The sequence below is a fragment of the Saccopteryx leptura genome, chromosome 1, assembly GCF_036850995.1.
Source record: "Saccopteryx leptura isolate mSacLep1 chromosome 1, mSacLep1_pri_phased_curated, whole genome shotgun sequence".
NCBI lineage: Eukaryota > Metazoa > Chordata > Mammalia > Chiroptera > Emballonuridae > Saccopteryx > Saccopteryx leptura.
In genome coordinates this window covers 268833785-268975490 of record NC_089503.1, presented here as the reverse complement: position 1 = coordinate 268975490, position 141706 = coordinate 268833785, and the positions used below count along the sequence as shown (strand labels likewise).

Genomic DNA, 141706 nt, shown 5'->3' with positions numbered 1-141706 from the left:
ATTATACTCATGGGTGTCAGGGCCTCCAGGCATTAAAATTGTGAGAGACCATAAGTCTCTTGTAATGTGTCCAGGTTTATTACTTTTAGGAGAGTCAGCCAAAATAGTCTTAAGTGTAGTAGGAAAACATCCAGAAATCTTGCGAGTATTATTAAACATAAAACATATGGGTACATTATCTGTTTTTCCATGAAATGAGAAATTTGAATCAGTTTTATGCATAATAAAAGAACTAGATGATCCTCCCAAAAACTTAGTATGATTATTAAACACAGGTATATCATCTCCTTCCCAAGTAACAGGCTTAACCAATGGTGGATTTGGAATATAAGCCCAATAAGATTTGTTTTGTCCAATAGCCTCAACATTAAGTACCTGAATTGAAAGTACAGCGAGATTAACAGGGTTACGATGTATATTTTGTTGACGACAAATTAAATCAGCCCTTTCAGACAATGCCTTCAACTGGTCTCAGGTTGGTGGGTTGACAGTTCGAGTAGAGTGAGCCATTCTTTGACCATGATAGGGAGGTCATCTAGCTTCCTGTAGTGACAATCGCTGCATCACTCAAGTAACAGGATTATATGGAGAGTTTCTTGATGGCCTTTGCTGGGAAGTCACTGGTGACGCAGGTGGCACAGGAGTCTCCTTCTGGCTGGGAGGGGGCAGCAGTGTCAGTGGAGGCCTCTGGTGAGACATGGCGAATCAGCCGGTCTGGGATCCAGAGAGGCGAGTCAGCGTCCTGTGGAAATACACAAGCATACCCTCTCCCCTGGGTTAAAATTATATCTGGTCCCTTCCATTGACCTGTCAATAAATCCTTCCACTTTGCCATTGGGTTAGGCTTATCCAGATCCGGATTCCAGTGTCTCATCATGCGAGTGTGGCCTTGATAGTCTGAATTAAGATTGTTAATAACAAACAAAGCATGATTTAAAAGCTGATGCAGGGAACTATATTTTAACTCACCTTCCTGTAGTTTTTGAATTTGCATTTTCAGGGTCTGATGAGTCCTTTCTACTATACCTTATCTCTGTGAATTGTAAGGGATGCCAGTAATATGTGAAATGTTAAAGGTGTTACAAAACCTTTTAAAGGCAGGCTTTAGCTCAAATGACCTTTCTTTTCACTCTTGCTCAGATTTTGTTGAGGGGTTTGGGGGTTCTTATTTGCCTATATAAATCATTTCCGTATATCTGGAGCTATTTGGAAAAAGACAAAACAGCATTATTAGCTGAATTAAACAAAAGAGGGTAAAAGTTTGCAGAAGAAACAGTTTCAGAATCTCCTGTAGGATTCCAGTCTCTCAGCTGTTGAATAACCCTGTATATCAGCATTCAAAAGAAATTTTTTTTAAGTAAGAAACATGATAAAGATTTGCAGGAGTTTCAGTATATGACTTTCCTATATTCATAAAAACATTTCTACTCTATTAGTTAACAGGCAATTTAAAGAACACATTAAAGCTGAAAAATTCTAGTGTGACTATTATTATTTTTCTATATTAAAAAAAATCTACACCTTTGTTAGGTAAATCTACTCTGCTTCATGCTCTGCAGCTGCAGCAAGCAGCCTAAAGCTTGAAGCAGTTTAGTCAAAATCAACGTCTTTAGGATTCATATTTCATTCTATTTAAATTTAAATGAGCGTGCTTTACTTGTTTCAATTAAAATTATAAATTTGTAGGGATGATATTTTTATAATATTAGAGCCGGCATATTCAATTTTTGCATGCAAGAACTTAAAAAAATCACCTTTAGACAACATTAAACAAAGACCAAACACAAACAAGAATCAGACAAAGTAGACAAATCAGACAGATTAGAGAGAAACTCGGGTTTTTAGAGATTAGAATATGGCCTGCTTGATCTTTACACAGGGCTATTCTGATTGGAACATATTGGATAGAAACCAAACAGAACTCTCTCTCAAAAAGTTTTGAGAACGGCCGTTTATGAGATTCTGTTTAGCCACATCCAAACAGGTGTTCCCTTTGCCCTCTTTTCAGGCATAAAACAGGAAAGAAATAAAATGAGTTAAGAGAAAGAGGAGAACAGAAAAAACTGTAATTTTTCCAAACTCTTAAGTCCTTCTATTTACTAAAGAAAATCAGATAATAACACAACTTTAAAACTCATCTCAGTCTCTAATTATTCTTAAATTCTAATAGCTGCTACAACCGGCAGCCGAAATCCCTCCATTTCAACCCCCACAAGAGGTTTGCTTCTCATATTTTGCATTCCAAAGCAGGTAATTTTCTCCAGATAAACAAGCTTTAGCCACTTGTTTCCAATCATAAGGAGTCATCCAATTATGAGAAACTGTTTCCATCAAAGACATAGTATAAGGAGACATAGTATAAGGAGAGGTGGGTCCATATTGACTGCAAGCCATTTTCAACTCTTTCAATAATTTATAAGAAAGCGGCTCCCATGTAGGAGTCTCCTCATCATCAAATTCACCAGCCACAGCCACAGGAAAACACAATGCCAAATCAGTTTCCCCTTGGTCGCAAGAAGCTTGAATTGCTTTCTGCAACCCTGTTAACCCTGATGATTTTTTCTTTTCATTAACATCTAATGATTGTACTGGTAAAGGCAAAGATATTTTAATAACCTTATTTTTATCCTTTTTGTCAGTCTTGGGGGGATATAATATGGGTAAAACTGTTTTTGAATTCCAATTCTCATTATCCCTATTATATTTAGCTGCCTCATCTTCTAATTCAGCCTCATCAGATGGAGATAAATGATCTTCACTATCATCCTGATGTTTACTTAATTTTAAAGAGGCCATTCCATAATCTGTACTATCTTGAGACTGCCTTCTATTTCTAATTAATGGAGTCCCTTCTTTTGGAGGAGCAGTTGCCTTAGAAAATTTATGCATCTCATGTTCTGGATCTAAGGCATCTTTAATCAAGCTCCATAAAGCAAATGTATCAACTGGGACCCTTTCAGGTCCATGTAGCTCATAGTAAAGTTTTAGATTTTCTCCAACCTTAGCCCATGTCTCAAGACTAAGCGTTCCCTCATCTGGAAACCATGGAGAACATTCTTGTACGAAATGCAGAAAACGAGCTACTTGTTGAAGGGAAACACTAACTCCCTTTAGGGAAAGTGTATACTTAATGACTTCTATAAAGAGTCTTCTTTCTTTAGACTCAGTATGGCCCATGACTTCTCAAAATCTTAAGTTCTGAAATCCTCCACCTATCCTCACCCCGTCTTCCTTACAGGGGGGTCTGTAGCACCCTGGTGGAGTCCTAGCCGTCCCGAGACAACGAGGGGGGCTTACCTGTGGGTCCCTGTTCGGGCGCCAAATGCCGGGGTCCAGCCCCAGGGGGAATCCAGAGGTCCCACAGGAAGAGACGGCGTCGGCACGAATCGAGTGAGAGAGCCGGATTCTTTTCTTTCTCTTTATTCTCTAGTTAGCATTTACTGCCAGGCATCTCTCCCAAATGCTGGTCTAGCTTTCTTTTTATGCACACACACTAAGTTACAATCACATGGTATTCAGAATACATTGATTAATCATTGTTTTTGTTTCACTATGGTTACATTTTCTAGGTAACAGTTAATTCATTTCTATAAACTGTAAGTCATTCAAAGTACAATTATACAATAACTTGAACAGCAATAACAATATTGATACAAACTTCCAAAAGGTCAGTACTGATTAATAACTCTACCTTGTCTAGGATACTATTGTCTAGTCAAATTTTATTTATTACTATATTCATACACTAATTAAGTTCTAACTTTACTTTTCTCAGAGTGTTCCACCACCTGCAGGTCAGGTATGCAAGAAGAATGGAAAGTTTCTTTACTCTACCACATGAGAAGGCTAGGGAGGAAAAGTGATGAATTAAGTGAAGGCTGAAAGGTGCTCTGTGTATAGTTACTGTTTCCTACCTATTCATAAGTCACAATCTATTCTTTCTAATATGATTAATAAGAAGAAATTCTCCTACAAACTTAACCCTTTATGAGGGATATCATAGCCAGCCTCTTATGTCTATGAGCCCAGTTCAAGGGGCTTACAGGCTTTTCTGTGGAATTCACACCCTCTGTCTCATTTCCAAAGAAATTACTATGAATCTACAGGGAAAGCACGGTACTATTATCCCTGTGCCATAAATGATAGCACACACCCAGAAAAAGGGGGGATATAAGGCCAGATTAATTCAAAAAGGTCTAAAGGGGGAAGTATCGTTGTGCCTTTCCTTTGTGGTGACTTTGTCAACCTGCAGCTGTTAGTCTTCACTGTGGTGATTTTATTAACCAGCAGCCATTGGTCTTCTTCTGCTGTGACTTTGTCAACCAGCAGTTGTGGATCTTCTGCTGTGACCTTGTTAGCCAGCACTAGTGGATCAGCTCCCAACACTGCTGGGATATTTTCTATAGTCAGATCCAACACAGGTCCCCTGCCTCAATTTCCAGGCAAAGAATAAGAAAGAAACAAAATGATAGTTCAGAAGATTATAGTTAAAACATTAAAAAAAATCAGACCATAACAGGAAAAGCTGTAATTTTCCTAATACTTGAGTCTCCTATCCATTCTCAAGAAAGTACAACTTCCACAGCAAAAAATCACCCCCAGAAAGACAAGCACAAGCAATCGCCTTCCAGTCATTTGGGGGAAGACCCTTTGCACTAATAGTATCTGATAAACCAAGTTAAGAAGGGGCAGTAGGCCCATACTGAACACAAGCAAGTTTAAGCTTTTTCAGAGTTCTAAAAGGTATAGGTTTATGTTCTTGCACTAGTCTGCCTGTGTCGTCTTGTCTTTCTACAACAGGAAAACAGGTAAAGCCATTTATTGTTTCCCCTACATTTTGAGCCTGGTCTATAGATTGTTGGAGAGGGGATTTCCCATATTTTGAGCTATAGACTCTGCAATCAGCCTGATAAGGGAACAGAGGAGTGGAGGGTTGAATGTAGGGAGGAGCTGAGGGGCAGTGGAGTCCCTATGGCTAAGGCAGCCATAGCCATGAATTTTTCATCCCCCAAGTCTTCCTCAGACTCCAAATTATCCTCATATGCACATCCTTCTGTTTCCAGCTTACCCTGATACTCTTCAAACAGCAATCGGTCTTCATACAGAAACATTTCTACAAAAAGTTCCCTTATTTTTTACCCTATTTGTCCCATAATCTTTTACTCCCAACTACACTTTCCCCAAAATTTTCTTTACTCACTGTGCACACTTCATTTTGAGGAGTTCCATCACCTTCCTTCAGTTTTAATTTCCTCGTACTCATACTTAAGTCCCTGTTTGGGTGCCACTTGCCACAGACCAGCACAGCTCTTAATAATGGTGCGGAATTAAAGAAACATACTCATCAAGAAAAAATGGGACTGGGAGGACTCTTCAAATGCTGATGGCAATATCCGAATGCCCCATAGACCCAGTTTGCTTTATTATATAGCCATATGCAAATCAAGGAAGTCCTTGATACAAAGTTACACACCCAAGGCTTAAAACAGGAACTCTCCCAAGGCATAGACAGGATGCATTAGTGAAATCTACCAACATCTGAAAACAAACAAAGAGTCAGAGGAAGGGCATGTAAATTGCTTCCAGCAAGTCAAGGAAGCAAGTGAAGTGGGTGCAAATACTCAGCTTCATAGCCAATATGGATGTTAAGGGGGGAGAACTTAGCCTTTTGCTAAGCCTCGAGTCTACAAAGGCTTTTTGCCATATACAGTCCACAACACTTGATGAGCAAAGCATCACCCTGTAAGGGGCTTGCCTGGTGGATGCAGGTCGGAGTGCATGTGGGAGTCTCTCAGCCTCCTTGCCTACCTGCCTCTCACTTAATCATAATAAAATTTAAAGACACATGCACACACACAAAACCCTGCTTTTAGGAATGGAGTGAAAGGTGTCTGTCATAGCTTGAGCAGCTAGCAAAAAATACCATAGACTGGGGGCTTATTTCTCACAGTTCTGGAGGCCAGAAGTCAAAGATCGAAGTGCTGGCAGACTGTCTTCCTGGCTTGTAGATGGTCACCTTCTGGGGATGGAGCTCTAGTGTCTCCCCCCACCCCTGTTTTAAGTAAGAGGAAGGGAGGTAGAGAGACAGACTCCCGTATGTACCCTAACCAGGATCCACCTGGCAATCCCCACCTGGGGTCAATGCTTGAATCAACTGAACTATCCTCAGCATCCAGGGCTGATGCTTGAGCCAATTGAGCCAATGGCTGCAAGAGAGTAAGAGAGAGAGAAGAGGAAGAAGTAGGGGAAGAGAAGCAGATGGTTGCTTCTCATGTGTGTTCTGACCTGGTATTGAACCCTGGACATCCACACGCCATGCCAATGCTTCACTCACTGAGCCAACTGGCCAGGGCCGTCTTTTCCCCTTCTTAAAAGGGAATTAATCCCATCATGAGGGCCCCACCCTCATGACCTCATCTAAACCTAATCACCTTCCAAAGGCCCCTCTCCAAATATTAACAAATAGAGGCTTAGAGATTTAATATGTGAATGGAGACACAAACATTTAGTTTATAACAGCATGTTAATGACAGCTTTGGGGTGCTTTAGTTGGGAATAATGAACAAATCCTTTAAGCTGGTCTTTCTGCTTATAGGGTTCTAAAAATTTCCATCTGATTTGAACAAGAAAAGATGAAAGCAGGATTTCCCTAGTGAGGATAAGCTTTCCAGGAAAAATCAGTAGATTGTGTCTATAGTTGGTACTTTTACTTAACCTTTATTTGGTACCCTATGTGTCTACTAATACCACTTGTGTTCACTGATGCCCTAATCACCATTGTCTGCATCTCTCCCTTCACTGCAGAACTTTGTTCTGCTTGGCTGTGATCACTTATCATGCTGGTGAATAAGGTTGACTCAACTGGGAGTTTCCTGTAAGCCTAAAAAAAAAATGCCACCAATGCCACTGACATCTTTTGGTATTTATAACATTATTAATTTATATTATAACAGCTCTGAAAAATCTTCAAAGTGCCCTACAGTGGTGAGAACTACCTGTCTCCCAAATATTTCCTCTTCAAACAATTCAAAAGAAGAGGGGAAAGCAAAGTGACACAAAGTCTTGTTGATGGCATACCTTGATAACAGATAATGCTACAACTTAAAAGAACGATAGGGAAAAGAAAAAAAGTCATGGATTTGCAACATGAGATTCTTCACCCTCTGCCCCACCCCTGCCCAAAGGCAATAGAGACAATCTGCAGGTGCCCAAAAGAGGGTGTGGACTCTGAGAAAGAAGATACCTACTTTTTAGTAGGACTTCTGGTGGCTAACTGGAATCAAATTTTAAAAATAGAGCCTAGCAGCCATTTATACACAGGGACCTCATACAAATTGCACTTCAGGGACAAGCCTGCACTGACCTGTCTGCCTTCACTGTTTCTGCCATCTGAGCCAGCCTTATAGAGGAGTTCCTGAAATCTTATTTCACAATAAAACTGAGGCTTTCCCAGTCCAATTAGTGCTGTGACACTATATCCTTTACCAGTTTCTTTTTTTTTTTTTTTTCTTTTTTCATTTTTCTGAAGCTTGGAAACAGGGAGAGACAGTCAGACAGACTCCCGCATGCGCCCGACCGGGATCCACCCGGCACGCCCACCAGGGGCGACGCTCTGCCCACCAGGGGGCGATGCTCTGCCCATCCTGGGCGTCGCCATGTTGCGACCAGAGCCACTCTAGCGCCTGAGGCATAGGCCACAGAGCCATCCCCAGCGCCTGGGCCATCTTTGCTCCAATGGAGCCTTGGCTGCGGGAGGGGAAGAGAGAGACAGAGAGGAAAGCGCGGCGGAGGGGTGGAGAAGCAAATGGGCGCTTCTCCTGTGTGCCCTGGCCGGGAATCGAACCCAGGTCCTCCGCACGCTAGGCCGACGCTCTACCGCTGAGCCAACCGGCCAGGACCCTTTACCAGTTTCTTGACTGACCAAAGTGGCTCCATTCTGACCAATTAGAACAGTCCCTTTTGAACCAATCAAACTGTGCTAAATTGAAGTCTTCATTTTCATAATAATGAACCAACCAGGGAACAGGGGTGGGGACTTCTGTTTATATAATTCAGCTCCCTCCCCTCCCACTCTACCCAAGACTTTGGTATTTCCTGGTTGAAGCTGAAACACCAAAGATGTCTCACTGGAGCAGAGTGAAGCAGACTAACAGGGAGCAGGGCAGAGCTGACTAGCTGAAGAGGGGACTGGCTTAGGGCTGCTTCACACCAGGGCCTCCTAAAAGCTGTTCTGTATCACAATACAGCTTTTTGCGCTGAATAAAGTTTCCTTCTTCACCCTACCCCAAATGGGAAATTTGTTTTGGTGTTGAATGGATGCCAACATCCTTTGGTTCACAAAGAAACTAGCAAAGGAATGTAAGATTGATGTAGAACTAGCTCCAGAAAGACTAAATTCACCCTAAATCTGAAAATAACTTCTGAGCAGATCAGAGTGTAAACAGTAGAAAAGGGATGAATGCTTCAAAATGCAAACCTTCTGGGGAAAGTAAACACAAGAAGGAAAAGAGAAGCATTCTTCAACAATTGGGTGGTGAAAAGGGATAGGGCCAAAAGGGCAAAATTCAAGGGATAGAACCAAAAGGCAATTTTGTTCAAGACAAAATTGAAGGTCTAATCTGATCTCTCGACCTATTCCTGACACCAACAAAACAAATCCACTAAATTGGGTTGATTTTGCTGTATTGACATAAGAGGGCACCATTGAGCTGCTTATCTCATAAAACATCCCTAATTACAAATTAAAAGGAATGCTAATTGTAAAGATTGAGGAAATAAAAATCCATACCAATCATTTAATAAAATGTTTCCCAGAAAACGAGTCAGGAAGTAGAAGACACTCATAAGCCAACACTCCAAACTCCAAATAGAATTAGTCAAACAAGCATTTGAGGGTATAAAAAATCACCTTACATCAAAAATTCAAAAAATAAAACACTACTGCATGGGCAGAGAGAAAACCAGGGATAAGTGAAGAGAGTTGAATCAACTCAAAGAAATGAAAGAAAAAGGATTATTTCTAGATGCAGAATAAATTATAAGGTACCCAATAGAGAATAGACTCAAATAAAAATATAATAAAGGGCATTGGAAAAAGGCAGAAAAACAACAAACAGAATTGCAATGATATGAAGAAAAGCAGAAAAGTGTCAGGAAGAAATTAATTGAAATGGAATTCCAGGCATTAAAGAAATAAAATGTGTACTACTGGAGTCCCCAAAAAAGAAAAAACAACTAAACAGAGCTAATATTTAATTATAATCAAAAATATTTTCCAGAAATAGAAAACCACCTGCATTTACATATCAAAAGACTTTCCAGGTACCTGGAATAATGAACCCTGAATGGTCAATGCTGAAACATATTCTAGTAAAATTATTCCATTTTAGAGATTAAAATAAAGTCCTTAAATTCTTCAGAAAACTCATTTACCAAATTGAAAGAATTAGACTGGGGTTAGACTTCCCAAAACAAACATTCAAAGTAAACCAACAATGAACGTCATTCAAAAAACAACAACAAAAAAAAACTAGCAAAAATGTAAACCAAGATTTGATACCCAATCAGCCCAGCTGTCCCTCAAATACAAATAAGAAGTTAAGGAACTCTTTATGCATTAGTTTTTTGGAAGAATCTATGAGAGGATTCAATTCAGCAATAGATGATTGTTTTCCACAGAGGCATGAACTAGAAATTCCACAGCTACTTTCTGTGTATTCTAAGATTGAACAATGGGCAAGTTTATTGTGGATAATGAGAGATAGTTTCTCATTAATGGAGAAATAAGTTAAAAATTAGCAAAGGGAAAAGAATAGAATGAAGTCTGTGGTATTGGACTGGAAGTAATGCTATCAATATGAAATCGTGGTTTTTTTATATGTATACGAACAAGTAGATACAGAAATACATGCATGTGTCTCCTGGCTCTGCCTTCTGAGAAGACCTAGAACAATGGACACCCTAGTATCAAAAGCACACCTAAACCACTATGAGACCACTTCATACCCAAAAAGATGGCTCTTATCCAAAAAAATTAAAATTGGGTTGGTGAGGATGTGGAGAAATTTTAACCTCATGCATTGGTGAAAAAAATGTAAAATGGTACAACTATCATGGAAAACTGTCAGTCTCTCAAAACATTTAACAAAGAGTTACCATATGATCCAGAAATTCCACTTCAAAATATCTTCCCACAAGATTTTAAAGCAGGAACTCAAACAGATATTTGTGCACCCCTGTTCATAACAGCATATTCACAACAGCCAGAAGGTGGAAGCAACTCAAATGTTCATCAACAGAAGAATGGATAAACACAATGTGGTCCATCTAGACAATGAAATATTATTCAGCTATAGAAAGAAAGGAAATTCTAGGACTAAATGAAGAGGAGTTTATAAATAAGGATCACAGAATAAGCCATACCGAGACTGGTAGGAAGGGCAGAGACATGGAAAGGGCTACCCCGCTCCCAGGAGCAAGCAGTGGCTGAGGTTCCAGAGGGACTCTCAATGCAGGGAGGGTTGCCCTGAGAGGTGTGGGTCATCAGCCCCAGGCCCTGAACCCAAGCCTAGTGCCCGAGAGCCTAAAGAGATGCCCATACAGCATTTGAAGGTGAAAAGAGCCGGGTTTCTGTCTGTGAGAAAAAGATGAAGCTCTCAAGAGACACAGGCTCCGTTTTAAAGGACCCACACAGAAAATCTTGTTCACAGCCACTTTAATGGGGCTCCAGTGGAGGAAAAACTGAGAGGACTAGAGTTGCATGAGGAGAGTGTAAAGTTGGAGACCCAGGGAGAGACACTGTGTGGACAGCCACTACAATCCCTGTACTGAGTCATTCTCTCATACTGCAATTGCCATCTTTCTTGGGTGGAACAGTGCACTCTGAGCAGCATCAGTTTTAGGGGAAAGCAACTTCTCTGTCCTTGGGAATTTCTCCTGCTCCAGTCATGGCAACTGGGTCATACTGAGAAGCCAGGAAGCAGGGGGTGCATCAGTGACTCAGTTTTCTGGTGTTGAGGCCAGAGCTTCCCCCACATGCTCCCAACTCTAAGACTGATGATTACACCTCACAGGAGACTCAGCAGAAACTGTTCAGAGTGTGGAAAGACGACACCTCTGGGTCTCAGAGGCCACACTTACCAGTCTCCTGGGGCCACACCCTACTGAGGTCTGTGAAAAAAGTCTGAACAGACTGACACCTGGGGCTGAAGGCCAGAGCCACACCCACCACCCTTCCTAATTCCTGAATTGCTGCAGGCTCCAGGCTCTACCACAGGTTTTTTCAGTGACCAAGCCCAAGCAGCCAGCAGACAGAGACTGCAGGAGGTGGGACTCATGGAACATTAGCCTTTTAAGCGGACCTTTCCCCAGGCCCAGTGTGGGTAAGAGCCAGCCTAGGTGTGCAGCTTGTTATTTCCATGTGCACCTGGGCCCAGCAGAGGCAGCCACAAACTCTGGATTGCTTGTAGCTCCAAAAACGGTTGCTGAGGGCTAGTCACAGGCAGTGTTTCCCACTGGTCTGTGCCAGGTTCCTGCAAGGAAGGCCCAGACTAACACATCCAGTGGCCAGCTGCAGAGAGCATCAGTTCAGGACCTAACAACCCTTGCTAGAGTGGTATCCTAAGGAAGGGCTCCTCACACCTGGCCCAGCTGAGAAGAGTTCTGCTCTCTGTGATCAGCACCAGCACAGCAGCTCATATGCATTAGATAGAGTGGAGCTTCACAGTCAGCTGGCCTGGGTGCTGAATATCCTGCCATGCTGGGCTAGATTCCACAGGAGAAAGGGAGAGAGGCTTGGAGCACAGACATTTAAAGTGTGGTCCCTGTAAGCCTATTGTTGGATCTGGTTGAAAAGCTTAGCCACTTTCTGGGGACACACAGTCAGCCTCAGGAGAGGACTCTCTCAGTCTTATTCCCTGAGACCAGGGTGTCACCAGCTGTAAGAACATCTGCAGAGGGGACTGTTGGCCACACTCGATCTAAACGTGCTGCTCACCTTGTTGGGTAGGAATAAAATTTGAGTATCCAGCAGTGACTGAGAGATTAGGCTGTGGAGTAGGGGCCATATTCTCCATACTGAGCTACTGACCAAAAGACCCCTGAAGTAGGAGGTCCCAATAACATTGTATTCCCTACCTTAGCTGCTCTAACCCAACAAGTTTGTAACTTGTAGAGAAGTTGGTTGAGTTGTACTAGTCTAGGCCCACACTACAGTCCTACCACAGAAGACTCTACGGGAAGACCACACAGCTACAAGAGAAGGTAGAGCAGCTAAAAAGTGAAGGCAAATCTTTTGGAGTTTGGAGCTTTTATGAAGCTGCTGTCATCTCTCAGCAGGAGAAAGCTGATCCTTATACACAGGTTGGTCCCTCCCACACTGTGCAGGCACAGAAAACACAGACACAAACAGCAAAAAGAGCAGTAGCTACAGACAGGTAACCCATAGTAAGTTACAAACAACAGCTAACACCAAAGCAAGAAGATCTAAAATGAACACAACTGGTAGAGGGTGGCAGACAGCACCAACCATAGACTCAGCTAGCTACACAAGTAGCATGCCCAAAAGATGAGTCTAGCAGACACCATACACTGTAGAGAATAAATACACCCAGCAAGACAGACATTGCACAGTGTGTAATACACATGATTAAGGTTGACCCTTAGAGCCAGCCAGCCTGAAGGAACAACAGTATCCATTAAAGGACCACTGCCTTCAACACACACATGTAACAGGAGGGAAAATGCTACCCTCAAGAAGCATTCTAGAACAAGAAAAATAGGTGGCCTGGAGGACAGTACCACTGAGCCCATCTTCCTCATAAAGACACCACAAAAATTTCAATGTCAGACAGTGCTACTTAATATACAAACAAAATGAGAAGACAAAGAACTGTGACCCAAATCAATCAACAAGAGAAATCCCCAGAAAAAGAACTAAATGAAATGGTAGTTACCAAATTACCAGATGCAGAGTTGTTGTTTTTTTAATTAGCATTCCTTTTTATTTAGACAATTTTAACAGGGTGACATTTATTAATTAGGGTACCAGATGGAGAGTTTAAAGTAATGATTTTTTAAGATGCTCAAGGATCTTAGAGCAACAATGGATGGACATAATGAGCACCTAAATAAAGAGATAGCAAGCAGCAAAAAGGACATTGAAACCATAAAAAAAACCAGTCAGAAATGACAAATACAATATCAGAAATAAAGACTGCACTAGAAGGGATCAATAGCAGGCTGGATGTAGCAGAGGATTGAATCAGCAATTTAGAAGACAAGATAAACATAAGCACAGAAGTAGAGCAATAAAATAAAAAGAGGCACAAAAAGACTGAGAAAACTCTAAAAGACTTTTGTGACAACATGAAGAGAAACAACATCTGCATCATAGGGCTTCCTGAAGGATAAAAGAACAAACAAGGGATAGAGAATCTATTTGAAGAAATCATAGCTGAAAATTTTCCTAAATTGATGAAGGGAAAAGTCACACAAGTTCAAGAAGCACAGAGAGTTCCATTAAAGAGGAATCCAAGTAGGCCTACACCAAGACACATCATAATTAAAATGCCAAAGTTAAGAGGCAAATAAAAAACACTAAAAGTTGCAAGAGAAGATCAGTTAATTACTTACAGAGAGCCCCAATAAGGATGACATCTGACTTCTTAACAAAAACACTTGAGGCCAGCCTGACCAGGCGGTGGTGCAGTAGTTAGAGCATCGGACTGAGATGCGGAAGGATCCAGGTTCGAGACCCCAAGGTCGCCAGCTTGAGCGTCGGCTCATCTGGTTTGAGCAAAAAGCTCACTAGCTTGGTCCAAGGTCGCTGGCTCCAGCAAGGGGTTACTTGGTCTGCTGAAGGCTCACGGTCAAGGCACATATGAGAAAGCAATCAATGAACAACTAAGAAGTCACAACGCGCAACAAGAAACTAATGATTGATGCTTCTCATCTCTCTCTGTTCCTGTTGTCTGTCCCTGTCTATCTTTGCCTCTGTAAAAAAAAACAAAAAACGCTTGAGGCCAGAAGGTATTGGCAAGAAATACTCAAAGTGATGCAAAACAGGAACCTACAACCAAGACGACTTTATCCAGCAAGGCCATCATTTAAAATTGAAGGAGAAATAAAAAGCTTCCTAGACAAGAAAAACTCAAAGAATTCTTTACAACAAAACCAGTACTGCCCTGGCCGGTTGGCTCAGCGGTAGAGCGTCGGCCTGGCATGCAGGGGACCCGGGTTCGATTCCCGGCCAGGGCACACAGGAGAAGCGCCCATTTGCTTCTCCATCCCCACCCCCTCCTTCCTCTCTGTCTCTCTCTTCCCCTCCCGCAGCCGAGGCTCCATTGGAGCAAAAGATGGCCCGGGCGCTGGGGATGGCTCCTTGGCCTCTGCCCCAGGCGCTAGAGTAGCTCTGGTCGCGGCAGAGCGATGCCCCGGAGGGGCAGAGCATCGCCCCCTGGTGGGCAGAGCATCGCCCCTGGTGGGCGTGCCGGGTGGATCCCAGTCGGGCGCATGTGGGAGTCTGTCTGACTGTCTCTCCCCGTTTCTAGCTTCAGAAAAATACAAAAAACAAACAAAAAAAAAAAAAAACCAGTACTTCCCTGGCTGATTGGCTCAGTGGTAGAGCGTCAGCCTGGCATGTGGAAGTCCCGGGTTCGATTCCCTGCCAAGTCACACAGGAGAAGCATCCCTCTCCTTCCTCTCTGTCTCTCTCTTCCCCTCCTGCAGCCAGGGCTCCATTGGAGCAAAGATGGCCTGGGTGCTGGGGATGGCTCTATGGCCTCTGCCTCAGGCGCTAGAGTGGCTCTGGTCGCAACAGAGCGACACCACAGATGGGTGGAGCATTGCCCCCTGGTGGGCGTGGCGGGTGGATCCCGGTCAGATCCCAGTCGGGCACATGCGGGAGTCTGTCTGACTGCCTCCCCATTTCCAGCTTCAGAAAAATACAAAAAACCAGTACTGCAAAAAATGTTAAGGGGCCTGCTGTAAAAAGAGAAAAGGAAAAAATAGGAAATCAAGAAAAAGAGGATTGTAGATTTAAAGGCTAAAATGGCAATAAATAAGTATATGTCAATAATAACCTTAAATGTAAATGGATTAAATGCTCCAATTAAAAGTCATAACATAGCTTCATGGATAAGAAAAAAGGACCCATACATATGCATTCTACAAGAGACCCACCTCAGAACAAAAGATACACATAGACTGAAAGTGAAGGGGTGGAAAAAAGTATCTCACACAAATGGAAATGAAAAAAAAAAGCTGGGGTAGCAATACTTATATTTGACAAAATAGCCTTCAAAACAAAAGCTATAGTGAGAGATAAAGGTCACCACATAATGATAAAGGGAACGATCCAACAGGAGGATATAACCACTGTAAATATTTATGTGCCAAATCTAACAGCACTTAAATACATAAAGCAGATTTTGATGGACATAAAGGGCAATAGTGACAGCAATACTATAATAGCAGGGGATTTCAATACCCCATTAACATCACTAGATAGATCCTCAAGAAAAAAAAAACTAACAAGGAAACAGCAGAATTAAGAAACACACTAGATCAACTGGATTTAATAGGTATCTTCAGAACCTTTCACCCTAAAGCAGCAGAATATACATTCTATTCAAGTGCGCATGGTACATTCTCTAGGATAGACCACATATTAGGACATAAAACGAGTTTCAACAAATTTAAGAAAATTGAAACCCTATCAAGCATCTTCTTTAACCACAATGGCATGAAACTAGAAACCAACTACAATAGAAAAACTGAAAAACACTCAAACAGTTAGAGACTAAACAGCATGTTATTAAATAATGAATGGATCAACAATGAGATCAAGGAAGAAATAAAAAATTTCCTTGAAACAAAAGAAAATGAGAATACAACAACTCAAAATCTGTGGGACACAGCAAAAGCAGTCCTGAGAGGGAAGTTCATAGCATTACAAGCAAACCTTAAGAAGCTAGAAAAAGCTCAAATAAACAACTTAATCCTGCAACTAAAAGAACTAGAAAAAGAACAGCAAGTAAAGCCTAGAGGAAGTAGAAAGAAGGAAATAATAAAGATTAGAGTGAAAATAAATGCCATAGAGACTAAAAAAACAATACAGAGGATCAATGAAACCAAGAGCTAGTTCTCTGAAAAAGTAAACAAGTTCGATGAATCCTTAGCCAGGCTCACCAAGAAAAAAAGAGAAAGGACTAAAATAAATAAAATTAGAAATGAAGGTGGAGAAGTAACAACGAACACAACAGAAATATAAAGGATTATAAGTAAATACTATGAAGAACTGTATGCCAAAAAATTAGACAACCTAGGTGAAATGGACAAATTCCTTGAAAAATATAATCTTTCAAAACTCAATCTGGAAGAATCAGAAAACCTAAATAAACTGATTACAACCAATGAGATAGAAACAGTTATTTAAAAACTCCCAACAGCCTGACCAGACGGTGGCACAGTGGATAGAGCGTCGGACGGGGATGCGGAAGGCCCCAGGTTAGAGACTCCGAGGTCGCCAGCTTGAGCGCAGGCTCATCTGGCTTGAGCAAAGAGCTCACCAGCTTGGACCCAAGATTGTTGGCTCTAGCAAGGGGTTACTTGGTCTGCTGAAGGCCCATGGTCAAGGCACATATGAGAAAGCAATCAATGAACAACTAAGGTATCACAACAAAAAACTGATGATTGATGCTTCTCATCTCTCTCCATTCCTGTCTGTCTGTCCCTATCTATCTCTCTCTCTGACTCTCTCTCTGTCCCTGTAAAAATTTAAAAAAATTTAAAATTTAAAAAACAAACAAACAAACAAAAAACTCCCAACAAACAAAAGCCCTGGGCCAGATGGCTTCACCAGCGAATTCTACCAAATATTCAAAGAAGAAATAACCCCTATCCTTCTCAAGCTCTTTCAAAAAATTCAAGAAGAGGGAAAACTTCCAAGCTCCTTTTATGAGGCGAGCATAATACTGATTCCAAAACCAGACAAACACACTACAAAGAAAGAAAACTATAGACCAATATCACTGATGAATTTAGATGCTAAAATTCTCAACAAAATATCAGCAAACCGGATCCAGCAATACATGAAAAAAATCATACATCATGCTCCAGTGGGATTTATTCTGGGGAGGCAAGGCTGGTACAATATTCACAAATCAATCAATGTGATTCAACACATAAACAAAAGAAAGGACAAAAACCATATAATAATATCAATAGATGCAGAAAAAGCATTCAATAAAATTTAGCACCCATTTATGATCAAAATTCCCAGCCAAGTGGGAATACAAGGAACATACCTCAACATGATAAAGGCCATCTATGACAGGCCCACAGCCAACATCATAATCAACAGGCAAAAGTTAAAAGCAATCTTCTTAAGATCAGGAGCAAGGGGTCACGGGTGCCCCCTTTCACTACTCTTATTCAACATAGTTCTGGAAGTCCTAGCCACAGCAATCAGACAAGAAGAAGAAATAAAAGGCATCCAAATTGGAAAAAAAGAAGTAAAACTATCATTATTTGCAGATGATATGATACTGTATGTAGAAAACCCTAAAGTCTCAGTCAAAAAACTACTACACCTGATAAAGGAATTCAGCAAGGTGGCAGGATATAAAGTCAATATTCAGAAATTAGTGGCATTTTTATACACCAACAATGATCTGTCTGAAATAGAAATTAAGAAAACAATCCCCTTTACTATTGCAACAAAAAAAATTAAATACCTAGGAGTAAATTTAATCAAGAAAGTTAAAGACTTGTACTAGGAAAATTATACAATATTGTTAAAGGAAATCAAGGAAGATACAAACAAGTGGAAGCATATACCGTGTTCATGGCTAGAAAGAATAAACATCATTAAAATGTCCATATTACCCAAATCAATTTATAAATTCAATGCAATTCCTATAAAAATACCAAGGACATACTTCAAAGATATAGAACAAATATTCCAAAAATTCATATGAAACCAAAAAGAACATGAATAGCATCAGTAATCTTGAAAAAAAATAAAGTAGGTTGGGCCCTGGCCGGTTGACTCAGCGGTAGAGCGTCGGCCTAGTGTGCGGAGGACCCGGGTTCGATTCCCGGCCAGGGCACACAGGAGAAGCGCCCATTTGCTTCTCCACCCCTCCGCCGCGCCTTCCTCTCTGTCTCTCTCTTCCCCTCCCGCAGCCGAGGCTCCATTGGAGCAAAGATGGCCCGGGCGCTGGGGATGGCTCTGTGGCCTCTGCCTCAAGCGTTAGAGTGGCTCTGGTCGCAACATGGCGACGCCCAGGATGGGCAGAGCAGCCCCCCCTGGTGGGCAGAGCGTCGCCCCATGGTGGGCGTGCCGGGTGGATCCCAGTTGGGCGCATGCGGGAGTCTGTCTGACTGTCTCTCCCTGTTTCCAGCTTCGGAAAAATGCAAAAAAGAAAAGAAAAATAAATAAAAAATAAAGTAGTTTGTATCACATTTCCAGACGTCAAGTTATACTACAAGGCCATTGTACTCAAAACTGCTTGGTACTGGCATAAGAATAAGCATATAGATCAATGGAACAGAACAGAGATCCCAGAAATAAACCTGCACCTTTATGAACAATTGATATTTGACAAGTGTGGTAATAGCATACAATGCAGTAAAGACAGTCTCTTTAACAAATGGTGTTGGGAAAATTGGACAGCTACCTGCAAAAAAATGAAACTAGACCACCAACTTATACCATTCACAAAAATAAACTCAAAATGGATAAAAGATTTAAGTGTAAGTCATAGAACCATAAACCTCCTAGAGAAAAACATAGGCAGTAAGCTCTCCGACATCACTCGCAGCGATATATTTGCTGATTTATCTCAACATGCAAGGGAAATAAAGGACAGGATAAACAAACAGGACTATATCAAATTAAAAGGCTTTTGCACAGCTAAAGACAATATGAATAAAATAAAAAGGTAAACCACACAATGGGAGAACATATTCGACAATACGTTCTTTTTTTTTTTTTGTATTTTTTGAAGCTGGAAACGGGGAGAGACAGTCAGACAGACTCCCGCATGCGCCCGGCCGGGATCCACCTGGCACGCCCACCAGGGGGCGACACTCTGCCCACCAGGAGGCAATTCTCTGCCCCTCCAGGGCGTCGCTCTGTCGCGACCAGAGCCACTCTAGCGCCTGGGGCAGAGGCCAAGGAGCCATCCCCAGCGCCCGGGCCATCTTTGCTCCAATGGAGCCTTGGCTGCAGGAGGGGAAGAGAGAGACAGAGAGGAAGAGGGGGTGGAGAAGCAAATGGGCGCTTCTCCTATGTGCCCTGGCCGGGAATCAAACCCGGGTCCCCCACACGCCAGGCCAACGCTCTACCGCTGAGCCAACCGGCCAGGGCCGACAATACGTTCTTATAAGGGGTTAATAACCAAAATTTATAAAAAACTTGTAAAAATCAACACAAGAAATATAAACAATCCAATAAAAAAAATGGGCAAAAGAAATAAATAGACATTTCTCCAAAGAGGACCTACCGATGGCCAATAGGCATATGAAAAAATGCTCAACATCACTAATCATTAGCGAAATGCAAATTAAAACCACAATGAGATACCACCTCACACCAGTCAGAATGATGTTCATCAACAAAACAACACAGAATAAGTGCTGGCGAGGATGTGGAGAAAAGGGAACTCTCCTGCACTGCTGTTGGGAATGCAGGCTGGTGCAGCCACTGTGAAAAACAGTATGGAGATTCCTCAAAAAATTAAAAATCGAACTGCCTTTTGATCCAGCCATCCCACTTTTAGGAATATATCCCAAGAACACCACATCAATGTTTCAAAAGGAGAAATGCACCTCATGTTTATTGCAGCATTGTTTACAATAGCCAAGATCTGGAAATAGCCCAAGTGTCCGTCAGAGGATGAGTGGATTAAAAAGCAGTGGTACATATATACAATGGAATACTATGGGGCCATGAAAAAGAAGGAAATATTGCTTTTTGCAACAAAATGGATGGACCTGGAAACTATTATGCTAAGTGAAATAAGCCAGGCAGAGAAAGAAAAATATCATATGACCTCACTGATTTGAGGAACCCGACGAACAATATGAACTGAGGAGCAGAATAGAGACAGAGGCAGGATCAAAAGATCCAGAAGGAAAGCAGACAGAGGAAAAGGGGATGATAGGGTGAGAGGATGGGATGAAAGCAAAAAAGCAAATCCTGGAGGGGATGAGGGTGTTATGAGGAGGGGGACAAAAAAAATAAAAAAGAAATTTAAGAAGATTGAAATCATATCAAGCATCTTCTCTGATCACAATGTCATGAAACTAGAAAACTACAATAGAAAAACTGAAAAACATTCAAACACTTGGAGGCTAAATAGCACAGCTTCTCCCCCCTTCTCTCTCTCTGTCTCTGTCTCTCTCTCTTTCTCTTTCCTCTCTAAAAAAAAAAAAAGAATAAAAAAATGCTGACAAATAAATAATGAATGGGTTAACAATGAGATTAAGGAAGTAATAAAATATTTCTTTGAAATAAATAAAAATGAATGTACAACAACTCAAAATTCATAGGACACAGGAAAAGCAGTCCTGTGAGGGAAGTTCATAGCATTACAAGCATACCTTAAGAAGCAAGAAAAGGCTCAAATAAATAACTTACCCCTGCATCTAAAAGAACTATAGAAAGAACAAGAAATAAAGCCCAGAGGAAGAGGAAAGAAGAAAATAATAAAGATCAGAGTGGAAATAAATGTAATTGAGGCTAAAAAAAAATACAAACGATCAATACAACCAAGCGCTGGTTCTTTGAAAAGGTAAACAAGTTTGATGAACCTTTAACCAAACTCATCAAAGAGAGAGAGAGAGAGAGAGAGGATTCAAATAAATAAAATTAGAAATGAAAGTGGAGAAGTAACAACTAACACCACAGTGATACAAAGAATTGTAAGAAAATACTATGAAGATCTATATACCAAAAAATTAGACAATTTAGATGAAATAAATAAATTCCTAAAAACATACAATCTTCCAAAACTCTGCAAGAGTCAGAAAACCTACACAGACTGATTACAACAAATGAAATTGAAAGTTATCAAAAAATCTTGTTTTATCGGAACGGCAAGAAAGAGACGTTTTGCCACACAATTAAGTATCCAAAGTAAGAGTCTTTTAAAGCTGGAGGCTGCACGGAGACCTAAGTCATTTCAAATCAGTGCGGCCCCAAACTGTGTTTGGGGCTAGCTTTTAAAGACAAAATTACATACTGATTGAAATATGGGGAGGAGAGGAAGCATAGCAGTGAAACAAGCTCTTTTACAATGTTTATCTATAAAGTTAATTCAGGGAGAAACATTCTGGGAACATTTGCAACTTTGTGGGATTATCCAAGGCCACAGCCTGGGAACCCTGCCTCAAGGCTAGGTGTAGGGAGTCTTTTCAGAAAAAGTAAGTTCTACTGAAAGTCCTTTTGTTTTAGAGAAAGTAAGTTCTGCCAAAAGTTATTCGTGCAAAGAGCCTTTCTTTTCTATATTTTACTCCCAGCAAACAAATGCCCTGGAATGAATGGCTTCACAGGTGAATTTTACCAAACATTCAAAGAAGAACTAACACCTATCCTTCTCAAGCTATTTCAAATTCAAGGGAAGGGAAGACTTCCAAGCTCGTTTTATGAGGCAAGCATTATCCTCATTCTAAAAACAGATAAAGACACTATAAAGAAAGAAAACTACAGGCCAATATCCCTGATGAACTTAGATGCTAAAATTTTCAACAAAATATTGGCAAACCAGATCCAGCAATACATTTAAAATATCATATATCATAATCTAGTGGGATTTATTCTGGGGAGGCAAGGCTAGTACAATATTCGCAAGTCAATCACTGTGATTCACCACATAAACAAAAGGAAGGATAAAAATCACATGACTATATCAATAGATGCAGAAAAGTCATTTAATAAAATCCAGCACCCATTTATGATCAAAACTCTCAGCCAACTGGGAATACAGGGAACATACCTCAACATAATAAAGGCTATCTATGACAAACCACCAGCCAACATCATACTCAATGGGCAAAAATTAAAAGCAATCCCCTTAAGATCAGGGGACATAGAAAACCCTAAAGTCTCAGTCAAAAAACTACTAGACCTGATAAATTAATTTGGCAAGGTGGCAGGATATAAAATCAATATTCATAAATCAGTGACATTCTTATACACCAACAATAAACTGTCTGAAAGAGAAATTAAGGAAACAATCCTCTTCAATATTGCAGCAAAAAAACCCATAAAGTACCTAGGAGTAAATTTAACCAAGGTGGTAAAAGACTTATACTTGGAAAATTATAAAACATTGAAAAAGGAAATCAAGGAAGATATAAAAAAGTGGAAGCATATATCATGTTCATAAATAGGAAGAATAAATGTCATTAAAATGTCTATATTACCCAAAGCAATCTGTAAATTCAATGCAATTCCTACTGAAATACTGATGGCATACTTCAAAGATATAGAACAAATATTCCAAAAATTTATATGGAACCAAAAAAGAACCCAAATAACCTCAGCAATCTTGCAAATGAAGAATAAAGTGAGAGGTATCACACTTCCTGATATCAAGTTATACTACAAGGCCATTGTACTCAAAACAGCTTGATACTAGCATAAGAACAGGCATACAGGTCAATGGAACAGAACAGAGAACCCAGAAATAAATTCACACCTTTATGGTCAATTGATATTTGACAAAGGAGGTAAGAGCATACAATGGAGTAAAGACAGTCTCTTTAATAAATGAATTTGGAAAACTGGACAGGTACTTGCAAAAAATGAAATTAGACCACCACTTACACCATTCACAAAAATAAACTCAAAATTAATATTAATAAAAGACTTAAATGTAAGTCGCAAAACCATAAATATCTTGGAAGAAAACATAGGCAGTAAATTCTCTAATATCTCTCATAGCTATATTTTTGCCAATTTATCTGCACAGGCAAGTGAAATAAAGGACAAAATAAACAAATAGAAATATATCAAACTAAAATGCTTTTGCACAACAAAAGACACCATTAACAAAATAAAAAGACAACCCACACAATAGAAGAACATATTCGCCAATACATCTGATAAGGGGTTAATAACCAAAATTTGCAAAGAACTTCTAAAACTCTATACTAAAAAGGTAAACAATCCAATTAAAAATGGGCAACACAAAGAAAACAAAATAGAAGGTGATAGAAGACAATATGACTTTGGGTGATGGGTATATAACATAATCAAATGTCAGAATGATCTGGAGATGTTTTCTCTGAATCTGTGCAATCTAACTGATCAATATCACCCCATTATAATTAATTGTCTAACTAAATTTTTTTTAATGGGCAAAAGATCTGAATAGACACTTCTCCAAAGAGGACATACAGATGGCCAATAGGCATATGAAAAAATGTTCAACGTCACTAATTGTGAGAGACTGCAAGATGGCAAAGCCTCATCTTAGCCAAAGGCTAAGTTTTTCCCCTACATCTCCATATTGGCTATGAAGCTGAGTATTTGTACTCGTCCCATCCCCCCACTACACTTGCTTGCTTAAGTTGCTAGAAGCAATTTACATGCCCTTCTTCTCACCCTTTATTTGTTCTGATATTGGTTAATTTCATTTATGCAGGGTGGAAGGTTTTCTGCACTTGGAAGAATTATTGTGTTGCCTTGGAAATTTGACTCTTTTTTTTTTGTATTTTTCTGAAGTTAGAAACGGGGAGGCAGTCAGACAGACTCCCGCATGCGCCTGACTGGGATCCACCGGGCATGCCCACCAGGGGGCAATGCTCTGCCCATCTGGGGCTTTGCTCTGCTGCAATCAGAGCCATTCTAGCGCCTGAGGCAGAGGCCACAGAGCCATCCTCAGCGGCCAGGCAAACTTTGCTCCAATGGAGCCTTGGCTGCGGGAGGGGAAGAGAGAGACAGAGAGGAAGGAGAGGGGGAGGGGTGGAGAAGCAGATGGGCGCTTCTCCTGTGTGCCCTGGCCGGGAATTGAACCCGGGACTCCTGCAGCCAGGCTGATGCTCTACCACTGAGCCAACCGGCCAGGGCTGGAAATTTGACTTTTTATCAGAGACTTCCTTATTTGCATATGGCTCTGCACTTTATAATAAACCAAACTGGGATTTTGCTCTGGCTTTTGCAAGCTATCTTGGCATTGCAAAGAGACCTCCCAATCCCATCCTTTTTTTTCTTAGTTTGTTTCTTTATTGCACATCGTTATCCCTCAGGACCTGGAAAATTACTAGCCATGCAAGTCCATGGCAGGTGGCGCCCAAACAAGGACCTGAGGAAGAGAAAACTAAACTAAAAGCAAGTGATGAAACTCCCCAAGTGTGCACAGTGAGTAAAGTTTTGGGGGAAAGTATAGTAGGGAGTAATAAATTATGGGACGGTTAGGGTCAAAAGTAAGGGACCTTTTTCTTTTTGTACAAATGTTTTTATTTGAGGAGGAGTCATTGCCTAGGGGGTGTCAGAGGGAGCTAGAAAAGAAGGAATGTGATTGTGAGAGGAAGGGAGGTGAACTAGATGCCTCTGAGTCTGGGGACGACTTGAGGGGTGGGGGTGTTGCAACTGTGGCCTCCTTAACCTTAGCGTCTCTGCCACCCTCTGCTCCTTCTTATGCTTATCGGGTTGCTCCCAGGGTCTTTGTCTCAGACCTTTGGAGATTCCTGCTCCAACAAGCTTTAGATCAGCCTCAAGATATAGGGGATTGCATCAGAATATGCACTGATATCGGACCTTCACACATGCAAGGTCTGGCTATTGCCACAGTGCTTCAGAGGAGACCTCGAGGACAATACTTTGATAAACGTCAAAACAAATGAAGGAAGGAAGGCCAGGGAAGTACTTCTGCCAGTGGGTCTTCTTTCAAATATGGGGGTTTAGGACATTTTTCTAAAAATTGCCCTATTTTCTCTGGCTATCAGTCTCAGCCTCCCCTTCAGGGGCAGCCAGCTCCTAAAGCTCCTAGCCTTTGTGCACACTGTAGGAGAGGGAAACATTGGGTGAATGAATGTAAATCAAGTATACTGTCAAAGGGCAGGTGATTCAGGGAAATGGACAACAGGGCCCTCCTGGCCCCATCAAACAACAGGGGCAATGTCGGAGTTTCCTCAGCAAATTCTAATTCCAGCAAGCCAAACATTGCTCAACTATCCCAAGCAAGGGCAGGGAGGCTGCTCCTGATTCTCTCTGGTTGCTTAGTCTGCCACTCAGCTAAAATTGAGGTGGGGGAGAAATCTCAGCATAGTCAACCTGAGCTGCCAGTTATAGCAACTGTGGAATTTGAGAATGGATAGGATACTCAGGTATTAGGAAAGTTACAGTTTTTCCTGTTATTGTCTGATTTTCTTTAATGTTTTAGCTACAATCCTCTGAAATATCATTTTGTTTCTTTCCTATTCTTTGCCTGAAAATTTAGGCAGGGAACCCCTAGTGGATCTGACTGCAAATTTTTCCATAGAGTTGCTGAGTAAATTTTTCTCAGGGAGATTTTGTTTAGTCCCATCCTTCAGTCCCTCTGTCAGAAAATACCCTGACTGAGATCAGGTAGGCATCTTTCTGGTCTGGTTTTGCTCTGAAATTCCAAGTTTTTCTCTGGTTTGTCTAGTTTGTCTGATTCTTGTTTCTGTTTAGTTTTTGTCTGGTGTCTAAAATGTGATTTTTTTAAGGCCTGAATTAAGTTCTTGCATGCAAAAATTGGAAATGCCAGCTCTAATATAGAACAAGAAAAAATAAAATAGTTTCATCCCTACATTTTTGCTTAAAAATTGGAACTTGTAAGGAGCACTCATTTAAATTTAAATAGAATGGAATGTAGATCCTAAAAACTTGCTAATTTAGTTGTTGCTTTGTAAGGTGTGTTTTTTGTTTTTGAGTTGGGAGCCAAATAGCAACTCAGGTATTAAGATTAATCAGATTTATATGTTGTACTTGTGTTTCTGTACTGTAAATTATCTTGTTTATGTGTAAAACTATACTCAGGTCTGTGAAACAAAGGAATTGAGCAAAATTAAGCAGGGCCCTGATAAGTCATTTCAAGAATTTGTCTTGAGCTGCTTCAGGCAGTGGGAAGAATAGTATAAGAATATTAATTCTGAAGGGGGATGTACTGGGGAACATGGGGTAGGGGAGGATGTATTTGGGGGGACACTAGAATCTATGTAAACACAATAAATTAATTTTTTAAAAAAGAATGCTAATTCTTATCAGGCCACACCCTGCAAAAGAGGCCCCAAGGAAATCGGGAATTTGGCTCCTCTGATGCTCTGAAATGGCTCACTCATGAAGTAGTCAGAGCTGGGAGGCTTAGGACAAAGTAAAGTTCCCTAACAAAGTTCTACTTTTTTTTACAATGAAAAAATAAAGAAAGTCATACTAGACTTTTTCAGCCTTATGTGCTCCCTAGATTGCCTGTTAATCTATGGGACAAAAATGTTTTGAAAGGTTTGGGGTCATTACTTGTAAAAGCATTTACTACATTTTGTCAGACTTTTGGAATTGACCTGAGGACAAGTATTCCTTACAATCCTCAGGGTCAAGGCATTGTAGAGCATGCACATCAAACACTTAAAAGTCAATTAGAAAAAATAAAAAAGGGATTTATGCCCTATAAATCCTGCAAATCTTCTTCATCATGCTTTTTTTACTTTAAAATTTTTTAAATACTGATATACAGGACTATTCAGCAGCTGAGAGACTCTGGAATCCAACAAGGAAAGCCTTCCCCAAAATGCAATGGAAGGACCCACTCATAGGAGTGAGGCAAGGGCCAGACCCTTATGGGGCCAAGGATATGTGTGTTTTTCCTAGATCTGCTAAGGCTCCTTGGTAGGTTCCTGAACACTTAGTAAGACATCATGAGTCAAGAAGAGAGACTCACCGCACAAGAGCAATTATATAAGACTTATTTTACTTTAATTTTTTTTGAACATTTTCTCCTCAGGACTTACTGCAGCTAAGAGGCATTTTACACTAGTCAAATAATGGCCTAAGTTTCTCATGTTGTACAGGATATATTAACTGGCACTAAGTGGCAAAATTCACTCAAATTACTAACTTGGGGGAAAGGGTATGTTCCAATTTTGTAATCAACAGGTCCTCTATTTTTAAAAAAGACTTTATTTATTTATTTTAGAGAGAAGAGAGAGAAATGGGGAGGAGCAGGAAGCATCAACTCCCATATGTGCCTTGACCAGGCAATCCCAGGGTTCTGAACCGGTGACCTCAGCGTTCTAGCTTGACACTTTATCCACTGCACCACCACAGGTCAGGCAACAGGTCCTCTTTAAATGCCAATGAGAAACAAAGAATGTGAAGCCTCATCATGGATTGGCATCAGCCCCTAGAAAGCAACCTGGTTCCAGAGATCCAGAATGCCTATTAATCTTAAAGCAAAAGCTTAATGTGCTGGAAGCAGTCAATGATCATAAGACTTCGAAATCAGCTACAGAGAATAAGAATGTGACAGCTGTCCTGGAGCCATGCGGACTTTTCCTGAGTGTGACTTCTGCTCCTTGAGACAGTTTCTCAACAGGACTGAAGTGGGGTTGGGTTGCATCTACAGGGAATGTGGAAGGGTGATAGTGTCAACATGGACTTGGTGAAATTGCATCAACATATTAAGGACATTCAAAACAGCAAAGACTCTACTATAGATCCTGCTGTATTAGCTATGAATTTGCTTGATAATCTAAAAGGCTTTAATCCCTTTAATGTATTAAGACACTTATTTTGGTATCTGTTAGCACTGGCTGCTGTGGGCCATAAATGGCAAAAAGCCATTGTAGATTCGAAGCTTAGCAAAAGGCTAAGTTCTCCCCCCACCACCTCCATATTGGCTATGATGCTGAGTATTTGCACCCACTTCACTTGCTTCCTTAAGTTGCTGGAAGCAATTTACATGCCCTTCCTCTTACTCTTTGTCCAGATGTTGGTTAATTTCACTTATGCATGGTAGGGGGATTCCTGTTTTGCCTTGGGAGAGTTCCTGTTTTAGCCTCGGATGTGTAACTTTGTATGAAGGACTTCCTTTATTTGCATATGGCTATATAATAAAGCCAACTGGGGCTATGGGGCACTCGGATATTGCTATTAGCTTTTAAGAATCCTCCCGGTCCCATCCTGTTTTCTTAATAAGTCTGTTTTCTTAATTCCGCACTGTTCACATTCAAAACCCAGAATTAGGAGCCATGCTGGTCTGCGGCAATGGGCTATACTAATTTTGTGTTTATTCTGTGTTTTTCTAGCCTGCCTCCAAATTGAAATCTGGAAATAAGAAAAGTGCAAATCTCAGCACACAAATTAAAAATTAAAAATTAAAAAGGGGGATATGTGGGAGATTATAAACTGGCAAAGCTCTCCCAGTTTAAGACTCAGCCAAAGGCTAAGTTCTTCCTCTACACCTCCATATTGGCTCTAAAGCTGAATATTTGTACTCATTCCATCCCCCCCTCACTTCACTTGCTTGCTTAAGTTGCTAGAAACAATTTACATGCCCTTCTTCTCACCCTTTGTTTGGTCTGATTTTGGTTGATTTCAGTTATGCAGGGTGGAGGGTTTTCTGCACATGGGAGAATTCTTGGGTTGCCTTGGAAATGTGCCTCAGAGACTTCCTTATTTGCATATGGCTCTGCAATATATAATAATGAAGACCACGGGCTTTGCTTTGGCTTTTTGCAAGCTATCTTAGCATTGCAGAGACCTCCTGATCTATCCTTTTACTCTCTGAGTTTCTTTCTTCATTCTGCACCGTTCTCACTCGGGACCTGAATAATTACTAGCTGTGCAAGTCTACAGCATCTAATCATCAGAGAAATGCAAATTAAAACCACAATGAGGCCCGACCAGGTAGTGGTGCAGTGGATAGAGCGTCGGGCTGGGATGTGAAGACCCAGGTTCGAGATCCCGAGGTCGCCAGCTTGAGTGCAAGTGCATCTGGTTTGAGCAAAAGCTCACCAGCTTGAGCCCAAGATCACTGGCTCGAGCAAGGGGTTACTCAGTCTGCTGAAGGCCCGTGGTCAAGGCACATATGAGAAAGCAATCAATGAACAACTAAGGTGTTGCAACATGCAACAAAAAACTAATGATTGATGCTTCTCATCTCTCCATTCCTGTCTGTCCCTCTCTATCAGTGTCTCTGACTCTCTCTCTGTCTCTGGGGGAAAAAAACCACAATGAGATACCACCTCACACCTGTCAGAATGGTGCTTATTAACAAATAAACACACAATAAATGCTGGTGAGGGTGTGGAGAAAAGGGTACCCTGCCTGGCCAGGTGGTGGTGCAGTGGATGGAGCGTTGGACTGGAATACAGAGGACCCAGGTTTGAGACCCCGAGGTCGCCAGCTTGAGCACAGGCTCATCTGGTTTGAGAAAAAGCCTACCAGCTTGAACCCAAGGTTGCTGGGTCCAACAAGGGGTTGCTCAGTCTGTTGAAGGCCTGAGGTCAAGGCACATGTGGGAGGGCAATCAATAAACAACTAGGGCCTGACCTGTGGTGGCACAGTAGATAAAGCGTCGATCTGGAAATGCTGAGGTCGCCGGTTCAAAACCCTGGGCTTGCCTGATCAAGGCACATATGGGAGTTGATGCTTCCTGCTCCTCCCCCCTTCTCTCTCTATCTCTCTCCTCTCTCTCCCTCTCCCTCTCTCTCTCCTTTCTAAAATGAATAAATAAAATAAAAATAAAAAATAAATAAAAAATAAACAACTAGGGTGTTGCAACGCACAATGAAAAACTAATGATTGATGTTTCTCATCTCTCTTCATTCCAGTCTGTCTGTCCCTGTCTATCCCTCTCTCTGACTCACTCTCTGTCTCTGTAAAAAATACATACATAAATTTAAATAAATAAATAAATAAAAATTTTTTTAAAAAGGTACCCTCCTGCACTGCTGGTAGGAATGCAGACTGGTGCAGCCACTGTGGGAAACAGTATGGCATTTCTTCAAAAAATTGAAAATGGAACTGCCTTTTGTCCCAGTTATCCCACTTTTAGGAATATATCCTAAGAATACCAAATCACTGATTCAAAAGAAGATATGCACCCCCTGGTTTATTGTAGCATTGTTTACAATAGCCAACATCTGAAAACAGCCCAAGTATCCATCAGTGGATGACTTAAGAAGATGTGGACATACACAATGAAATACTACACGGCTGTAAAAAAAAAAAAAAAAAAAGGAAATCTTAACTTTTGTGATTGCATGGATGGACCTGGAGATTATTATGCTAAGTGAAATAAGCTAGGCAGAGGATTTTGGAAGATGGCAGCGGAGTAGGCAGACACACAAACTCCCAGCTCTCACCACCAAACTGGAATACTAATCAATTTAGGAACAATCAGTGTAAAAAACCAACTCTGGACTACAAGAACAGCTCTCAAAAACCAAGGAGCAAAGAAGAAGCCACAACAAACCTGGTAGGGAGCACCTGAATCTCCCCTACTAACAGGAACGGAGGGGGAAGGTGAGGATAAGAGCCAAGAGGGGCTCTCACTCTAGGGAAAAGAGCAGAAAATACTGCTTACAGCCACTTGCCTGGCAACCAGGGAGCAAGGTGTGTTGAAAGGATCGGCTTGTCTTCCAAGAGGAAAGGGGACAGAGAGGGACAGACAGTGAGGGGCAGAGGAATGCAGGGGACGACCTAAAAAGATGATTCATCCAGTGCTGGAGGCGGCTATAGCTGAGGGAGGGACTGATCCTTCCACAAAACAAAAGACTAAATTGCTTTCGGGTCACAGATCTCCAGACATCTCTCCAGTTCCAATCAGCATAACAAGACACAGCTGAAAACAAGAAGTGGGGAGGAGGGGCAGTAACTCAGGTCTCCATGGAGATCTGAGATACACCTCCTTCTACTAAAGCTGAGAAAACACCCTGCCCCCAGAGAGATTAACTGGTAGAAGAGGCCTTTAGAGTCTCAGGTTACACCCACAATCCTGGATACAGTTTCAAGGAAGCCCCCTGCTGAGATCAGTAAACAAGACTATCACTTTTTAAGAAAACAAACAAATCAAGACTTCAAAGCGGCCCAAATCCGAATGTGGATTACAAATAATAGCTGATGCCAACCCAAGAAGACCTAGAAATAACATAATTGAAAACTGGAGGCAGACAACACCAAGCCTAGACTCAACCAGCTCTAGAAACAAAACGCCCAAACACACAGACTTAATGAGAAGACAAAGAAGTGCAATCCAAATGAAACCACAAGAGAAACCTTCAGGAGATGAACTGAGTGATATGGAAATAACCAAACTTCCAGATGCAGAGTTCAAAATAATAATTGTAAGGATGCTTAGGGATCTTAGAACAACAATGGATGGTCATTACAAACATCTAAATAAAGAAATAGCAAGTATAAAAAAGGATATTGAAATATTAACAAAGAATCAGTCAGAGATGACAAATACAATATGAGAAATGAAGACCACAATGGAAGGAATTAAAAACAGGATTGATAGAGCTGAGGATCAAATCAGCAAGTTGGAAGACAACTTGAATGAAGGCAAGAAAGCAGAGAAGAAAAAAGAAAAGAGACTCAAAAAGTCTGAGGAAACTCTTAGAGAGCTCTGTGACAACATGAAGAGAAATAACATCCACATAATAGGGGTTCCTGAAGAAGAAGAGAAAGAACAAGGGATAGAGACTTTGTTCAATCATATCATAGCTGAAAACTTCCCTAAATTAATGCAGGAGAAACTCTCACAAGTTCAAGAAACACAGAGAACTCCATTAAAGAGAAACCTAAAGAAACCTACACCAAGACACATCATAATTAAAATACCAAAGCTAAGTGATAGAGAGAAAATATTTATATTAAAAGCTGCAAGAGGAAAAAAACCCTATCACCTACAAAGGAGCCCCCATAAGGATGACATCAGACTTCTCAACAGAAACACTTGAGGCCAGAAGGGAATAGCAAGAATTATTCAAAGTAATGCAGAACAAGAGCCTACAACCAAGACTACTTTATCCAGCAAGGCTATCATTTAAAATTGAAGGAGAAATAAAAAGCTTCCCACACAAAAAAAACTCAAGGAATTCATTACAACCAAACCAATGATGCAGGAAATGTTAAGGGGCCTGCTGTAAACAGATCAAAGTGGGAAAAAAGTATAGCAAAGAGGAATACAGCTTTAAAGAATAAAATGGCAATAAACAACTACATATCAATAATAATCTTAAATGTAAATAGATTAAATGATCCAATCAAAAGACATAGGGTAGCAAAATGGATAAGAAAACAGGACCTGTACATATGCTTTCTACAAGAGACACACCTTTAAACAAAAGATGCACATAGATTGAAGGTAAAAGGATGGAAAAAACCATTTCATGCAAATGGAAATAAAAAAAAAAAGCTAGAGTAGCAATACTTATATCAGACAAAATGGACTTTAAAACAAAAAATATAGTAAGAGATAAAGAAGGCCACTACATAATGATAAAGGGAGTAATCCAACAGGAAGATATAACTAATATAAATACCTATGCACCTAGTATAGGAGCATATATATATATATATATATATATATATATATATATATATATATATAAAGCAGACTTTGATGGATATAAAGGTCAAGATCAACAGCAATACTATAATAGTAGGGGATTTCAATACCCCACTAACATCACTAGATAGATCCTCAAGAAAGAAAATTAACAAAGAAACAGCAGACTTAAAGGACATACTAGATCAACTCGATTTAATAGATATCTTCAGAACCTTTCACCCTAAAGCAGCAGAATATACATTCTTTTCAAGTGCTCATGGTACATTCTCTAGGATAGACCACATGTTAGGGCACAAAAGTGGTCTCAACAAATTTAAGAAGATTGAAATCATATCAAGCACTTTCTCTAATCACAATGGCATAAAACTAGAAATCAACCACAATAGAAAAGCTCAAAAATTCTCAAACACATAAAAACTAAATAGCAGGTTGTTAAATAACAAATGGATTAAGAATGAGATCATAGAAGAAATAAAAAAATTCCTAGAAACAAATGATAATGAGCATAAAACAACTCAAAATTTATGGGACACAGCAAAAGCAGTACTGAGAGGGAAGTTCATAGCACTATAAGCACACTTTAAGAAACTAGAAAAAGCTCAAATAAACAACTTAACCCTGCATCTAAAAGAACTAGAAAAAGAACAGCAAATAAAGCCCAAATGTAGTAGAAGGAAGGAAATAATAAAGATCAGAGCAAAAATAAATGACATAGAGGCTAAAGAAATAATACAGAGGATCAATGAAACTATGAGCTGGTTCTTTGAAAAGGTAAACAAGATCGATGAATCTTTAACTAGATTCACCAAGAAAAAAAGAGAGAGGACTCAAATAAGTAAAATTAGAAATGAGAGTGGAGAAATAACAACTGACACAACAGAAAAACAAAATATTGTAAGAAAATACTATGAAGAACTGTATGACAAAAAACTAGACAACCTAGATGAAATGGACAAATTCCTTGAAACATACAATCTTCCAAAAATCAATCTGGAAGACTCAGAAAACCTAAACAGACCGATTACACCAAATGAGATTGAAACAGTTATCAAAAAACTCCCAACAAAGAAAAGTCCTAGGCCTGATTGATGGCTTCAGAAGTGAATTCTACCAAATATTCAAAGAAGAACTAACTCCTATCCTTCTCAAGCTCTTTCAAAAAATTCAAGAGGAAGGAAAACTTCCAAGCTCCTTTTATGAGGCAAACATAATTCTGATTCCAAAACCAGGCAAAGACAACACAAAGAAAGAAAATTATAGGCCAATATCCCTGATGAATATAGATGCTAAAATCCTCAACAAAATATTAGCAAACCAGATTTAACAATATATGGAAAAAATCATACACCATGATCAAGTGGGATTTATTCTGGGGAGGCAAGGCTGGTACAATATTCACAAATCAATCAATGTGATTCATCACATAAACAAAAGGAAAGAGAAAAACCACATGATAATTTCAATAGATGCAGAAAAAGTATTTGATAAAATCCAGCACCCGTTCATGATCAAAACTCTCAGCAAAGTGGGAATACAGGGAACATACCTCAACATGATAAAAAGCCATCTATGACAAACCCACAGACAACATTATACTCAATGGGCAAAAATTAAAAGCAATCCCCTTAACATTAGGAACCAGGCAGGGGTGCCTCCCTTCACCACTCTTATTCAACATAGTCCTGGAAGTCCTAGCCACAGCAATCAGACAAGAAAAAGAAATAAAAGGAATTCAAGTTGGAAAAGAAAAAGTAAAACTATTATTATTTGCAGATGATATGATATTGTATATAGAAAACCCTAAAGTCTCAGTCAAAAAACTACTGAACTTGATAAATGAATTCAGCAAAGTGGCAGGATATAAAATTAATACTCAGAAATCAGAGGCATTTTTATACTCCAACAATGAACAGTCAGAAAGAGAAATTACGAAAACAATCCCCTTCACTATTACAACCAAAAAAATAAAGTACCTAGGAGTACATTTAACCAAGGAGACTAAAGACTTGTACTCGGAAAATTATAAAACATTAATAAAAGAAATCAAGGAAGATACAAACAAGTGGAAGCATATACCATGCTTATGGTTAGGAAGAATAAACATTATTAAAATGTCTATATTACCCAAAGCAATCTATAAATTCAATGCAATACCAATTAAAATACCAATGACATACTTTAAAGATATAGATCACATATTCCAAAAATTTATGTGTAACCAAAAAAGAACACGAATAGCCTCAGCAATCTTAAAAAAGAAGAAAGTGGGAGGTATCACACTTCCTGATATCAAGTTATACTATAAGGCCATTGTACTCAAAACATCATGGTACTGGCATAAGAACAGAAACATAGATCAGTGGAACAGAACAGAGAACCCAGAAATAAACCCACAGCTCTATGGACAACTGATATTTGACAAAAGAGGTAAGGAAAAATGTAAGCCGTGAAACCATAAGCATCTTAGAAGAAAATATAGGCAGTAAGCTCTCTGACATTTCTCGCAGCGATATATTTGCTGATTTATCTCCACAGGCAAGTGAAATAAAAGACAGGATAAGCAAATGGGACTATATCAAACTTAAAAGCTTTTGCACAGCTAAAGACAATAAGAACAGAATAAAAAGACAAACTACAGAATGGGAGAACATATTTGACAATACGTCTGATAAGGGGTTAATAACCAAAATTTATAAAGAACTTGTAAATCTCAACACCAGAAAGACAAACAATCCAATCAAAAAATGAGCAAAAGAAATGAATAGACACTTCTCCAAAGAGGACATACAGATAGCCAATAGGCATATGAAAAAATGCTCAACATCACTAATCATTAGAGAAATGCAAATTAAAACCACAATAGATACCACCTCACACCAGTCAGAATGGCACTCATCAACAAAACAACACAGAATAAGTGCTGGCCAGGATGTGGAGAAAAGGGAACCCTCCTGCACTGCTGGTGGGAGTGCAGACTGGTGCAGCCTCTGTGGAAAACAGTGTGGAGATTCCTCAAAAAATTGAAAATCAAACTGCCTTTTGACCCAGCTATCCCACTTTTAGGAATATACCCCAAGAACACTATAGAACTGCTCCAAAAGGAGAAATGCACCCCCATGTTTGTGGCAGCATTGTTCACAATAGCGAAGATCTGGAAACAGCCCAAGTGTCCGTCAGAGGACGAGTGGATTAAAAAGCTTTGGTATATATGATATATACTATGGAATACTACTCAGCCATAAGAAATGATGACATGGCCCTGGCCGGTTGGATCAGCGGTGGAGCGTCGGCCTGGCATGCGGGAGACCCAGGTTCGATTCCCGGCCAGGCACATGGGAGAAGCGCCCATTTGCTTCTCCACCCCCCCCCCTTCCTCTCTGTCTTTCTCTTCCCCTCCCACAGCCGAGGCTCCATTGGAGCGAAGATGGCCCGGGCGCTGGGGATGGCTCCGTGGCCTCTGCCCCAGGCGCTGGAGTGGCTCTGGTCGAGGCAGAGCGACGCCCTGGAGGGGCAGAGCATCGCCCCCTGGTGGGCATGCCGGGTGGATTCCGGTCGGGCGCATGCAGGAGTCTGTCTGACTGTCTCTCCCCATTTCCAGCTTCGAAAAAATACAAAAAAAAAAAAAAAAAAAAAGAAATGATGATATCGGATCATTTACAATAACATGGATGGACCTTGATAACATTATACGGAGTGAAATAAGTAAATCAGAAAAAAAACTAAGAACTATATGAATCCATACATAAATGGGACATAAAAATGAGACTCAGAGACATGGACAAGAATGTGATGATAACGGGGGGGGGTGGGAGGTGGTGTGGGATGGGGCGAGGAAGGAGAGAGAGGAGGTGGGGGGAGGGGAGGGGCACAAAGAAAACCAGATAGAAGGTGACGGAAGACAATTTGACTTTGGGTGAGGGGTATGCAGCATAATCAAATGTCAAAATAATCTGGAGATGTGTTCTCGGAACATATGTACCCTGATTTATCAATGTCACTGAATTAAATTTAATAATAATAATAAATAAGAAAGGAAAGGTAAAAGCAGAGGGTGTATTCAGAAAATTGAAAGTTCCACAAAAAATGTATATGAAGGAGAGAATTTATCAATGAAAATGTACGAGATAAAAATACACAAATACGCAGCTTAAATCGGGGAAGGTTAAACAGCTCACACTTAAGAACAGGAAGTGAAGATAGAGCATCTAAACTTGATACTCTAAGAAACACAGTTTAAGAATTTACCTAGGCCCTGGCCGGTTGGCTCAGTGGTAGAGCGTCGGCCTGGCATGCAGAAGTCCTGGGTTCGATTCCCCGCCAGGGCACACAGGGGAAGCGCCCATCTGCTTCTCTACCCCTCCCCCTCTCCTTCCTCTCTTTCTCTCTCTTCCCCTCCCGCAGCCGAGTCTCCATTGGAGCAAAGATGGCCCGGACGCTGGGGATGGCTCCTTGGCCTCTGCCCCAGGCGCTAGAGTGGCTCTGGTCTCGACAGAGCGACGCCCGGAGGGGCAGAGCATCCCCCCCTGGTGGGCAGAGTGTCGCCCCCTGGTGGGCGTGCCGGGTGGATCCCAGTCAGGCGCATGCGGGAGTCTGTCTGACTGTCTCTCCCCGTTTCTAGCTTCAGAAAAATACAAAAAAAAAAAAAAAAAAAAAAGAATTTACCTAAAATTACAAATATTATACATAAATAATGAAAAGTAAAAAGTGCCAAATTTTAACAGTATGTCAGCAGATAGTATTTAGAATCTAAAATCCAGAAATATAAACTCAGTACAGTATCTACAGTCAAATACAAAAATTAAAGATGACAAGAGGTGTCTGCTTTTGAGGAGCCAAGGGAAGTGAGGAGTGTAGGGAGAACAGTGTCTTTCAGTCATAAGTTCTCTTCTGTTTCAGTTTTTGCCATATGACTGCATTATTTTGATAAAAGTAGTAACTGTTCATAAGTGTACTTTTTTTGCTATCACTTTTCTTTGCTATCATTTTCAGAATGGCTACAAAATGGTTAGAGTTTCATAAGTGGGAGGGACTTTACATGAACTATTCGATAATTGATGTGAGTGAATTGACATCTCACCAAAAAATGCAGGGGACAACTGTATCATTTAATTTCAAATTAAACTTACTTTTGTGACATTGTAGTATATATATAACAACTAGAATAAGACACACCATGCATCTCAGAGTTTCTTAAGAATTTGCTTAAATAACTGAACTAGAATTAAGAGCAAATGGCATATCAACTTTGAGTAAATAAACATTTTAATATGTTTCTGTTAGTAATTTTGCACATTTCTTTGAAATCACTTTCTAATCAATGTGTTTATTAAATCTTCTTTTTATAACAGGAAAGTAAAATTTAGCAATTTGTTCTTCTATATTCATTAATTACTAATTAGTAAAGATTTACTGTGTAAAGTTTCACTTTCAGGTAATAAATTTAGCTCATATATTACATAAAAAAATAAGCTAGGCAGAGAAAGACAAATATCATATGATCTCACTTATATGTGAAATCTAATGAACAAAGTGAACTGAGGAACAGAATAGAGTCAGAGGTGGGGTCACAGGAACCAGAGGAACAGCTGTCAGAGGGAAGGGGAATGTGGGGATGGGATCAGAGAAGGTGAAGGGATTAGTGAAATTATACATACATAACACATAGATACAGATAACAGGACAGCAAATCCCAGAGGGAAGGGGAGAGGGAGATAGGGAGAGGGAGGCAAAGGGAGTGTAAATAGGGACACGGTGGTGGGGGATGAGGGTACTATATTCAATGTGACACTTGAATCCATGTTAATACAATAAATTAAAATTAATAAAAAAATTTTAAAAAGGAAATTCTGACATATGCTAAAACAAGAATGAACCTTGAAGACATTAGGCTCAGTGAAATAAGTCAATTACAAAAGGACAACTATTGTATAATTCCATTCACAGGAGATTCTAGAAGAGTCCAAAGCAAACAGAAAGTAGATGGTGGGTACCAGGGGCTGGGGGGGGGCAGAATGGGTAGTGAGTATTTAATGAAGACAACTTTATTTTGGGAAGATGAGAAAGTTTTGGAAATGGATGGTGATGGTGGTTATGCAACACTGTGAATTTACTTAATGCCACTGACCTGTACATTTTTTTAAAATGGTAGCCTGATCAGGTGGTGGTACTATGGATAAAGTGTCGACCTGGGACACTGAGGTCCCAGGTTCAAAATGCCGAGGTTGCCAGCTTGAGCACGGGCTCACCAGCTTGAGCATAGGATTGTTGACTTGAACATGGCATCATAAACATGACCTCATGGTAGCTTGCTTGAGCCAAAGGTCATTGGTTTGAAGCCCAAGGTCACTGGCTTGAGCTAAGGGTCACTGGCTCAGCTGGAGACCCTGGTCAAGGCACATATGAGAAGCAATCAATGAATAACTGAAGTGCTGCAACTACAAGTTGATGCTTCTCATCTCTCTCCCTTCCTGTCTGTCTCTGCCTCTCTTTCTCTTTCTCTCTCTCTCTAAAATAAATTAATAAATAAATAAATAGGTAAAACAAAACAAAACAATATCCTACATTCCACTTTTTGAATAAAAGAAACCAGAGCTCATTGGAGCAATGGTTGATCCAGAGCTGCAAAAAGAAAAGCACAGAATTAACCTGTACTATCTTGTGATAGGAGTATGTTAGATGGACATATTAGTCAATCTGAAGAAGTTTATTTATTTGTTTGTTTGATTGTTTTGCAAGAGAGACAGAGAGAGAGACAGAGGGACAGATAGGGACAGACAGACAGGAAGGGAGATGAGAAGCATCAATTCGTAATTGCGGCACCGTAGTTGTTCATTGATTGTTTTTTCATATGTGCCTTGACCAGGGGGTTCCAGCAGAGCAAGTGACCCCTCCTCAAGCTAGCAACCTTGGACTTCAAGCCAGCAACCTTAGGGCTCAAGCCAGCGATCCCGCACTCAAGCTGGTGAGCCCACGCTCAAGCTGGCAACCTTGGAGTTTCAAACTTGGGTCCTCTGCGTCCAGGTTGATTCTCTACCCACTGCACCACCGCCTGGTCAGGCAACCTGAGGAAGTTCTTAATGGCCAAAACTAGAACAATTTAAGCAAAAAAACAAAGAATGGTTTTATTGGATTACAACCCATGGAATAGAATAAATATCCTGAGTACATATTAATAAAAATAAATATATATATATAAATAAATAAGAGAGAAGGGGCACTCTTCTCTACAGAAAAATTTCAATGAATGTACAATAATTGAGGGCAATAGAAAATCACCATTTAAAAAGAAAAAAAAGAATCACTGCAATTGCCACAGGAAGGCTACATTGAAGGATGTCAAGATTTATACATGAAAGTTTGATGAGGAATGGAATATTTTCTGTCTCAAAGTATCTTACAAGATTCATTATCAAGAGGAAAATATTAACTTTGCAATGGAGTAACCTGGCAGATACCACCTTAATCAAGTAACTATTAACATCACCAATAATAAGACATCATGTAGCCCTAGAGATAAGGCATCACTTCTGTGGTGCTTTTGCCAAAAAGGATAGCCTCAATCTAACCATGAGGGGGAAAACATACCAAATAAGTTCAATTGAGGGAGAGTCCAAAGATAATTGACCATTACTCGCCAAAACAATGCTAATGGCATAAAAGACATAAAAAGACTGAACTGTCACAGATTGGAGGAGGCTAAGACTTATAACCATAAATGTAGCATCCTAGACCAGAAAAAAATGACACACCAAGGTCTGTAGTTTGGTTAATAATAGTGTATCAATGTGAGTTTCCTGGTTTTAATCATTATACTGTGGTTGCAAAATGTTAATTAACATGGAGGGAAGCTGGAGGAAGGTTGTATAGGAAACTCTTGGACTATTTTCCCAACATTTTCATTATTCTGAAATTATTGCACAGTACAACGTAAGTCAAATAGAAGCCTCCAAGCACTTTCCTAACCTATAGCTTTATCTTACTCAATGCATCGGTTCTACTGAGTCTGTGCCTGAGTGGTTCCTCCATCATTTCTTCTTCTGCAAGGACCACTGAGCAGCACCGATTTTCAGTGTCTGAAATAATGCTTCATAACATTCTGTCCAGTTTGCTTTTTTACTTATTTCAAGCAGAAGAGGAAATCCATCTATGCTGGAAGTAAACATAGAGATATCTTAATTCCATCTTTACCAACAAACTGATAAATCAAAATTATCATAATTACCAGAAGAATTTTTGTTGGGAGAAAAATTTCCAGCATTAACTAAATTGAGCCAAATTGATTCCTGGATCTTTTTAGTTTTCAATGCATTTTAGCAGTTTTCTTTTATTTTTTCCTTTTTTTTTTTAATTCATTGGAATTACTTTTATTTTTTATTTTTAAACTACAGTTACTGTACAATATATTACTGTCAAATGTACAACCTTGTAATTAGACATTTATATGACCTACAACGTTATCACCCCTATAAATCCAGCACTCATATGACACCATACATAGTTATTACAATATTATTGATTATATTCCCTATGCTGCATTCCATGCCTCATGACCAGTTTTCAACCACCAATTTGCACTTCTGAATCTCTTCACCTCTTTCACCTATGCCCCCAATCCCTCTCCCATCTGACAACTGTTTTTTTTGTTTTGTTTTTTTTTAATTTTTTTTTTTGAGATTTTATTCATTCATTTTTAGAGCAAGAGAGAGAAAGGGAGAGAGAAGGGGGGAGGAGCAGGAAGCATCAACTCCTATATGTGCCTTGACCAAGCAAGCCCAGAGTTTCGAACGGGCAACCTCAGTGTTCCAGGTTGACGCTTTTATTCACTACGCCACCACAGGTCAGACCCATCTGACAACTGTTAAAATGTTCCTCACATCAATGAGTCAGCCTGTTTTGCTTGTTTGTTTTCTAAATGCCACATTATTAGTGCAATCATCTGGTATATACCCTCTAGGTCCATCCATGTTGCTGCAGATGGCAAGATTTCATAGTTTTTATGGCAGAATCATATTCCATTGTATATATGTACCACATAGTCTTTATTCATTCATCTATAGGTGGACACTTGGATTGCTTTCTCATCTTAGTTATTGTAAATAATGCTGCAATAAACATATGAATGTATATGTATTTTTTATTTAGTGTTTTGGGTTTCTTCAGATAAATACCCAGAAGTGGATCTGCTAGAGCTCCTTCTTTGTTATAGCCTTTGTTTCAACATATATTTTGTCTGGTATAAGTATTGATACCCCAAGTTTTTTGTTTTATTTTGTTTCCATTTTCATGAAATATCTTTTTCCATCCTTTTATTTTCTGTCTGTGTGTGTCGTTTGGTCTGGAACAAGTTTCTTGTAGACAGCATCTGTAAGGCTCTTGTTTTGTAATCTATTGAATATTTAGTCATTGTGTATTTCTTTTGATCACAGAATGTCTTTTTTTTTTTTCCAGAGACAGAGAGAGGGATAGACAGGGACAGACAGACAGGAACAGAGAGATGAGAAGCATCAATCATTAGTTTTTCGTTGCGCATTGTGACACTTCAGTTGTTCATCGATTGCTTTCGCATATGTGCCTTGACCGTGGGCCTTCAGCAGACCGAGTACCCCTTGCTTGAGCCAACGACCTTGGGTCCAAGCTGGCGAGCTTTGCTCCAGCCAGATGAGCCCGCACTCAAGTCGGCAACCTCAGGGTCTCGAACCTGGGTCCCCCGCATCCCAGTCCAACGCTCTATCCATTGCGCCACCGCCTGGTTAGGCCAGAATGTCTTTGGATAGGAGCATATAATCTATTTGCATTTAAAATAATTACTGATATGTATTTATTGCCATTTTATTACTTTTTCTTCTTCTTCTTCTTAAAGAAGGCCCTTTAACATTTCTAATGTACTGGTTTGGTGGTGATGAACTCCTTTGCCTTTTTCTTGTCTAGGAAGCTCTTTATCTGTCATTCAATTTTAAATGAGATCTTTGCTGGATAGAGTAATCTTGGGTTATATATCCTTGCTTTTCATTACTTTGAATATATCTTGCCAATCACTTCTGGCCTGCAATGTTTCTGTTGAGAAATTAGCTGACAGTCTTATGGGAGCTCCTTTGTGGATAACTGATTTTCTCTTGCTGCTTTTAAGATTCTCTCTTTGTCTTTAACCTTTGCTATTTCAACTGTGATGTGTCTTGGTGTAGGCCTCTTTGGATTCATCTTGTTTGAGACTCTCTGTACTTCCTGAACTTGCATGTCTATTTCCTTCATCAGGTTAAGAAAGTTTTCTGTCATTATTTTTTCAAATAGGTTTATAATTTCTTGCTCTCTCTCTTTTCCTTCCAGCACCCCCGTGATGCAAATGTCAGTATGTTTGAAGTTGTTCCAGAGGTTCCTTACATGATCCTCATTTTTTAAATTCTTTTTTTCTTTTTTGCTATTTTAATGGATGTGTTTTGCTTTTTCATATTCCAAATCATTGATTTTATTTTCATCTTCATCTACTCTACTGATGATTCCCTGTAAGTAATTCTTCATTTCAGTTAGTGTACCCTTTATTTCTGACTGGTTCTTTTTTAGGTTTCTGTGTCCTTTTTCATGCTGTTGAAGTTCTCACTAAGTTCCTTGAGCATCCTTATAACCATTGTTTTGAACTCTGTGCCTGGTAGTTTATTTGCTTCCATTTTATTTAGTTCTTTTTCTGGAGACTTTTTCTGCTCTTTCATTTAGGATTTTTTCCTTTGTCTCATTTTGGCTGCTTCCCTTTGTTTGCTTCTGCATATTAGGTAGAGCTGCTATATCTCTTAGGCTTGGTAAAGTGACCTTATATAGAGATGTCTAGAAGGCCCAGGGGCACAGCCTCCTCTGCCACCAGATCTAGGCACTCCAGGTGCACCCTTTGCATGGGCTGTGTATAACCTCCTGTTATAGTTGAGCCTTGGTTTATGTTGGCATATCACCCCGAGGCTAATCAGCTGCAAGAAACAACTGTGACTACATCAGAGGATCTGCTGTGCAGGAGTTAACCCCACAGAACAGGTCTTGCTTCAGTGGGGCTTTGGTGTCCTCTGAGTTTACCCCTTGAGTGTGTTGTTTGTGGAGGTGGCTGGGTTGTAACCCTACATGGCCTGAAGCTGACCACCAGGTACACTGGCTCTGGGGCCTCCCAGAAGATGCAAGGTCAGCCACCATCTTTTCCCTACTGGCACCACCCAGCATGAGCTACAGAGCCATCTGCAGATGGCTGATACTTGGGCTAGACTTGGAGGTAGCCGAGAAAGGCCAAACTGCAAATCAAGGCTGACTGCCACCAGTGCTGGACCTGGGGTCACTTAGCTAGATGCTACACATAGGCTAGATGCTGCTTCTTTGAAATATTTTTAGGAAAGTCCAAAATGAAAGCCAAGAGAGGCCATTTGTATCAAAAAACCACTGGAAATGTATTAGGTAAGCCTACAAGTTAAGTGAGGCAAGGTCTCAGAGAACCACCAGGGTGGGATGAGCAGTGATAGCCAGGTTGATGGAAACTGAGATATAGCGCTCACCTGCAGGCTCTGTTGGGGAAGGCCTCAGGAAAGGAACAATGGCTTCTGCCAGAATTTCTGTCTGGGAGAAACCTGCTCCTCCAGCCTTCACCCAAAAGTCAGACAGGTCACTTCTCTCCTCATGCCCTTGGTGCCTTTATTTAGAGCTGCTGCCTCAGTGCTGGATCTCAGAGCAAGTGAGTCAGAATAAGTTTGTGCATGAGCCCTTTTAAGAGGAATGCTGGAACTCCAGGAGCCTCCATCTCACTCAGCCACAATCTCTGCTGGTTTTTACAGCCAGAAGTTATGGGGACTTCTCTTTCTGACACTTTAAAACTGGGCTGAAGGTTCTGATGTGGGGCTGGAACCCCTCAATCTTCATGGGGGAGCTCCACAGCCAAGATAGGCTTCCCAATTTTTAACCACCAGACATGGGTGTGGGACCAGACTGTCCTGGGTCTCTGCTCAATGTGGCTTCTCTTGTATATAGTCTTAGTTATAGGACTCTGTTCAGCTAGATTTCAGGCATTCTCAGTAATGGTTGATCTATAACTTAGTCGTATTTTGATGTGGTTGTGAGAGGTTCTGTGTACTGGGTTTACCTACACCACCATCTTGACCAGAAATCTTGGAATTACTTTTAACAATAAATTAAGCTAGCTTCTTACTAAATTAAGTTTGGAAGAGTTCTCTCCTCTACACACCCAGACTGTGGATGTTAGCTCAAGTTCTGTAATTCCTTTGCAGACCAGATACTAAGAATATGCCACAGTAAGAAATACACCCTAAATCTCTTCAATTTAATACAACAAAGTCATGGCCTAAATGCACTCTTGCCAAAACTTCTGCAAAATTGTCTTGTGCCCAAGACAGCTGTTGTTCCAGAACTTTGGGAGGAGTGCAGGAAGAAGCGAGTGTAGAGTGGTGACTACTCAAAAAAAATTTTTTTAATTTGAGAGAGAGAGAAAAGCATCGATTTTGTTGTTCCACTCATCTCTGCATTGAATGGTTGCTTCTTTTTTTAGAGAGAGAGGAAGGGAGAGAGAGAGAGAATTAGAAAGAAATGTCAATTTGTTGGCAAACATATGTTGGTTAATTCTTGAATGTGTGCCCTGAGCAGGGATCCAACCACAAGGTTGGCATATTGGGACTTCACTCCAACCAACTAAGCTACCTGGCCAGGGCCAGACCACTTGCTCTTAAATGTCCCAATCTGGGCCCCAGTGACTGAGCCACCACCAAGACTCAACAACCTCCCCCATTGAACCCCTTTGGCTTCCCAACACTCTGTCCCCACCACCTCCTTCTCCTGCCTCAGCCTTCCGCAGGCTGTTTCCACCAAGGGAAAGAAGTTGTATTGTATGTCTGCTATCCAGAAGCTCCACTCTTTCAAATGCTCTGCTGATGCAAGTAAGGGTGATGGTCAGCTTTCTGCTGGCACTTAGGAGTATACCCATATAAGAATTCATAGAGAGCCTGACCAGGCAGTGGCACAGTGGACAGAGCATCAGACTGGGATGTGGAAGGACACAGGTTCGAGACCCCGAGGTCGCCAGCTTAAGCATGGGCTCATCTGGCTTCAGCAAAGCTCACCAGCTTGGACCCAAGGTCGCTGGCTTCAGCAAGGGGTTCCTCAGTCTGCTGAAGAAGGCCCACGGTCAAGGCACATATGAGAAAGCAATCAATGAACAACTAAGGTGTCGTAACAAAAAAACTGATGATTGATGCTTCTCATCTCTCTCCGTTCCTGTCTGTCTGTCCCTACCTATCCCTCTCTCTGACTCTCTGTCTCTGAAAAAAAAAAAAAAAAAGAATTCACAGAGAAACAGCAAGAAGACCCTTACTATTTTCCAAGGGACCACTGATTATTACAATAAAAATAAACTAGGAAAGGCACTTAAGAAGAAATTTGCTTGCAATGGTACTATAATTGAGCAACCAGAATATAGAGAAGTAATTCAAGAACAGGATGACCTGTGCAGAAACATAGGCTAGTTCCTCATAGATATTGGACATGCTGAGGAAGACCAGCTGAAGGTTCACGAGTTTTAAGTGCTTTTGGCTCACTGAAGCTTAAAAGTGAAGATTTCCTTACAATAAGTAGAATTTCTCTTTTGTCCCTTGTCACAAGTTTAAAAATCTTGTGTAATGTAACAATTTGAGGTCTGCTTTTAACTTTGACTAGTGTAATTCTTTCATGTAATAAGCTGAAAAGTCATTAAGTAAATAAACAAACAAATAAATAAATATCCCAGTCTGAAAATAACATGGTTGATCCAGCCACAGCCCGTCCATTCACCCAGAGAGGTCTAGCCCACCATTTAGAATAAGTCACATAAACACTACTTGAATTTGGTCGTTTCCCTAGAAACAAACCCTCAGACAAGGATTTCAATGCAAGGAGTGTTGTCTCCTGATAATGGTAAAGGGACACAGGGAAGAGGAAGACACCATAAGAAAGAGTTGGCGCCTGACCAGGCGGTGGCGCGGTGGATAGAGCATCAGACTGGGATGCAGAGGACCCAGGTTCGAGACCCCGAGTTCGCCAGCTTAAGCGCAGGCTCATCTGGTTTGAGCAAAAGCTCACCAGCTTGGACCCAAGGTCACTGGCTCGAGCAAGGGGTTACTCGGTCTGCTGAAGGTCCGCGGTCAAGGCACATATGAGAAAACAATCAATGAATAACTAAGGTGTCACAATGTGCAATGAAAAACTAATGATTGATGCTTCTCATATCTCTGTTCCTGTCTGTCTGTCCCTGTCTATCCCTCTCTCTGACTCTCTCTCTGTCTCTGTAAAAAAAAAAAAAAAAAAAAAAAAGAACCTACGTATGTGTTACGCTACATGGAAAAGTGAGAATAAGGATTGCAGAGAGAAATAGGGTTTCTAATCCGCTGCCCTTAAAATAGTAAGATCATATGGAATTATTTGGTGGCCCAAATGTAATCACAAGTGTCTTTTAAATGTGGAAGAGGAGGTGGAAGGGTCAAAGTTTGAGTGATGCAAAGTGAGAAAGATCCATGTCGTTGCTGGCTTGGAAGGTGGAGGAAGAGACCATCAGCAGAGAAGTGCAGGCAGCCTGTAGACGCTGGAAAAAGGCAAGAAAACTGATTGTTCCCAGAACCTCCAGAAAGAAATGCAGCCCTGCCAACACCTTGACTTCAGCCCAGTGAGACCCACTTTGGATCTGACTTCCAGAACTGTACGATAATAAATCTGGATTGTTTTAAGCTGGCAAGTTTGTGGTAATTTGTTACAGCATCAGTCAAAAACAAACACACATACATAAACTAATGTTTTTTCAAAATGTATATGAGGAAAATCATAAAACTTTGCCGAAGGATTTTTAAATTTTTATTTATTTTTTTAGTGAGAGAGAGACAGAGAGAGGGACAGACAGACAGGAAGGGAAAGAGATGAGAAGCATCAACTCATTGTTGCAGCATCTTAGTTGTTCATTGATTGCTTTCTCATATGTGCCTTGCCTATGGAGCTCAAGTCGAGCCAGTGACCCCTTGCTCAAGTCAGCGACCTTAACCTCAAGCCAGCAACTATGGGCTCACATCTATGATCCCTCACTCAAGCCAGTGACCCCTCGCTCAAGCTGGTGAGTCCACACTCAAGCCAGATGAGCCCTCATTCAAGCCAGCAACCTTGAGGTTTTGAATCTGGGTCCTCAACATTCCAGGCTGATGCTCCATCCACTGCACCACTGCCTGGTCAGGCTACTGAAAGATATTTTTAAAGAATTTGAATAAATAATGAATGAATGAGTAGATAGACAGACAGACATATACATGCACATATATAATCCCAGCCAAAATTACAAAGTGATTCAGAATTGTATCTGGGAAATAAAATGCACAGTAGTAGAAACATTGAGAGAAAACAGTGTCTTAGTGTTTATCAACTATATTGCACAACTGTCATAATTGAAACATTGGCAAGTGAATATACAATAAATTCAATGGAAGGCATAATGTAGTATGTGACTTTATTAAGAGTATGTCGTGAAGACTGAAGGGGGTGCACTGAGACTATCAACAGAATAAGAGAAATGGTCTTTAGTCTATAGAGGGGTGGGCCTTAGAGGAGAAAGGGGTCTCAGAATCTCAGGATCTCAAAGACCCTAGAAAAGGAGGAATAAAAACAGGAGTGAATGGGGCCAGAGAGGAGCTAACAGAGCACACGCCCAAATGGCCTGGTCTCACACAGGGGGCAGGAATGGGTGTCAGGGACAGTGGCCCTCAGAGGCCTGAGCACTGAGATGAGGTCTTTTCACAGATCCAGAAATACTCTGCATTACATTTGCTATCATTCCAGCCATCGCCACGCAGTTCCACACAGTCCTCATCTTCAACATTGTTAGGTTCCCCTTCTTTCCAGAAGCTGTGAACACCATCAGAACTATGAGTCCCCTTCTCCACCCAGAGCCCACACCTCAACCCACCCTTGAACCAGCTGGTCCATGGTCTTTGGCAGCAAATGTCTAAGAAGCAGCCAGAGGGTGGTGAATTCAGAGGCAGGGTTTTCAAAATGTGGGTTCAAACACTACCTCCTTCCATCAGTTCTGGCAAAGTAAAAATACAGATTTCTGGACCCATACCTAGACTTAGAGAATCCAACCTCCCCCACCCCATCTCCACCATAGGCAGACACAAGACTCTGCATCTTGGTCCCACTTTCTCAGGTGATTCTTTCCAATCCTAGAGTCTGAGCACCCTGAATTCAGGGTTCAGGTCTCTCCCCTACCTTTCCCTCCCATGCCATTGTTGCTGAGAGGTCACCTGAGATGGAGGGGAGTGTTGTCCACCCAGTGCCAGGACCCTTCATGGTGTTGGTCACTGAGGCCAATCCAGGTGCGCTTATTATTTCTGATATCCCAAGATTGCAGGAATTTCTAGGGGTGGTATATCAGGAGGAAGATCAGTGAAGGACACCCATACCATGTCTGCCCACATTCTCATGGTCCCCTGCCTCCCACAAAGGTCTTTCTGTGGTTTAGCCTGTAGCCTCTACTTAAGTTGTATGTGTTCACATGTGCATTAGTATTGTATATGTGTGGAAATGCATTGACTTATTTCCCAGTTCAGTAATGTGTCAAGGGAGGGATTACTCTGAGTTTCCTTTCTTTCCATACATGGGCTCCTAACACATGATCTTCTCAAATCCATCATGGACTCCAAGAAGCCTTCCCTGACTGCATCTCCCTCCACCCCAGAACCTCCATCTCTCAGAGGACAAAGGAGAGCTTCAGAAGGCTTTTGGTCGACCAGTCACTTGGCCCAGTCCCAGACTGAAATCTTGCCCAGCATACCTGCTCTTCAGCATTGTCAATGATCACCAGCTGGGCGTTCATGTCCTCACAAGCAGAGACAGAACCTTTCCAGGTGTTTTGGCTCCGGGAGAAGAAATAACAGCTTTCCCGGAAGAACTCCCAATTCCAGGGGCAGGAACGGCACAGACGAGCTGAGGAGCAAGGGCAGGGTTGGGTTGGCCAGTTAGGGAAATGGGCTGCTAAGCTTCCAGGCCCCCAACACCAGCATCAGATCTGGGGGACCCAGGGCTAGGCCCCTTTGTTCAGCTGTCCACTCTGTGCCCGAAAAAACCCGCAAGAAAAATCCTATCTCTTCCCTTCTGTTTTCAGACTGGCAGCTGTGGAAGGTGAGCCTCAGCCCGACCTGTGACCTCCGTAATCCCTCCTGACCTTAATGTCTAAACCTTACTCAGGGTGGCATTCATCCAGGTCAGCTGTTGGTGGATCTCCTCCAGGTCTGATTGCATCCTCTCCTCTGAAATGACCACTGGAAGAAGAGGACTTCAGTTATTAAGTACCTACTGTGTGCTTGGTGCAGAGAGGGCCCCATGAGTTCTGTATTTCACAGTAACCGTGAGAGTGACCCCTTTCTCATTATACAAATGAGAAAACTGAGCCTTAGAGAACAACCTGTCCAATATTGCTGGCCCCTAGGACACTACACACGGGTCCAACACCATCCCCAACTCTTGCCTACCTTCTGCCCCATGGTAGTGGCTTGTCTAAAATCATGCAGCCCAGAGCCCTCTCCCACTTCAGAACTCAGCCTCTGACCCCTCACCTGGGCTGTGGCTCCCTTGATGGTCCATCTCTCTTGGCAGGGATTGTTGGATCCTGGAGACTAAAACAGAGCAGAGAATTCCTCTTCTGTGAGTGTCACCTGTATGCCTGATCCTGTGCCAAGTTTGGTTTCAAGTTCTCTGAGAACCTAAACTCCTCCCAAACCCACCTGGAAGAAGATGAGCCACATTTCACAGATGAGGAGACAGGCTCAGAAAGAGGTGGTAACCAGCCTACAGCCACACCAGAGATGACAAAGAGTCCAACTAACCCAGTCATAGAGGTTTTGAGGACTGTGGAAAAGTGCAAAGCCTCTCAAAAGGAAAACCCTAAGCGACACAGGATTTCCAGACCCAGACCCTGACTTACCTTGAACCAGGGTGGTCAGCAAGAGCATGAAGAGACCCAAAGAGATGAGAAGCACCATCAGAGGGAGAGGGGCCCTGGCCAGACACCCTGCAGGATGGACGGAGCTGAGGACTAGGAACAGACCCTGTCCACCCCACCCATGCTGACCCCTTCCCCAGGTGCCTGCTCCTAAACCACCCACCCCAGTACCTGGCAAGCTTCGCGAGCTCTTGAATAGGCCAAGGTCTTTCTCAGCCAATCTCTGGCCTTGAAATATCTTCCTCTCCTCTGAACAGAACAGAATACATTCATTTGAGCTTGAAGCCTGTTGAGCCCTGCTGGAGACCTGACCCTCTCTCCTCCATGCAGGCTGGAAGCCAGAGCTGGGACTCCCCCAGGACTCTGGATCCCGGCTCTCCTTACCATCACCCCAGTACTGATGCTCAGCCTCATCAGAGCCACCTGATTCCTTGGGGACATGAATCTGTGCCATCCTCTTCTCCTCTCCCTGTTCTTTTGTCCAACTCCTCTCTGGACTATGGTTTTTATAACCTCATGTATTGCTCTCAGCAGCCCCTCCTCAGGTCTATTTCTTCCCAACTCAGAAAGAAGAACAAGGAACTATAGGGAACACCACTTCCTCCCAGAAAAGTCAAAGGGTGGGGGGTAAAGATGAAATGCCTGACACAGCTATGAAAGAAGTCACTTAGGGTGGGGCAGAAGCTTTGCAGTCAGTGCTAGTGCCAAAAGGCACTGTTCCAACCCTTATGCAGTCCTGGGACCTTCAACCCTCATCTAATCAGAGCTTGTTTCTTCATCTGTAAAATGGGACAATTACTCTGCCTCTTTCTGTTATTGTGTGGTCTAATACAGTATACTTATAATAGGTATAAGTTTCCTGTCCTAATGATAAATGTTCAGTAGTAATGGCACTTAGCACATGCCCCCCAGCACACTGTGCTGTGCAGTCTCCCTTGCTGCAGCAAATAAAAAACCACAGGTGTGCTCCTGGTGGTCTTTCACTGAGGACCACTGACAGTTCTCACAATAGCCCTATGAAAATGTACAGTTATGGCCCTGGCCAGTTGGATCAGTGGATAGAGTGTCAGCCCAGGGTGTGGACATCCAAGGTTCAATTCCCAGTCAGGGCACACACCAGAAGTGACCATCTATTTCTCTCCCACTTCTCTCTCTCTCTCTCTCTCTCTCTCTCTCTCTCTCCACTCTCTCTCTCTCTCTCTCTCTTTCTCGCTAAAAATAAAATAGGAAACAGAGGAAAGGAGCATGGAATACCCCCAAACAAAAACAAATGACAGAAACACAAAAGAAAGGAACCAAAGGAGACACAGAACTACCAGAAAACAAAATATAAAATGACTATAGGAAGTCCTTACGCCTCAATAATTATCCTAAATGTAAATAGATGGAACTCACCAATAAAGGAACACAGAATAGCAGACTGAATCAAAAAATAAAACCCAACCATATGCTGCTTTCAGGAGACATATTTAGGTTTCAGGACAAAAGTAGACTCAAAGTGAAAGGCTAGAAATGATTCTCCAAGCAAAAAATACCCAAGGAATACCAGGTGTAGCCATACTTATATCTGACAATACTGACTTCAAGATAACAAAGGTAACCAGAGACAAAGATGGACATTTCATAATGATACAGAGGACACTACATCAAGATGACACAACACTTCTTTTTAATTTATTTTTTATTTGTTATTTATTCATTGTAGAGAAGAGAGAGAGAGAGTGAGAGATAGAGAAAGAGAGAAAAAGGGAGGAGGAGCAGGAAGCATCAACTCCCATATGTGCGTTGACCAGACAAGTGCAGGGTTTTGAACCAGTGACCTCAGTGTTCCCAGGTCAACGCTTTATCCACTGTGCCACCAGAGGTCAGGCTAAATAAAATCTTTTTAAAGATAATATATATATATATATAAATATATAATCATAATCAAGTGAGATTCATTCCAGGAGCACAAAGATGCTTCTGTGAAAGAAGAAGTAAAGGTATCACTTTTTGCAGATGACATGCTTCTGTATATAGAAAACCCCAGAGACACCACCAAAAAACTTTAGAAACAATTAACAAATACAGTAAAGTCACAGGATACACAAATAATATACAAAAGTCTACTGCTTTCATATTCACCAAAAATGAAACCTCAGAAAATGAATTCGTAAAAAATGTCTTCTACATTTACAACAAAAAATAAAATATCTGGCAATAAACAAAGGATGCGAAGAACCTATATACTAAAAATTACAAAGCATTTTTTAAATTGAAAAAGACACAGTGAAATGGAAAGATATTTCATGTTCATTGATTGAAAGAACAAAAATAGTTAAATGACTACATTATCCAAAGCAGTATACAAATTTAATGCAATCCTCATTAAATTTTTAAATTTTATTTCTTTTAGTGAGAGAGAGAGGAACAGACAGGGACAGACAGACAGAAAGGGAGAGAAATGAGAAGCAGCAACTCATTCTGGCACTTTAGTTGTTCATTGATTGTTTTCTTATATGTGCTTTGACCAGGGGGCTACAGCAGAGTGAGTGACACTTTGCTCAAGCCAGCAACCTTGGGCTTTAAGCCAGCAAACTTTGTGTTCAAGCCCGTGACCATGAGGTCATGCTATGAACAATGCTCAAGCCAGTGACCCCGCGCTCAAGCTGGTGAGCCCGCATTTAAGCCGGCAACCTTGGGGTTTCAAACTTGGGTCCTCAGCATCCCCGGTCAACACTCTATCCACTGTGCCACTGCCTGGTCAGGCTGAAATTCCCATTAAAGTCTCAATGTCGTTTTTTAAAGAAATAGAACAAAACCCACCAGATTTACATGGAATCATGAAAGACTTCAAATAGCCAAAGCAATCCTGAGGAAAAAAAACAAAGTCAGAGGTATACAGTATCTGACTTCAGATTATATTACAGAGCCATGATAATCAAAACAACATGGTATTGGCACAAAAAAAATGTTGACATACAGACCAATGGAATGGAATGGAGAGCTTAGAAATAGAACCACAGCCTGACCAAGTGGTGGCACAGTGGACAGAGTGTCAGCCTGGATCCCAGAGGACCCAGGTTCAAAACCCGAGATCACCAGCTAGAGTGGGCTCACCAGCTTGAGCACGGGGTCACTGGCTTGAACAGGGGATCATACACACGACCCCATGGTCACTGGCTTGAGCCCAAAAATCTCTGTCTTGAAGCCCAAGGTCACTGGCTTGAGCAAGGGGTCACTTGCTCTGCTGTAGCCCCCTAGTCAAGGCACATATGAAAAAGCAGTCAATGAACAACTAAGGTGCCGCGCCTGACCAGGCAGTGGCGCAGTGGATAGAGTATTGAACTGGGATGCTGAGGACCCAGGTTCAAGACTCCGAGGTGCCAGCTTAAACGTGGGCTCATCTGGTTTGAGCAAAAGCTCACCAACTTGGACCCAATGTTGCTGGCTTGAGCAAGGGGTTACTCGGTCTGCTGAAGGCCCACAGTCAAGGCACATATGAGAAAGCAATCAATGAACAACTATGTGTCGCAATGCGCAACAAAAAACTAATGATTGATGCTTCTCATCTCTCCATTCCTGTCTGTCTGTCCCTGTCTATCCCTCTCTCTGACTCTCTCTCTGTCTCTGTTAAAAAAAAAAAAAAAAAAAAACAACTAAGGTGCCGCAACGAAGAATTGATGCTTCTCATCTCTCTCCCTTCCTGTCCGTCCCTATTTGTCCCTCTATCTGTCTCTCTTGCGAAAAAAAGAAAAAGAAAAAGAAAGAGAACCACATATGTGTGTGTCAAATAATCTCTGAAGCCCTGGCTGTTTGACTCAGTGGATAAAGCTTGAACCCAGCATATGGACGTTGGGGATTTGATTCCCAAACACAGCACACAGGAAAAGTGACCAACTACTTCTCTCCCTCTCCCACTTCTCTCCCTCTTGCCCTTCTGCAACCAGTGGTTCGATTGGTCCAAGTGTTGACCTCAGGCACTAAAAATAGCTCATCTGTTTCCAGCATCAGCCCAGATGGGGGTTGCCGGGTGGATCCCAGCTGGGGCACATGCGGGAGTCTGTCTCACTATTTCCCCTCCTCTCACTTAAAAAAAGAAGAAGAAGAAGAAGAATTGACAAAAGAGCCAAAACACAGAAAATAGAAAAAAGAAACTCTCTTCAATAAATGGTGCTGAAAAAAATTGGAAAGCCACATGCAAAAAGAATGAAAATTTACTACAGTTTGCCTTATGCCCAAAAATTAATTCAAAGTGGAGCAAAGACCTAAATATAAGATCTGAAACAATAAATTACATAGAAGAAAACATAGGTACTAAACTTATAGATCTTGGCCATAGAGACTGTTTATGAAATAAAAAGTTCACCCCAAAGATAAGGGAAGTAAAGGCAAAAATAAATGAATAAAACTACAGCTAGTGCTCAACTTACAATTATGATTGGTTCCAACAGACCGGTCGTAACACAATTTGGTCATAAGTTGAGTAGGCTATATGTACAGTACTGTGAAATGATGTTATAAAAATCTTTAAGTCATATTTTATCATAATTTTCTTTCATTATTGTTATATATCACAATTTTCTTTGTTCATTTTATGCCATTTGTATCATCTCTACACCATTTTGTTTCTTATTTTTACATTTGTCAGGTTTAAGTAAAACACTGTATTACCAGTACAACTGGTTTAATATTTGCAAAGACAATTTCCTCTTGGTAGACATCTTGGGAGGGGTTTGATGAAAAATATCCAAGACACAAAACACAAATTGCTGTACCAAGTCTGGGATAGCAGTTGAAATGGTGCACACAGAGATGGTAGTGCTGTTGGAAGCTGGTCTGCACTGTCATATACCCAGCTGGGCATTGCTTGCACTGCCAGACGCGGAGCAGTCGTGGCTAGCGACTGTGGTCATAAAGTCAAATGGTCATAAGTTGCATAGGTCGTAAGTCGTTCAATATTTGTATATTAAACTAAAAAGCTTCTGCACAGCAACTAATAATAATAATAATAATAACAACAAAACAAACAGGCAGCCAACCAAATGGGAGATGATATTTGCAAACAGCTGTAATAAAGGACTAATATTCAAAATATATAAAGAACTAACAAAGCCCAACAACAAACAAGCAAACAATCCAATTAAAAATGGGGAGAGGACCTGAACAGACTCTTCTCCCATGAAGACATACAAACAACAAATAGATATATGAAAAAATGCTCATCGCCTGACCGGGCGGTGGTGCGGTGGATAGAGCATCGGACTGGAATGCGGAGGACCCAGGTTCAAGACCCTGAGGTTGCCAGCTTGAGTGTGGGCTCATCTGGTTTGAGCAAGGCTCACCAGCTTGAGCCCAAGGTCACTAGCTCAAGCAAAGGGTCACTCAGTCTGCTGTAGCCCCACGGTCAAGGCATATATGAGAACACAACATATGAGAACACAAGGCACATCAACGAACAACTAAGGTGCTGCAACGAAGAATTGATGCTTTTCATCTCTCTCCCTTCCTGTCTGTCCCTCTTTCTGACTCTCAATGTCATAAAATAAATAAATAAATAAAATTAAAATGCTTTTAAAAAAATGCTCGTCTTTGCTAGCTATCGGAGAAGCGTGAATCAAAACTATAATGCAAAAAAAAAACCACAACAACCTATAATGTGGGCCCTGGCCAGTGGCTCAGTAGATAGAGTATTGGCCCAGCGTGTGACTGTTCTGAGTTTGATTCCCAATCGGGACACACAGGAGAAGTGACCATCTGCTCTGCCCCTACTCTCTCCCCCACCCCCACCCCCACCCCGGCCACTCTCTCTTTCCCTCCTGCAGACAGTGGCTTGATTGGCTTGAGCGTGGCCCCAAGCACTGGGAATAGCTCCACTGGTCTGGGCATCAGCCTCAGACACTGAGGATAGCTCGGTTGATGTTCAGTTGAGCATCAAGCCCAGATGTGGTTGTCAGGTGGATCCTGGTCTGGGTGCACACGGGAGTCTGTCTCACTATCTCCCCTCCTCTCACTTAAAAGCAAACAAACAAACAAACAAAAAACTACAATGAGATACCAACTCACACCTGTTAAACTGGCTGCTATCAACAAAACAGATAAGAACAAGTGCTGGAGTGGTTTTGGACAAAAAAGGAACTCTCATTCACTTCTGGTGAGAATGTACACTGGTACAGCCATTATGGAAGAAAGCATGACAGTTACTCAACAAAATTAAGAATAGAGCTACCACATGACCCAGCAATCCCTCTTCTGCATATCTACCTAAAAAAATAAAAACACTGGTAACGCAAAGACACATGCACCTCCCATGTTCATTGCAGCATTATTCACTGTGGCCGACATGGAAACAATCAAAGCATCCCTCTACAGAGGATTGAATAAAGAAGATGTGGTGCATATATATAATGGAATACTACTCAGCCATAAGAAATGACGGCATATTGCCATTTATGACAACATGGATGGACCTTGAGAACATTATATTAAGTGAAATAAGTAAATCAGAAAAAGCTAAGAACTGTATGATTTCATACTTAGGTAGGATATAAAAATGAGACTCATGGACATAGACAAAAGTGAAGTGGTTACCAGAGGGAATGGCATTGAAGGGAGAGTAACAAAGAGGGACAAATATACAGTGATGGAAAATGATTTGGGTTTTTTTTTTTTAAGATTTTACTTATTAATTTTAAGGGAGGGGAGTGAGAAGTATCAACTCATACCGTATTTCCCCGAAAATAAGACAGTGTCTTATATTAATTTTTGTTCCTAAAGACATGCTAGGTCTTATTTTCAGGGGATGTCTTATTTTTCCATGAACAGGAATTCACATTTATTGTTGAACAAAAAAATCAGCATTTATTAATATACTATAGTCATGTCATCACAAACATCAGCATAACCAGCCAAACTCTGAATTCCATCAAAAATTTCTTGTGACTCTGTTTCTATGTACAACAATCTACCCTGTTTCCCCGAAAATAAAACAGTGTCTTATATTAATTTTTGCTCCTAAAGACGCACTAAGTCTTATTTTCAGGGGAGAACTTATATCTCTAAGCTTGAAAATAATTGCACTAGGTCTTATTTTGGGGGATGTCTTATTTTCAGGGAAACAGGGTAATTGTTTCACTTTAGTTGTTCATTGCTTGCTTGTTGTATGAGCCTTGACCAGGCAAGCCCAAGGTTTCAAACCAGAGACCTCAGCATTCCAGATCAACGCTCTATCCACTGTACCACCACAAACCAGGCTGATAGAAAATGATTTGACTTTGGGTGATGGGCACACAACGCAATGAACAGTTAAAATGCTATAAGAAATGTTTACCTGAAATCTATGTTTTCTTATGGACCAATGTCACTTCATTAAATTTAATTTCTAAATTAAATAAATAAATAAATAACTATCTCCCAGTCCTTGCTGGGGATCTCTGTGTGTCCAAACATGACTTAAACACTTAGTCTGGAAGGTTGCAACTCTGCCTCAGTCTTTACTTTTTGCTTTCACTGAGCCTCAAAGCCAGCAGCAGTTGAGAACCCAGGAGCTTCTTAGATCTTTACTGGACATACACACAACCCTACACATGCCTGTGGCCTTCCAGATTCCCAGGAATTTGTTGGAACTTTTCAAAGATCCTAAGGACATCTCATTCCTTAATTTTTTCTTTTGCTTAGGCTATACTTTGCCCCAACTGTTGTTCATTGCCTCAAGAAGCTGTGATGTTAAATCATTTGACAGGCCCTGGTTGGTTAGCTCAGTTGGTTAGAGTGTTGTTCCAATATACCAAGGTTGTGGGTTTGATCCTAGTCAAGGCCCACACAAGAATAAATAAGTGAAATGACAAATCAATGTTTCTCTTGCTCTCTCTCTTTCTCAAGTCAATAAATAATTTTAAATTGAGGTCTCTCTCTTTCTTCCTCTCTCTCTCTCTCTCTAAAATCAATCAATAAAAAAATTATTAAAACATTAAACAAATGCCCCCTGGGGTAAGGCTTTTAACATGGGGCATCTTTCAGTGATGTCACCAGCAGACAAGCCTTCCAAAGGAGATCTTCCAGGGAAGCACTAGACAAGTCAAATAATGACTCTTCCTTGGAAATGAGGTGTTGTAAGAGTTCCCATTCTGTTCTCTTCTCTCCAGTACCAGGAATATAGGCTAGTGATTTTTAAGGCTTCTTATGAGTTGGAGAGTGAGAAATGGGACTACAGTAAGCTAAAATGTACTGAGATTCAGCCATTTTTCTTGAATAATGCTTCCTGAATTACTATAAGCTTTTGGCTGATTTCCACACTTCTAAAAATGTTGATTCTGTAATTTTGCAGGTTGGTGTTTGTTTGTTTTTTTCATTGCTTTTTTGGAAGGGCAAATTTTATTTTGCCTTTTTTTTTTTTTTTTTTTTTGACAGAGACAGAAAGAGAGTCAGAGAGAGGGACGGACACACAGGAAGGGAGAGGGATGAGAAGTATCAATTCTTCATTGCAGCTCCTTAGCTGTTCATTGATTGCTTTCTCACATGTGCCTTGACCGGGGGGCTACAGCAGAACGAGGGACCCCTTGCTGAAGCCAGCAACCTCCATGCTCAAGCTGGTGAGCCTGCACTCAAGCCAGATGAGCCCATACTCAAGCCAGAAACCTCGGGGTTTCAAACCTGGGTCTTCAATGTCCCAGTTGGATGCTCTATCCACAGCGCCACCACCTGGTCAGGCTTAAATTGCCTTTAATTTGACCAGTGGAAGCCTTTCACGTTGGCATCTGTGGCCTTTTATCAGATTTTTGCTGATTGGTCTTCCTTCCTATTGGTTTGCAACCTTGGTCATTTCCAGGGTGACATCTGAAACTAGCCCCCATACACAGAGGGTCAGGGGAAACCAAAGAAAAATGCAGACCACTTCAGATTGGTAGGTGGCAAGTTTAAGATATGAGGAAACTTACTTACAAGGTTTGTCTTGGGTAACCACAGATGAGTACATCTCTGCCCCCCCTTCACCAGAATCTTAAAAGTTCATGAAGCCTTAACTGGGTTTAGTTGAGTACACTGTCCTGATGGTCTCACCAACACATTGCTCTCCCAAGGCTGCATCCTTGAAAATGGCTCCCACTGTGCAAAAAGTGGACATCCATTCTAAGGACAGAGGAAGGGTGAGGAACCTAGGTTCAGCTCACAGGTTGGCTGGCAGTCACATCTTCTCAATGACCTCCTCCTAAATGTTCTAGGCTTTCCCTGCCCCAACTGTGGAATCAGCCATTTTTCCAAAAAGCCATAGTTGCTTTTAAGTGTAGCATGTAATTCAGAAACCAAGACCTGGGTGTTCAGTGTTTTATTCTTATTTGAGTATTTCTGATCCCAGAAGCTCTTAGAAAATAAATGAAAACACATACACATACACACACACTTAAATATTTTTAAAACCATGAGTTTACACCAACACCTCCAATTAAATACAACAGGGTTCACTGTAATTTTCTCTCCACTCATCTTTGTAACATCCACCTCTGCTGGAGAAAAACCTGGTTCCCATTATCCTGAATGTATCTATTTATCACATCAATTCTCTATGTATAACCAATCTTCTTTTCCATCACCATCCCTTACCCTGTGTGGATACCACCTCATTGTGCATGGAAACTGACCTTTCCCACCAGGCAGACAGATCTCCATGCTGTTGTCCTTCTTACCTCACCTGGGCTCTCACATCCCATAATAGACCATCTCCTCATATGGATACTCTCCTCACCAGGTCTGGACTCTAACACTCTAGTGGACCACCATTTTTTTTTTTCTGAAGCTGGAAACAGGGAGAGACAGTCAGACAGACTCCCGCATGCGCCTGACCGGGATCCACCCGGCACGCCCACCAGGGGGCGACGCTCTGCCCACCAGGGGGCGATGCTCTGCCCCTCCAGGGCGTCTTTCTGTTGCCACCAGAGCCACTCTAGCGCCTGGGGCAGAGACCAAGGAGCCATCCCCAGCGCCCGAGCCATCTTTGCTCCAATGGAGCCTCGCCGCGGGAGGGGAAGAAAGAGACAGAGAGGAAGGAGAGGGGGAGGGGTGGAGAAGCAGATGGGCGCCTCTCCTGTGTGCCCTGGCTGGGAATCGAACCTGGGACTTCTGCACGCCAGGCCGACGCTCTACCACTGAGCCAACCGGCCAGGGCTGGACCACCATTTTGAACACTTATTTCCTCTGTTCCCTTGTAACCAAAAAATGCAAATGTAGGTTCCACTGCCTACTGCAACAGAAGTCAAAATCGTGATACTGGTGCTGGTGCAAAACGAAAGAGATTTATTCAGGTGACACAATCTGGAAGAATGGTGAACTCCCGTCTCAAAGACCATCTCCCCTTCCTGTTCAAACCCACTGTTCTTATAGGGATAGAAAGGAAAGGGCTTTTTTTTTTTCTTCCCAATTATTTTGCTAACTTTCTGCACACTCACGTACAGTCCATTCATGTTTCTAGATTTTGGCACCCTCGGGTACTGTCCATTCATGGGTGGGTTTTTTCCACTCAGTTAAATTAAACACATTTAATGAGTGCCAACTGTTTGCTAGGAATATTGTGATGAATGAGACAGATAAGTTCTGCTCGTGTGTAATTTACATTCTAATGCAGGGTAGACAGAAAATAAGCAAATTAAAACATTGAGAAAAATACCACATAGTGATAAATGCTATGCAGAAAATTAAAATAAAATGATGGATTAAATTAAATTAAAATAAAAATAAAGTGCCTGACCAGGTGGTGACACAGTAGGTATAGCATCAACCTGGGATGCTGAGGACCCAGGTATGAAACCCCGAGGTCACCAGCTTGAGCGCAGTCTCATCTGGCTTGAACGCGGGCTCACCGGCTCGAGTGCAGGGTCGCTGGATTGAGCATGGGAACATAGACATGACCCTGTGGTCTCTGGCTTGAGCCCAAGGTCACTGGCTTGAAGCCCAAGGTCACTGACTTGAGCCCACAGTCGCTGGTTTGAGCAAAGGGTTACTGGCTCAGGTGGAGTCCTCTGGTCAAGGCACATATGAGAAAGCAATCAATGGTCTATGGCCATACCAACCTAAGTGTTCCTGATTTCACCTGATCTTGGAAGCTAAGCAGGGTCGGACCTGGTTAGTACTTGGATGGAAGACAGCAATCAATGAACAACTAAAGTGCCACAACTACAAATTGATGCTTCTCATCTCTCTCCCTTCCTGTTTCTGTCTGTCTCTCTCGCACCCATTTTTTTAAAAAAAAAGGAAAAGAAAAGAAAATAAAGTGACTTTAGCCTTTGGACTTGGTGGACAGAGAAAGCTTCTCTTTGTGATCTTTACATTGATATGTTAAGAAGGATTTGACCATGTAAATGGTCAGTCAGCGTCGACCAGGTTGGAAACCCTGAAGTTCACTGGTTTGAGCACAGGCTCACCAGCTTAAGCATATGGTCTCTGGCTTGAGCATGGGATCGTCAACATGATCTCATGGTCACTGGCTTAAGCAAGGGGTGACTGCCTTGGTTGGAGCCCCCCAACCCCAAGTCAAGACACATATGAAAAGCAATCAACAAGCAACCAAAGACAAAATGCTGCAACTATAAGTTGATGCTTCTCATCTCTCTCCATTCCTGTCTCTGTCCCTCTCTCTCCCTCTTTCAAAAAATAAGAAGAAATTAAAGCCTTCCAAACACAGGAAATAGCAAATTCAAAGGCCCTCTTGTAAGATAGTGTGGCACATTGAAGGGGAGGGATGGAGGCTGGTGGGACTGGTATACCATGGGTGAGGTGTAAGCAGTACGAGATGAGGTTTGAGGAACAGGTTTGTAAATCAGAGTGAGGATCTGTCCACATATTAAAAAGCAATCAATGAACAACTAAGTTGCCACAATGAAGAATTGATGCTTCTCACCTCTCTCCCTTTCTGTTTATCTCTCTCTTTCTCTCTCTCTTTCACTAAAAAAAAACTCTGGACCCTTACTTACAATCTTACAAGGGTAAATGGATGTAGGTCTCATCTTCTGTAGTTTCTTCCTGCTGTCAAGGGATGTAGCCTTACCTATCCTTAGGTCCAGAGATTCTTGCTATCTACTAAAGAAAGAAGGGGGTCAAGAATGGAGGGAACCCTTTATACAAGGGAGAAGCATTGCTCTATTTGGAAGATGCACTGCTGAACCAGTCAAGCTGGTAGACTGCTTCATATCTCAAGAGGCAGTGTTGGTGATGGGCTTCCAAAGTGAGACCTATTGTGTAGACAAGCAATCAAGTATTTAGTGAGGGGGCGCCAAGTAGTGCAAGAATTGTAGTTAAATCAGAAACCGGGAAGTTTCTCCATCATCTAATCCTGAGCAGGGTTTTGGGTAGCACACCCAACAACGGTATAAACTTGCCAAGGAAGTTCCTGTCTGGGAAATGTGGACAAAGACATTATCAGTCCAAGCAGGGGCATAAAGTATAAAAAAAAACAATAATAGCCTAACCTGTGGTGGATAGAGCGTCAACCTGGAACGTTGAGGTTGCCGGTTCAAAACTTGGGCTTGCCCAGTCAAGGCCCATACGACAAGCAACAAGCAAGCAATGAACACTAAAGTGAAGCAACTATACTTCCTGCTTCCCCCTCCATAAAATCAATAAATAAAATCTTTTTAAAAAAAATAATAAAATACAATGTAACATTGCACTTAGCTTTGGGAGGCACTATTCCTTTTCAAAAGAGGAATTTTAAATCTCTTTCATGTCCTGGCTGGGTTGCTCAGTGGCTAGAATGTCGCCCTGACACACTGATGTCACAGATTCAATCCCCAGTCAGGGCACACATGAGAAGCAACCAATGAGTACGCAACTAAGTAGAATAAGTTGATGATTTTCTCTCTGTGTTTCTCTCTTCCCTTCTATCCCTTCATCTCTGTGTGTGTGTCTCTCTCTCTCAAATGAGAAAAATAAAAAATTCAAATTAAAGAATAATAATAAATCTCTCTCAGGACTGCAAGTCTAGCTTTCCCTTGCAACATGAACAGCAACAGCAAGATCTAAGTTCTCCTCAGGTAGCACCTGTTTAATCCATGTGTGGTGAATCCAAGGCTTGATTCCCATGAGCTTTAGGGAAGAGTGTTTGTCAACAGGACATCCATTGCTTGGCTAACTGCTGCTCAGGACCTTGAGTCTTCCAGGTCTTTAGTAAGACCAAGTCTCCTGACTGGAACAAGTGTAAGGGCTCATCAGACAAGTAGACAGACCTGCAATGAGCAAATTTGTGCAAAGTAGTTAGTGTTTGCCCTAATGTTGTACATATTGCTTGATTTTTTATTCATGTTCTACAGTGTGTCCGTAAAGTCATGGTGCACTTTTGACCAGTCACAGGAAAGCAACAAAAGACGATAGAAATGTGAAATCTGCACCAAATAAAAGGAAAACTCTCCCAGTTTCATACCTATTCAGTGCAGTTCGATGTGGGCTCACGCACAGATTTTTTAGGGCTCCTTAGGTCGCTATCCCGTATAGCCTCTACAGACTCGTCACTGACAGATGGCCTACCAGAATGGGGTTTCTCCACCAAACTGCTGGTTTCCTTCAACTGCTTATCCCACCAAGTAATGTTTTTCCTATGTGGTGGCGCTTTGTTATAACACGCCGATATTCACGTTGCACTTTGGTCACAGATTGGAATTTAGCGAGCCACAGAACACACTGAACTTTCCTCTGTTCCACCCACATCTCGACTGGGCATGGCCGTGGGCTGCTCCGCTGTATACACGGTGTTATGTCATCATCTGCGCATGCCCACATGCTGCCACATCATCCTACAGAAACTAGGAGGGTTTTCTTTTTATTTGGTGCAGATTTCACATCTCTTTAGTCTTTTGTTGCTTTCCTGTGACCGGTCAAAAGAGCACCATGACTTTACAGACACACTGTAAATCTAAATGGGGTGTTTCTAAAACAGAAACTTGAAAGGATCTCCCAAAACTATTTCAAAAGGGCTTAATTTAAGCACACTTCAGGGCACTACCGTAATCTGGAGCAAGGCAATGGGGAGTGAGTGCCTGGTCCCATTGCAAATGTGTTTCCTGGCATATTTTCACCAGGGTCGTCTTCATTGTGTGGTTCATTTTCTCCAAGATTGGGGTCTCCAAGATGCATTGACTACGTAGTGTTTCTCCTATGTCCTGGGAGATCTCAGAAGTGAACGGCAGTCCATTGTTGCTTTGAATGCTATAAGGAAGTCCAAACCTAGGGATTATTCCTTGGAGTAGAAGTTTTGCTACCTCAGGGGGCACTCAAGAGGTTGAAGGAACACCTTTTTTTGTAATTTCCCATTCACTCCAGTAACTGACACCACAGCTGAGCTTTTCTCAGTTAGTTTTGTATTTAGTACTGAGTATGTAGTTCCCTTATCTACAAAGAAGATAATTGTTCCCCTCTGTCAATTGTACCTGCGGCTTCTGTGGGGAAATAGTAATACATCAGGAGGTGTCTAGGGGAGCTCCTGGGCCTCCTCATTCATCATCAGAGTCATCATTCCTTTATCAAGGACTTTGTTTTTTTAAGATTTTGCTAGTCTAGTTTTCCACATACTCAGGCACTGTCCATTCATGTTTCGAGCTTTTAGCATACTTGGTGTAAGGACCTCCCCTGCAGCCATCTTGGTCAATGGAGGAGACTCCCTGGGACTCCCTAACTGTCTAACGTAACACCCTAACAGTCTCTACCCACACAAGCCCACTCACACTCAGTGTCTGCTTGCCCCCTACTGTGGATCTGCCATTGTTCATGGCTCATTTCATCTTGGAAATCCAAGTGATCAAGGCTTCCTTGCACTCATCACTCTTAGCTGGCCCAGATGAAAAGCATGAATTTTCTTCTGGGTTCTTCTAACAGCCACTGTGGAAGTGAGGGTCTTTGGGGTCCTTCTACATTCTAACCAGAAGCAGAAATCCTGCCAGCATTCCATGAGCATTTCTTTTATGCTAAAAGCATTTTGGACATTATTCCAGTTAATCCCCTTAACACAGCTACTAATGTCCTCATTGTACCTATGAGCAAACAGGCTCAAAGATTACTTTACTTCCCATGGTCCATCAGCTTTTAAATACTAGAGCTGGGTTCAAACCTTGAAAGCACCGTGTTTTCCATTCAGCATTGTGCCCCCAACTCAAATCAGCTTTAAAAAGGACTGGCACATGCCTGACCAGGCGGTGGCGCAGTGGACAGAGCATCAGACTGGAATGCGGAGGACCCAGGTTCGAGACCCTGAGGTTACCAGTTTGAGCGCGGGCTCATCTGGTTTGAGCAAAGCTCACCAGCTTGGATCCAAGGTCGCTGGCTCGAACAAGGGGTTACTCGGTCTGCTGAAGGCCCACAGTCAAGGCACATATGAGAAAGTAATCAATGAACAACTAAGGTGTCACAACGAAAAACTGATGATTGATGCTTCTCATCTCTCTCTGTTCCTGTCTGTCTGTCCCTATCTATCCCTCTCTCTGACTCTCTCTGTCTCTGTAAAAAATAAAAATTAAAAAAATAAATAAATAAATAAAATTTAAAAAAAGGACTAGCACTGGAGGTAGGGGGGAGTTATAGTAATTCCTCTAACACGTGGTAAGTCCAAGGCAAAGAGAAGAGGGCCCAAATTCAGGCTTAAAATTTGTGTATCTGGCCCTGGCCGGTTGGCTCAGCGGTAGAGCGTCGGCCTAGCGTGCGGAGGACCCAGGTTCGATTCCCGGCCAGGGCACACAGGAGAAGCGCCCATTTGCTTCTCCACCCCTCCGCCGCGCTTTCCTCTCTGTCTCTCTCTTCCCCTTCCGCAGCCAAGGCTCCATTGGAGCAAAGATGGCCCGGGCGCTGGGGATGGCTCTGTGGCCTCTGCCTCAGGCGCTAGAGTGGCTCTGGTCGCAACATGGCGACGCCCAGAATGGGCAGAGCATTGCCCCCTGGTGGGCAGAGCGTCGCCCCATGGTGGGCGTGCCGGGTGGATCCCGGTCGGGCGCATGCGGGAGTCTGTCTGACTGTCTCTCCCTGTTTCCAGCTTCAGAAAAATGAAAAAAAAAAAAAAAAAAATTTGTGTATCTGTCTACTATCTGTCTCTACCACAATGCAACATTCTAGATCAACAGCTAACAAACATTTTCTGAAAAGAGCCAGAGAGTAAATATTTTTAGGCCTGTGGGCCCTACACTTTCCACCACAACTACTCAACTCTGCCACTATGACATGAAAACACCACGGATGGTATATCAGTGAATAAGCAGGGCTATGTTTCACTAAATTACAACTGACCCTTGAACAACACAAGTTTGACTGCATGGGTCCAGTTATACATGGATTTTTTTTTCAATAAATACTTATACTGTTTTCGATCTGCAGTTGGTAGTCTACAGGTAGAGGACTGACTCTAAGCATTGATCTATGCCGTTTTATATAAGGGATTTGAGTATCTTCAGATTTTGATATCCACAAAAAATCTTGGAACCAACCCCCACAGATATCTAGGGAAGACTTAAGTTTTTTTTTTTTGTTTGTTTTTGTTTTTTTGTTTTTTGTATTTTTCTGAAGCTAGAAACGGGAGAGACAGTCAGACAGACTCCCGCGTGCGCCCGACCGGGATCCACCTGGCACGCCCACCAGGGGGCGACGCTCTGCCCACCAGGGGGCGATGCTCCGGGGTGTCGCTCTGTTGCGACCAGAGCCACTCTAGCGCCTGGGGCAGAGGCCAAGGAGCCATCCCCAGCGCCCGGGCCATCTTTGCTCCAAATGGAGCCTCGGCTGCGGGAGGGGAAGAGAGAGACAGAGAGGAAGGAGAGGGGGAGGGGTGGAGAAGCAGATGGGCGCTTCTCCTGTGTGCCTTGGCCGGGAATCGAACCCGGGACTTCTGCACACCAGGCCAACGCTCTACCACTGAGCCAACCAGCCAGGGCAAGACTTAAGTTTTGAAGGAGTCAAAAGTTATATGTGGATTTTGACTGAACAGGAGGTCCGTGCCCCTCACCCTTGCATTGTTCAAAAGTCAACATTTTTATTTTAATATTTTATTGGTTGACTTTTAGAGAGAGAGAAAGGGAAAGAGAGAGGGAGAAACATCAATTTGTTGTTCCACTTATTTATTCATTCATTGGTTGATTCTTATATGTGGCCTGACCGGGGATTGAACCCACAATCTTGGCCTGTCAGTACTACACTAACCAATTGAGCTACCTAGCCAGGGCCAAAGGTCAACTGTTTTTATAAAAAGAGCCAGGGGCTGGCCGTTCACAGAGAGAAGACTGAATCTATTTTCTTCACTGTTATATCCCCAGTGTAAAGAACACTGCCTGGCACTCCACCAGTGTTTGTTGAATGAATGACTAAAAGAATTATTGTTGCTTGTACGTTCTTAGTGCGAAAGAAGTGACAGAATGAATGGTCAGACAGAGTGGGAGATCCAACTCGGGAATCTTTTACAGGTCTTTTGGAGGAGTTTCTATTCCTCAAAGAAGGGGGAGAGAAACAAGTTTTATTGAGCATCTGTTTGTGCTAAGGACCTGTTCTTTCTCATGACAACCCTGTGAGGTGGTTTTATGTGACAGACTAAATGTTCATGACCTCCCAGAATCCCTATACTGAAACCTCATCTCCAATGTTATGGAGTTTGGAGGTGGGGCATTTTGGAAGTGACTGGGACATGAGTGAGATGAGTGCCCTTATAAAAGAGACCCCAGAGAGCTCTACTGCTCTTCGTCCTGTGAGGACACAGCAAAGAGATCACTGTCTATGAGTCAGGATGTACATAGATTCTCGGCCCTGGCCAGTTGGCTCAGCAATAGAGCATCACCTAGCTTGTAGAAGTCCCAGGTTCAATTCCCGGTCAAGACACATAGGAGAAGTGGCCATCTGCTTCTCCACCATTCCTCCCCTCACTTCTCTCTCTCTCTCCCTCCTACAGCCATGGCTGGAATGGTTCAAGCAAGTTGGCCCCACCTGCTGAGGATGGCCCCATGGCCTTGCCTCAGGCCCTGAAATAGCTCAGTTGCCAAGCAACAGAGCAGTAGCATCATCCTGTAGGGGGTTTGCCAGGTGGATACTTGTTGGGGCACATGAGGGGAGCCTGTCTCTCTGCCTCCCCATCTCACCACCTCTCACTTAATTAAAAAAAAAAAGGAAGTAGATTCTCACCACATGTGGAATTAGCCAGTGCCTTAACCTTGGATTTGCAGCCCCAGAACTGTGAAAACTAAATGTTGGTTGTTTAAGCCACCCAGTCTCTGGTGTTTGTTATAGCAACCTGAATGGACTAAGACAGTCTGTGTCACCCTTTCACATGGAGGGAAACTGAGGCTCAGAGAGTTGAAGAGATGTGCTTACGGCTACATGGCTTGAGGCACAGCTGGTGTCTAAAGCCAAGTCTGTTTGATTTGTCATACTCTTTGTGCCAGGTGAACTTTCTGAGAAGGTGGCATCTCCAGAGACACATCAACAGAACTGGAGCATCAACCCCTCAGGAAGGCCAAAGATGATGATACTCTCCCTTGGGTGGTCTATTTCTACAGTGTTCATTATTAATCCTTCCACCTGGATTTCATACCTTGTGATTAGATCCCAGGCTACCAATCCAGTTTTTCTTCCTGCAGCCTTTGAGTCCTGCTGAAAACTTTCACTTCCTCTAGGAAGTCACATACATACTCTTTCATTTCCTGATATTTGCATGTGCTAATTGCACTAACGGGAAACACTCCTTCCTCCACCCCATTCCATCTCCGCCTCAACACTCATCTTTCAGAATGTAACCTTTTCCCTAGAATGTAACCTTTTCCCTAGAATGTAACCTCTTCCCTAGAATGTAAGCTCCTTTTGGAAGCTCTTGCGTGTTTCCCTATATCACCAAGCAATTTTACAATTCTCAGCCATCACTGACTGGATGCCCTTCAAATTCAAGTCAATTCCGACATTATTAGCCTGGACATAGTATCAGAGCCGTTAAAAACAACAAACTAACTGAGTGAATTTTAAAGATCTTACTGGCTTTATTCAACAATCCACGAATCAGCTAGCATCCAAATCTAGTAGTCAGAAAGGGGCTCTGAAGAGCTATACAAGGCAAGAGATTTTAGAGACAGAAGGGAACAGAAACAAGGAAGTTGTACAAGGCAAAAAGGTGGGTTGGTATTGCAAAGTTACTTTCCCGGTAGGGAATGGTTAGTGCTGATCAGGCAATTCATGGTTAACATTCCATTTCTGTAATCTGTCATTAATTTAAGTCTCAGTTTGGTGACATAGGATTTAGCATAAGTGACTCCATTTTGTGTATTTTGTGTCTTGTTGTTGTTTTTTTCAAAGATTTTATATATTCATTATAGAGAGAGGAGAGAGAGAGAGAGAGAGAAGGGGGGGAGCAGGAAGCATCAACTCCCATATGTGCCTTGACCAGGCAAGCCCAGGGTTTTGAACCGGCAACCTCAGAGTTTCCAGGTTGATGCTTTATCCACTGCGCCACCACGGGCCTTGCATCTTGTTTTTAACAGATTCCACAGATTAAGGGCTCAATCCACAAGACTGTCCCCAACTTCAGACACCAATTGCAAGTCCAGGCTACCTATATTTCTGATGGACTGGCTATAAATCAGGGGTTCTAATGACACCCTCCTCAGTCCAATAATTTCCTAGAATAACTCACAAAACTCAAGGAAACATTAACTAAACTTACGTATAGTGGTTTATTATAAAGGAGATGATAAAATATACAGATGAAGAGGTTTAGAGGACAAGGTCCAGAGGGTACCAAGCACAAGAGCTCTGTACCCATGGAAAGGGGGTGCACCACCCTCCTGCACATGGATGCTCACCAACCAGCTTATCAACTCATTGTACAGGAGTTTTTTTGTTTTTATTGTTGGTGTTGTTTTTAGCGAGAGAGAGAGAGACAGACAGACAAAGAGGGATAGACAAGGACAGACAGGCAGGAAGGAAGAGAGATATCAATTCTTCGTTGCAGCACCTTAGTTGTTCATTGATTGGTTTTTCATATGTTGTTGTAGTGAAACCAGTGAGAGTATACAGACGTTCTACACACCAAAGTTCAAATTTAAAGGAGTCTTAATCAAAGCCGGCGACTGCCAGGAGACCTAAGTCATTCAAGTCATGCGGCCCTGAACACAGTTTGAAGTCAGCTTTTAAAGACAAAATTACAGGCCCTGGCCGGTTGGCTCAGTGGTAGAGCGTCGGCCTGGCGTGCAGAAGTCCCGGGTTCGATTCCCGGCCAGGGCACACAGGAGAAGCGCTCATCTGCTTCCCCACCCCTCCCCCTCTCCTTCCTCTCTGTCTCTCTCTTCCCCTCCCGCAGCCGAGGCTCCATTGGAGCAAAGATGGCCCGGGCGCTGGGGATGGCTCCTTGGCCTCTGCCCTAGGCGCTGGAGTGGCTCTGGTCTTGGCAGAGCGACGCCCCGGAGGGGCAGAGCATTGCCCCCTGGTGGGCAGAGCGTCGCCCCCTGGTGGGCGTGCCGGGTGGATCCCGGTCGGGCGCATGCGGGAGTCTGTCTGACTGTCTCTCCCGTTTCTAGCTTCAGAAAAATACAAAAAAATTAAAAAAAATTTAAAAAACAACAACAACAAAAATTACACACTGATTGAGGAATAGGGAGGAGGGGAAGCATTGCAGTAAAACAAAGCAATGAAACAAGCTCTTTTACAGTATTTATCTAAGAGATTAATTCAAGGAGAAACATTCTGGGCACATCTGCAACCTTGTGGAACTATCCTAAGACCACAGCCTGGGAAACCAGACTCAAGGCCAGGGGTAGGGAGTCTTTTAGAAAAAGAGTAAGTTCTGCTGAAAGTATTTGTTTTAGAGAAAGTAAGTTCTGCTAAAAGTTACTTATGCAAAGAGCCCTTCCTTTTTTTCCAGCAGAGCAAGTGACCTCTTGCTCAAGCCAGTGACCTTGGGTTCAAGCCAGCTACCTTTGGGCTTAAGCCAGCGACCATGGGATCATGTCTATGACCCCACACTCAAGCCAGCAACCCTGTGCTCAAGCTGGTGAGCCTTGCACTCAAGTCAGCAACCTAAGGGTTTCAAACTTGGGTCGTCTGCATCCTAGTCCAATGCTCTATCCACAGCACCACCGCCTGGTCAGGCTGTCCAAGAATTTCTACAGAGCTTTATCTCCAATCCTCTAATCACTTGACCATCCTGAGGCTATAAAAGAGCCCTCGTGTAAGTCATCTCGTTAGCATAAACTCTGGTGTGAGCAAAAGAACTCCTTATGAATAACAAAAGACACTCATACTGTTCAGGTAATTATAAAGGTAGTTAGGAGCTCTGTGCCAGAAACTGGGCACAAAGATCAAATAATGTATATTTCTTATTACATCACAGAAGTTATTCTAGATTCCCTCTACACTGGGTCAGCAACTCTTCTGGGCTCTCCTAACCCCTTCTGCACATGCTATGTAGAAACCCTCATGCTCTACATCTGTCCCCCCTCTAGCCTGTGAGTTCTGCATGGAGAGACTGAGTTCAACAAATAGCTAGTGAACAAATGAAGTGAGTGAGAAAATGTTGGCTTATTCTACTTTTCAATTTTAACTTCTACATCACACACAATCACATCTTTTTTTTTTTTTTTTTTTTCTTTTTGCATTTTTCTGAAGCTGGAAACAGGGAGAGACAGTCAGACAGACTCCCGCATGCGCCCGACCGGGATCCACCCGGCACACCCACCAGGGGTGACGCTCTGCCCACCAGAGGGCGATGCTCTGCCCATCCTGGGCGTCGCCATGTTGCGACCAGAGCCACTCTAGCGCCTGGGGCAGAGGCCACAGAGCCATCCCCAGCGCCCGGGCCATCTTTGCTCCAATGGAGCCTTGGCTGCGGGAGGGGAAGAGAGAGACAGAGAGGAAGGCGCGGCGGAGGGGTGGAGAAGCAAATGGGCGCTTCTCCTGTGTGCCCTGGCCGGGAATCGAACCCGGGTCCTCCGCACGCTAGGCCGACGCTCTACCGCTGAGCCAACCGGCCAGGGCCACAATCACATCTTTTAATGATCACTTCCTCTAAGAAGCCTTCTTCCCTATCCACTTGGAGCTTCTGATTTGGTTTTCTCCAAAGGTGTACCCCAGGCAGACCCCACTTACCTTCCTAGTTCTTAGACAAGCACCACCTGCTGCTTTAGAGACTTGTCTTTCTTTCCTTCCTTGAAATGTGGACCAGTTGGGTTGGCTTCTCAGAAATCTGTCCATAACAGAGTTATTCCAGAACCTCAGCTAACATCCACAGACCAGAAGGAGACGCGGGTGGGCTGTGGGCAGAAATCAAAAAAGAGGCCACCTATTGGGTTTCTCTCCAGGGGCTTGAGGTGGCTTCAACACAAGTTTACAGAATCAATACCATACTGCCCTGCCGCCTTCCCTTTGCACTGGCCAGACCCTCTACCTGGCATGCCATTCGTCCTCCATCTCTCTGACATTTTACATGTTCTTGAGAATGATATCATAATCCTCCAGATTTTTTTTTTCACCTTGAGTGCCTTGGGGAAAGGGGGATGCCCAGATTTCTACCCCATAGTAATTGGCTCCTGGGCCAGATATTGTTTCAGCCCCAACAGTTCCATTCCTGGTTTTGCAGTTGAGCTGTGCCTCATGTCTTAGAACAAGAACTTACTTGGGAGACATCATTTAATACAGGAACATAGGTATGTTTCTCTCATCTTTGGGAAAAGAATATCCTCAGTCCTTCAGGTGTCACCAATCGTCTCAGAAAGGGGTTGTCCTCATCCTTACCATCATCTCCTCCTTCTCCCCCTCTTTTGGATGCTCTGCCTCCTACCACTCTCCAAAAAATTACCAATGTGCTCAGTAGGTTAGAGCATCGTCTTGATGAGCCAAGGTTGCGGGTCCAATTCCAGGTCAGGGCACACAAAAGAGTCAACCAGTGAATACATAAATAAGTGGAACAAGTTTATCTCTTTCTCTCTGCCTTCCTTTCTCTCTCTAAAAAATCAATAAATAAACATTTTAAATGACCAATGACAGTATCTACCTTTGCCCTAAGAAAACCAACAGACCCATTTCATCTTGGTCCTACCAATAATAGGAGTGGCCACTTCCTCCTCCCAGCTTGAGCCCCATTTTCATCTAGGACTCCTCCAACCTTCAAGACTACTCCTGCTCCACCTCTTCCATCTTCCACAGGCTCTTCTTCTGCCTGACAGCTAACATCATGATTCTTTTTCTTTTTTGTGTGCGTATTTTTCTGAAGTTGGAAACGGGGAGGCAGTCAGACAGACTCCCGCATGCACCCCACCGGGATCTACCTGGCATGCCCACCAGGAAGCGATGATCTGCCCATCCGGGGTGTCGCTCTGTTATGACCAGAGCCACTCTAGCGCCTGAGGTAGAGGCCATGGAGCCATCCCCAGCGCCCGGGCCATCTCTGCTCCAATGGAGCCTTGGCTGCGGGAGGGGAAGAGAGAGACAGAGAGGAAGGAGAGGGGGAGGGGTGGAGAAGCAGATGGGCGCTTCTCCTATGTGCCCTGGCTGGGAATCGAACCCGGGACTCCTGCATGCCAGGCCGACGCTCTACCGCTGAGCCAACCGGCCAGGGCCTAACATCATGATTCTTAAAAAAGAAAAACAAAGTTGGAGGACTCACACTTTCCCATTTCAAGTTTAATACAAAGCTTACAAAGCTACATTAAGCAAAACTCTGTGCTTTGGGCATAAGAATAGACATTTAACCAATGGAATAGAATTGAGAGTCCAGAAATAAACCCATACATCTATTGCCAGTTGATTTTGGACAGTGGTGCCAAGTCCATTCAATGTGGGGGGAGATAGTGTCTAAGACATGCTGGACCCTGGCTGCATAGCTCAGTTGGTTGGAGCATCGAAAATATTTGAAATTAAATATTTGATAAGGATTTAGAACCTAGAATAGAAAAAGAACTCCTGCAACTCAACAACAACTCCACTCAACTCAAAAAGACATACAACTCAGTTTAAAAATGGGCATAAGGCCTAACCAGGCAGTGGTGCAGTGGACAGAGTATCAGACTGAGATGCAGAGGACCCAGGTTCAAAACCCCAAGGTCGCCAGCTTGAGCACGGGGTCGCTGACTTGAGTATGGGATCATAAACATGACGTCATGGTCGCTGGCTTGAGCCCAAAGGTCGCTGGTTTGAAGCCCAAGGTCGCTAGCTTGAACCCAAGGTCACTGGCTTGAGCAAGGGGTCACTTGCTCTGCTGTAGCCCCTCCCATCAAGGCACAAGTGAGAAAGCAATCAGTGAACAACTAAGGTGCGCTAATGAAGAATTGATGCTTCTCATCTCTCTCCCTTCCTGTCTGTCTGTCCCTATCTGCCCCTCTCTCAGTCTCTCTCTCTGTCACACACACAAAAAAATGGGCATAAGACTTGAATAGACATTTCTGCAAAGATGATCTATGAGTGGCCGATAAGTATATGAAAAGAGGCTCAACATTACCAGTCATTAGGTAAATGCACATCAAAATCAAATGTGGTAATACTTCCACACCTTCTAGGATAGCTGTAATTTTTAAAAATGAACAAGTATTGGTGAGGATGTGGAGAAATGAGAACTCTCATACATTGCTAGTTGGAATGTAAAATGGTACAGCTACTGTAGAATATAGTGTGATATTTTCTCAAAAAGCTAAACAACAAATTACTATATGATCCAGCAGCTCCACTCCTAGGTGTAGATCAAAAGAATTGAAAGCAGGTACTCAAACAGTACTTGTGTGCTCATGTTCACAGCAGGATTATTTACAACAGCCAAAAGATTGAAAAACCTAAGTGTGGCCCTGGCCAGTTGGCTCAGTGGTAGAGCGTCGGCCTGGCGTGTGGAAGTCCTGGGTTCGATTCCTGGCCAGGGCACACAGGAGAAGTGCCCATCTGCTTCTCCACCCCTCCCCCTCTCCTTCCTCTCTGTCTCTCTCTTCCCCTCCCGCAGCCAAGGCTCCATTGGAGCAGAGATGGCCCGGGCGCTGGGGATGGCTCCATGGCCTCTACTTCAGGCACTAGAGTGGCTCTGGTCATAACAGAGCGACACCCCGGAGGGGCAGAGCATCACCCCCTGGTGGGCGTGCCGAGTGGATCCCGGTCGGGCGCATGCGGGAGTCTGTCTGACTGCCTCCCCGTTTCCAGCTTCAGAAAAATATAAAAAAAAAAAAAAAATAAAAATAAAAAAAAAAAAACCTAAGTGTCCATTGACAGATTAGTGAATAAAAAAACAAACGCCTGACCGGTGGTGTCGCAGAGGATGGAGCATTGACATGGAACACTGGGGTCGCTGGTTTGACACCCTGGCCTTGCCCAGTCAAGTCACATAAAACAAGAATGCAATGAACAGCTAAAGTGAAGCAACTATGAGTTGATAATTCTTGCTCCCCCAACCCCGTCTCTCTTCTCTCCGTAAAATCAATAAATAAAATTTTTTTTAAAAAAGGAACAAACACACACAATAGAATATCATTCAGCCATAAAAAGGAATGAATTTTTGGTATTAGCAACAACATGGGTGAACCCTGAGCACATTGTGCTCAGTGAAATAAGCCAGACACAATCAGACAAATATTATGTGATTCCACGTATATGAGGTATCTAGAATAGGCAAATTCAGAGACAGAAGTAGAATGGAGTGATGTCAGAGCAATGGCAGAGTGAGAAATCACCTGGACCACTCACCTTGAAATGTTACAATTTGAACAGCTGTAACTCAGCAAAGGAACCTGAGCTGGGTGCACAGGGACATCTGCATTGAAACATCTAATGGTGGGGTGAGGGGGAGATAAAGACACAGCCCCAATACTCAACACTAGCAGTGGGGCTCCTAAGAGGGGAGAAATCCAGTGTGTCTGGGTTTCCTCCTGCCAGAAGTGGAGAGATTGGGGGGCCATGCTCAGGAGTTAAAAACCAGGAGTTGAGTACAGGGACAGGGCAGAAGCTGAAACACTGCTGGTGCTCCCAGGATCTGCCCACAGCCCACACTTGGGACAAACAAAGGGAAACACAAGCTGCTGAGACCCCTCCAGCCTCCTAGATATTGCCCCTCTCTGCCCATAACATTGGGGTGCAGAGAACTAACTCTGCAGAAGTTCCCCCTGAAGAATAGGGGTACTCTCTGTTTAGTACCCAGTCTGTTGGGAAACAGGGAATAAGGTTCAGCACCAAACTTAGATCACCATTACCAGGAGGGAAGAGCAAAGAAGGCAGAAAAGCCCTCTTAGCTCACCCTGCCCCCATCAGGGCTGCAGCATCACAGCAGGAGTCAGCCAGAGGATGTCATAGACCTAAAAACCTATAACCCAGCACCACCTATTGGAAAATAATAGAAAACCCTCTTGTAAATACATAATAAAGAAAGAACAATTCACACATGCCAGCTAGGCAGAAAAGGAATCCATCAAATACCATGAATAACCAAGAAAAGGCACAGTTCAGAAAAGAAATGAAAAATCTCCAGAAAGCAATTTCAATCACATGGAAACTTGAAATATAAACAACAGAGAATTCAAAATTGAAGTTCTGAAAATACTCAAGATGTGAGAAATCACTGATAGGCAATTTAATGCACTCAGATAAATTAATGAACAAAATGAGTACTTCACCAAAGAGGTTAAAACTTTAGAAAAGAACCAAACAGAAATTTTGGAAATAAAGAACTCAATATACAAACTGAAATATGAACTAACAAGTATAACTAATAGAACTGGCCAGATAGAGGATAGAATTGGTGACATGAATACAGGCAACTAGAGATGATACAGAGAAAAGAAGAGACTCAAAAAAAAAATTTTTTTTTTTCATTTTTCTGAAGCTGGAAACGGGGAGAGACAGTCAGACAGACTCCTGCATGCGCCCGACCGGGATCCACCCAGCACGCCCACCATGGGGCGACGCTCTGCCCACCAGGGGGTCGATGCTCTGCCCATCCTGGGTGTCGCCATGTTGCGACCAGAGCCACTCTAGCACCTGAGGCAGAGGCCACAGAGCCATCCCCAGCGCCCCGGGCCATCTTTGCTCCAATGGAGCCTTGGCTGCGGAAGGGGAAGAGAGAGACAGAGAGGAAAGCGTGGCGGAGGGGTGGAGAAGCAAATAGGCGCTTCTCCTGTGTGCCCTGGCCGGAAATCGAACCCGGGTCCTCTGCACGCTAGGCCGACGCTCTACCGCTGAGCCAACCGGCCAGGGCGAGACTCAAAAAATTTTAAAAATTATAGAGTTCTACAAGAATTGTCTGATACCATCAGAAAGAGCAATATAAGAATAATGGGGCCCTGACTGGATAGCTCGGTTGGTTGGAGAATCATGCTGAAGCACAGAGGTCGGTTCGATCCCTGGTCAGGGCACATGCAGGAGCAGATCAATGTTCCTGTCTCTCTTTCTCCTTTCCTTTCTCTAAAATCAATAAAATAAACATTTTTTAAAATTTAAAAAAAAGAAAAAAAAAAAAAAAGAAAGAAAAAGCCTGACCTATGGTGGTGCAGTGGGTAAAGCGTCGACCTGGAAATGCTGAGGTTGCCGGTTCGAAACCCTGGGCTTGCCTGGTCAAGGCACATATGGGAGTTGATGCTTCCAGCTCCTCCCCCCTTCTCTCTCTCTGTCTCTCCTCTCTCTCTGTCTCTCCCTCTTCTGTCTAAAATGAATAAAAAAAAAAAAAATCAGAAAAAAAAAAAAAAAAAGAATAATGGGGACCCTGGCTGGTTGGCTCATCAGTAGAGTATCAGCCCAGCGTGTGGAAGTTCCGGGTTCAATTCCTGGTCAGGGCACACAGAAGTAACCATCTGCTTCTTTCTCTCTCCCTCTCCCTCTCCTCCTTCCACAGCCAGTGGCTCAATTTGTTTGAGCATTGGTCCTGGGTGCTAAGGATAGCTTTGGTCTGAGTATGGGTTCCAGGTGCTGAGGATAGCTGAGTTGATTTGAGCATCAGATGAGGGTTGCCAGGTGGATCTTGGTCGGGGTGCATGTGGGAGTCTGTCTATCTCCCCACCTCTCACTTAATTAATTTAAAAATTTTAAAAAGCCAAAGCTGCAATGCCTTTTAAGATCTAGCATCAGAACTAGCCCAGCATCAGCTGAGTCATAGCGTTGGTAAGAACAAGTGAGAAAGGCAACTCAGACTTAAGTGATGGGGAAACAGCCTCCATCTTTTCATAGGAGAGCCACAAATATTATCATCTTATTTGCTCTCTATGAGACAAGTATGAATTCTAACTCACATTAATCAATATTCACAAGTGAATTTTGAGTCCAAAGTTTAACCAAGAAAAAATTTTTGATTGTGCTAAAATGTGTTAATGGCTAAACACTGAGAGGAAAAAAGAAGTCTTTTAACTGCCCTGGCTGAGTAGCTCAGTTGGTTAGAGTGTTGTCCTGACACGCCAAGGTTGAAGGTTCAATCCCCAGTCAGGGCACATACAAGGAGCAACCAGTGAGTGCATAAATAAGTGGAACAACAAATCAATGTTTCTCTCTCTTTCTCTCTCACTCCCTTCCTCTCTCTCTCAAATCAATAAATAAAACTTTTTTTTGTTTTTGTTTTTTAATTAAATATGCAAAACTTGACTCTGAAGAAATGACAACCACAAAAAATTCAGTGATAGAACTGACAGTTGGTAAAAAGTGGACAAAGAGTCTCATTGATGAATCAAATGTTTACTGCAAATACATGAAAAAAAATGTGCCTGATAAAAATGATTTCAGTGAAGTAAAAATGAACTTTGAGAAAATTTTGGGAATTGTTTAACCACACTGAATAGAAAAGTGATCCAGGAATCTAATTAGCTAAATGCAGTTTATGATTCAAAAGTCCTTCCCAACAAAAATTTGTTGGATTTTTTTTCTCATTGTGCTTATAAAACTGGAATCAAAGTGTCCCCAGAATAAAACCATCTGTTGTGTGAAAATGGTAGTATAAGAATGAAAGGGTCAAACATCCTGTGCATTTTCCTGCACAGGATATTTTTGTTTGATTTTATTATTTGACTTTATTCCCCAGACACCAGATAGCCCTATCTCCCAGACAAAGTCCCAGAAACAAACTGGTTATGACCTCTTTCTGGAGGGCTCTGGACCCCGCCCAGGCTTGTACCTCCGCAGTTCCCTCTGTCTCCCACATCCTGGCTACCAGTCCAAGTTTTTCTGTTCCTCCAAAGTTGTGGCTCACACCAAACTGTTCTTTACTGACAGGAAACATCTAGAAATAAGGGCAGCCTGACCAGGCGGTGGCGCAGTGGATAGAGTGTAGGACTGGGATGCAGAGGACCCAGGTTCGAGACCCCCAAGGTCGCCAGCTTGAGCACAGGCTCTTCTGGTTTGAGCAAAAGCTCACCAGCTTGGACCCAAGGTCACTGGCTCGAGCAAGGGGCTACTGGGTCTGCTGAAGGCCCACAGTCAAGGCAGATATGAGAAAGTAATCAATAAACAACTATGGTGTCGCAATGAAAAACTGTTGATTGATGCTTCTCATTTCTCTCCGTTCCTGTCTGTCTCTCACTCTCTCTGTCCCTGTAAAAAAAAAAAAAAGAAAGAAATAAGGGCAATTCCTGAGACTTTGACCAGTATGATGGCTGCTCAGTCCTCCACGCTCAGGGATTGTCCCTTGCTGGTTCCTTGGCCATCGCCACATCCTGATGTCACCCTTGCCCTCCTTACTCAAGACTCTGCGTCCTATCTCCAATCATGACCACAGGGATCTGTGACACCACCCTGGCCCATCCAGAAATCAGGGAACAATGTTCATAAATTCATTTCAGCTTCAAACTCACCAAATCCAAAGTCATCTTATAACTTTGTCAGGACTACAGAATGCCCAGCATATAAACTGATTTTTTTTTTTGACAGGAAGTGGGATTTATTAGTGTGCATAAGGTGGGGCAGCACCAAAGACTCTTATGAGTACAGGGCCTGACATTTGTCCAGAGGACCATGATTAGTGAGTGATGTACTTGACCCGAGAGCCATCTGGGACGAGCTGCTTTTCAGCCACTATGTCTTCAAACTAATCTGCTTTAAACTTAGTGAAGCCCCACTTCCTAGAGATGTGGATACTTGGCTCTGTGTAGGGCCTCCATCACATGTTCCTTGCTCTGTAGCATGGCAAGGATGGTCATAATGACTTGGCCAGTGTGGACCCTGGCCACTGTGCCCTGGAGCTTTCCAAAGACACCCCTCATACCTGTCTGGAGCCTGTCAGCACCAGCACAGGGCAACATCTTGTTGATGTGGATGACATGGGAGGGGTGGAGCCACACTGGAATGTGAAAGCCATCTTTGCCACAGCCTTTCACCATGTGCTTGTTGGCACAAATACGGCCAGTTTCCAGGGCTTCAGAGGAGTTGCTCATATTCATCTGACACCACGTGGCCACAGAGTGGGAACTCGTCCACTTTCGCCTTCTTCCACCCCACATCAAAGATGTGAATCGTGGCATCAGGGACACCTTGGCAGAAGCGAGACTTTAGGACCAGCTTGTTCTTACAATACCAGTAAAAGCGGGTGGGGCGGAGGCCCATGATCTTCAATGGCACCCCGAAGAGAAAGGATAAGCTGACTTTTAAAGGAGGGATAGCCTGTGGCGGTATAATTCGGTTAGTTAGAGCATTGTCCCAAAGTGCAGATGTTGCCAGTTTGATTCCTGCTCAGAGCACATACAGGAACAGATGTTCCTGTCTCTCTCCTCTCCCTTCTTCTCTCTAAAATCAATAAGCATTTTTAAAAATAAATAAATAAAGGAGGGAGGTAAAGATCTGTTCTTTCAAAAGAAATAAGAAAGAGAGCCTCACCAGGTGGGGGTGCAGTGGACAGAGCATCGGACCAGGACGCAGAGGATCCAGGTTCGAAACCCTGAGGTCACAGGCTTGAGCGCAGGCTCACCAGCTTGAGCAAGGGGTTGCTGGCTTTAGCATAGGATCATAGACATGACCCCATGGTTGCTGGCTTGAGCCCAAAGGTCACTGGCTTGAGCCCAAGGTTGCTGGTTTGAGCAAGGGGTCAGTCATTCTGCTGTAGCCCCCTGGTCAAGGCACATATTATTTTTACCACCTGAATTTTTAGAAATGTTTTGGGCTTTTCTTAACAGTTCCAGAATTTTCATAGATAACAACGTTAGACAGTAAGAGAGGGAGACAGAAAAGACATACAGAGGCAGAGGGAGAGTAGAGACAATAGCAGAGAGAGTGTAGATAGGGACAAAATGTAGATAGGACACAGTGTAGAAAGGCAGAGAGAGATGGACAGAGACAGGGAGCAAAGATTGTCAATCATTGCTCCCCAAACTAGACAGAACGCCCTACTATTTAGAAGGTTGAGATCTAGAAGGTCCTGGAACGTTCCACTCTGAATCTCAGCCCTTCTGTACCTAATTTTTTATCCCCATTCTGAATTTATAATGTCACCTCTTGTGACAGGGTCCTTCCTTGTCCCACAGGGCCCATTTTTGCTAAGTCATTCCCACTGTCAAGTGACTGGCCCTACATAGCCTCTTCAGCTTGAGTGACACCCCCCCCCCCTTCCTTTCCTTGTTAAAGAGTCTTGGGCCCACCATTCATTTAATCATTCATTAAACATTATACGCAGTTCCCATGTATCAGGCCCTTGATGAACAATGCTGGGGACCAGGCGAGACTTGATTTAGGGCCTGTATGTACCCTTAACCCCGGAGCCATCAGTCTGGGGAGGGAGGGGAATAGGAGGGCGGTATAAGCAGTGATAACACAGCTTGATCAGAGCTTTAATGGGGGAACATAAGGCAGTGTCAGCCTCAGACAAGATACTTACCCGGCCAAAATAGATTAGGGCAGGGGACCGGGCTGAGTCATCGGCGAGATGCCCCACGCCCACCCTCAACAGCCTCGCTCTCAGCATAAAGCCGGGATCAAAGAAAATGTGTTCCATCACCTCTCCTTCACCCTTTAGGGATTTCTGGCAACGCCCCTCCTCAGACCCAACCCATTAGCCTCTCCCTTATCTGGCCCCGCCCCATCGCAGTTTAGGTCACTCTTTCTAAACCTCTCCCCTTTATCATTCAATCTAGGTTTCAAGCGCCACCGCCGGCAGACTAACCGCACACCTATCTCACCATTTGTCACAGAGTGTTACTTCACCGTCCTCCCTCAGTTGTCTTTATAGAGTCCCAGCAGCTGCCGTGGCTTGGTTTGAGGAGCAGATGATAATTTCCAGCTCAGGAAGTCTCGTTATTGGGCAAAAAGCCCGGCTCCGGGCGGGGCTTAGTGCCAAATACTTGGCTGCCTCAGTCTGGGATCTCAGTCTTCCCTCAGGACCACACCCCTTTGTTCTCTCTATTGGCCCTGTCAGATGTTAATCAACAAAGTTACACATTTCTATAGGCAAAAGCCCACATCCTTCACTGCTTCCCTAATTTCAATTCGCCTCTTTCCTCAGAGGTGGCAACCTTTTTGGCCGTAGCCAGGGCCGGTCTCACAAAGTAGCCACAGATTGGCCAAACATCCCGTCACTCTTGATAAGTGGGCGGAGCCAGGGTTACTAGGGGCGGTGAATTGGCTGATTGGGCCTCGGAGGCGGGGCAGCGGCTCCTGTCAGCCGGTAAAATGGCAGCGGCGGAGCCCGCGGCGGCAGCGGTTCCCGGGGGCGGCTGAGGGGGTCGAGCCGGGGCTGCGGGTCTAGCGGCGCGTCGGCGATCAGGCGATGCGGCCCGGGACGGCGAGGCTTGGCACAGCGATGGCGGCGTGCTCGGCACAGGTAGGGAGGCGGCGAGGACCGGGCCTCCCGGGCGCCTTCTCAGGCCGGGGGCTCCGTGCTGCGGCCCTCGGGGGCCGGGCAAGACCAGGAGTCCGACCGCCTCGCCCCAGAACCCGCGGTGCGAGCCCTCTACACTCCCAGCACCGACCCTTGCGATCAGCCTCAGGCCGCTTCCTCTGCCTACCCTTTTCCCCGACTTTTCAGGGCCCTTGCGCAGACCCTTCTGGTCCCCCACCTCACCTCCCCCCTCCCCCAGTTCTCCTCAGGCCCGTGACCCCAGCCAAACCTCCTTACTGACCCTTCAGGCCTCCCCCAGCCCCCGCCTGAGACCTGCCCCCCGCGTTCCCGGACGCCACCCCACTCCTGATCTCTCAGGATCTCTTCCATCTGCAGACCCCTTGAGACCCAGTCCCTCGTCTCACTTCCCATCTTGTCTCTGGGCCGACACCTGCCCCCGGCCCCAAGGATGCCAGCCTCAGAGCCCTCCCTGCCCCTCCCTTCCGACCCCGGGACCCCCGCCTAGCCTCTGTAAATCAGGATTCCTGTCCACAGGCCTACCTTAGCCTACTGGCTCATCTCCCACCTCCCAGCACTCCTGAAAATCACCCCAGGGGTTCTCCCAGCCCACTCCAGTAGCTCCACACACACCCCTGATTCTGACTCATTTTGATCCGTGCTTCCTGCAAGTCTACCCTCACCTCCTGCTCAGCGCTATCCCCAAATTGTTCTGAGCGCTCTCCACACCAGAGACACATCTCTGACTACACGCATATATGCACCTGAGAGCCAACAGTTCTCACATGGAGAAACCCATGAACTAGTTCCCCCCCCAAAAAAGAAAAAAACCACATACTGACAGGCATTCTGTCACCCAAAACAGTCATTCAGGAGCTGCTGATGTGCACACACAATCAGACACTTGGACCCTTGACATATACAGAGAAACTCAGGACCTCCAACACAGCCCAGGCAATTGGGATTACACACACACACACACACACACACACACACACACACACACACTCATTCTCACACAGGGCTCCTCAACACCCCTTCTTGGACCTTTCCTACCCAGGTCCTCCTGGAGTCCCCAGTGCTCCCGCTCTGGCAGAGACTCGAAGGTGCAAGCTCACTGCCCTGCTCCAGGCAGCCAGTCTGCCCAGCTATACCAATCTCCCTGGGCTGGCACCCCCACCCTGGGACCCTGGAGGTGGTAGGGTGACCCAGAATCTCCCAGCACCCCTGTGGACACCTGCTGCAGACCTGTTTTCCTTCTTCCATCTCTCCCCAGTTTGCCCTTCTTCCAAGGGAAGGACACTCTCCCACTCCAAAGTCCCCCTGAAAGGACCCCTGCCTGCCCCCCAGACTTATGCAACCCCCTGGTGGGGCAGGGAAATTTAGATTGCCCCTGGCCCTGGCCCTGGTCCTGAAGTCAGGCCAGACTGGTAGAAGCAGCATGCCCACCCCATCACACCCACTGGCCTCAGATGGCAGGGCCATTGCTGCTGCCCTGGGACAGCCCCTGACAATCCATGTGAGTTCTTTCATCCACAACCAGTATGTTATACCAAAGTGAAACAGCTTCCTCCTCTCCTGGCATTTGGGACCCCATGGGGGTTAGGTTCAGGCCTGCCAGAAGCAGACCACTCTTTTTAAGGAATATTGTCAGAAGGGGAAATATGGGCTGGTTTCTCCCTCAGCTGGTCTGTGATAGAGCTAAAGCACTCATATCCACATGTCTTTTTGGGTTGCTTTGGCTCTTCCTGCCCATCCTGCCACCCCATCACCCTTGCCCTTGGGTCCAACCTGTGGGTCCTCCTTAGTTTCTGCAGCTGACTACTGGTGGTTTGGAAGGAACTGCAATTGGCTTGTCCCTGGTGCAGGAATGAAGTGAGACAGAGAGGAGAGATTATAGAACTGGCAAGCTGGCATGGCCAGACTGCAGGGAGTAAGGAGAAGCCCTGAGTCTCTACATGTGGATTCCAGATCCATCCAGACCCAGCACTGCTGGTCTGGGCTCCTTTGAGCCACATAAACATTCCTAGAAAATCCCAGGTAAACAGGACCAGGAGTTTTTGTGGGATATTCACCAGTGGATTCTGGATGGCCTGGGAAAAAAGCACATCTTGGCTCAGGGCATCAACTTCTCCATCTGGAAAAGGGGGAGATAAATTCTTAAACCAGTAGTTTGTACTGCAGGGGAGCCAGTGAGGTTAGGATGTTGCTTTGAATGTCCCCTGGGCACTGTGTGGAAGAAGTCAATGGAGTCCAGGAAGGCCATCGCCCATCTATAGGTGCTAGCAGAATCACTAGCCACCCTGGTCCCCTGGTTGTAATTAGTTGATGCCTCACTGCATGATGACCATCTCTTTTTTTTTTGTATTTTTCTGAAGCTGGAAACGGGGAGAGACAGACAGACTCCCGCATGCACCCGACCGGGATCCACCCGGCACGCCCACCAGGGGCGACGCTCTGCCCCTCCAGGGTGTCGCTCTGCCCCGACCAGAGCCACTCTAGCGCCTGGGGCAGAGGCCAAGGAGCCATCCCCAGCGCCCGGGCCATCTTTGCTCCAATGGAGCCTTGGCTGCGGGAGGGGAAGAGAGAGACAGAGAGGAAGGAGGGGGCGGGGGATGGAGAAGCAAATGGGCGCTTCTCCTATGTGCCCTGGCCGGGAATCGAACCCGGGTCCCCCGCACGCCAGGCCGACGCTCTACCGCTGAGCCAACCGGCCAGGGCCGGTGACCATCTCTTTGTAGCCAAGCTACCTTGCAGGAAGCTGGCTTAAATCAGGGCTGAGAGATGGTCTTTTGTGTTGGGAGACAGAGGATAATAGGGGGCCTGCTTCCTAGAAGTGTCTACCACCCACATGGATCTCTGACACTGAGTAGGGAGAGTTTTGTTCTGCCCACTTGCTGAAGGGAGAAAGTGAATGAAAAGACTGCTGAAGGTCATAAAGCACACAGGTTGGACCTTGTGTGGGGGCAGTGGAAGCAGGAGGCTCCCCAGAAGAGACTGAACTCCTTAGTAAAACATGAGAAGGCTCCCGGGGAGGGCCTGTGGGCAATATCAATGCACTTTTACCCTAGGCTGGGGTACAGGTCTGTATATGTATGTGCTTTGACGGGTGCAGGGGCCAAGGGGGAACATGATCCAACTTCCTCATGCAGATTATAAATGCTGATTGTTCTGGGGGAAGCCCTGTACTGGGATCTGAAGGAATGTCAAAGGTGATCCCTGCTCTGCATCTAAAGACCCTCTCTGTATCATGAGACAAGAGCTAGAACCAATAGAGCTCTCTGATCAGGCCCATGCCACATGCGAGGCCCTGTCCAAACACCATTTATATAGTATCTCATTTAATCCTCCAGACAATCTGGAGAAGCTGGGATTCTGGCATCATGCCTTTACCATCACATCCTGCTGCTTCCAGTGTGGAAGCATGAGACAGAATTATGTATGGCGTGCTGTAGCAGGAGCACAGGAAAGGGCCCTGTGCATTTCTGGGGTGTTAGAGGAGGTGGAGCAGGGATGATGTATGGAGCATTCCAGGCAGCCAGAGCACTTGGACAGAGGCCCAGGAAGCAGGAGCAAGTGTGATGCATTCAGAGAAGCATGCCTTGTTCAATGGGCCTCATCCTACAAGCCTTCATGTTTTAAAGGCAGTCCACGGGGCACACACCATGGACACTCCCTGGTCACAGCAATCCATACTTGGAAGAAATTGGAGAGGCAGCAAACCCCACTCCCTGGCCCCTGGGAAAGTCTGAAGCACATATGCTCTAGAAGCCAAATGGAGACAGTGGAAGGAAGGAGGTTAATTAGGAAAAATAACCCACCAAAACCAGGAAAAGATTGACCCCTTCCAGGGAGACTTTCAAGACCCTATTGGCATGACTCACTACACTTTTCTTCCACTTTTCTGAGCACCAGATGTGTTCGTGGGACTGCTTCTTTGGTGTCTTTCTCCCAAACCAGCCTGTGAGTCCCACGAGGACAGGGCATGTGCCAGCTCACAGCTGAGTCCCAGACAAGTGTAGGGCATGTAGCAAATGCTCAGTAAATGCTTGGTTGGTTTTAGAAGCTGACAGCCCTCTCTACTCACTCGCTTTTGAGAAAGACCTAGAGGTTTTCCTCAGAAAGAGTTCCATCCGTCAGCCCTGGAGAGCCTCCAAAGAAAGGTCAGACCCATCTCACCCCTGCCCCAACCCAGAAATCCTTGGCAGTAGGAACAACACCATCTTGGCCTTCAAGAGCCAAGAACCTTTGTAAGATGGTGCCTCTTTTATTCACCTGTCCCTGGAAGACTTATGAGGACTACATTATTTTCTTTGTCATTCTCAGGGACACTAGATATAAAGAAATGAGAGACTTGCTAGGAATGAACTTGTTTTGATGGCAGAAAGTAAGCTGGTAGCCCTGGCCAGTTGGCTCAGCAGTAGAGAGTTGGCCTGGCATGTGGAAGTCCCAGGTTTGATTCCTGGCCAGGGCACACAGGAGAAGTGCCCATCTGCTTCTCCACCCCTCCCCCTCTCCTTTCTCTCTGTCTCTCTCTTCCCCTCCCACAGCCAAGGCTCCATTGGAGCAAAGTTGGCCCGGGTGCTGAGGATGGCTCCATGGCCTCCGCCTTAGGCGCTGGAATGGCTCCGGTTGCTACGGATTGGCAGCCCAGATGAGTAGACCATTGCTCCCTGGTGGGCATGCCAGGTGGATCCTGGTTGGGCACATACGGGAGTCTGTTTCTCTGCCTCCCTACTTCTCACTTCAGAAAAATACAAAATAATGATAATAATAAATAATAATAAAAAAGAAATTAAGCTGGTGATGATACAGGATAGCAAACCTTTTTAACTTTTTTTTATGTCAGAAGGGAGTCTACAGGTTGTAATGGTCCGCCCTTCAGATTTTAGCCTGAAGGTAATTCCTGTTACCACAGTTAGCATCAATAATGATGATTATAGTATTACTAAGTTTAATGTTTAAACAAGGTCACCACATAAGGGTTGGGCCTACTGATGAGGGGAGGTTTGTTTGTTGATTCCACAAAGATTGGGTACCTGATGGCATACTAGATACTGGGATCCAGTAGTGGGCTAGACAACCCCTGCCCCCATGGAACTGTTTCCCAAAACGGAATAAATATTATGGGCCAGCTACTGTTCCAATCATTTGAGAGGTTTTCACTTAGTTATTCTAACCAAAACCTGTGAGATAGATGCTATCATTCGACCTGTTTCCAGAAGAAGAAATGGAGGCAAAGTGCATCATACCCAAGATCACAGGTAGAAAGTGGTAGAGGAAGGGTTTGAAACCAGGTTGCTAGCTCTGAAGTCCTCATGGGAAGCCAGGAGATCTGGGATCAGTTAACCACACACACAGCCATGATACATGGATCTGGAAACATCCAGAGTAATATGGAGGAGCAGCTAGAACTGGGGACAAGAAGAAGACAGGCAGTGACCTCTGCATTTCAGCTGCTGTCATTGTTACCCAAGGGGCAGCTGGCCCATCCATTGCCTACTTCTTGGCCAAGGAAAAGGACCGATGATACCAAAACATTTTCCCCGGAATTGGAGTCCAATAGGACCATGGTGGTGTGCTGGGCAAATGGGGTCAGCTGGCATCTTCAGATTCAGAAATGATTCTGTGTCCCCATAATCATTACAGGTAAGGGATTAGAAGCCAGGGGGAGGGGAAGACAGCCAAAATTGAAAGAAACTTGGGGCCTTTATTTCTACCTCTGAAAATGCCAAGCTCTGAAAGATGGCACATATACACTCACTTGCTCTCCCTGTTGAAAAATAATGACTGCCATTTACTGAGTGCCCACTATACTCGGGACTTCACGGATATTTCTAGAGTAAGAGAATGCAAAGAGAGCAGCAGCACAGCAGACCAAGGTAGGGAAAAATCTCAGGAGTCAGAAATCCAAGTCTGAATTTTTCTTCCCCTGAGGACCCTTTGAGTGACCTTCTGTTCAAGGTGACAACTTTCCTGTTAGAGCTGTCCTTTAATTTTTTGTCTGCACTGATATAGAATTGCTTGTTTTATCTTTAAAATGACTTTATTTTTGGCCTGACCTGTGGTGGCGCAGTGGATAAAGCATCAACCTGGAAATGCTGAGGTTGCCGGTTCGAAACCCTGGGCTTGCCTGGTCAAGGCACATATGGGAGTTGATGCTTCCAGCTCCTCCCCCCTTCTCTCTCTCTGTCTCTCTCTCCTCTCTCTGTCTCTCTTTCTCTCCTCTCTAAAAATAAATAAATAAAATAAAATAAAATAGAACTTGGAGAAATCAACAGTTCCTTTATAAAAAATAAAAATAAAATAAAATGACTTTTTTTTTTAGAACAGTTTTAGATTTGTGGAAAAATTGAGAAGATAGTACAGAGTTCCTGCAGGTGCCACACCCAGTACCCCTATTAGTAACATCCTGGGTTAGCCTGGTATCTTTGTTATAATTAATGGACCAATATTGATACATTATCATTAACTACAGCCCATACATTATTAAGATATTCTTAGTTTTCTCCTGATATCCTTTTTCTGTTCCAAGACCCGATACTGAATCCCACATGATATTTCATCATCGCATCCGCTTAGGCTCCTCTTAGCTAAAACAGTTTCTCAGACTTTCCTTGTTTTTGATGACCCTGACAGTTTTGAGAAGGAGTGATCAGGAATTTTCTAAAATATCCCCTGATCTGGCTTGTCACTTGTTTTTCTCATAGTTAGACTGCAGTAATGTATTTTGGGGAGAGATCCACAGGGGTGAAAAGCCCTTCTCATATCATATCAAGGGCAGGTGATACTGTTGATGCTGACCTTGACCACCTAGCTGAGCAGCACAGAAATTTTTGTCTTCATTTATTGAGCACCTAACTAAATGCCAGATGCTGCATTATTGGCTTGGAATAGAAAATTAAGAACACAGGCCCTTATACTCAGAATGTTCCTGATCCAGTAGGGCGGGCAGGCATGTACAGAAGTAATTGCTATAGAGTATGTCTTGGGCTGGGGTGTAGGGCTTAAGTATTTTCAGGGAGAGAGAAGAGAGCCAGGGCACTGGAGGCAGGGTGTCGACAGGGAAGATTTCACAGAAGAAAACTCAAACTGAGTCTTGGAAAATGCCTTTCCAGTCAGAGGAAACAGCATGTGCAAAGACAGGCAGGAAGAAGGAGGTGTTCGTGGCAGGCTGAGTGTGGAAGGACGGGATGCAGGAGGCAGGAGGCAGGTCTGTGTGCACCATGCAAATAGGTGTGGGCTCCACATCACAGTAGGGAGTGGCTAAAGGGTTTGGAACAAGCACTGGGAGGGTAGTATCAGGCCTTGCCCGAGCCAGTGGATGGCAGCATGGATCAAGGTAGGCCCACCTGCAGCACATGGAGGGGCTGGCTTTAGTCAAGAGAGTTGATTGGAAAAACTTCTCCACACGGGGGAGGGCAGGAGGATTTTTCTGAAATGCAAGCCCAGTCAGGTTACTGCCTTGGCCCACAAGGCCCTGTGTGGTTCTGGACCCAGCAGAACTGCCCAGTCATTTCTGGAGTTGCACTTACCTCTCCCCACTGCTTCTGCCTCGAGTTCCTCTGCTAGCCCACCACATCCCTTCTCTTAACTGAAGTATTATTCACATAACATAAAATTCACTCTTTTAAAGTGAACAGTTCAGTGGATCTTAGTATAGTAACAAAGTGTGCAACAGCCACACTGCCTGATTTCAGCACACTTCATCACCCCAAACAGAAACCCATAAGCATTCTCTCCCCCTCTGCATCCCACCCCCAGGCCTCAGTTCCCAGCAACCACTTACCGACTTTCTGCCTCTAGAGACTTACCTATTCTGCACGCTTCATATAAGTGGAGTCACGTCACTGGTGGTCTTTGGTATCTGGCTTCTTTCATTCTGCACCATGTTTTAGAGGTTCCTCCATGTTGCAGCACATATCAGAATTCCCTTCCTTTTAATAGCTGAATAATATTTCATTACATGGGTGGACCACATTTTGTATATCCATTCATTCATTGGTGGACACTTGGGTTGTTTCCACTTGTTGGCTATTGTGAATAATGCTTCTATGAACAGTCACATACAAGTTTCCACGTGTGTGTGTGTGTCTTGTTCTCTTGGGTAGACACCTAGGGGTAGAATTCCTGGGTCATGTGGTAACTCTTGTTGAACTTTTTGAGGAACTGCCAAACTGTTTTCCATCTACCGTATCTTTTATTCCAAGTGTTTGTCTCCATTTGTAGTAGAAAATTTGGATGACTGTTTCTTAGTCTCTTCCCCTGTATGATGTGGGTAGGTAGGGGCTTATGTCTCTTTGCCCACCAGCCTTCAGCCCTCAGCATAGTACCTAACACCTGGTAGGCATCCAGTAAATATTGGTGGGTGTGGAGGTAAGTTAAATTCCTCAAATAGGCCCTGGCCAGCTGGCTCAGTGGTAGAGCGTCGGCCTGGCGTGCGGGGGACTCGGGTTCGATTCCCGGCCAGGGCACATAGGAGAAGCGCCAATTTGCTTCGCCACCCCCCCCCTTCCTCTCTGTCTCTCTCTTCCCCTCCCGCAGCCAAGGCTCCATTGAAGCAAAGATGGCCCGGGTGCTGGGGATGGCTCCTTGGCCTCTGCCCCAGGTGCTAGAGTGGCTCTGGTCGCGGCAGAGCGACGCCCTGGAGGGGCGGAGCATCACCCCGGAGGGGCAGAGCGTCGCCCCTGGTGGGCGTGCCGGGTGGATCCCGGTGGGGCGCATGCGGGGGTCTGTCTGACTGTCTCTCCCCATTTCCAGCTTCAGAAAAAAAAAAAAAGAAAGAAAGAAAAATTCCTCAAATATTTTTCAACTCAAGTTGTACCAGGTTCAGTGGGAAGCACTGTAGTAGCAGGGAGCCAAACAGTGATGATCCTTACCCTTGCCAGAGGTCTGATGGAGATGTTCAGGGGTCAGTTGGTGACCTTGGATGGTGCTCAGGAAAAAGGAAAAGCTAGAAACAAGTGTCATAATCACTGACATATATTCACTCATGTAAGTCATGGGAGTGAAATCACCAAGGGCATGAGGTGCAAGGGCCAAGGCAAAGCCTACAGAAGAACAGGTACCATGGGGAGGCTGAGAAGCCCTAGGAGAGAAGCAGGAGCCCCAGGAGCCCAGCCTCTTGAAAACTATGTGGGAGAGGACTTCAAGAAGGAGGAGTCATGACTGACGGCAGCTAAACACCCCTGAGAGGGAGGAGGTGGGGGATGTCTGGCATCTGGACTTTTCTGCCCCCATACTCCTTGCCCCAGCTTATCAGCAGAGTCTCTTCCCACCCCTCTTTCTTGGTTCAGTTTCCTAAGCCAAGGGCCACCCTATGAGGTGAGGTGGATAGTGGTGCCAGCAAGAGAGGGTTAGGTGGCTCACTGCCTAATTTGCAGGAACCAGGATCACCCTTCAGGTAGAGGAGGTAGAGCAGAGGCAGAGAACATTGAAATTGGGGACATTAAGTGGCTAGGACCTCAGATTAGAGGGAGCCCGTGTGTGGGTTGTAGAGGCATGGCCCCTTGGCCCTAGAGGGATCCTGCTTTGTCTCTGCATCTCTGTGCCCATCCAGCAAGGGTGGAATGGCTACATGCCCTGTGCAGTTGTGTTCTCTTCACCTCATTCCACTCCATTTTCCATGGCTAGAACAGCAACTGGCCTTCAGTGCCACGGAAGGAATGGTTGAGCCAGTAAGAGTTATGGCACTCTTCAGAGGGAGGCAGGGCTGCCCATAAAGTTAGGACAGCAGCAAGCCAGTGTCCATCCCAATCTACTCAGTTCCAAAGGTAGGAAGGTCTTGTCGAGTACAGGAAGTACGCATGTGCATGTGTATGCAAGACTGTGTATGGGGCCTGACCAGGCAGTGGCGCAGTGGATAGAGCATCAGCCTGGGACTCTGAAGACCCAGGATTGAAACCCCAAGGTCACTGGCTTGAGCGCAGGCTCATCCAGCTTGAGCATCAGATCACCAGACAGCATGAGCATGGAATCATAGACATGACCTCATGGTCGCTGGCTTGAGCCCAAAGGTCCCTGGCTTGAAACCCAAGATCACTGGCTTGAGCAAGGGGTCACTGGCTCAGCTGAAGCCCCCCAGTGAAAGCACATATGAGAAAGTAATCAATGAACAACTAAAGTGCTGCAACTACGAGTTGATGCTTCTAATCCCTCTCCCTTCCCTTCTCTCTCACTTTCTCTCTCTCTCTCTCTCTCTCTCTCTCTCATGCACACACACTCTAAAAGAAATAAAGTGTGCATGGGTGTGTATGGATGTGAGATAGCATGTGTTTGTGAATGTGAATACATATGAGTATGTGTCTGCCTGTGTATCTGAATATGTGAGTTGTGTATGAGTGTGAGAGTGTGTATGAGTGTTATCTGCCTGTATGAGTGTGTGTGTGTGTGCATTCAGGAGATGACTTCCAGTGCAGAGCAGTGTTTAGAGAGTCTGGGGATGAGTCAAGGCAAAGTTCCTGAAGGATCAGAAGTTTCTGCCTTTCAGACTGCAAATTTCAGCCTTGTGCATTGAGTCAATTTTATTTCCTGAATGAAAGACACATTACTATATGGTGAATAGCTGAACACACTCTACTTGTGGGTGGCTCCTGGTTTTGTTTCATTTTTTAATCAGAAACTCAGACCTAAACCATTCTCTTGGGCTCTTTAGGGAAAAGGATGGGCCAACTTGCTCCGAGGTTTGGGACACCTGGGCTCAGCAAGGAGAGGAGGTTCTAGGTCATGACCCTGGCCATATGTGGTCTGTTTCTCTGAAGTCCCCACTGCTCCCCAAATTCAATTGTACTTCTGAGGCTCTGATCTACACCTCCACCAACTCCTCCCCATCTCCCGGCTCTGAAGCTGGGAAACTCATGCTGCCTTCCCAGCCTCTCCTCATCCAGAGATCCTTCCAGGTCAGCACTTCCTGTCCACAGACTTAACTCTGCAGGAGGCCCTGGAGCAGCCCCACTGTCCCTATATCAGGTATAATTAACTCCTGGCTAGATGGTGCACTCAGCTTGATCATTGGAGCAGGTGGTCCCCAGCCAGCCAGGCAATGGGAGCTACAGGCCTTCTGGTTCTGACAGCAGCCGCCACCTAGAGTTTGTACCACTCATCGAAAGCCAGACCCTCAGTACTCAAGAGACTTGAGGAGACCTCAGGAGCCAGAGATAGAAACAGTGGCCTTTGGGAGTCACAGAGTAGGTGAGGGACGGTTCTGGGCCCCCCCATGAGATGAAAGAAGAATGGCACTCCCCCACCCCCCACCCCATAACAGGGCAGCATGAGGAAAGGAGGCCAGAATCAAGCTCGTGGCCAGGGTGAAGTCCAGCTAACCTATGGGCCCTTGGGTGTTGGCTGGGGACTAAGCTCTGACTTCAGGAAAGTGCCCAGTGACCTGAGGTGACCAGGCAGGTGTGGAGTCTGCTTCTATCCTGTAACTATCCCCCTGCTGCCTGGGGACCAGTTCTTTCCTCTCCAGAGACCAGGCAAGGGCCCCTATGCAGGATGAGCTGTCAGTCAGGTCAGGTGGGACGCAAGAGCACATAGTGGACTCCTGGTACAGAGCATGAAGGGGAATGGGTGGGCGTGAAGTAGCTGCCCATAGTGGTGGTGGGGAAGCAGGATTTTCTTACTGCCCCCATGACCCTGGGGACCCTGATCTTCTTAGATCCTTTGCACTAACCTGGGCTCACCATAACTGAGCATGACTGAGTAGAAGGAACACCATCCCCAGCTCCTAGCGGCTTGACCCATACAACCTCCTACAAGGTGATACCAGCCCCTGCAGGTGTCCGTACCAGGCATAGCAGAACCCCAGAGCCCTGGTTCCCAGCTAGCCCTCAGCCCTGGCCCCAGGATGCATAGTAAAGGCTGATATTTATGGCATGATCACTATCAGGCACTGTTCTCACAGGTCATGTGCCGGTAGCATGCTCAGTTCTCACAGTCACCCTCTGAGGTCTTTAGAGACTCAGAAGTCAAGTAACTGGTCCAAGGCCAGACAGCTGGTTGAGGGGGTGCCTTGGTCTCTCTGAGTCCAGAACCTTAGCTGTGGCCTTGATGCTGAGCTGCCTCTCATGGAACTGGCAGAAGGCAAGAGGTCATTGTCCTTGGACCCCCCCAGGATGTGGGGCCAGACCATCCTCAGAAAGAATAGGAGAGATGACCTGACACCTGCCTGGTACCCAGCAGGCCAAGATCAAGATACCCATCAGAGCCTGCAGCTCTCACTCTGTGTCCACTAGGGCACAGATTTCCAGCACTTTGACGGGTCCCTGGCTTCCCAGCCCAAGGGGAGTAGACTCCTCTGCCAATTGGCAGTACCAGATAATTAACAATAAAGAATAATTGTTTCAGGCTGTGCCAGCAGCCCACTTTGGTTGATGAGACAGGGAAGGTCAGATGCTAAGGCAGGCTTTTTAGGGCAGGCCACAGCAGGGGATAGAGGCCAAGGCTGTCATGAAGGGCTGCTAAAGCAGGCTCCTGCACCTCAAGGTCCCAGCAGGAGTCCTGAGTGGTGGACGCCTTGGCCTCAGGCTCTGCTGAAGACTCAGGAGTGTGGAGCCTTGGCCATCACACCCATGGACAGCAGGACAGCTGGGCCTTGCCATGGTCCTACTGTCTCTGTCCAGGCATCTAGAGTAGAAGGTGCTGGTGCGCTGTCATCTGGACTGGGGTGTGTGGGGACGAGAGGTGCACTGAGTGGACAGACCAGAAGTGGGAGCCCAGAGTGAGGAAATATCCATAGGTGAGCAGCAGGCTCAGCTGGCCCAGAGCTGGCAAGATGGAGTGGACACCCAACTCAATACTGACCATGTGTGCCTTCGGCCCCCAGACAGAGCTGTGACCTGGCTCCACTTGCAGCTGATGAGCCTGCACACCATGGCAAGCCCCACTCTGAGCCCCGACTCCTCATCCCAGGAGGCCCTGTCAGCTCCCACCTGCTCCCCCACCTCTGACTCTGAGAACCTCAGCCCCGATGAGCTGGAGCTGCTGGCCAAACTCGAAGAGCAGAACCGGTGAGTTGAGGCCTTGGGGGGATGCAGGGCACAACGTGGGTCCCAAACAGGAGTTCTTGTGTCCCCTCACACTCATATCTGAGTCTAGTCCTGGGCAAAGTAATAGCCCCCACCAGAGGCAATGTCATTCTCCTAACCCTGAGTGAACAGAGTTTCCCATTCAGATGAGGAGACCAAGTTTTCTAGAGGCAGAGTGAACTGTGACCCTGGCCGTGTTTCTCAAGCTGGTGTTGGACAGAAGAGTAAAAGCTCTGACTCTGAGTCAGGCCTTCCCACCTTTTTCCTCTGGCCCTCTCCTTGTTTTAAAATGGAGGTTTATTCCCAAAACACTAATTTGAAAGACTATATATACTTCTATGTTCATTGCAGCATTATTTACTATAGCCAAGATATAGAAGCAACCCAAGTATTCATCAATAGACAAGTGGATTAAAAAGCTGGGGTACAGGCCTGACCTGTGGTGGCGCAGTGGATAAAGCATCGACCTGGAAATGCTGAGGTCGCCGGTTCGAAACCCTGGGCTTGCCTGGTCAAGGCACATATGGGAGTTGATGCTTCCAGCTCCTCCCCCCCTTCTCTCTCTGTGTCTCTCCTCTCTGTCTCTCTCTCTCCTCTCTAAAATGAATAAATAAATGAAAAAAAAAACTATAGAAAAGCTGGGGTACATTTACACAATGATACTCTGCAGGAGCTCCAGTGGCACAATTGATTAGTGCATAGTACTTATATAACAGTGCATAGCGGAATACCCTGCAGACATAAAAAAGAAGGAAATCTTATCATTTGTGACAGCATGAATGGACCTAAAGGGTATTATACTAAGTGAAATAAGTCAGAAAAAGACAAATAACATGATTTCATTTATATGTAGAATCTAAAGAACAATATAAACAAACAAAACAGAAACAGCCTGACTAGGCGGTGGCACAGTGGATAGAGCGTCGGACTGGGACGCAGAGGACTCAGGTTCGAAACCCCGAGGTCGCCAATTTGAGCCTGGGCTCATCTGGTTTGAGCAAGGCTCACCAGCTTGCTGGACCCAAGATCGCCCGGTCTACTGTAGCCCCCCGATCAAGGCACATATGAGAAAGCAATCACTGAGAAACTAAGGTGCCGCAACAAAGAATTGATGTTTCTCATCTCTCTCCTTTCCAGTCTGTTCCTCTCTCTCTGTCTCTGTCACACACACACACATAAAACAGAAACAGATTCGTAGATATAGAGAACAGACTGAGGGTTGGTTGCCAGAAGGGAGGTGAAGGAATTGAGAAGCACAGACTGGTAGTTACAAAATAGTCACAGGGATGTAAAGTACAGCATAGGGAATATAGTCAACCATATTGAAATAACTGTGTATGGTTCCAGGTGGGTACCGGAAATATTTGAGGGAACGCTTTATAAAGTATATGATTGCCTAATCACTATGCTGTACACCAAAATTAATACAAAATAATATTGAATGTAAACTAATTGAAACAAATTTTTAATAAAAAAATTTTAAAAAGTCATATTGGTGCTTAGCAGGCAAGTACTCCTTGAAGCCATTTAAATCTGCTTTGGCTTTCCTCCTTTGGCCTGTAAGAACTTTTAATTTTCCAGAGAGTTGTAAAAGACTAAGGATTATATTCACGAGTATGAATGTTTGTGAAGGGAAAAGTGACTAAAAATAGCAACGTTTTCTCAATGTATGCTCAGTGAACCTTTCTAGTTGGAACAGAGACAACTGAAACTACTTTCAAATCAAATTTTGAGCTTTTAAGTGAACCTGTTATATGACTTCTCCTTTTTCATAAACAATTTCTTACCTGAACAGGCGGTGGCGCAGTGCATAGAGCGTCGGACTGGGATGTGGAGGACCCAGGTTCGAGACCCCGAGGTCACCAGCTTGAGCGCGGGCTCATCTGGTTTGAGCAAGGCTCACCAGCTTGGACCCAAGGTCGCTGGCTCGAGCAAGGGGTCACTCAGTCGCTGTAGCCCTCTCTCTGTCCCTCTCTCTGACTCTCTCTCTGTCTCTGCCACAAAAAATAAATAAATAAATAATTCTTATAGCAAGATAAGTTTGGCCTGACCGGATGGTGGTGCAGTGGATAGGGCGTCAGCCTGGGACTCTGAGGACCCAGGTTCAAAACCCCAAGGTCGCTGGCTTGAACACAGGCTCATCCAGCTTGAACACAGGGTCACTGGCTTGAGGAAGGGGTCACTGGCTCAGCTGGAGCCCCCAGTGGAGGCAATCAATGAACAATTAAGGTGCCGCACCGAAGAATTGATGCTTCTCATCTCTTTCCCTTCCTCTCTGTTTGTCCCTATCTGTCCCCCTCTCTCTCTTGCAAAAATATATATATATGAGTTTGTAATAAAAATTATTAACTTAATTATGATTAGAATTTTGATCAGTTATGTTTTCTTATTTTCAAAACATCCCTTTTTTTCCAGAAGTATAGCTTTGAATTAAATTTTTTTTTCAAATATTAAAAAATAAATAAAATGTAGGTTTATTATCATTCAGCTATGGCAAGGCCAACAGCTCAGGAGAGGTCTGCCATTGAGAACATAGTTTATTGCTCACGGTCCCCTAGAAGCAGACCACAGCATGCAGGGCCACTCAGGGAGGCAGCAGGGTCAGTTAGGAGGCAGAAGGAGTCAGAGGGAAATGTGGGCAAGTACCTCTGCTGTGGCTTCCGAGAGAAAGAATGGGCAAGGCAGGGTAAGCAGGCCTGCTTGGCTAGTTTAAATAATTTCTGCATGCTCTAGGTTATAGGGGTGGCCTGTGTTGATCAGGACAGAGAGAGAGTGGCCCTAAGTGTGAGAATCTGATAATGGAGAGGTGGTGAGTTTGTGGGTTCTGGATTTGTTGATTTGCATGAAAGACACACTGGCAGGTGAGTCCTTAACTATCTCTAGGAATTTTCTAAGCCTCCAGAGTCATCCAGGACCCAGCAGCCAAAGCATCAGAAACCCATGTTTGATACAGCTTCTCGCTAGCTGGGTTCCCCCAGACAACAGCTCACCCTTTCTGCGCCTCATCTATAAAACATGAGTCTTAACAAAACCTGCCCTTCAGGGGTAGTAATAAGACTCAGTGAGCTAATCCACATACTTCTTAGCCCAGTGCTAGGCACATAATGGGGTAGACAAATGGCAGCCTCCACAGGGACCGATGGAGGTGACCTACAGCTCATGGAGGTTAGGGCTCTGGCCAAGGTCATTTGGCAAGGTACCACACAGCAAGAACAACTTAGACCCAAGCCCTGGTGGCCCCTGAAATCCCCAGGAAGAGGGGCCACTCTCCTCAGCAGCCACCTTTCCCCAGGGAGTCACTGAAGCCCAGGGGCCGGGGAAGGAGGTGCCTGCAGTTCAGACCTGCCTCTACGGGCCCTCCCTGCCTAGGCTCCTGGAAGCCGACTCTAAGTCCATGCGCTCCATGAATGGCTCCCGGCGAAACAGCGGCTCCTCACTGGTGTCCAGCTCCTCAGCTTCCTCCAACCTGAGCCACCTAGAGGAGGACACATGGATCCTGTGGGGCCGAATCGCCAATGAGTGGGAGGAGTGGCGACGCAGAAAGGAGAAGCTACTTAAGGTGGCAGGGACGGTGGAGGTGGGTGGGCGGCTGGGGGGCCCACAGGGGCAGATATCAAGCTGCCCAGCCTGGTCACTTGGCCAGCAAGCAGCAGCACCAGGGCTCCAGCATGGGCAAAGGGACATAAATGGAGATATACAGGCACTGTCAGAGGCCCTTGCCAGGGTAGGGAGAGGGAAGAGAGTATGGGTGGCGCCGGCCAGGTAAGTAGCTGTCACACTGACATCTCAAGCACTCACTTGTTTCCTGCCCCACTGTGTTCTGTGACAGACTGTGGGTAGCACATTAAGGAGTGTGGACTATGTCTGCAGTGCAAAGGCTCGGCCAAGCTATGGGCCACATGCATGGCAGGGGCAAGCCCTGTCTCGGGTCTCGGGGACTGGACCAGGTAACCATGGGGAGGCTACACTGGCAAAGTGTCCAGCCTGGCCTCTTGCTGTGCCCACCCTGTCCCCAGGAGCTAATCCACAAGGGCATCCCACACCACTTCCGGGCCATTGTGTGGCAGCTCCTTTGCAGTGCCACGAACATACCAGTTAAGAACCAGTACTCAGAGCTTCTCAAGATGTCCTCACCGTGTGAGAAACTGATCCGCAGGGACATCGCCCGCACCTACCCAGAGCATGAGTTCTTCAAGGGCCAAGACAGCCTGGGCCAGGAGGTCCTCTTCAATGTCATGAAGGTGAGGCCCTCCACCCCACATGAAGGAGCACCATCCACATTGGCCTCTGTCACTGAGCCTAGGGGACCCTGCCCTGACACTCACACTCCCTTGCAGGCATACTCTCTGGTGGACCGGGAGGTGGGCTACTGCCAGGGCAGCGCCTTCATCGTGGGCCTGCTCCTCATGCAGGTAGGTGGCCCTGGGGCCAGGTTTATGGCAGGGACCAGCCCACCAAGGCTCTGCTATCAGGAGGTGGACAAAAGCAGAATGTAACCCTGCATCCAATGTTGTATAGTCAGAGCCTCTCCATTCATTCACCTCTGACAGTCCCCAGGCCAAGCCCCCAGTGGGTAAGCACAGAGGGACTGAAGCCTGTTCTGTCCACTGACTGTCCAGAGGCTGGAAGGACAGGCCGCCCTACTCAGTCAGCTCCCAGGGTTAGACAGAGAACTCCAGCAGGGGGTTAACTTGGCTGGTGTGGCATTTATGGGGTTAGGGGTCTTGTCCAGAGAAGCCAGCAGGCTTAGGAAGGGGAGTACAGAGATGCTGCAAGTGGACCAGAAGCTGTCCCAGCCATGGGCTCTGGAGGTAGCCAGACCTTGGGCTCAAGTTCCAGCTCCACTGCTTCCTGCCAGGTGGCCTCTAGCAGGTGACTTCATCCTCAGGTTTCCTGTCAGTAAGCAGAGGTTTTATTGTAAGAGTCCAGGCAGCCCACACAGTCCACATTCAAGAAATGGAAATAGAACAGAAACAGGCCAAGCACAGGACTCCAGGGCCATGAGAAGAGCAGCGAGTGCCCCCTGCCCACACTCACAGCCCCCTGGTCACCTGCCCATCCCCCAGATGCCTGAGGAGGAGGCCTTCTGCGTGTTCGTGCGGCTGATGCAGGAGTACCGCCTTCGGGAGCTCTTCAAACCCAGCATGGCCGAGCTGGGGCTCTGCATCTACCAGTTTGAGTATATGCTCCAGGTGAGCAGGGCCAGAGTGGCCCAGCACCACCCACTCCCCTCAGCTGTGGCCCCTGACCTAGGCTGGCCCAGTGGATCCCTGACTGAAAATTCCCAGCCTGAGAAATCGTGTCCGGACAACCAAGCTCCAAAAGGGACCCTATCCCCAAGGGGCCATGTAGCACTGCCACCAAGCACACTTGGGGACAAGGCAGGCCAGGCCATCTTTGGTAGGAGCTCCTGAGAGCTCAGGGCTCCCAGCGCCTGAGGACAGAGGGATCAGTCTGGCTCTTGCCAGGCACACCCACAGGTTCCATCTCTGTCTGCTCCCAGGGTGGTAGGAGAAGGGAAAGTGCTGTCTGCCTGCCTTTGATGATTGCAGGGGAGCTACAGACCCTTCTTTCTGTAAATCACAGCGCTGGCAGACAGCACTGAGTGGGCACGCACGCAAGCAAAGAACACACACACACACACACCTCGGCCTGTCACAGGTGGGGCTGTGACACTACACAGTAGTTGGGGGTGGGGAGGACAGGAGGTGAGCTCTGGGATGAGCCTGATCATGAAAGCCCCACCCTTCAGGTCTGGAGGATTGGGAGGTGCTGCTGTTCAAAGGGATCTAGTGGTACCAACAAGCAGGGGCCCGGCCTGCAGAGAAGAAGGGACCCTGTTCAGGCCAGATAGCTGAGAGTTCCCACAGCAAAGCAGCTGAGGAGCACCAGGGAACCCCTGAATCTGCAAAGAAGCCCAGGGCAGGTTGGTTGGGGGAGACACCAGAGTCCCTTCTTAAGTGAAGGACCTAGGGGGTCCTAACACTTTCTCCAGTCTGTCTCCCCGGTTTCTGTCACTTTTTAGCAGTCTGCTGTTCAGCCCAATCAGACTGGCATCCCCTAAGCATTGCTGGGTACAGAGCATCGTGAGGGGCTGTGGGGAGACACAGTAACAGGCAAGTCACAGAATACAAGCTGAGCTGCAGTGGGCTTATTCCACACCCCACCTCTCACTTCCTGGGTGATCATGAGGACTTGTGTAAACCGACCACAAGCCTCAGAAGTTCTCTGTCAGGCTGGCTGTGAGGCTCCCATGAGCTGAGAGGAAAGTAGGTGGACCAGTTCCTGCCCCAGGTGCACACCCAACACCCATGAGCTGCTGCTACGCCTGCCACCCTGTCTGTGTCCCCACTTCATGCAACTCAAGAGTTCTGGGGTGCTTCAGCCTCACCCAAACACAGAGTTAAGGGTGCATAGGGGAAGGGAGTCAAGGGTAGATAGGGAACTCTTCCTGGAGGCAGGGCACCGAGACCCAGCACTTCCAGATAGAGGAAGCCAGTGGGCACAGACAGCTGTGCCTGGTGCTGCCCTCAGTGCCAGGCCTCCTTTCCCAACTCCCCAGGAGCAGCTCCCGGACCTGAACACCCACTTCCGCTCCCAGAGCTTCCACACGTCCATGTACGCCTCATCCTGGTTCCTCACACTCTTCCTGACCACCTTCCCACTGCCCATCGCCACTCGTGTCTTCGACATCTTCATGTATGAGGTCAGAAACCCTTGAGCGCCTTCCTCTCCCAAAGGCCCCACACTGGGAATAAATCCCAGCCGGGCACGGGTAGGGGCCAGGGCTTGGGAAGGGGTTGGAGAGCGCCCTGGGAGACAGAACTAGAGGGGTGCTGTCACCACTGCCTTTGCAGGGCCTGGAGATCGTGTTCCGGGTGGGGCTCGCCTTGCTGCAAGTGAACCAGGTGGAGCTGATGCAGTTGGACATGGAGGGCATGTCCCAGGTGGGCCAGGGGGCTCAGAAAAGAGTGGGATTGCCCGCCCCAACAGGGACACTTGGGCAAGTAAAGCCTTCTGTGAGGGGGAGGGCCTGGAGTGCCTGAGCAGCCTTGTCCTTTCCTATCCCCTGTGAACCCTGAGGCCTCCCTGGAGGACCAGGGTAAGCTCCGCTGGACACAGTCCAGGGCTAGTAGCCATGCTGTGAGGGGAGAGGAAGGCCCAGGCCCCGGCTCTGGGAGGTCCCACTACCTCTATTCTGTCCCCAGCTTTGTGTCCCCCAAAGCCTTTTTGGCAAATAGTTAAACTAACCAAACCATAAGGCCTTGGATGTGGTTTTTGACTCCAACAACTGGGCCAAGCAAGGGCACAGGAGGGAGTGAGGGGTCTAGGCAGTATCAGTAGCCTGCCTAGCCTAGCTTCCCTGCCTGTTGGAGACGAGGCTGGCCTGCTTCTCACCACCTTGTCATCACCATGCAAGCCCCTGCCCCCTCCCAGCATCCTCCAGCTGGGATTTGGGGAAAGAATACACAAAGGCCACGGTTGTGTCTACAAACAGGAGTGTTCATTGTCTGCAGCTGCCAGAGGGGGCCAGCTGGGCTGGGGAGCAGGAGCCAGTGGCCTCAACCAATAGCAAGCTGTATCCACTGCTAGCTCACACTTAACCCTTTGTTGAGGCCTAGGGCCCCAGGCAAGCAGGTAGACCACTGAGGGGCCTTCCGTCCAGGCTGCTCCTGGCTACCCTAATTCTACAATTCTTCAGTCTCCTCTTACTGCCTTGAGGTGTGCATGCCTCCTTCCTCCGTGACAGTGCCCTGCAGTCGGACCCCGCCTCAAACCCGGGCCTTTGCCCTCAGGAGCTCCCACAGCCTGCTTTCCCCCTGCACACTGAAGTCCTGGCTGAGGTGGCTTCTCCCCAAATGCTTCTCACATTCACTCCCCGACGGGGCGCCCACACCAGGCGGGCTAGGCACTGCACTGGGTCCATGGTGACATCCCAGGCAGACCTGCTCCCACCCTCCTTCCTGGAGTACCCAGGCTCTCTTCAGGGCAGCATGCAGAAGGGCTCGAGTACTTCCCTTTATCCCCCCCACCCCAGTCAGTGATCACCTGTGTCTCCACAGTACTTCCAGAAGGTGATCCCCCATCAGTTTGACAGCTGCCCAGACAAGCTGATCCTCAAGGCTTACCAGGTCAAGTACAACCCTAAGAAGATGAAGAGGTCAGTACCCAGTAGCCAGGGTGCTGGTGGAAAAGGGATTCCTGAGGGTAGGATGGTGACCACGTCAGCCTTCTCCTCTGCAGGCTTGAGAAGGAGTACGCAGCCATGAAAAGTAAGGAGATGGAGGAGCAGATCGAGATCAAAGTGAGTCCCCAGGGAAGGGGACAGGGAAACAGGGGAGGCCTTTGGGAGTATCCCTCCCAACACTAGAGGAGGGTGGCCACTAGGGGGCAGCCCTGCCCAGAAAACGAGTCACGATAGACTGTCCTTAGTCTCTGAGGGGTTGTCCCTCAGCCAGCTGCCCCTTGGCTCCCGACTGCACCAGTGTGTAGCGAGGACACACTTGGCACTAGGGACACAGCGGTGGACAAGGTGGATCTGCTTCTGTGAGGTTCCCATTGCAGTGGGGAAACAGTCAATGAACGAGTAAGTATAGAGTATGAACTCTAGAAAGTACCCTGGAAAAAACATGCAGGGGAGATCGCTGCAAGTCCAGGGAACCGAGTTCTAAGGCCCGAGCAGCAGAGGGTGTGAGGGGCTGGGAAACATCAGGAAGGTTGTCCTCTTGGTGGGAGGCCCGAGGTCAGGGCAAGAGGAGAGCCCTGAGGCAGGTGAAGGCCAGATGCCAGGGAAGGTAGGCCAGGGTACCACACTCACCTATGAGCCCTGGCTCTCCTGGTGCCTAGCCAGCCAGCCCTACTAGGTTTGGGGGTACAATTCTGTCATCAACTACAATATGTGGGTTTCTCCCTCATACCAGCAAGCAGTTCTCCAACACCAGCTGGGTGTCCTACAGTTCAGTTCAGTTCTGACGCCACCTACCTGGAGACAGTGTCAGCCCCACAGGTTAAGGGCACTGTCCCCCAGGACTGCCCTTCCCTCAGCAGCCAAGACTCAAGTCCAGGTTATCATCTATGCTTCTGACCATCTGGCTACAGATCAAACATTCCTGTGACTCCCCCTCAGGTTCGAGTAATGTGCTAGAGCAGTCACAGTATTCAGAGAAATGTTACTTATCAGATTATGGCTTGTTGTAAAGGCTATACTTCAGGAACAGACAGAGAGAAGAGATGTGTAGGGCTGTATGGCCAGAGTGTGCAGAGCTCTCGTGCCCTCTCCATGTGCTCCACCCTCACAGCACCTCCAACCATTCACCAATCTGGAAACTCTGAACCCCATCCTGTGTGGCTTCATCCCACAGGCACGACTGATTTACACTGGCCATCAGCAGTTGATTCAACTTCCAGTCCTTCTGCACTCCCCAGAGATCTGGGGAGTGGACTGAAAGTCCCAACCCTCTGACACATGGTTGAGTCCCCTAGTAACCAGCCCCTATCCTTAGGTGACCAAGAGGCTTTCCAAAAGTCACTTCATTAATGTAACAAAAGACACCTTTATCTCTCTCCTCACTTAGGAAATTCTCAGGGTTTGAAAGCTCTGTGCCAGAACTGGATGGAAGACCAACCAAATAGTTCTTACTAAATATCACAAGGGGTTTCCTGAGTGCAGACTCTCTGAACCCAGTCTTCTCTTCCTCTGGTTCTCTTTGCTTTCATCCCTCCACACATGATTTTAGTTATTCATTCAACAAACGTTTATTGAGCACTTGCTTTGTGCCCATCACAGCAGAAATTGAGAGCCCCTCGGTCCAGTAGGGGTGGGAACACAGTCATAAACACAAACCCCAACAGCCTGGCTCTGTCCTCTGTCTACAGACTGGCAGAATCCCACAGTGGCTGGGACTGGAATCCCACAGACCAGGATTCAAATTTCAGTTCTACCACAGACCAGCTGTGTGACCCAGGAAGGTGAATTCACCTCTCTGATACCTCTCAGTATCCCCTTCTGCAAAATGAGAATGAAACTGGCTATGCGGTTCCAATTATTATCACCACCACCACTGTCATAATCATCCCCACATCTAGAAAGCAGAGGCAGAACCTAGATTAGAATCCAGGTCACTTGCTGCCCATACCTGAGGGGGAAAGAGGGCGTCATTGTTATGTCCCTTTTTGTAGGATTTCCAGAAATAGTTTTGTGTCCTGAATTTTTTAAGCATCCCTCTTTCTCAGGAATGGCAACCTGACTGATGCACCCATCCAAACGTGTATGTGTGTGTGTTTGTGTGTGTTCCTATTTGGTGACTGTGAGGGCCCAGAAATGGGTAGGTACACAACAGACCCTCAGACCACATGCCCAGCCTGGAAATTTCCCATGAAATGACTCTGAGCACCCCACACATCTTAAAGGATACAGGCAGGTGCCTTCTCCCTTGGCCCTGCCCTTTGCTCTTTTACCTTTAGCCTGTTTTGAAATGTACCTGGATTTGTTTTAATCAGGTATGGTAATAAGGTGACTGACATAGAGACAACTTCCTTTGAAAAAAGAGGGTTTTTTTGTGGGGGTTTTTTGTGGGGGGGAATTTACAGAGACAGAGAGAGAGTCAGAGAGAGGGATAGATAGGGACAGACAGGAACGGAGAGAGATGAGAAGCATCAATCATCAGGTTTTCGTTGCGACACCTTAGTTCAGCGGTTCTCAACCTGTGGGTCGCGACCCACAGGTTGAGAACCGCTGCCTTAGTTGTTCATTGATTGCTTTCTCATATGCACCTTGACCGTGGGCCTTCAGCAGACTGAGTAACCCCTTGCTCAAGCCAGCGACCTTGGGTCTAAGCTGGTGAGGGTGAGCCTTGCTCAAACCAGATGAGCCCGCACTCAAGCTGGCGACCTCAGGGTCTCGAACCTGGGTCCTCCACATCCCAGTCCAATGCTCTATCCACTGTGCCACCGCCTGGTCAGGCAAAAGGAGAGTTTTATTAGTTACCAAAAGATGGGGCACACTATGGCACACAGGGCCACATGGGGAAGCACCAGGGTCAGTCAGAAGTCAGAGGGAATGAGGGGAAAAGCAGGGACCAGAGCTTTATTGTGGTTTTCAAGCAAAGGAATGGGCAAAGCAGGGTAGGCAAGTTTGAGAGAATTTAGGGTTGGTTAGTTTGAATAATTTCATGGGCTATAAGAGTGGTCTCTAGTTGTCCTGTGACAATTTAGGACAGGGAAAACATTGGCTTGATATGTGAGTGTTAGATAAGAAAATTGTGGCCCTGGCCAGATAGCTCAGTTGGTTAGAGTGTCATCCTGATGCTCAGAGGTTGCCAGTTTAATCCCTGGTCAGGGCACATACAGAAACAGATCTATTTCTATCTCTCTCTATCTCTCTCTGTTCCCCCTTCCTCTTCTTCTAAAATCAATCAATCAATAATTTTTTAAGTTGGAGGGGATGGGTTAGAGGGGGTGTGGATTATCTGGTTTACCTTGGCAGGCAAGTTGTTTGCTATCTGTAGGAATCAGCTAGTCCTGGGAGGGGCAGAATCCAGGATTAGCAAGATCTCAGGATGTCAAAGCATCAAAAATACAAAATAATAATAATAATAATTAAAAGTGTGACTAGTACATAGCCCTGCATAGTTCTTGTTCTCTCTCATTCTCCCTTTGGAGAGAGTAAGCAGGAGAGAGGTAAGCTGTTGGTAGGACACATCCAGATCCTCCAAGGATGGCTTTGCTGACACCTTGGAGGCGTCAGGGAAACCCACAGGTCATGTGTCAGAACTCTGGATTCCAGATCACTGTGAGGGACAGAGACCTGTGCTTGAAACAGCTTGGGAGACTTGGGCAAGACACTGCCCTACTCTGACTCAGTTTCCCCACCTATGACAGGAGTCAGTGGCCATCAATCAAATCTGCCATCTCTGACAATTTGCTTCCTACATTTGTTCTGGATGTTTCTGTCACCTTTTTCTCCTCGGAAGAAACTAGGAATGTTCTGTGTGATCCACAGGGAGGCAGGACCCTCACTAATCTGCTGATAGAAATTGTTTATGTACCTACTTCTTGACGGGTAGAGACTAATAAAAGGTGCTTCCCAAAAGGCTATAGGGAAACCCAAACCATAAATATCTAACCAGACTCCACCAGTGCAGGACGGATGGCAAAAGCAAAGGAAACGGCCTCCCCCTAGCTGGGGGGAGGTGATGACCAGCTGGCTGTCAGTGGGTCACAGAGATGCAGTTGTTAAGCCAAAGGAAGCATGGGTGTTCAGCCAAGACCTGTTCCCCTGGACTCAATTCTGAGAGAAGTTTATCTACTGTGAATAAACCCGGTAGCTAAAGGCAAAGCAGGGAGGAGTGGGGGCTGTCTGATAGCAGCTTCCCCAAAAATGCAGAAGCCTTTGCCCTGTGGGAAGTGGACAGGCCCAAGCATAGGATAGAACTCGATTCCCAAGGACGGTGTGTGTGTGCAGACAACCTATCCCTCACACAGTGTGAATCCAGGAATGCACTCACATTTTTAGTGAACTAAGACTTGCTGGTATACAACATAATCAACAGTTTAAATGCTATAGAAATGTTTACCTGAAACATAACATACCCTTAATGATCAATGTCACCCTGTTAAAGTTAATTTTCTGAATAAAAATTTCAAAGAAATAAAAATTTAAAAATCTAATGGGCCATTGTGAATAGAAATTGGCCCTGTTTTCTGGGATCACTGATCCAGAATGTAAGCCGCTGGCTCTGTCCAGCCCCTTGGGGGACAGACCTCTGTACAGAAGTGGGAGGCAGGATCTGATATGCTCTCCACTCTCCCCACATAGAGGCTTCGAACAGAGAACCGGCTCCTGAAACAGCGGATTGAGACCCTGGAGAAGGTGAGAGGTGTGGCCACCAGCCTATGGCACCAAAGCTTCCAGGCCCAAGCAGGACCCAGCAGCCAGGGAGCCAACCAGCCCCCTGCCCCAGGCCCCGGCCCCACCCTGACCCTCACTGAGATCTGAGCTGCCATATAATCTGGGCCACATGGAAACTTAGCTGGGGGCTGGGGGTTAAGTTATAACCCAGTCAACTGCAAGCACCACAACCCATTTCTTTCTGGTCCCTCTGGGGCTGTCTGGGTGGGGAGAAGTAGGTAAAACTGCTACTTTAACTAAGGTACCTGGAACTGGACAAGGCACCCCCACCCCTGAAATCGGGAGCCTTGCACTCAGAAGGAAGGAGATGGGAGTGGTGGGTAGAGGGTAGAGTAGATAGAGGGCAGCCTTCCCACCAGCTCCATGGTGGGATGCCACAATCTTGACCCTGGCCCCAAATTTGTTTTTTAAAGGTGGAAGTAGAGGTGGGGGCCCCACTTCCTGCTCCACCCTCATGTTCACTTGGCCTTCCACTGACCACAGGTTGTACATAAGATTTTATTGCCCTTGCCCCAGAGCCCCCGTTCTTGTTCAGCCTCCAAATACAAGTTGCTGAGTTTTCCCCGTTGGCCCCAGCCTGGCCGGCACTAGAGGGGGCAGCCATGGGCACCCCGTCTCCCCACTCAGCTCACACACAGACCCCTCTCCTGGAAGGAGCTGGCTCTGGCTTTGGTGTTCCCCTGGGTCCTCTCCTGCTGGATCTCTGGTTCTTGGGTTTCACTCCTGTCCCCTGCTTCTAGAGATAGTCCACTGCATTAGTGACAAGTGGTTCTTGTCTGTCTCTCCCCTTCTCCTGTCCCCATGCCCTCCGCTCTGCCTCCTCCCCCTGTTGCTGGGAACCCCCTCGCCGGGTAGGAGAGCGCTGCTCTGGCTGATAGGTTAATCCAGGTACTGTAGCTTTTCATCTCACTTTCCCATTCCCTTCCTAGTCCCTACACATGACAGCCAACAACCACCTCTTGCCTGGTTGCTGCCATCCCAGGGGTGAGGGGGGCAGGCCTGGCACCATGCATGGAGGTGGCTGGGGACTGCTTTACAGGGAGAGAGAGGTGTCTATCTAGAAGACAGGCTGTGCGTGTACAAACATGGCAACTGAGGGTGTGTCTGTGTGTCTGTGGGTGTATATACATGCACAGGGACACAAAGCTTCCGCCAGGGGACACAGGTGGGGACCCAGGAGAGCTCAGGGACCCTGAGGGTGCATCAGCAAAAGGTCTTCGTGTGTGCACATGCTGAGCTTCCCCCACACATCCACACACACCACCCCTTCTGATCCTTCACGCTCCTCTCTGCTTCCACCTGCAAGGCTTGCCATCTTCTTTCACTCACCTGCTTCTGCTCTGCATCAACTTGAATGGCTTTATCTGGAAGCTTCTCCCTTTCACATGTTGGCTCCAAGCCTGGAATGGGGGGACTCACATTGGGTGGGGTGAGAGGATGAGGCTGGGGGGTGGATCTTAGCCCCTGGCAGGTGAAGCCCCCAGCTTCCAGAACCAGGGAAGGCCAGGGTAGAGGCGCATTCCACCTCCCAAGCCTGCCCGGGAAGCCAGCCCTCAGCTGCCCCCACCCTCACCAGCAGAGCCTGACCTCTGGTGTGCCATTGTCCCTGTATAAGGAGTTACTTCTCTCCTCTGGACAGAGGCCGAGAGCCAGAAGCCTGGAGGGGACAGAGCTATCAGCAGCCCCAACCTGGGCCCCACATTGGAGGTAGATGTCTTCCTCCAGGCTCACTTTGGTGTCCTGTACCTGCCTACCTCTCATCCTTTTCCCAAGGCCCCATGGGGCACCTCATCCCAGATTGAGTGAAGGAGGCCTTGCCCCTTTCCCACACTGCCTCTGCCCTCTTTAGGCCTCCCTCTGAGGTGGGCCTGAAGCAGGGCCTGGGTTGTGAGCAGAGGGTTATTCACCACCCCTTCATTCCCCCTGTCCTCAATGAACTCAGGGACAGGTGACACGGGCACAGGAGGCTGAGGAAAACTACGTCATCAAGCGGGAGCTGGCGGTGGTGCGGCAGCAGTGCAGCTCAGCGACAGAGGACCTGCAGAAGGCACAGAGCACCATCCGGCAGCTGCAGGAGCAGCAGGTACTGAGCGCCCACCTGGCTGCTGGCTGGGCTCACAAGCAACTGGCGGGGGATCAGCCCTCCAGTTCCTAACTGAGGGGTTAGGGAGAGCACCCACCCAGAGCCAAGTGCATGCTCTCCCCAAGCCTCAGCTGAGGAGGAATCCTGCAGTTTCCATGTCCTACCACCCACTAGGGCACTTGGCCTTCTGCCTTCTCTCTACTTCTGGTCTCAGCATAGGAACCAGGCTCTCCATGTAGGCCCTTTTCCTGGCACAGGCATGCAACCTCGACTGGTCCTGTGATTCCTTAGTATCTACCCAAGGTCTTCAGGGCTATTGCCCTCAGAGGAGAGTCGTCTATGCCTATCACTCTGAGCTGGTGGAGGGGGGGCAATGCAAGTCTGTTGTGAGGTCTTGAACTCAGTGGCAGGAGGGCTCACGGGCAGAGTCTGCAACTCTCAGAGGTGGCTTTTAGAGCCTTCCTTCAGCTGTATCAACAGGCTTCCCTCCTTATCTGATGACCTGCCAGCACCTGCAACCCCTGACCTCAGAGTGCATGTGTGCACACATGACCTGGAGGGGCAGGGAAGGATGCTTTAGGCTCCCTGGTCCTCTGTAGTTCAGGTCCGATGCCAGCAGAGCCAGGCAGCAAGATGGAGTCCTGATCTGGAGAAACAGATGCCAAACAAACAGTGGATGGAGAGAAGGAAGGGTGGTTCCCTGGGAGGCCCCTTCACCCAGGCCTGGAGACCTTGGCTTCAGCCTTAGTTTAAGAATTCAAGTTGATTCTTTGCTCCTGGAAGAGGAACATGGAGTTCATCATTTCTCACCTATGTCCACCTCCTACCCCTCACCTGCCAGTGCTGTAGCCCCCAACTTGCTCTGAAGCAAAAGGGCCAATGGGGAAACCAGGGCTAGACTCATCCCACCACTAGCATGATGCCCTCTTTCAGGCCAGAGAGACTCTTTTTTAACTCCTTTAAGGGGTGCAGAGATGGGTGAGGCAGGTAGTGCCTAGATGCGGGCCCTTGAGCACCATCTCTGGGGGAGACCCTTGGAGAAGGTGCCGCCTAGCAGGGCTCAGGGTGAGACCTGAAGCCCATCTGGGCCAAGGGAGGGCCAATGGCACCCATGGATCTCCAAGACCCAAAATGGTCGAGAGCAGCAAGCAGGCCTGGGTATCACATGCAGAGGCCAGTGGGGAAGGGGGCCTGGGGGTGGGAGGGTTTGGCAGGCAATCTCCCAAGAATGCCCTGCCAGGCCTCCGGGACAGTGAAATGGGGATCCATCTGGCCCCAGGGGCTTTCCTCACCCACCAGCCAGGTCTTTTTCTTTTCTTTTTAAGTGAGAGGAGGGGAGATAGAAAGACAGACTCCCCGCATGTTCCCCACTCAGCATCCACCAAGTAGCCCCCATCTGGGGCCAATGCTCTGCCCATCTGGGTCCGCTGGCAACTGAGCTATTTTTGGCATCTGAGGCGGAGGTCCACAGAACTGTCCTCAGCACCCTGGCCGCTGCGCTCCAATCAACCCAGCCATGGCTGTAGGAGAGGGACAGAGAGAAAGAGAGAGATAGAAAAGGGGCAGGGGAGAAGCAGATGGTCACCTCTCCTGTGTGCCCTCACGGGGAATTGAACCTAGGACTTCCACATACCAGGTGGATGCTCTACCACTGAGCAACCGGCCAGGGCCTAGCCAGTATTCTTTATTGGGCCCAGGCAGCCCTGTCTGAGAAGCCTCAGCACTGAATAAGAAAGTGCCTCAGCAAACTCTTCCCATTCTTTCCTGCTTTGAAATGGGGGAAGGAGAAAAGAGGGAAGTAGTGAAAGAGGGGCAGGAGTGCCTTAGCCCTGAGCCCTGCCCTGCCCACCCCCACCATGTGGCTAGGCCACAGACCACACAGCAGATAGTGCACCTTGGTGAGCCCGTCCTCCACCTCCACCTCCACCTCAGCAACCCTGGGAACCAGCCCTTAGCATCCCTCAGGGTACCCTGAAGCCATAGAAGGTCACCTTCAGAAGGTTCCTTCAGTGTGGCTTTGCCAGGAAGGAGGCTAGGCCTGACCATCAGGGTCCCCATGATGGGGTTTCCTCCGATGAGGGCAGATGGCACAGGAAGAGGATCAAGGGTTTCTTCTCACCCTCTTCTCTACCACAGCCTGAGCCCCCTCCCAGCCCAGAGGCTCTGGGGAGTAGGGGGCAAGTCTTGGGCTCACAGCCAGCTGACAGGAAGGCTGCCCACCCTCCAGCTGCAGCCTAAGGCCTGATGCAGCCCTCCTCCTGCCCCCAGGATAACCCTCGCCTCACCGAGGACTTTGTGGCCCACCTGGAGACTGAGCTGGAACAGTCCCGGCTGCGGGAGACAGAGACACTGGTGGCCCTGCGGGAGATGCAGGACAAGGTTCTGGACATGGAGAAGGTGCAGCTGGGCCGGCCGGTGCTGAGGGGGCTCTGGGAAGGGGGTGGAGTGCTGCATGCACTTAAGGAGGTACATGACCAGGCCCGAGCCTAGGAGAAGGGCCTGCCAGGGGGACCGGGGCAGAGTGTCCTGGAATCCTATCCCCTACCCCAACATCCCCTGAGGAACCCAAGACTGCCTCCCCCATGGTCTCCACAGGAGAGTCAGAGCAGATGGGAAGCCACTCACCCATAAAACCCTCTCAAGCCCTAGAGGTACACACACGCACACACACACACACACACACACACACACACACACACACCAGGGCACACCCACCTCACGCACCAGGTACGGTGCCAGCAGTGTAGTGGCTTTCGTGGACTTCCTGGACGGCCTGTCTCACCTGTGCATACCCCCACCCCCACCTGGGACCTGGATTCCAGGAGGAAGGGAGTGGGAGAAGGCCTAGGCCCAGCAGGGCCACTTACCATGCCCACAACTCCATGGAGACATCACCCAGGGGCAACTAGGGGCCACCCTGTCCTGCCTGCAGCCCTCCCAGGTGTTGCTTCTATAGCTTCTCAGTCCCCATCAACCAGCTCAGAGCTGGGCTTCCATCCACCTCCCTGCACATTTGAGGGAAATGTGAATTCAGTAGATCCTGCCTCTGTCCCAACTCCCAGTGATGCCCGAGGGTAGCAAACTGGATTTTGTTCCAAGAGTCCAGAACACAAATCTCTCAGCCCTGTGCCCTTGGGAGGCCAGAACAGGGCCTAGGCTGACCCTCAGTGGGTTCCTTGGAAGAGGGCCTGTCTGGGAGGGAGGCAGAGTACAAGTTGCTGAAGTCCAGTCTTCTCAGCTCCTGCTCAGGCTGGTCCTGACTCTGGTCATGAGCCCTGCAGGGGTAGATCTCAGATTCCCAGGTGGGTAAGCACCTGTCTTCATCCATCCTGCCTGATGTCTTCAGCAATAACATTTATAGAGGCCCCACACTTTACAGGGTTGGCTTAGGGCAGCTGCTGTTCTTAGAGCCATTTTATAGGTGAGGATCTGTAGCTGGGGCCACAAAGGTGGATCTGCTCGCCACAGGCCTGGTCTACCTTCCCAATATACCCTGGGTCCAGGGTGCACCCTCTCCCAGCCGGGCTGCCCAAGGTGGAGCCCTGAAGAAACGAAGGGTGGCATCTTGGCCTAAAGGAAGAAGTGCTTGGCTGCCAGGTCCCCTAGGCTCTGACCACTCCTGTCCCTTTCAGAGGAACAATTCACTGCCTGACGAGAACAACGTGGCCCAGCTACAAGAGGAGCTAAAGGCACTCAAGGTGCGGGAGGGCCAAGCAGTGGCCTCCGCCAGGGAGCTGAAGCTGCAGCTGCAGGAGCTCTCGGACACCTGGCAGGTGAGGACCTCGCCAGAGGTCAGAAAGCAGCCCTGCAATGAAGTTGGTCACCCTCTGGGCCTAGGCGGTCTTGGAGCCCCTGAGCTAACCACAGGGCTCTCTTGGCAGGCCCACCTGTCCCGTGGGGGCCGCTGGAAGGAGTCCCCACGGAAGCTGGTACTGGGCGAGCTGCAGGACGAGCTGATGAGCGTGCGTCTGCGTGAAGCCCAGGCTCTGGCGGACAGCCGTGAGCTTCGGCAGCGCGTGGTAGAACTCGAGACGCAGGTGGGCTGCAGCAAGCCTCTCAGGGAGGGACTTGGTGTCCACGCGTAGGCTCCTTGGCTAGGCTGTGACCCCGCCTGTATGTTCTCCCTCCCCCAGGACCACATCCACCGCAACCTTCTGAACCGCGTGGAGGTGGAACGTGCGGCATTGCAAGAGAAGCTGCAGTACTTGGCTGCGCAGAACAAGGGGCTGCAGACGCAGCTGAGCGAAAGCCGCCGCAAGCAGGCAGAGGCCGAGTGCAAGGTGCCACCCTACTGGATCCCGCCTTCCCACCCCCACCCATGCCTGCCTCGGCCTTGACCCACCCTCTCCCCACTGCCCTCAGAGCAAGGAGGAGGTGATGGCCGTGCGCCTGCGAGAGGCGGACAGCATGGCAGCGGTGGCTGAGATGCGGCAACGCATCGCCGAGCTGGAGATCCAGGTAAGTGGCCAGGCAGGGCTGGGCGCAGAATCTGGGACAGGATGCTGCCTGACTGTGCCCTGGCTCACCTGCAGAGGGAGGAGGGCCGCATCCAGGGCCAGCTGAACCACTCCGACTCTTCGCAGTACATCCGTGAGCTCAAGGACCAAATCGAGGAGCTGAAGGCTGAGGTAAGCGCAAGAGGGGCCTGAGAGCCCTGTGTGTCGTGAGCTGGTGGGCAACCTTGAGTCAGTGCCTGGGGTGCAGGAGAAGAGGGTGTCCAGCAGCACGTGGGGCCACACTCCAACATTCCGGCATTCTGGTCCTGCCCCAGGTGCGGCTGCTGAAGGGCCCGCCGCCCTTCAAGGACCCGTTGGCCTTCGATGGGCTAGGTCTGGTGCGGCACCTGGATGAAGACTCACTTCCGTCATCAGACGAGGAGCTGCTGGGCGTTGGAGTGGGTGCAGCACTGCAGGACGCACTCTACCCGCTGTCCCCCCACAACGCACGCTTCTTCCGTCATCTGAAGCAGCCGGACAAGGACAGCGAGGGCAGCTCAGACAGCGATGCTGACGAGCTGGCCACACCCTATAGTCAGGGCCTGGACAACTGAGGCCCTATGCTTAAGCCCAGAGCCGGTGGGTGGGAGTTAGCAGGCGCCTCCTGGGATCTCCAGGGCTACACTTAACAAACTTCACGCCCACCCCAAGGGTCGGGGCAGGGTGCAGAGGGTAGAGCCCAGTGCCTGAGGATCTTCAGGGTACCTGTCAAACCCACCCTCTCCAGCACTGCTTAACCATCTTGATCCATATCCCTCTGAGCCCAGTTACCTGGAGGATCCGCTCCTTTTAACAGCAAGGGCACAAGAGGACACAGCGGTCCTAGGACTGGATAGCAGAAAGCTCACTCCTCCCACCAGGTCTCCTTCTGGGAGAAGGGTGGCCCTGCTGGGAAGGGCCCAGGAGCTGGAAGAAGCCTGAGGAAGAAGGGGCCACTCTGGGCTGGACTTAACACTCCAGGATGCCCCTAGGGATCCTTGGCTGCCAGGGACAGATGGCCAAGCTGGGCTTTCCTGCCTGATGCAGGCCTCTTGGCCCCTGAAACAGAAACCAAAGTCCCCCTACTGTGTGCAGGGCCACATGTGTTGTGTATGGCCAGCAGGAACCAGGCCAGGGCAGTGTCTGTCCCTGCTTCTCAGGGGGCCAGAGCAGCTATGAAGAAGTCATGAAACCCCTGTACCCAATCTTCCAGTGTGAGACACCCCCATCACCCCATCTTGGTCAGTGATGGAAGGCCTCCCTCACCCAGGCTAGCCTCCTCTCCAGGGGGTCTCCAACCTCCCCTTCCCTGGCTCCCTAGCCCCACCCTCCTGCCAGGGCCAGGCCCCAGGGTAGGAGGCTGCCCAGAGAAGTTTTGTCCCCATGCCTCCCTCCTCATGGTGGTCCCATGGTCTGCAAAAAGTCAGAGCCAAGAATGGTGCCAAAGTCCAACAATGCCCCCCCCAGACCTCACCCCCCCCCCAGAGCCCTCAGGGCTGATGCTCTCTGGGTTCCTAGAGCCTTTAGCAGCCTCACAAAGCAGTCTCTTTGGCACCTCCTAGAGTGGGGATCATGCTTCAGCGCCCCCTTCCCAGTTGCGCACTTCTCAGTGTTACAAAGCCTGGGACCCAGGTGGGCATCACAGGGCTCTCCCTTACTGCCCACCACCGTTTTGCACACTGCCTGTTCACTCCACATGTCACCCAGGGGGGGATAGAAAATAAAGTGTATTTACACAATCATGGACAAGGGACACTGAGTGGGGCAGGCCTGGGAGTGCAGGGACTACAAGTAGCCTCAGGGCCCCAGCTCCTTGTCCAGAAAAGCTGTAGGGAAAGGAGCAGGCTGTCCTTGTCCTTGGGAGCCTTCCAGAGAGGTAGAGGTCATAGAAGGCCAGCAGGGGGCCTAAGAGGTGCCCAGGTTGGCGTGCAGCATGATGAAGTAAAGAACGTTTGCTGGTTCAGTGTGAGCAAATGTGTGAGGCTTGAGAGAGGTGGTTAGTATGAAGGGAACAGGTCATAGAGGACTTTGGATGTCAGGCTCACAGATGGACCCTGATAGTCTGGCATTTTCAGAAGTGTGGCTCTGGAGATGGCAAGGATAAGCTGTAATTTCTCTCCTTGGCAATTCAGCTTGGGCCTTTCCTGGGAGATGTGTAGCAATTTGGGGTCTCAGAATCTGGTTGTGTTCATTGAACACACACTTTCTGAAGCCCTCTGGATGCTCTGCCCTGTGCCTGGTTCTAAGAGATCTCCAGGATAGTGGAGGTGACAGACACCAGTATGGGGGTAGGGACTGAGCCTTTATCCTGATGTGACAAGTGCCCAGTAGATGAATAAGCAAGGAGATCAGGGAAGGTTTCCTGGAGACCTGACACCAGCATGTAGGCCAAGACATGGCAGGGACCCCAGGAAGCACATAATAAGAATAAACAGGAGGGGCCAGACCAGGAATGGGTTTCTCCAGTCAGGAGCAGGGTTTGTACTTTGAACCAAGGGCACTGGGGAGCCATGGAGGGCTCAGGTAAGGGGAGCACCCTTAGATGTACCACAGTGTTGGGGTTCTGTTGAGGCCAGGGCAAAGGTCAAATTGAGCCAGGCAGTGGGGAGAGAATGGGGGCTTCCCTCAAGGAAGGGAGCCTGCTGAGCAGCAGGGCAGGATGCCGGTTATACACCAGGAAAGTCAGTTCCACATGTTGTCCCATCACACAACAGCTCCTGTGAGTCCATGTGAGTCACATCATACAGAATTAACAGAGACCCTGACTCTCTCTCTCTTGCTTCCACAAGGTAATTCCATCCCAGTGGCTCCCTAGGATGGAGTTGGACCCCAAGGAGAGCTGTCTGAGATTCTACCCTGCTCCCTCTTGGGGCTGGCCTTGAGGCCCTGCTGCCCAGTAGGTCAAGAGCCAGCCCCCACTTTGGGGTTTGTCTCACATTCTGGGAAGAAGGACCCAGGGTCCTTCCCAGGACTCAGCTAGAAAGGGTACCTCTGGTTTGCCACTGAACTCAAGTGTGAGTGAGGGAGCGTGCTGTGTGGTCCCACATACAATGTCTCCCAGGCTTATTTTTCCTCAGACCCTAGGTTGGGAGGCTGCCATGTCCAGGGTGGGGACAGGCAGGACTGGGTGATATGTATCTGACAAACCTATCTACAGAGTGGACTATGAGGATTGGGTCTAGGGGCAGAAACAGGACTGAGGGCCCAAAACAAAGTCCCACTCTGTCCTTTTACCTGCCCTGATGGTTGTGGTCCCTGCCAGGCATCATTCTTGAGGTGAAGGGCCTTTCCTTAGGGAGGAAAGACCTAGGCCTAGGGGTGTTTCTTGAAGAAGCACTTGGGAAGAAGGGCTTGGCTGGGGCTTGAAGAGCCCAGAGTCAGGGTGACCGGGCTCTGGGAGAAAGGGCAAGGAATTATGATCAGGGAGACATTGGTTGACACTGGTGAAGACCCCTGACTGGGGCACAGGCAAAGATGCCTGGCTGGAGGAGTTTGGGGAGAATACCCTAAGTTGGGAGGAAAGGTGAGGCCCATAGATCGGGAGCCATAAAGGGGCATGGTGAAGACACCTAGAAAGGATGGGACAATGAAGACACCCTGGTCCCCCACCCAGCCTTGGGAGAGGCTGCTCCTTCCCTACAGTGTCCTCCCATCCTGTCCCAGGAGGGCCCTACTCCCTATACTAAGTCCTTTAAAGGAAGCCCCTGCACAGCGCAGGCCTTCCCTGTGCCTCAGCCACTTCAGTAAGCAGAGAGCAGCAACCCCTCAGTGTGGAGGTCCAAGAGGGAACAGAGAGGCCAGAGGTTTCAGGCCACCCCTCTCTCTGTCCAGCACATCCGGACATGCAAGGTAAAAGGGTGCACACTGGGAGGAGTAGCCCTTGGACTCCCAGCGAGTTCCTCCCGTGTCTTCCTCTCCCCAGGAGTGCTGACTCCCCTGGCCTACTGTGGGGAGAGCTTGAGTCCTTTGTTCTTGCTGGCCATGCACTAGCTCATCCACTTGGTGGCGCAACCGCACCTGGGTTCCTCCTGCACCCAAAGTTTTCACAGGAAGAAACATACATTCATACACGTGGGAGGGAGTGTAGCACTAAGTGACCACGCTCGGTACCCCCAGGTTCCACCGCAAGGCTGGCTCCCACAACAGGAAAGGCTCACAGGCTGCAGTGCCCCGGCTTTATTGCAAACTCGGGCTGTGCGCGGTAGACAATACACTAGACAAGGGATGGGGCCTAGGCTCAGGGACCGTATGGGAGTCGAGGTGAGCGTGTCCTAGAAGACCAAAGGGACGAAGCTTGAGGGGAGGGCCTTGGCCAAAGGGTGGATCGCGAAACTGGACCAAAATTCTAAGGCTCTAGGGAGCTGAGACCAATCCACGGAGATCTGGACTCCAGAAAAAGGGATCTAAGACAAAGGCATAACTGGAGGAGGGGCGGGTGCTAAAGCAGGGGTGAAGTGTGACAGGAGGAGCTAGGGTCTGGCTCAGTGGAAGGTCTCCACCTCCACCACAGTCCAGTCACCCTGCGGGGAAGCCACGTCGTCCGGGGAGAAGCTGGTGACCGAGGTGATGCTGGCGCGGGACTCGTCCAGGGGAGACAACAGTTCGGCCCAGCGACCCAGTTCAGCATCACTGAGAGCAGTCCGGGCGCCCCCCGCGCCACCGCCACTCCCAGAGCTACCCCGGCCACTGCCGCTGTCGCCAGCGGCTCCTTCGGCCGCCGCTAACAGCAGAGTCCGGCTCAGCAGGTGCTGCACGACGCTTGCTTGCAGAGCCCCCAGCGGCAACTCGCCCAGACGCTCAGGCTTCACGCCGAGCGAGGCCGCCCCCGTCCCGGTTCCGGCCGCCGCTTTCCCACTACCCGCGCTGGGCCCGGACCCGGAATTCAGAGCTCCTTCGGCAGAGGTCGCCGATTCGGGCCTTTCAGCCTCGTAGATTGTGCACAGGCCATCAGCAGAGCCCGACCCAGCAGAGGGAGGCCAAGGAAGGGGCACTACTGTAACGAGAAACACCAAGCTAGGCAGAGGGAGCCGGAAGCCCCGCGCCTCCCTTAGCTCCGCCCTAAACCCAACTGCCCCACCTTCTACCCCGCCCACCTGAGTTCTCGTTGTCTCGCCCCTCCCACAGCTCCATGGGTTCCAGAGGGCTGCTTACCAGGGGTGCCGCGGACGGACAGCGGCGGAGCGGGACCTCGGCTCCAGGCGGCCGGGTGGCAAGCGGCAAGCTCCGCGTCGGGGGCCGGGGAGGCTGCGGCGCCGCCCTCGGGCCCGCTATCGTAGCCGCGAAGCTCCTCCGGTGTGCTTGTGGCGCTGCTGCTATGGCCCGCCAGGTCCGGACCGCTGAGCGTACTGGACGGGCTGCGCGACGGCGGTGGCGGCGGGGCCGAGGCCAGCGCCAGGCTCAGCCGTGGACCCGGGAGCGGGACATCGGGACCCGGGGTTGGGGGACTGCATGGGGCCTGAAGAGAGGGTGAGGCAGGGGGAGTGGTGGAGGATTGCAGAGGGGGCAAGGCCAGAGGTTGGGTTTGCACAGGAGCCATAGCCAGGAAAGAAGGCATGGACTGCAAAGGAGACATGGTCAGAGAGGAAGTGGCCTGCAGAGGTGGTGAGACCAGAGAAAGTGAGACCTGTGGAGGGGGCAGGGTTGGAGAAGAGGGAGTGGCCTGAAGAGAAAGTGTGGCCAGAGAAAATGGACTTTGTGGAGGGGGCGTGGCCAGGGGAGTAGGAGGGGCTTGCAGAGCTGGTGCGGCCCCAAAATGGGGCTGTAAAGAGGGCAGGGCCAGGGAGGGTGTGGCCTGAAGACCGGGCGAGGCCAGGGGTGGGGTCTGCGGTGGAGGCGTGGCCATGGGAGGAGGAGCCTGCGAGGGGGATGTGGCTAGACAAGGGTCCTGCGTGGGAGGTATGGCCAGTGTATTGGGCTCCGCCTGGAGAGGGTGCGGAGACAGAGGACTGGCCAGTGTAGGGGGCGTGGTCAGAGCAGAAAAGTCCTGCAGTGAGTCTTTGGCTATGGGAGAGGGTAAGTTTCGCAGAGACCTTGCCTGAGAAAGAGGGACTTGTAGAGGGGGCGTGGCTGGTGGCAGAGGAGCCGACAAAGGAGTCGGAAGAGGGGGTAAAGGCAAAGAAACCTGGGTGGGGGACGTACCCTGAAGAGGGGATGAACCTGAAGAAGAAAGTGGAACCAGAAAAGTGGCCGTAGGAGAGGAGGGTGCCTCCCCAAAGGATGTACCCAGGTGTGTGAGTGGAGCTTGCAAAGGGCTTGTGGCTGGCGGAGAGGGGAGGGTCCACGGAGCGACTGGAGCAGAGGGAGATGGGACTAGAGCAAAGGGCGTGGCCCAAGGACAGGTGGCCTGGGAAGAAGGCGTGGTCGATGGAGAGGTAAGGGGCAGGTCCCGCAGAGTGGCTGTGATCTGGTTAGGCGGTGGCAGTTGTGCGGTCTGACAGGGTGGAGACGATACGGCCAGAGGAGAAAGGCTCTGCAGGATGGCTGCGCTCTTCCTTGGGGTTGCGGCCTGCGAAGGGCGCAGAGCCTGCAGCCCTTTCGACTTGGCCTGCGACGGCTGCCCCAGAGCTCGAGGTGTTCCACCCAGCAAGGTCTGGGAACGGGCTGGGGAGGACAAAGGGGTGGTGCTGGAGCCCAGGGGGCGGGAGACTGGCCTCTGGAGGCCCCCGCAGGAGCTAGGTCGACTCCTGGCAGCAGAGCTCGTCTCTGTGGTGCTGCGCTCCGGGGCACTGCTCACTGATTTCCTTAGGGTTTCGGTCAGGGGTCGGGACCGGGCATTTGGAGCTGTCCGGGGGAGTCCCACCTCAGCGCCTGCACCCCGAGACCGACGGGAGATGGCGGAGGAAGGGGCGCCTGGGGTAGGCCCAGAAGAATCTAGGAACAAAGCAGAAGGCCAAAGGGTCACTTCCAGGTTGGTCCCCCTCACTGCCCAAGATCCCCGCTCCTCTCCAGGTCACGTACCTCTCCGTGCTCCCGCACCCAGGGCACTCCTAGGGGGTTCTGGAATTTTTCCTCTGTCCATAGGTTCCTCAGCTGGGGGCTGGAGCCCTTTCTTCCCAAGAGGACCTAGCCTGGGCGGGGAGGGAAGGACGTGCTCAGGGCAGAGCCCCCCAATCCGCCCTGTTCCTTGTTTGACCTCCAAAGTTCACATGTCCACATTTTCTCATCTCATTTAATAGGGCATATAGGCTCTCGGCTGTCTTTCACCCAATTTGCACCTAGTGATCTGCAAGTGTACCCACCCCCCAATTCATGTGTAAAATGATTCCAGAGCGTGACACCAACCCTTGCCTTGGGGACAGGGGTGGGTGTGTTACCTGGTGGTCCCGCTGGCACGTCCAGGGCTGGAGATAGAGCCTGGTCCAGGGGTCTTGGCAGGGGTCAGCTCCCCTCTCCCGCTTGTTGGTGCCCTGGAGGCTGGAGAGAGAAGGCTAAGTCAAAGCGGTGCCCGGGAAAGCACGGGGGTCTGGTGCCTCAGAAGGTAAGGGGGACAGGCGGATGGGGTCGGAGTCGGGGAAAGAGGCTGGGATACCTGTCCTCCCGGGGCCTGTCCTGGGGCTCCGCGTAGGTCCCACCTGAGGAATAGCTTCCGGGAGAGCAGCTGCCTGGATGCCCCCTTCTCGCTCACTCACGGGTCCTCGCCCCGCACCTCCTGCTGCTCCCAGAACTCGGAGGGCCGTGGGAATTCCTGGGGGAGGGGGTCGAGGAGACGTTGGTGTCCTGGGGGGTTTCCGAAGTCCCGGAGGGCGAGAAGCCGTCATCCGCGCAGCGGCCCCTGCCCTGGGTTTGTTCCTCTTGTCCATCCCGTACCTGATGAGGAGACAGACCGGTCAGCGTCCCTGGTCTTGGACTGTTATGCAGCCTGCAGGGACCTGAGTTCTGGCACCTCGCCGCCCCTTCCCCAGCGTCGCTACTCATGAGCGCTCAAACCTCGGCTTCGATCTACTCCCTTCCATCCAACCACCTACTCACCAGCCCAGCTGCTCAAGTTATCCCCAAGTCCCGCCCTCAACACCTCTTCCAGGCCCTGCCTGCCCCAGCCCACCCCCCTTGTCCTATCTCTGCTCCCTTCCAAGACCCGAAATCCACGCCCTTTCCTCCCCCCGTCCTCCTCCCCCCAGGGAGTCAAACCGCGAGCTTCTGAAACGGGACTGTTACAGGCACCAGATGGGGAACGGGGACGGGAGCGGACCCCTAGGTGTCCCCTCGCCAGCCTCGAGGGAAGCCAGCACCTGCCGGGAGAAGAAGCGGCCCTGGCTAAACGCTCACCCGCTCAGGGAGACAAAGACCGCGTCCGGAGCGCTTCCTCCCTGGCCCAGCCTTCCCGAATCCACGCCGCCCAGTCCACCTGCTAGCACCGGGCTCACCACCGCTCGAGTCTTCCACCGCTCCACACAGGGTCGCCTGGGGTGGGGCTGTGTGGCAGCTCTGTGGCTGCCGCACGCAGCCAGCAGGCGAGGGGAGGGGGCTGCGGGCGGTGGCGCAAGGAGCCAGGCCCGCCCCTCCACGGGCGGGCTGGGAAGACTGGAGGCGCAGGCGCTGGATCCAGACTAGGGAGGCGACGGGAGCGCTCCGGGGGTAGTCGAGAGGTGTGCGCTGGAGGGAGGGGCGGCTACTCCGCGGCTGCGCCTGAGTACTTGTGACCTAACCCGAAGGGACTGGGGTGGTGGGGGGGAATCCCTTGAGGTTACCAATCTGCCCCCCCCCCCCACACACACACACACACAAGGCCCTGGCAACCAGGGGGCGGGTCCATCGCCCCTCCTGCCCCATCGACCAATCGTTCTCCCTGCTTTCTGTCCTGGCCTTAGCGACCAAAGAGGCCCTGGAAGAGGCATCCGCCCCTCTTAGACCAAAGGCTTTCCCAGACCCCAGAAAACCCTACCTGGTGGTGAAAAGGATTAGTGGGTGAATGTAGCCCTGGGAATTTAGGGGCAAACCCCGAATTTGGAGGAAGAGAGGAAGAAGATCAAGAGGGAGAGAGAAACTGAGTATGGTGAGAGGTGACCCAGCCTTCTGCAAAGCTAGATACCTCCCTCCTCCACATGAAGGGGCAAGGTGAGGTCTGTAAAGGCTTCCTGGCAGAGCCAGGCTTTGAGAGGCCAAGGTTTTCGGAGGTGTTAAAACTGGTGCATGAAGGAACCAAGAAGCTCCTGTCCAAGGTTTCCCAGTCCAGCCGGTGAGAGTGGAATGTGTCATTCTTTTTTTTTCTTTTTTTTTTTTTGTATTTTTCTGAAGTTGGAAACGGGGAGGCAGTCAGACAGACTCCCGCATGCGCCTGACCGGGATCCACCCGGCATGCCCACCAGGGGGCGATGCTCTGTTGCAACCAGAGGCATTCTAGCGCCTGAGGCAGAGGCCATAGAGCCATCCTCAGCGCCCGGGCCAACTTTGCTCCAATGGAGCCTCGGCTGCGGGAGGGGAAGAGAGAGACAGAGAGGAAGGAGGGGGGGAGGGGTGGAGAAGCAGATGGGCGCCTCTCCTGTGTGCCCTGGCCGGGAAGTGAACCTGGGACTCCTGCATGCCAGGCCGACACTCTACCACTGAGCCAACCGGCCAGGGCCGGACGTGTCATTCTGATGACTTCACTGACTAGTACAGGGATCTCAGTGGATGAACTTGATAGGGGACTGTGGCATGGAGAGCATGGGAGGAAGATGGCCATCCTCAGATGTCCTGTGCTGTCCTACTGAGGCCAGGTGCCTTCCCACACTTCTATGTTCCCCCATGTATATACTGTATATACTGTGCTTTCTGCCCCATGCCTGTCTTTCCAAACACTTAGCCAGCTACCCCATCCCAAGGAACCAGCTCCCTCTGCCCCCTGCCTTTCCCCATCACATGCACACACAAGCAACAGGAGAAGCTCATCCTTGCCTGGAGTTCAGGAGGCTTCCAAGCATAGGACCACTTGGCACCTATGCGAAACTATCATGGGGGGAAGTGAGGATGAACTTAACTAGGTGTATGCAAGCCATGAAAGTCGGGTTTTTTGTTTGGTTGGTTTTTTGTTTGTTTTTAAAACTCAGATCAGTTGAATTCCACATTGAAGAAAGTCGGGTTTTTTATTTTTTGTAACACAAGAGCCTGTATAAACTTAGATTGCAGAGGTACCCACCTCGAGGGTGGCCATCTCCAATAAACACATTGCCAGCCACACAAGTGCATGCAGAGTAAGGGCCAGGCTGCCTCCCTGGTGGAGGCTCCTTTGTTGTAGAGACATTGGTTAACCGTTTGGGCCATTTCTTTTTCTTTCCATGCTTTAAAATTATTAATGTAGAGTGAGGCCTTGCCCTGGTAGGATAGCTTGGTTGCTTAGAGTATAGTCCCAAAATATAGACGTTGTCGGTTCAATCCCCAATCAGGGTACATACAGAAACAGATTGATGTTCTGTCTCTCTCCCTTCCTGTCTCTTTAAAATCAATTAAAAAGAAAAAAAAAAAAAAGAGTGAGTTGTTGAAATCTTAGGCCTCTACCCCAATTAAAGAACCCCAGGCCACTTTCACTTTCTCTCTCTTATTCTCTCTCTCTCTCTGCCCCTCTTACCCTCCGCTCCCTCACCCATAACCTCACTGTATGGTCCCCGGTGTGCTATATAGTTTCCAGGTCCTGCAAAGCATCTTGCAATCACAATAAAACCTCCAGGGCTGTTCCAGTCACAACACTGGTTAATAATAGGCTGAGACTGTCCCAAACACTCAGATGTGGCTGGTAGCAGGGGTTTCCATTTTCTCACTTCAGGAGTTGTGTTTGCAGTTGAGGTTCAGGGAATGGAAGAAAGAGAGAGAGAGGCCAAGGTCAGAACTGAATACCCTGCTTTGGCCAGTGCAAGGCAATCTTCAGAACCCATTCTTTCAATGAACTATTCCTTCAGCCTGAGAGAAGTGCTCCTCACAGCCCCCCAAGGCACTGCTCTCTGGATCAGATTAGTCTAGGCCTCAACTTATCCCCAGGTTGACTAAGAATCCCCTGTGTGAGTCCCTTCTGGCATGACAGCAACCTGGTTCCCCTGCCTGCCTGCTCACCCATTCACCAGCAGTACTCTCCTCAGTCACATCTGTCTGCCCAGAGACCTGCCCTGCTCTCTTCTATGGCACAAAGGTCCCTGCAAAGCTAAACTAAACCCATCCTGCATTGCTTTCTTTCTTTTTTAATTTTTACTTATTGATTTTTAGACAGAGAGAAGGAGGAAAAGAGAAAGAAAAAACATCAACTTGTTGTTTTACTTTACACACTCATTGGTTGATTCTCAAATGTACCCTGAGGATCAACCCCATAAACTGGGTGCATTGGAATGATGTGCTGATCTACCGAGCTACTTGGCCAGGGCCCACCTGCATTTCACTGAGATCTGGACTCAACCCCTCCTACAAATAAGAACATTTCTCAAATCTGGCCCATCCACAAGGGTATGGATTACACAAACCAAACATACCGTGCAATCCCTATAATGGAATACTCCTCAGCAATGAAAAGCAAACTACTAAGACATTCAAACAGGAACAAATCTCAGGAACACTGTGCTGAAAATCAATGAACAACTAAAGTGAAGCAACTACGAGCTGAAGCTTCTCTTCCTTACTTTCTCCCTCTCTCTCTAAAATAAATAAATAAAATCTTTAAAGAGATGACATCTCATCAGTTTACAAAAAATTGCCTGACCTGTGGTGGAGCAGTGAATAAAATGTCGACTGGAATGCTGAGGTCACTGGTTTGAAACCCAAGGCTTGCCCGGGTTAAGGCACATACAAGAAGCAACTACGACGAGTTGATGCTTCCCATTCATCCCCCATTGTCTCCCTCTCTCAAATCAATAAATAAAATCTCATTTTTAAAAAGAAAAACTGCCTGACCAGGCGGTGGCGCAGTGGATAGAGTGTCGGACTGAGATGCAGAAGACCCGGGTTCGAGACCCCGAGGTCGCCAGCTTGAGTGCGGGCTCATCTGGTTTGAAGAAAAGCCCACCAGCTTGAACCCAGGGTCGCTGGCTCCAGCAAGGGGTTACTCGGTCTGCTGAAGGCCCGTGGTCAAGGCACATATGAGAAAGCAATCAATGAACAACTAAGGTGTTGAAACGTGCAATGAAAAACTAATGATTGATGCTTCTCATCTCTCTCCATTCCTGTCTGTCCCTGTCTATCCCTCTCTCTGACTCACTCTCTGTCTCTGTAAAAAAAAAAATAAAAAAGAAAAACCTTCCAATAAACAAAAGAAACCCACACACATACAGCCTTCACTGTATGATTCCATTTATAGAACATTCTGGAAAATGCAAGCTAATCTATTGTGACAGAAAGCAAAACCATGACTGCTGGGAGAAGATAGGGGAAGAAGACTGTTGGATCACCCATTGTAGCCACTCTCAGATTCTTGACCCTCAGAAACTGTGAGACAATGCATGCTTGTTTTAAGCTACTAGGTTTGGGGGTAATTTGTTATGCAGCAATAGCTAACTACCTCAGGTTCACAAAACCTTAGAAGATAGGGTATTAAATACAAGTGTTGGTGAAAATGTGGAGAAATGGCAAAACTTGTGTACCGTTGGTGGGAAAGTAAAATGGTGCAGCTGTTATGAAAGACAGTATGGAGCCTGACCAGGCAGTGGTGCAGTGGATAGAGCGTCGGACTGGGATGCGGAAAGACCCAGGTTCGAGACCCCGAGGTCGCCAGTTTGAGTGCAGGCTCATCTAGTTTGAGCAAAAGCTCACCAGCTTGGACCCAAGGTCACTGGCTCGAGCAAGGGGTCACTCGGTCTGCTGAAGGCCCATGGTCAAGGCACATAGAGAAGGCAATCAATGAACAACTAGGGTGTCGCAATGAAAGGCTGATGATTGATGCTTCTCATCTCTCTCTGTTCCTGTCTGTCCCTATCTATCCCTCTCTCTGACTCTCTCTGTCTCTGTAAAAAAAAAAAAAAAAAAAAAAAAAAGACAGTATGGAGAGTCCTCAAAATATTAAGCAGAGTGCTTTGGCCAGTGGTGGCGCTGTGGATAGAGCACCGACCTAAAATACTGAGGTCCCAGGTTGGAAACCCTGAGTTCACTGGCTTGAGCACAGACTCATCAGGCTTGAGCAGGCTCACCAGCTTGAGAACATGGTTGCCAGCTTGAACATGGGATCATAGACATGATCCTATGCTTACTGGCTTGAGCCCAAAGGTCTCTTGCTTGAGAATGAGCTCCCTGGTCAAGGCATGTATAAGCAAACAATGAACAACTAGAGTGACACAATTATGAGGATTGATGCTTCTCATCTCTCTCCCTTTCTCTCTCTCTCTCTCTCAAAAAAATAAATAAATAAACAATTACCACATGATCCAGCAATTCCACCCAAAATTGAAAGCAGGGACTTCAAGAGATATTTACACACTGTATCCACAGCAGCATTATCCACACTGGCCAAAAGATGGAAGCAACCCAAGTGTCCATCGATGGATGAATGAATAAACAAAATGTGGACATATGGGAGTTGATGCTTCCAGCTCCTCCCCCCTTCTCTCTCTCTATCTCTCCTCTCTCTCTCTCTCTCTCTCTCTCTCTGTCTCTCCCTCTCCTCTCTAAAAATGAATAAATAAAAAATAAATAAACAAAATGTGATCCACCCATACAATGGAAAATTATTCAATTATTCAGCCTTAAAAAGAAAAGAAATTGCCTGACCAGGCGGTGGCACAGTGGATAGAGTGTCAGACTGGGATGCAGAGGACCCAGGTTTGAGACCCTGAGGTCTCCAGCTTGAGCGTGGGCTTATCTGGTTTGAGCAAGGGGTCACTGGCTCAACTGGAGCCCCGCCCCCCAGTCAAGGCACATATGAGAAAGCAATCAATGAACAGCCAAGGTGCTGCAGTGAAGAATTGATGCTTCTCATTTCTCCTCCTTCCTGTCTGTCTGTCCCTATCTGTTCCTCTCTCTGATTCGATCTCTGTTAAAAAAAAAAAAAAAAGAATTGTCTCAAAAAAAATAAAAAAGAATTTCCTTTTTTTAAAAAAAAAATTTATTTTTTACAGAGACAGAGAGTGAGTCAGAGAGAGGGATAGACAGGGACAGACAGACAGTAACAGAGAGAGATGAGAAGCATCAATCATTAGTTTTTCATTGCGCGCTGCAACACCTTAGTTGTTCATTGATTGCTTTTTCATATGTGCCTTGACCACGGGCCTTCAGCAGACCAAGTAACCCCTTGCTGGAGCCAGCGACCTTGGGTTCAAGCTAGTGGCCTTTTTTTTTTTTTTTTTTGCTCAAACCAGATGAGCTCACGCTCAAGCTGGCGACCTCGTTGCCTCGAACCTGGGTCCTCTGCATCCCAATCCAATGCTCTATCCACTGCACCACCGCCTGGTCAGGCTCCTTTTTTTTTTTTAATAAGATTTTATTTTTTTGTTTTTTTTGTTTTTGTTTTTGTTTTCCCTGAAGCTGGAAATGGGGAGAGACAGTCAGACAGACTCCCGCATGCGCCCGACCGGGATCCACCCGGCATGCCCACCAGGGGCGAAGCCTCTGCCCACCAGGGGGCGATGCTCTGCCCCTCCGGGCGTCGCTCTGCCGCGACCAGAGCCACTCTAGCGCCTGGGGCAGAGGCCAAGGAGCCATCCCCAGCACCCGGGCCATCTTTGCTCCAATGGAGCCTTGGCTGTGGGAGGGGAAGAGAGAGACAGAGAGGAAGGAGGAGGGGGGGTGGAGAAGCAGATGGGCGCTTCTCCTATGTGCCCTGGCTGGGAATCGAACCCGGGTTCCCCCGCACGCCAGGCCGACGCTCTACCGCTGAGCCAACCGGCCAGGGCCAATAAGATTTTATTTATTCTTTTTGGAGGAGAGGGAAAGATAAGGGGGAGGAACAGGAAGCATCAACTCCCATAATTGCCTTGACCAGGCAAGCCCAGGGACCTGAACCGGCAACCTCAGTGTTCCAGGTCATCGCTCCATCCACTGCGCCACCACAAGTCAGGTAAGGAAGGAAATTCTGACACAGGCTATGATATGGATAAAACTTGAAGATATTATGCTGATTGAAATAAACCAGTCACAAAAGGACAAACACTGTGTGATTCCACTTATATGAGGTTCCCTAAGGCGTCAAATCCACAAAGTCAGAAAGTAGGTGGTGGGTGCCAGAGCCTGGGAAAGGGATAGAGAATTAGTGTTTAATGGGGACAGCATTTCCGTTTGGGATGATGAAAAAGTTCTAGAAATGGATGGTGAGGAGGGTTGCAGAACACTGTGAATGTACTTAAAACCACTGAACTGGACACTTAAAAATGGTTAGGATGATAAGTTCTGTTATAGATATTTTACTACAATTTTTTTAAAGCTGGTTATTATTGATGTGGGAAAACTCACCCGTTCCCAGTGGCAACATAATGTGAACAGCCTTTCTGGAGAACAACTGGAAAGCATTGTGGGGATGTGTGTTCTATGGCCCAGTCATTCCACTCAGCATTTTGCTGCAGGTGCCTGAGAGCCCCTCCATATCACTTGAGCACCCACAGCTCCCACATGGAGGGAAAGTCAAAACTACCAGGGAGTTAATGCCCTTCCATTCCTCTTCTCCAGAGCAGCCTTCAGCCAAGACAAGCAGGACCTGGTACATCAGCACTTCAACTCCTAACTGGGAGGTGTCTTCCACCATCTCCCGGACTTCACCAGAAGAAGGGAGCCCCAGCTGCCCTCAGTGGCAACCTGCTCATTTATCCTCATTGATGTAACCTTATTAAGGCTTAATGGCTTTGCTCCCTTCCCAGTTTCACTTACCCACTGTCCCACCATTAATACTTACTGGGAACACCTCTCAAACAAACTATTTGCATCCAATTCTTTGTCTTATGGTCTGCAACTATACTACTCACAAAAATTAGGGGATATTTTATAGCTTCATATTCATTTTGAAATAGCCCTTAATTTTTGTGAGCAGTATAGAAGAACCTGAATTAAAATAACAGCTCAATTATCTACCCATCCATCATTAACTCAGTGTCCACCACTGTGTGCCTGGCACCATTTCAAGTGCTGAGGACACAAAGGGAGCAGAAGAAACCCCTGGCTGGGGCTAATGGGGCTTCTAGCCATGTGACCTTCAGACTCTTGCAGAAGTGTGCTAAGCTGGATGTTCATTCCAGAACAAAGCTGGAAACAAATGCTGGGGCATGGATATCAAGGAGCTTCTCTGGAAGCAGGAAGAGGTCACTGAAGGAAAGGGAGAAAGTACTGTCTCAGATGGCTCCACAGAGGGAACCCAGGACTTAACAGAGGTGGATGCATCCCATTGCAGGGTTTCACAGAGGAACCCAAGCTTTAGGGAGTCCCAATCTCCAAGATCAGGGTCTCAGGAGGCCACCTCTAACCTAGTAAACTCTGGGGTTTTTTGTCCCAGTGGAGGAGGGGTCTCACTCTCCCATTCTGATCTATATAGATCCTCTACCTTGTTTTGTAGACAAAGCAGATCAAGGTTCAGCTGCCTATACCACCAGGCTAAACTGGGCAATTGGCTAGTCTAAGACCCAGCCCAGGCCTCCCTGGGTGGGAAGAAAGGGTGGGCATGGGGACACAGAGTCATCCTTTCTAGAAGCCACCTCCCGGACTGGACTCTAGCTCCAGCTCCCAGAGCTCTCCTACCCCTGCACCCATCCACGGATTATCCAAGGACCTGGGAGCAGCTTGCTCCTGGTCTCAACCTCAAGGGTGGGCAGGGTGAGACAGGCAAACACCCTCACTCTGCTTCACTTTCCTGACTCAGTGGTCAGAAGAGGAAGGGGAAAACTCCCTTCCTCTCCCCTGGACCTTGGTTACCAGTTCTTTGGTTGGGCCACAAAGGCAGGGGGCTGCACCTTGGAGTAGCCTAAGAGGAGGCCCTTTCCATTGTCTGACCCTGTCTATACAGCTTGGCTCCGAGGAGAGCACCCCCACAGGTGTGTAATGCCTCTGACCCTCTGCAGTATTCACCTGGCCAGGGCCCGCCCGGTGGCACTGAGCCCAGAGTTCAAACCCTTGCTCCTACGGCCAGCCCCTGGACCACCTCGGGTAGAGCAGGATTATGGTCTCCCTTCTCCATGATCCCGGGCACCAGGAGTCAGGGGCCACTTGAGAGCGCTTGGAGGGAGGCAGAGCTGAGACGTCAGATGGGCGGGGCCGGGCGGCTCCTGGTTACTGTCCCGCCCGCCCTGATTCACCCAGCCTGGCCGGGAAACTAACTTTGTGAGAGCAGGAACCCAGGAATTGGGCCCAGTTCTTCCCTGAGCGGTGAGTAGGTGGCTCTCCCTGCGGCTGAGAACTAGGTTGCCGGTTGGGAGGTCGAGCCCTGGGGAAGACTGCCCGAAATACCGCTGACACTGTGGCCTGAGCCCTTCGCCACCAGCACACCTGAGCCGGGGAAGGGGTGGGGGCAGAAGGAGGGTAGGCCCTGGTCAGGCCAAGGGCAAAAGGCAGGAAGCCTGGCAGGCCTGGCCTTGGACAGAGTGAAGATCAACATGCTAGGAGCAACCCAGAGGGTCTTCGTCTTGTTCCCCTCTCCTTGGCTGCTGAGACAACAGCACAACTTATCTCTGTGAGCCCCTCAAGGCTCCAGAACCACCTAGGGTCTTCACCAGGCTCCTCCCTTGGGAACTCCTGAACCTTAAGATTCCCCAGACCCTCAAGTCCTGCCACGGCAGCTTGGAAAAGTACTAGGTGGGAATTCCCAGGCAGGAGGCCCCTGTTCAAGATCTGCTGGTAAGGGCCACACTCCCCAACCCAGGCCTCAGTTTCTCCTGTGTGTAAGTAAATGTCAAAGGTTGGACCCTGTGCCTTCCAAGGCCTGGTCAGGGCTGACAACTGAGGCTGTGTCTTTGTCTTCCTTGACTCCTTAGCATGGATTGTGGGTGAGGACAGGGGCTAGAGCAGGAGTACCCACCACCGCCATGGTTTTGGAGGCAATCTGGGGGCTTGGGAGGGCCTGAGAGAAGAGAAGCAAAGATCAGGTGAGGATGGGTGGAGCTAAGGCTGGGTAGAGGACATGTACCTGGTCCTATGCTGAGATTCCCTCTCCAGCCTGGCATGCAGAGCAGCCATCCCCCCATCTCACCCACACACTCCCCTACTGAGGTTCTTTTGGTAAAGATGCTGGCCTTTGTGAGAGGTTTTCTCTCAAAATGGAACAGAGTGGATGCAGTCAGACAGATGGGACTTGGAGATTGTGCCTCAAATACCATTTGTAGCTTAAAAAACTTAAGCAAGTTCTTTCTCTCCCTTTAAGTCTGGGAAAAGGGTTCCATCACCCATACTCACCAAGGCTTTGAAAGCACCTGATGGCTGTAGTTACGTGTGTGGTCCCCGTTGTTTTTGAGGGTCCTCCCCTACCCTGAAGTACTTTTCTTTGGACACTCCCACTAGCCCTGCTCAGACAAAGAAGGGCCAGCATTGTGTCTGTGGAAGTTTAATGGCAGGTTCTGACAACCAAGTTTGAGTCATGGAGACATAATGATAACCTCTCATGTCTGCCTCTGATGGTATTGTGCATACACCTTGTTCCATGGGAACACTGGGCCATATGCTGGGGATCTTGGGGGTCTGTGCCTTCTTGCCTTCGATTGTGGACCCCAGAAGTGAGCCTGCACCTTTGGGAGATGGATCCTGAATTGTGGCAGACTCAGGTAGGAAGTTAGTCCCTGACTGCCTGTGGCACTTCTGCTGTAGCCTCCAGAGTAGCTGTTAAGTACCTGAGCAATGTCCCCTGCAGGGACAGGTAGCCAGGGCAGGGGAACAGTGGGTAGCTGCAACTGGAAAAGGGATGTGGTATCTCCCTGATCCTGGGTCTCCCTCTCAGCTCAGTGTGTGTGCACTTATGCCCATATACACCAATGTATACACTTCAGAATGCCCCCAGGTGACCCTTTTGGTGGCTGCAATGTACTTTCAGCCACAAGAGGCTGTTAAGATGCCCTGGATGTGTTTCTACAAGATCCCCTGGTGGCTGAGACTAATATACACTGGAGCATTTTTACATGGCTTTTTGTTTAGGACAGAATAAAACTGAGTATGAGGGATCTTTTGTTCTCTGGGTACCTATTCGCCTGTACCTGGTGTTGGGTGAATCAGAGTCTGACTCAGGGGACCCAGAAATCTGGGAGTGAACAGGCATATACCCATCCCCATTCAGAGAGCCTCTGATGGGATTTAGTGGGTGGGATCTGCACCCTCCGTTCCTGCTCACTCCCATGAAGTTCTCATCCCCAGGCTTTCAAGGGATGAGGGGACAAAAAGGGAGGATGCCTCCTCTTTTGCCCAGCCTGTACCTAGTGAGGCTATCAGGATGAGGACAGCAGGCCCCTGGAATCCTTTGGGAAAAAATGAGGGCTGTCTATTGGGGAACGTGGATACTGGGAAGAGTGGCTGGCCTAGGAGCCCCCTGGCCCCCTCAGAGACAGTAAGGGCCTTAGCTGCCTTCCTCTCCTTCTACCTCCAGCTTTGGGGAGAGAAGAGTCCCAGCATTTGGCCTTTGTGTGACCATCTGTATCTGGAATAATGATACCTTAGTCTAAAACGGAACCCAGGGACAGGCAGTATGCTAGCCGCCCAGGAGCCTGGCAGCCCAAGCCTGTCTCAGTTGGAGGTGTCATGCTAGCTTTCTCCCCAAGTTCTTTATTTTCTGATCCTCTGCCATAGCCTCACCTGTCCTAGCATGCCCCCTCACCTGTGCCTTCCTTTTAAAGCCCAGGTGTCTGTTTTCTGCCTCAGATTCTGAGCATTAGCCCCTCTAGAAACCCAGGTGTCCTAGCCACACACAGCCCCAGGGCTGACCAGCCTTCAGTTCTGCCACTCCCTGTCACTGGGGCCTGTAACTAGAACCAAGCTCCAGCCGGCTTTTCCGGTTGGAGTTTGGAGGTGGTGCCCCAAGCTCCCCTCAAGGGGGTGGTAGGGCCCACGCCCCGGAAGTCCTGAGCTTTGGGCTATCCTTTGGTCCAGTAGTGGAGAGCAGGGCCAGACACCCTGGCACGCAGTATCTGGAATCAAGAGAGCAGCAGAGGGAGTTTTTTCTGGCTCAGTGTTAAGATACCCTGGTTCTGAAAGGACACACGGGCTAGCTGGAGGACAGCAGCCCTTTGGACAAGCGCCTCCTGAACTCTGAGAGCGCAGGTAGGTTCAGATTGGGGCAGAGGTGCCAAGGACCAGAAGTGGTGAAGACGGTAGTTGCTTGGTTCCAGGAAGAAGGTGAGGTCTGGGGGAGTGGGAAGGGGACACACAGCTCCTCAGTTCTGCCAGGTTTGAGCAGGGCAGGGCCTCTGGAGCAGAGGCTCGTGTCTGGTTCCTCAGGGTCCTCACCCCGAGGCACCTTTGCTGAGGTCTCTGCATCCATGTTTCCTCCTCTCTCATAGGAAGGATGATTCCGGTGGCCGAGTTCAAGCATTTCTCAGAGCAGCAGCCTGCCTTCAAGTTGCTCAAACCCTGGTGGGATGTGCTGGCTGAATACCTCACAGTGGCTATGCTCATGATTGGGGTCTTCGGCTGCACCCTCCAGGTAAGGGGGAGGGCAGGGCGGGCCTGAATGAAGGGTAGGAGAGGTGAAGTCTATAGAGGGCGGTGCTTTGGAGGGCGTGGTCTGGAGGAGCTGGGCCTGGGGAATTCCGGAAGTCTTCTTCTGAGGCAAGGAGCAGATCAGAGGCCCTAACACCAGCAGACTAATTCTGCTGCCTTTCCATTCCCTCCATCACTGGCAGCAGCACTGAGCATAGTTATGAAAGTCCATACTTTTATAACACTTCTCCCCCTAGAACCTAGAAAGAACTGCAATTACCTTATTAGTTTGCTAGGGCTGTCATAACAAAGTATCACAAACTGGGTAAATTAAACAAAAATTTATGTCTTACAGTTCTGGAGACTAAAAGTCTGAAATCAAAGTGTCGATAGGGTTGGTTCCTTCCCAGGGCTGTCAGGGAAAATATGTCCCATGCCTCTCTCCTAGATTCTGGTGGTCTCAAGCATTCCTTGGTTTATAGATGACAATCTTCCCTATCTCTTCATAGCAACTTCCCTCTATGTGTGTGTCTGTGTCCAGATTCCCCTCTCCCCTTTCACTTTTTGAGAGAGAGAGGGAGAGAGACAGGATAGGAAGGGAGACAGATGAGAAGCATCAACTCATGGTTGTGGCACTTTAGTTATTCATTGATTGCTTCTCATATGTGCCTTGACCAGGGGGGCTCCAGCTGAACCACTGACCCCTTGTTCAAGCCAGCGACCACAGGATCACATCAATGTGACCCCAGGCTCAAGATCATGAGCCAGCTCTCAGGCTGAATGAGCCCCAGCTCAAGCTGCTGACCGGGGGTTTTTTTGTTGTTGTTTTTTTCCTGACTGGGTTTTGAACCTAGGACCTCAGCATCCCAGGTCAATGCTCTATCGACTGCACCACCACATCAGGCAGATCCCCCCCCCCTTTTTTTTTACAGAGACAGAGACAGAGAGAGAGAGTCAGAGAGAGGGATAGACAGGGACAGACAGACAGGAACGGAGAGAGATGAGAAGCATCAATCATCAGTTTTTCGTTGCGACACCTTAGTTGTTCATTGATTGCTTTCTCATATATGCCTTGACTGCGGGCTTTCAGCAGACTGAGTAACTCCTTGCTCAGGCCAGCGACCTTGGGTCCAAGCTGGTGAGTTTTTGCTCAAACCAGATGAACCTGCGCTCAAGTTGGTGACCTCGGGGTCTCGAACCTGGGTCCTTCTGCATCCCAGTCTGACGCTCTATCCACTGTGCCACTGCCTGGTCAGGCAGATTTTTCCCTTTTTTAAAGGATACAGTCAAAAGTGTTGACTTGGAGCCCTGGCCATATAGCTCAGTTGGTTATAGCATCATCTGGAAGCATAAAAGCTGCTGGTTCAATCCCCAATCAGGGCACATACAGGAACAGATTGATGTTCCCGTCTCTCTCTCCCCCTTCCTCTATCGCTCAAATCAATAATAAAAAAAAATAATGTTAAAAAAACCCCCAAAAGGTACTGACTTAGAATGCTGAGGTCGCCAGTTCAAAACCCTGGTATTTCCTGGTTAAGGCACATAGGAGAAGCAACTACAGTAACTATGAAGCAACTAGGAATTGATGCTTCCTGCTCCCCACCCCTCTCTCTTTTCTCTGTAAAAATGAATAAATAAAATCTTTAAAAGGATACAGTCATATTGGTTTAGAGCTCACCCTAATGACCTCATCTTAACTTGACTCCATCTGGTCTGGAAAAACTATTTCCAAACACTGCCACATTCACAGATACTGGAGATTAGGACTTCAGCACCTTTTGTGGGAACACAATTCAACCTAACTCTTTTTTCAGACAAAGACCAATGCTCAGGTTCAGTGACTTTTCCAAAGCTGCACCTGGCTGGGGACAGTTGGGGATCAAGGCTTCTCACTTCAGCCTAATTCTCTCCCTATTTCCCAGTTCCCTCATCCTCTTTCACTCTCTTCCCTACCTACAGGTGACACAGGACAAGATCATCTGTCTGCCCAGTCACACACCCCAGGAGAATTCATCTGAGGCCCCGTGTCAGCAGCTCCTGCTGCAGGGGGTCCTTGAGCAGGTGGAGGGTCTCCAGGAAGTGAGCGGCCTCAGAAACAACCTGGACCTGCAGCAGTACAACTTCATCAACCAGCTCTGCTATGAGCAGGCCCTCCACTGGTACCCCAAGTACTTCCCCTACCTGGTTGTCATCCACACGCTCATCTTCATGGTCTGCACCAGCTTCTGGTTCAAGTTCCCTGGCACCAGCTCCAAGATTGAACACTTCACCTCCATCCTGGGCAAGTGTTTCGACTCACCATGGACCACCCGGGCTCTGTCTGAGGTCTCAGGGGATAACCGTAAGGGCCATACAGCTGGACGGGCAGCGACGACTCTGGCAGCTGAGGTAGGGCCAGGAAAGGTGGGGGAGGGTGAGAAAGAGAAGGTGATGACAGAGCCTGAGAAGGTGGTGACTGAACCACCGGCTGTCACCCTGTTGGACAAGAAGGAGGGTGAGCAGGCTAAAGCCCTATTTGAGAAGGTCAAGAAGTTCCGCATGCATGTGGAAGAGGGGGACATTTTATATGTCATGTACATCAGGCAGACGGTGCTCAAAGTCTGCATGTTCTTTGCCATCCTGGTCTACAACCTTGTCTATGTGGAGAAGATAAGCTTTGTGGTGGCCTGCACAGTGGAGACTTCAAGGTTCACAGGCTATGCCAGCTTCTGCTGCAACCACACAAAGGCTCACCTCTTCTCCAAGCTGGCTTTCTGCTACATCTCATTCGTGTGTGTCTACGGGATCACCTGCCTCTATACACTCTATTGGCTCTTCCACCGGCCCCTCAAGGAGTACTCCTTCCGTTATGTGCGGGAGGAGACTGGCATGGGTGACATCCCTGATGTCAAGAATGATTTTGCTTTCATGCTGCACCTCATTGACCAATACGACCCGCTCTACTCCAAGCGCTTTGCTGTCTTCCTCTCTGAGGTCAGCGAGAGCCGCCTGAAGCAGCTCAGCCTCAACCACGAGTGGACACCTGAGAAACTTCGGCAGAAGCTGCAGCGCAATGCCCAGGGCCGGCTGGAGCTGGCGCTCTGCATGCTCCCAGGGCTGCCTGACACAGTCTTTGAGCTCCGGGAGGTGGAGGCACTCAGGCTGGAGGCCATCTGTGATGTTACCTTCCCCCAAGGTCTGTCACAGCTGGTGCACCTGCAGGAACTCAGCCTGCTCCATTCGCCTGCCAGGCTGCCCTTCTCCTTGCAAGTCTTCCTGCGGGACCGCCTAAAGGTCATCTGCATCAAGTGTGAGGAGCTCCGCGAGGTGCCTCTCTGGGTGTTTGGGCTGCGTGGGCTGGAGGAGCTGCACCTCGAGGGGCTCTTTCCCCCAGAGCTGGCTCAGATGGCCACCCTTGAGAGCCTCCGGGAGCTGAAGCAGCTCAAAGTGCTGTCTCTTCGGAGTAATGCTGGCAAGGTTCCAGCCAGTGTGACTGATGTGGCCAGTCACCTGCAGCGGCTTAGCCTGAACAACGATGGGGCCCGCCTGCTGGCCCTTAACAGCCTCAAGAAACTGGCAGCGCTGCGGGAGCTGGAGCTGGTGGCCTGCGGGCTGGAGCGCATCCCCCATGCGATCTTTAGCCTGGGCGCACTGCAGGAACTTGACCTCAAGGACAACCACCTGCGGTCCATCGAGGAGATCCTCAGTTTCCAGCATTGCCGCAAGCTGGTCACGCTCAGGCTATGGCACAACCAGATTGCCTACGTCCCTGAGCACGTGCGTAAGCTGCGGGTCCTCGAGCAGCTCTACCTCAGCCACAACAATCTGAAGGTCCTGCCCACCCAGCTGGGCATGTGCTCTTGCCTCCGCCTGCTGGACGTCACTCACAATGGGCTGCACTCCCTGCCACCTGAGCTGGGTCTCCTCCAGAACCTGCAGCACCTGGCCGTCTCCTACAATACCCTGGAGGCCCTGCCCGATGAGCTCTTCTTCTGCCGTAAGCTTCGGACATTGCTCCTGGGCTACAACCACCTGAGTCAGCTGTCACCCCAGGTGGGGGCCCTCAGGGCCCTCAGCCGCCTGGAGCTCAAGGGCAACAGGTTGGAAGCACTGCCAGAGGAACTAAGCAACTGTAGAGGGCTCAAGAAAGTGGGGCTTCTGGTGGAGGACACCCTTTATGAAAGCCTGCCAGCAGAGGTTCGGGAGAAAATGGAGGAAGAGTGAAGCCAGGAAGGGGCAGGTTGAGGTCGAGGCTTTCCAGATGATTCTGTCCCCAAATCTCTACCATTGTCTTCAAGGGAGGTGGCCAAGTGGGACCAGCCCAGGAGAAGAGGAGCAGATATGTCAGCCTGTGGGGCCCAGGCAAGATCCTGGGACTGGTTTATCTGGGGAGATGGGAGGCTGTGGATTTAGGGTGGAATGGTGTGGAGGGATTAACTCAGTCATAGAATTCTCAGACCAAAACCACACCTTTGTCTTTGGCTAGCTGGCCTGCCTCCAGCCCTGGGCCAGAACTGCTGCCCTCCTGCTGAACATTCTAGCTCAATCAGTGCCACTAAAAGGGGTAGGGCCTGACCAGGCGGTGGCGCAGTGGATAGAGCGTCGGACTGGGATGCGGAGGACCCAGGTTCGAGACCCCGACATCTCCAGCTTGAGCGTGGGCTCATCTGGCTTGAGCAAAAAGCTCACCGGCTTGGACCCAAGGTTGCTGGCTCAAGCAAGGGGTTACTCAGTCTGCTGTAGCCCCACAGTCAAGGCACATATGAGAAAGCAATCAATGAACAACTAAGGTGTTGCAACGAAAAACTGATGATTGATGCTTCTCATCTCTCTCTGTTCCTGTCTGTCTGTCCCTATCTATCCCTCTCTCTGACTCTCTCTCCGTCCCTGTAAAAAATAAAACAAAAAATTTAAAAAAGGGGTAGGGACAGATCCCAATAGGATTTCAATCCTCTCTCTCCCCCAACAAAACATCTCACGTCTGGAATTCTGTCCCAAGAAGGGGACACAGACACAAGAGACCAGCACACACTGCCCCCCACTTGACAATAATCCCTTATATATAAATTGATTGCTATGGACATGTGAATTCAGAAACAAGGTTCTATAATCTGGCTATGCATCAAAATCGACATTCCCAAAAAACATCCCTGGCCCCAACCCTGAAAGCCGGGCTAAGGAGCTTTGGCTGGAGGCCAGGAACTTGCCTGTATATAAGCATTTCAGATAATTCTGATGCATATGGTCCTAGACTTGTAGGTTGGTGTATGGCCAGGGGCCACCATTGTGGCCATTCACATGCAGGTTCTCATTGAATTAGGGCAGATGGTAAAGAAACAATGGAGCCAAGAACTGATGGGTCATTACCTTTAATCCTAGCTCCTACCTGGAAAGCAAGTAAATACACACAGCAGGAAAACATTTCCCTTTCCATTCAGGGCTTCCAAAGCCACTGACTCATCCAAGTTTTCCTAGAATCAAAGGCCCCACCAGCCTTATTCACCTCTGTTCCCTATCTCTCCTTCTCTCTGCACAAACTGGCTTCCCCTTAAG

The 141706-nt window shown here is 47.1% G+C and overlaps 4 protein-coding genes and 2 pseudogenes across 10 annotated transcripts; 3 read left to right on the top strand and 3 right to left on the bottom strand.

Annotated features, from left to right (window-relative positions):
* Window positions 1-45414: 45414 nt before the first annotated feature.
* On the top strand, window positions 45415-46105 carry LOC136389298 (eukaryotic translation initiation factor 1-like; annotated as a pseudogene).
* Window positions 46106-48014: 1909 nt separating this feature from the next.
* On the bottom strand, window positions 48015-51101 carry CD209 (CD209 molecule). Its single transcript, XM_066361108.1, has 8 exons — window positions 50920-51101; window positions 50707-50784; window positions 50518-50604; window positions 50150-50209; window positions 49778-49855; window positions 49369-49520; window positions 48839-48951; window positions 48015-48440 (listed from the first exon to the last, which is right to left on the bottom strand). The coding sequence occupies exons 1-8, from the start codon at window positions 50987-50989 to the stop codon at window positions 48299-48301; spliced, it is 780 nt and encodes a 259-aa protein (XP_066217205.1). The 5' UTR covers window positions 50990-51101; the 3' UTR covers window positions 48015-48298.
* Window positions 51102-80358: 29257 nt separating this feature from the next.
* LOC136389296 (large ribosomal subunit protein uL16-like) lies at window positions 80359-81072 on the bottom strand (annotated as a pseudogene).
* Window positions 81073-83009: 1937 nt separating this feature from the next.
* Window positions 83010-117438, top strand: EVI5L (ecotropic viral integration site 5 like). 4 transcript variants are annotated; one of them, XM_066352592.1, is made up of 20 exons: window positions 83010-83188; window positions 96027-96210; window positions 99598-99787; window positions 100245-100469; window positions 100566-100640; window positions 101295-101420; window positions 102791-102934; window positions 103086-103175; window positions 104292-104389; window positions 104473-104533; window positions 109046-109099; window positions 109994-110026; window positions 111081-111221; window positions 113490-113618; window positions 114854-114994; window positions 115103-115258; window positions 115355-115501; window positions 115584-115679; window positions 115754-115849; window positions 115993-117438. In XM_066352592.1, the coding sequence occupies exons 2-20, from the start codon at window positions 96059-96061 to the stop codon at window positions 116269-116271; spliced, it is 2433 nt and encodes an 810-aa protein (XP_066208689.1). In that variant the 5' UTR covers window positions 83010-83188; window positions 96027-96058; the 3' UTR covers window positions 116272-117438. The 4 variants fall into 4 exon arrangements, with proteins under 4 accessions (XP_066208689.1, XP_066208698.1, XP_066208713.1 ...); XM_066352601.1 differs by lacking the exon at window positions 109994-110026; XM_066352610.1 differs by lacking the exon at window positions 83010-83188 and having other exon boundaries at window positions 96085-96210; window positions 99521-99787.
* A 2421-nt stretch (window positions 117439-119859) lies between these two features.
* Window positions 119860-124875, bottom strand: PRR36 (proline rich 36). 2 transcript variants are annotated; one of them, XM_066352567.1, is made up of 6 exons: window positions 123962-124128; window positions 123225-123502; window positions 123010-123109; window positions 122654-122763; window positions 120848-122566; window positions 119860-120689 (listed from the first exon to the last, which is right to left on the bottom strand). In XM_066352567.1, exons 2-6 carry the CDS (start codon window positions 123493-123495, stop codon window positions 120178-120180), a joined length of 2712 nt encoding a protein of 903 aa, XP_066208664.1. In that variant the 5' UTR covers window positions 123496-123502; window positions 123962-124128; the 3' UTR covers window positions 119860-120177. The 2 variants fall into 2 exon arrangements, with proteins under 2 accessions (XP_066208664.1, XP_066208675.1); XM_066352578.1 differs by having other exon boundaries at window positions 119860-120686; window positions 123225-124875.
* A 7990-nt stretch (window positions 124876-132865) lies between these two features.
* Window positions 132866-140603, top strand: LRRC8E (leucine rich repeat containing 8 VRAC subunit E). Of its 3 annotated transcripts, none has more exons than XM_066352522.1 (3): window positions 132866-132929; window positions 136040-136178; window positions 138134-140603. In XM_066352522.1, exons 2-3 carry the CDS (start codon window positions 136041-136043, stop codon window positions 140375-140377), a joined length of 2382 nt encoding a protein of 793 aa, XP_066208619.1. In that variant the 5' UTR covers window positions 132866-132929; window position 136040; the 3' UTR covers window positions 140378-140603. The 3 variants fall into 3 exon arrangements, with proteins under 3 accessions (XP_066208619.1, XP_066208610.1, XP_066208630.1); XM_066352513.1 differs by lacking the exon at window positions 132866-132929 and adding an exon at window positions 135648-135871 and having other exon boundaries at window positions 136036-136178; XM_066352533.1 differs by lacking the exon at window positions 132866-132929 and adding an exon at window positions 135784-135796 and having other exon boundaries at window positions 136036-136178.
* Window positions 140604-141706: the final 1103 nt, after the last annotated feature.

What these genes read in the sequence shown, in the direction of transcription:
- PRR36 (XM_066352567.1), bottom strand. Translation starts at nt 123,495, where the DNA reads ATGGACAAGAGGAACAAACCCAGGGCAGGGGCCGCTGCGCGGATGACG. An exon ending in GACAGGCCCCGGGAGGACAG is followed by an intron (nt 123,110 to 123,224) that starts GTATCCCAGCCT and finishes TTCTCTCTCCAG; the next exon opens with CCTCCAGGGCACCAACAAGC. An exon ending in GGGTGCGGGAGCACGGAGAG is followed by an intron (nt 122,567 to 122,653) that starts GTACGTGACCTG and finishes CTTTGTTCCTAG; the next exon opens with ATTCTTCTGGGCCTACCCCA.
- EVI5L (XM_066352592.1), top strand. Translation starts at nt 96,059, where the DNA reads ATGAGCCTGCACACCATGGCAAGCCCCACTCTGAGCCCCGACTCCTCA. An exon ending in AAACTCGAAGAGCAGAACCG is followed by an intron (nt 96,211 to 99,597) that starts GTGAGTTGAGGC and finishes CTCCCTGCCTAG; the next exon opens with GCTCCTGGAAGCCGACTCTA. An exon ending in AGGTTCTGGACATGGAGAAG is followed by an intron (nt 113,619 to 114,853) that starts GTGCAGCTGGGC and finishes TGTCCCTTTCAG; the next exon opens with AGGAACAATTCACTGCCTGA.
- LRRC8E (XM_066352522.1), top strand. Translation starts at nt 136,041, where the DNA reads ATGATTCCGGTGGCCGAGTTCAAGCATTTCTCAGAGCAGCAGCCTGCC. An exon ending in TCTTCGGCTGCACCCTCCAG is followed by an intron (nt 136,179 to 138,133) that starts GTAAGGGGGAGG and finishes CCCTACCTACAG; the next exon opens with GTGACACAGGACAAGATCAT.
- CD209 (XM_066361108.1), bottom strand. Translation starts at nt 50,989, where the DNA reads ATGGCACAGATTCATGTCCCCAAGGAATCAGGTGGCTCTGATGAGGCT. An exon ending in CTGGATGAATGCCACCCTGA is followed by an intron (nt 49,521 to 49,777) that starts GTAAGGTTTAGA and finishes CTTGCTCCTCAG; the next exon opens with CTCGTCTGTGCCGTTCCTGC. An exon ending in AACACTCCCCTCCATCTCAG is followed by an intron (nt 48,441 to 48,838) that starts GTGACCTCTCAG and finishes TGGTGTTCACAG; the next exon opens with CTTCTGGAAAGAAGGGGAAC.